The sequence below is a fragment of the Mesocricetus auratus genome, unplaced genomic scaffold (genome assembly GCF_017639785.1).
Source record: "Mesocricetus auratus isolate SY011 unplaced genomic scaffold, BCM_Maur_2.0 Super-Scaffold_100015, whole genome shotgun sequence".
Lineage (NCBI taxonomy): Eukaryota > Metazoa > Chordata > Mammalia > Rodentia > Cricetidae > Mesocricetus > Mesocricetus auratus.
The window spans coordinates 54095929-54240107 of NW_024429198.1; the positions used below are offsets into that span (position 1 = coordinate 54095929).

The 144179-nt window shown below is 43.8% G+C and overlaps 1 protein-coding gene and 1 long non-coding RNA gene across 3 annotated transcripts; one reads left to right on the top strand and one right to left on the bottom strand.

Annotated features, from left to right (window-relative positions):
* Window positions 1-39333: 39333 nt before the first annotated feature.
* Window positions 39334-44161, bottom strand: LOC121144360. The gene is made up of 2 exons (XR_005881711.1): window positions 40670-44161; window positions 39334-39793 (listed from the first exon to the last, which is right to left on the bottom strand). It is a non-coding gene; the product is annotated as an uncharacterized LOC121144360 (long non-coding RNA).
* A 217-nt stretch (window positions 44162-44378) lies between these two features.
* Galnt1 (polypeptide N-acetylgalactosaminyltransferase 1) lies at window positions 44379-116602 on the top strand. Of its 2 annotated transcripts, none has more exons than XM_040757946.1 (13): window positions 44379-44396; window positions 69813-69867; window positions 78290-78531; window positions 80666-80840; window positions 89060-89226; window positions 91813-92020; window positions 94415-94585; window positions 96189-96306; window positions 98446-98626; window positions 99986-100125; window positions 109749-109847; window positions 110618-110752; window positions 115096-116602. In XM_040757946.1, the coding sequence occupies exons 3-13, from the start codon at window positions 78393-78395 to the stop codon at window positions 115240-115242; spliced, it is 1680 nt and encodes a 559-aa protein (XP_040613880.1). In that variant the 5' UTR covers window positions 44379-44396; window positions 69813-69867; window positions 78290-78392; the 3' UTR covers window positions 115243-116602. The 2 variants fall into 2 exon arrangements, with proteins under 2 accessions (XP_040613880.1, XP_040613879.1); XM_040757945.1 differs by lacking the exon at window positions 44379-44396 and adding an exon at window positions 44675-44691.
* The last annotated feature ends 27577 nt before the right edge of the window (window positions 116603-144179 follow it).

Sequence of the window (144179 nt, forward strand, 5' to 3'; positions counted from 1 at the left end):
TGGGAGACAGAGAGGTCTCAGTAACTGACAAATGACTGAATGACAGATCAAAGGCAGCAACAGGGAGTCGAAACTGCCGCGTTAGCTCTCCTCTCCCCGTAGCAGTGCGAGGACGGACATCCTCCTGCCTCAGCCTGTAGGCCTGAGTTTGCGGCAGTGGGGGCTGGTCATTTGTGACTGGTTCTTCCGCAGGATCTGATTGGCAGCCATGTGGTTTTGTTAGAGACAGTAAGATGAAGGTGCACTGTCCCAGGCAGGATCCCGTGATGCCAGGCATCACCTCGGAGTCCCCGGGATCCTTGCTGTCCCCAAGCATGGCCACAGCATAAACGAAGGAGTTCTCAGAAGCCGCGACTGAGTCACAAGGGGAGGCAGACGCTGGGGTTGGAAGTTAGGGCAGCATGACACACGCCAGGACAGAGCTGAGAAAAGACACAGGACGCCCTTCCGTCTCCAACCCCAACTGCTCAGTGTAGACCCGCTATCCACGCCTCCCTCCTTACCTTGCTCATGATGTAGAGAATAAGAGAAAATTAGCCAGTTCAAAATTACTGAATATGCGGCCTATTTTAAAATCCTGTTTCAAGCACCCAAATTAGGCAATTAAAGAAATATTAAAGCTTTTGGGAAGATGCTATTTAAGCTATTTTTTTCTTCCCCTTTTAAATTTCTGGCTCACAAACCTTATGAAAACATTTTAATTTTTTAAAAGATATTTTTCCTAATCATAGAAGTAGAACATGTCCACTGAAGAAAACTTGAAAGAAACAGCGAAAACGTAAAGGAAAATGTCCTCCCATGCTCTTGATCTCGAACCCTCCCCCACCCCATTCTCCTTCCAGGGCCTTCAAGTGCTGAGTGAGCTAACCGCCTTACATCTCCACCCGCCGGCATTAAGGGCATGTGCCACCGACCCAAATCAATCTTTTATGTTTTCATCCATTTTAATGTTTATCTTTTGAGACAGGGTCTTATTGTGTAGCTCAGGCCCTGCCCTGCGACGTGTGACGTGTGACGTGTGCCTGTGCCATGAGCCGCGTGACCCTTCTAGAACAGCAGTCAGTGTGCAAACCCTACGGAGCTGTCTTTAGCCCACAGCTGGTTTTCTCCATCAAATCTCGGCTGCATTTCCCGCAGCATGAGACTCTGAGTTCCCCTCATCGCTAGAGGAACCTGCCGCTCGCTTTCCCAGGCTCTGGCCCTGTTCACGTTCCCTTACTTTCCTGCCTCAGGGCCATGGTGCTTGGCGGTTCCCTTTGCGGAACGGCTCTTCCCACAGATGCTCGCAGGAGCAGCCCTACTCTTCAGGGGGTCTGCATTGCGAGTGTGCATTGTGAGAGTGTGCATTTCTACGTGAGGTGTCTTCCCCAGTTACCGTCCACTCCCCCTCCCCCTTTTTTTTTGAGAGGGTCTCTGCCAGGGTCCCTGTTTGGGTGCCACTCTGCCTGGGCTGTGGGAAGGGCCGGCCTGGCCAGTCAGTTCCTGGGTTCTCTCCTAGTCACCACACTGAGGCGTGGAGACCTGTCAAGGCAGGGTCTCGCTTTATTGTAACAGGCATGCGCTTATAGAGGGCTGAGAAAGAGGATGGGGACCTCGGGATGGAGGTGTAAGGGACAATAACATTCCACCATGTTGGCAGTAGCTGGGCAGAGGCAGTTTTTGCTGAGTCACTCCTGTGCAGAAGTGATAGCTCAGAGACAGGTCCCCAAACTCTAGCCAGGCTCAGGAAATTCCACTAGGCCTTGTGTCTGGGCCTTTTTAGACCCAACAGTTCTCCTGTATCCTAACCTGGCCTTGAACTTGCCATATAGCTGAGGCTGATCTGGAATATCCTCCTGCCTCCCTCATCTCCCAAGTTCTAGGATTACAGGAGTTTGCCACAACACCTTCTATTTTACTTTTTGAAGCAGGGTTTTCCACTAACCCTGGAGTTCAGCCATTTGGTTAGGCAGACTGATCAGTGAGCCCTAGGGATCCATGTCTCCATGTTCCCAGCGCTGGAATTACAGATGTACATGCTTTCTTTTTTTTATATGGCTGCTGGGGATCCAGATTCAGGTCCTAATGCTTGCACAGCAAGCCCTTCACCCAGCGAACCTCCTCCTAAGCTCTGGGAATCTGCATTTTAAATATAAACTCAACATGATTATCATGTAGTCTTACTTCACACACCCTAGATGCTGTGGAGATGTTCAGGCCAGAGAGATGTGCAGGGGTTAAGAGTGGCTGTTCTTCCAGAGGACACAGGTTCAATCCCCAGCACCTACATGGTTGCTCACAACACCCTCACACAGACAGCAGATAGGCGAGACACCGATGCACGTAAAATAAAAATAAATCTTGAAGAAAATAAATAAAAATAACTTTTTTATACAAAAATAACTTAAAAAAAAGACACAGGGTGTTCAAAAGCAACACACAGAGTGACGCCCGGAGACAAGGTGGATGATCTGGGCTGAGATGTCCCTTAAGACCTGAGTGCATCAGCTCATAAAAGGATGGGGCTGCCGTGTCTACTGTTCCTCCAACAAAGGCCAAGAGAGTCATAATTAGGTAGGAAGATTTTATCCACTAATACTAAGTTAAAGACAAGATATATGAATTAATTATCTCCCTTGTTCAAGAATAGGCTTGAAGACGGAACCAGGAAGAGTTCTATAGCAGGTAAAAATCAGACACCTGTCTCAGAGATTTGCTGCCTGGGGACAAGTGTACTGGGAAGGCCCAAGGAGGAGGCTGAGTCTATAGGTACCCCTTTGAAGGTCTTGGTGATTTTAAGTGATAGTTGCTCAGTTCCTGTGCCAGGCAATCTGTAACATGAGTTCTAATTGGTCTTAATAATAAAAACCTGCAGCCAGATATTGGGGCAATTGCTGAAAGATCAGAGAGAAAAGAACAAGCCACAGTCAACTCTTACCTCGCTAACTCCTCAGCCGAAAGAGCCGAATTCCTGTCTCCTCCGGCCTTCTATTCCTCTCTCCAATTAAATCACATCTTGTCCATCTGCACAGACCTCTACGGTTAGCTAGTGGCTAGCTCTGCCCTCTGATCTTCAGGCAAGCTTTATTTGTTAGAGTATAAACAAGATGTCACCACAGTTGTCCGTGGGGATAGATGACACAAAATGGGTTTGGGTCTGCCAAGTTGTTTGAGGACTGGCAGTTCCCACAGGAGCTTGTCACAGAGCAAAGTGAGTAGGTCAGGTTTATTTGATACTGTTTTGATAACAGGAGGCGTAAACAGAAATAAAAACTTTCGGGCATCTGAAGTAAGGACAGGTGGTGAGACGCATTGCTTTGTGTGTATCCCTGACTTTTCTTTTTGTGTTTCCCTGTGAGAATCCTGCCTCCACTTTTTGGAGTTCCAGAGTTTGCTGATGAAAGTGGCCCATCTCCCTGGGTTAAGAGTAACCAGCTACTCAACCCTTAGAACAGAGCATCCTAGAGAATTCCCTCATGGGTCTGGGAGGTTTGCTCTCCACTGAGTTTCCTAAACTGGAAAGAGATGAGTCATCTAATTATACCACACCCACCAGCAGAGGAGGCCTGAGATAAAGGGAAAAGTGCTCCAATGGCGTCACCTGACCTCTGGATCCACACAGATCTAGACCTTCCAACCAGTCTTCCAACAAGCCACCTTTGAACTCATGACTATGCAGCCTCGGTGTCTCAAGGGCTGGGACTTTAGGTGTGAGATACCTTGCCCCACTAAAAGTTTATTCTTAAATGAACAACAGGCTCCTGCTCCAGTGAAATGTTTCATTGTAGCTACATGAGTGACAGAAGATTCTTTGCCTTGTCCCTGGCCTGCAGGGATTCCTGGCATGACAGCAGACTTTGTCACTGTCCCATCAGCTGAGACATGGCCTTCCCAGTCATTGTTTGTTCTGGAAGGGATTTTCTCACTGGTATCCTCTGATTATCTCTGCCCAAGGACAAGGAGAGCTGCCTCCTCTCCCAGAGGTGTTCTCTCTCCTCAGATGTCCCTTGTCACTGGGCAAATTCATCTCCTCAATGGGCTTCCAAAGGATAGTGAATTTGAAGTCAGCATAGCTTTCTGTTTGCTTGAGTTTAAGCAACAAGAAACTTTTAGACTGGGCCCTTTAGGCTCTGTAGGAGAGATTATGAATAAACACGAAAGAGGAGTTGTGATAAGCTCAACCAAAAAAAAATACAAAGGAATACCAAGAAATGGGCAGTTCAAGGTTTATCGGAATCAAAGAGTGTGGTATAGAAAATTATTGCTGGAAATTTCTTCCACTCGGGGAAATGAAGTTGGAAAAAGTTAATGATAAAAGTTGGGGTGCTTTCTATTTTGTTTTTATTTTAGGCTCCTCTCCCACTGGGTTTGTTTTGTTGTGTAGATTTTTGAGCAAGGGCCTCACGAAGATCAGTCTGGAAGCAACTTTGCTGTGCTGCAAGGCTTGCCTTGAACTGCAGGTCTGCCTCTTTTTTACCTCCCAAGGACTGAGATTTAACGCTTCTATGTGGCCCAGGATGGATTGGAATTCTCGGCACTCCTGCTTCCAGTCTCCAATGTGCTAGGGTTACCGGGGTAAGCCACCAAACCTGTAACAGAGAGGTTTTACATCTGTCGTTGTGCTATGGAAGCGGGGCATGGGAAAGACAGAGGTGAGGGGCTGGGGAATGTGTGCTTAAGAGTACAGCTGTTGACATCCATTTAATTGGCCCTGTCGCCAAGACTACGAACATATCACCTACTGTGTCTACCACACCTGCATTGAGCTCCTTGCCTTCCCGCCTCTGCCTCCAGGACGCTAGGATTACAGGAATGCACTGCCTGGATCAGCCAGCTGCATAGTCGACAAAAACAAGTACAAGGTGAAAATGCGGCCTGCCTCACTCAAAAGCAGTTCAGAATTTCAGCGTGGCAACCGCAGGACGTGAGGACAATCTCCTTGTCAAGTTGGCCGGATTTAGTTCCCTAGGGAACACACCTCTGGGAGCGTTTCTGAGGACTTTACCGACCTTTAACGGAGGAGAGAAGGTTCACCCTGAACGTGGGGAGGCCCGACCCCGTAGACTGAGGACCCAGGTTGAATAAAAAAGGAGACGCCTGGGTGCCGGTCTCTCTGCTTCTGGTTCTCAGATGTGGAGGGGCGGCGCTTCCCTCGCATCCGTGGAGCCACTTGGCTGCCAGATGTTCTGTGTGGACTTTGTCACCTTTATCCCTGAGACAAAACGCTCTCTTCCATGAGTCGCTTCTCCCCAGCTATTCAATCACAACAATGAGGAAAGCAGCCAATCCAATGAGCCACAAGTCACAGAGTGGGCGGGGCCTTCCAACACAGTGTCCCGCAGGAATGCCCCTGCCCCGCATCACGTTGCAAAGGGAGGTGGTGCTGCACCAGGTGGCCCTGCGTCAGGGAGGACCTGACTGGCGGGGTCCTTGCCTCGGGTTTTTGGGGCAATCGAGGTGGAGCCTAATGAGAATATGGGGAGACTTCTCGCTCATGACGGAGGGTGTCACAGCCTCTTCAATTATTTCCCATCTCATCATCTTTTTGTCCAACGCTCAAATTTCTCATCCATTGTCACCTAATGTCCGCTGTCCTCATAGTAGAAGCCCACTATTTGGGTATTTTCTTCCATGAATTGGATGTGAGTGTGAGGATTCACCCTCCTTTTATGACTTTGAAGAGGGGCCAGTAACGAGGTAAGGACTGCGAGAGACTCGGAGCAGTGTGGAGCCCATAGCAGACTTCAGGAGAGAGAGTCAGGAATGCACACACACCTTTCTGTCCAGCCGCTCTGGAGCCCATTCCCAGGCTCCTATTCCAGTTGCGTCACCAGCTGCAGAATCCAGGCGTGCCGTCAGCCTTCCCATGCAGCCCAGGCTAGACCAGAGCTGGTGTTCCTCCTACTTTAGTCTGCCTGGTATTGGGATTACAAGCATGGGCTACCTCACCTAGCAGAGATATATTGGTACACGGTGGTGACACCAACACTTGAGAAGGAGAGGCAAGAGGACCATGAGTTCAAGATCTGCTTCTGCTACACAGTGAGTCTGAGGCTAGCCTGGGCCACATGAGATCCTGTCCTAGGGGAAAAAAAAGGAAGGAAGGAAAGAGAAAGTAGATGATGTTTATGGTGTGTGTGTGTATGTGTGTGTGTGTGTGTGTGTGTGTGTGTGTGTGTGTGTGTGTGTGTGTTGAGGGGTGAGTGAGGACTGAAGATCAAACCCAGGGCTAAACAAGTGCTCTATTACTGAATTACATTCACGGCCCTTATACTTTAGGATCTCCCCCTATTCTACAGGGTTTAACAGTGGCACCCTCCCCTCATTGCATCGTGATTTAATACAATGAATCAGTACCTGAGAGCTCAGAAAAAGGTCATGTTTCCCACAGGATGGTGTAGGGCTGTTTGGGAGGGATTGGCGGTGTGGCCTTGTGGATGGCGGTGTGTCACTGGGGTTGAGCTATGAGATTTCAAAAGGCTCTGTCATTGCCAGTGTTCCCGGCTTCATGTTTCCAGGTCAGCGTCTGAGTTCTCTGCTGTTCTAGTACTACGCCTGTTGCATCCCCTGTGCTTCCCAGCATGACGTGACGGACTTTTACCCTCCGGAGCTGTAAGCCCCAAACAGACCCTTCCTTCTATAAGTTGCCACGGTTGGGGTGTTTTATCACAGCAACAGAATGGTAACTAAGACAGGAGAGGAAAGCAAGTCTCCAAAGGAGGCAACAAACGCCACCTTTATGAAGAACTCCCTCTTGAAATGGGAGCAGCCCAGGGGCTTTGAGATGCCACACGGGGTCTGCACAGGGCTGGAAGCCATGCTCACCGCTTTCATGGATTCGGATGCCGTGACTTGGCACAGAATTTAAGAATCTAGGCACCACTTCAGCTCTGATCTGCCCGTCGAGACTCTTAGCTTTTCCTTCTATTTGCAGCCAGGCAGGCCTGCCTTTTAGAGGGTCTCCCCTGTCTTCCTAGGCCTTCAGCTACGTGCAATGAGGATGCCAGCTGTGGCAGAGTACGCTCACTGCTCAGGGAGTCGTGGGCCAAGGCTGACAGAAACCTGGGTAATATAAAGCAGCAAAAGATTGTTGGCTAAAATAAATCTGTGACACCACAGAGCAAAGATGTCAAGGACAACAGTGAGCAGTTCTCTATGCACTTGTGTCCTGGCTGTACATGGCTCACATTCTCTCATGCTAGAGCACACGTTAGAGGCTGAATCCACACACCCTTCATCAAAAGCCGGTGCTCCTCCCTCTCCCCTACCTTCCTCTCCTTCTCCTCCTCCTTCTCCCCTACCTTCCCTTCCTCCTCATCCTCCTCCCTCTCCCATCTTCTCCCCTTTTTATGTTTTCCAGGACTGGATTTCTCTGTGTAGCCCTGGCTGTCCTGGAACTCACTCTGTAGACCAGACTGGCCTCCTACTCAGAGATCCGCCAGCCTCTGCCTTCAAAGTGCTGGGATTAAAGGCGTGTGCCACCACACGGCTCTAGTTCCCTTCTTAAAAGGGGGGACTCCTAATTCTGAATTTGCATTTTCTTGGTTAAAAGAACAATTTTATATTATTCTGATGCCAACTGAGAGGAGGCAAAATTCCTCGATCTGTTAGAAGCAATCATCTACTTCCCAGAAGGAAGGAAAACTAGGCAGTGTAGGATTTTGAGGAAGTGGTAGAACTAGAGCCTCAGTCAATGTAGTGACAAGAACCGACAACGAGCAGAGGGCTGGGTGTGTGTGCTGCAGACAGAGCACTTGCCCAGCACGCACGAGGCCTGAGTCTAGTTCCTACCACAGGGTTAGGACACCACACACCTCACCACACCACACACCACACACCACACACACCACACCACACCACACCACACCACATACCACACTCACACACACACCACACACACACACCACACACACACACACCACACACACCACACCACACACACCACACACACCACACACACCACACACCACACTCACACACCACACCACATCACACCACACATACCACACACCACACACACACACCACACACAACACACACCACACTCACACACCACACCACATCACACCACACACACCACACACCACACTCACACACCACACCACATCACACCACACACACCACACTCACACACCACACACACACCACACACACACACCACACACACCACACCACATACCACACCACACCACACACACCACACACCACACACCACACTCACACACCACACCACACTCACACACCACACCACACACCACACACACCACACACACCACACACCACACACACATACCACACACACCACACAAACCATACACACCCCACACTCACACACTACACAGACCATACACACACCACACACCACACACACCACACACACACACCACACACACCACACACCACACACACCACACACACACACCACACAAACCATACACACCCCACACTCACACACTACACAGACCATACACACACCGCACACACCACACCAAACACACCAAATACACACCTCACACACACACACCACACCACACAGACCATACACACACCGCACACACACCAAATATACACCTCACATACACACCTCACACACACAGACCATGCACACACTGCATACACACCAAATATACACCTCACGTACACACACCACACACACACTAAATACACACCTCACGTACACACACACACACCAAATACACACCTCACACACACAACACACACATACCACATACACACCAGAAAAAGTAACAGAGGGAAAAGTGAAGGAAGAAAATTAAACACAGCTGGATTTGTATCTAAAATAGACCCAGTGTTGCCTAAAGCCCTTCTACCTTTTTTGGGGGGGGTGCTTCTTGAAATAGGGTTTCTCTGTGACTTTGGAGGCTGTCCTGGATCTAGCTCTTGTAGACCAGGCTGGTCTCGGACTCGCATGGATTCGCCTGCCTCTGCCTCCCCAGTGCAGGGATTAAAGGTGTGCACCACCACCACCCAGCTCCTACTACCTTTTTGTAAAGATTTTTTTTTTAGGTGTCTAAGTGTTTTGCCTGCATAGATGTCTACTCTCCACATACATGCAGTGCCCTCAAAGGCTGGCAGAGGATGTCAGATCCCCGAGACTGGAGTGGCAGATGGTTGTGAGCCACCGTGTGGGTGCTGGGAACCAGACCTGGGTCCTCTGCAAGAGCAGCTCCTAATCACTGACTTGTCTCGCCACTCCATCATGCTACCTTCTCGATGAGATAAATGTTGGAGGATCCTTACCTCAGACTCACACACAGATAACCACGCATCCTAATTTAAAGGAGTTAGTGAGAAGATCCAGAAATTTCATTTGTTCATTTGGTTTGGTTTTTTGAGACATGGTCTCTCTGTATGTAGCTCTGGCTGTCCTGGAACTGTCTATGTAGACCAGGCTGGCCTCAGATTCACAGAGATCCACCTGCCTCTGTCTCTGAGATTAAAGTCATGTGTCACCAAGCCCAGCAAGATTTTTTAAAATTTGTTTAGAAGATTAGACAGGAAGACTCACAGCTTAAGGAATATTTGTGGCAGTTTTGAAGTGTCTATGAAATGGCATGGACTAAACCTCTGAAGCTGTAAGCAAGCCCCCAGTTAAATGCTTCCTTTTGTAAGAGTTTCCATGGTCACAGTGTCTCTTCACTGCAGAGGTTCAGTCCTTTATCAGTGTGGCGGGGAGCATGGCGGCCTGCAGGCAGACATGGTGCCAGAGAGGCAGCTGAGAGTTCTTCGTCTGGATCAGCAGGCAGCAGGAAGAGACCCTGAGCCACCAGGCCTGGCTTGAGCTTCTGAAACCTCAAAGCCCGCCCCCAGTGACACACTTCCTCCAACAAGGCCACACCTCCTGATGGTGCCACTCCCTACGGGGGGCCATTTTTATTCAACCCACCAACCACACTGCCTCTTTTTAGATAGCACAACTCCCCATTCACCATAACAGCTCACGAAACCCAGGGGAATATTTACTTGCATTTTGGGGTTTGTTATAAAGGATACAGACTGAACACAGAGCAAGGTCTGGGAGGACACTCCTGTTTCCATGGAGACAAGGGCGCACCACCCTCTCCACACGCAAACCTGTTGGCTAACCCCACATGTTTCCTGGTTCTATTATTTACTGTTTCTATGGAGGTTCTATTATGTAAGCATGATTGATTAAATAATTAGTCACTGGAGATGAAAGTCAATCTCCAGCCCTCTACTGAGGAAGTACCGGGTGGGGCCTGGGATGGGTTCCTCTAGAAACCAGCTCCGTCTTGATGCTGTCTACCATTATCACATAAAAAAGACGTTCAGATCTGTCCTGGTTTCTTTTCCTGCAGCTGGGACAAAAGCAACTTAAAGGAGAAAGGGCTGGCTTTGGCCCACTGGGCAGTCACAGTAGCAGGACCACTAATCATGTGGCATCCTTAGTCAAAGATGTCAGACGGCCACGATCCAAACCCAGGGAATGGTTAGGGTGGCTCTCCCCGCCTCGGTTAGCTTAATTAACAGCCCCTCACTGCAGGTGTTTCTGCAGTCCCGTCTCCTAGATGACTAGAGAGCCTGCCAAGTGACACCATCAATCACAGACTCCCAGAGTCTTAGCTCTTGTGTCAAGAATTTGAATCTGAGATCAAAAACCAAAGATGTCCCTAGCACGTGGGAATTCCTAAGCTTTAAACTGAGAAGCTCTGAGAAGTCTTATATCCCACAAAGTAGAAATCAAATAAATATCTCTTATTATTCCACACTGAGACTTTGGGGAAGAAAATTTTAATTAATTAAATTTATTTTATTTTATTCATGTATATTTTCCTATCAGAGGATATGTGGGCATTTAATGTTCTGGATTTTAACATAAAGGGCTGGAATGAGAATGGTTTTTTGTCTGTTTGTTTGTTTTTGTTGTTGTTGTTTTGTTTTGTTTTTAAGACAGGGTTTCTCTGTGTAGCCTTGGCTGTCCTAGAACTCACTTTGTAGACACAGGCTGGCCTAGAACTCAGAAAGATCTACCTGCCTCTGCCTCCCAAGCACTGGGATTAAAGGCCTGTGCCACCACAGCCAGCTTGGAAAGAGAAGTTTTAACTAGTGATGCAATGACTCCTTTGCTGAGAATTGGCATGTGGAAGGCAGCATCACAGGCAGTAAAAATAAATTAAAAAAAAAAAAAAGAAGAGCCGGGCATTGGTGACGCATGCCTTTAATCCCAGCACTCGGGAGGCAAAGGCAGGCAGATCTCTGTGAGTTCGAGGCCAGCCTGGTCTACAAAGTGAGTTCCAGGACAGCCTCCAAATCTACAGAGAAACCCTGTCTCGAAAAACGAAAAAAAAAAGAAGATGTTAACAGACGAAGAGATGATTAATTTCTTGCACTGTAGGAAAACAATGGTGAGTTCCCAGAAAGGCTGTTGCACGGCTAAGAGGCTGTGGAGACTCCTGTAGTCAGGAGGAAGCCACTTGGGAACAGCGTCTGAGGGGACAGGCGCACCTCTCCTCCTCATCTCATTAAGCAGTGAATTTTACAGTGTTACATTGCTCCAGATGTCTGTGTCAGACACACGATCTTACGTTTGATTGTCAATACGACACAATCTGCAGTCACTGGGAAGGAAGGGAGACTCGATGAGAGTCTACATCAGGCGGCTTGTGGGCCGGTCTGTGAAGACTTTTCTTAGTTTGGTTAATGGAGACGGGAAAACCCCTGATTGTGAGTGGCACCGTCTCTAGATCTGGGTACGGAGCTGCTGAGCACTGGCGAGCATGTGCGGACTGAGTCTTTCTGCACTCAGCTGTGGATGTGACCAGCTGCTCCAGGGTCTTGTCCTCTTGAGTTTCCCACAGTGACACAATGTGACGAGGAATTGTGAGCCAAGTAAACCCATTCTCCCTTATGTCGCTTTTGCCAGGATAGTTTATCACAGCAACAGAAATCCAACTAAGACAGAAATCATGGGTCGTTGAAATTCACAAAGAATCAATTTTTTAAAAATGGGAAAATGGGCCGGGCGCTGGTGGTGCACGCCTGTAATCCCAGCACTTGGGAGGCAGAGGCAGGCAGATCTCCATGAGTTCGAGGCCAGCCTGGTCTACAGAGTGAGTTCCAGGACAGCCTCCAAAACAATACAGTGAAACTTTGTCTCAAAAAACCAAAAAAAGAAAAAGAAAAAAGAAAAAAAAGGGAAATGTTATGCTGTTCTTATAAGAAAATATAGGAACAACTGCAAGAAAATGTTGGCCATCTGAAAACTCAGCCAGTTGGGGTTTTTGTTGTTGTCTTGACTTGGTGGAGGGTGAGAGCAGGGATGATTTGTTTTTGTTTTCTTGAGATGTAATTTGACGATGTAGTTCAGGCTAGCCTAGATCTCACTCTCAGACTGGTGACATACCCCCTGCCTCAGCATCCTAAGTGCTGAAACTATAGGCGCGAGCTGTCACGACTGCTTACCACCAGTTTGAAAACAAAACAAAACAGCCTTGTACTGAGAAGAACCAAGGAAGACGTTGCTAACTTAACAGACGTAGAAGGATGACATGGAAGGGGTGACCCGGAAGGCGGGAGGGGCTTCGTATTCCCTGTGCTGCCATCTTTGTGGATTACAGTATATACACCCCGGAGCACAGCAACATAATGGTCTGCTCAATTCGTTTTCACAGCCTAAGCCCCAGCATCCAGATGAGAGCACAAAGCCTGCCTGCATCCCCAGAGCATCCTTGTGACTCTGGCAGATGAGTCTCACCCTCACCTCCGCCAGTGCATGGCTTGACTTCTAACCGTATACCTTCAATTTCTCCAAAGCTCATAAAGCGTCTTCGTTAAGGTATAGACTTCAGTCACACCAGTGTCACCTATATTAAGGGAGCCTAGTTAGGTCTTATGCGGGTTCCCCGTTTGTCAGACCCGAGTCAGTATGGGTCCAAGATCTAACACTAATGTACAAACTGGCTTAGTGGAGCCCTTTCTATTTGGAGAGATGTCTTGCCCAGCCTAGTCACAGGGATGTGGGGGTGGAGAGGTGCCTTGGACTTCCTAGGGGAGGCCTTACTCTCTCCATAGAGCAGATAGGAGGAGAGGAGGGAGGGGGAACTAGGATTGGAATTAAAAACATAAATTAATCAAAAAATGCAAAAAAAGGGTATAGAATTCAGGCATTTAAAGCATAAAATTAGATATGATAAATGTAGATAATGAACATTCCTATCGTCTCTCTGGAGGGTTCTTCACGTTCTTCAGTGATGATCCCTCCCTCGTTCTATCTTGTCTACATCCATTTCCTGATCTTTCTTTATGGATTGTTCTGGTCTCTAGGACTGAATACAACTGGGATCGCACATTACATGCCTTCTTCCTGGAGGGTGGGAGGGACAAGGGGCACAGCTCTAAAGGCAGAGTGTGGCTGGCTTTAGTGCTTGCAGCCTGGAGAAGTCCTGAGCTCAACCCTCAAAACCATATAAACTAACCATGGAAGAACACACCTGTAGTCCCGGGGGCAGAGCGGGAGGATCAGATGCTCACTGTCATCCTCAGTTACAGTTTAGGCCAGCCTGGAACACACAAGACAATCTTGAGTTCCCCAAAACTACCCCCCTCCATTTTTTTCCTTGTTTATTTGGTCCAAATTCTTTCACCTAGTGTAATGATTTTGAGATCTGTCCGAGTTTCTGTTTCCGGGGCTCCTTTTATTTGATGTTGCTGTGTGATACCCTGGTATGAGACAGGTTGTTTTCCTGTGCTCCTATTGACAGTATTTGGCTGTTGGTGGCTTCTGGCTAATACAAATAAAGTTGCTACGAACATAATGTGTAACAAAGTCTTCCAAAACAAGCTTTCCCTTTTCTTGGGCAAATTCCATGGCTAAATCATCAGATGGAGTTGTATTTAAGTTTTTAAGATGCCAGGCTGTCTTGCAAAGCTCTCTGCCACTTTGTAAACTCAGCAGCAGTTTGCAAGAACGCCAGTTTGGCCGCATCCTTGCCAATATTTTATATTATCAGTCTTTTAAACTTGAATCACTCTAATGAGTGCGCAATCGGATCGCCTTGTGGGTTTTACTTGCATTTTCCTGATTACTAGTGATGGTAAGCATCTGTACAAGTTTCACTAACAATTTTAGACTCTCTTTGGTCAAGTTCACAGATCTTTCCTTTGTAAATGCCATGCCATTAAAAAGAAATGAGTGTTCATCGCCAGGCTGTTGAAATAGCTCTGAGGGTAAAGGCTCTTACTGATGCCCTACATTTGATCTCAGGGACCCACATGGTGGAAGGCAAATTTGACACCCTAAGTTGTCTTCTGACTTTCACATGTGCGGTGCACTACATGTGTGTGCCCGCACACATGATTAACGAATTAAATGTAATAAAAGCAGCTTAGGGCTAGTGAGGGAGTTCAGTGGGTAAAGGTACTTGCTGCCAGTCCTGGTAATCTGAGTTTGAGCCCCAGAGCCCACATGGTGGGAACAGAAGTTTGCTGTCCGGCTTTCACGAGGGCTTTGTGGAACATGTGCATCCACACACAGACAAACACACTCACACACAAAATGAATACATGTAACAAACACTGTTTTAAATGAAAAAAAAAATGTTTCAGGGCCCAGAGAGGTGGGAGTAATAGATATGGACTCTTCAGGTAAGAAGGGCAATTCGGGCTTCTCTACTGCTCTCTGCTCAAGCCCTCCCTTTCCAGGACGGTTACCGTGAGGAAGACAGCCTGGCAGCAGCAACAGCAACAACTCCTCGGGACAGCCTGTGGTGGTTCGAACCAGATGGCCCCCAGGGCCCGTAGACGAGAATGCTCAGTCACCAGGAAGCAGCACCATTTGAAAGGATTAGCAAGCGTGGCCTTGTTGAAGGAAGTGTGTCGCTGGCAGTGGGCTTTGAGGTTTCCAGGGCCAGGCCCAGTGACAACTCTCTTCCTCTTGCCTGTAAATCCAGATGTAGGATTCTAGGTTACTTCTCCAGTCCCAAGTCTGCCTGCGTGCTGCCATGATGCAAATGGGCTGAGCCTCTGAAACTGCAAACAAGCCCCAAATAAATGCTTTCTTCTGTGAGTTGCCCTGGCCATGGTGTCTCTCCACAGCAATAAAATGCCGATTAGGACACCATCTCATTCTTTTTCCTTTTGAACTTGAAGTTCATGAGGGCAACACTCAGGACTTAGAGAATTCCCAAGGTGCAGGACCTGTGGGTCAAAGCTGAGAGGTCCGAGGAAGATCAGCATGAGCTGGTCCTCCGGGACGGGCCCCAGGTTTCTTTCTTGGATGATTCTTTCCAAGCTTCACTGTCAGATATATGCTGCACTATGATTGAAGTTCTCTCACCAGTGAAATGGCCAAAATGATGTTTCAGCTCCCAGAGTTGTTCACACTGAAGCAAGCAAGGCCCCCACCTTCTCCATTCCCATCTTCCAACCGGTTCAGATAAAGAGATTAAAGGAAGTGTGGGCATGCCATCTTAGATGACAAGGAGGAAACAGACAGTTAAGAGTGACAAAGCAAGTAGAGTAAATGACACCGACCTGTAGTCCTAGTGCTGGCATACTAAAGTGGGAGATTGGTGAGTTTGGGGTCAACATCTACCAAGAGAGATGCCACGTCTTAATTATTATGGTCTGGCCTACCCAGCTTTTATATGCTCTGGGTTGCATGATCTCCTGTGTTCTGGGCCTCCCTTCGAGCTGCCTGCTTGAGACTGTGTGACAGAACCTAGCCAGGGGTCTGGGAAGGGCCAGAAAAGAAATGCTCACAGCATTATGAGTACTGAACATTCTGCTTCCTGGCTTCTTTGCTTTTAAGATTTATTTTATTTTCAAATTGTGTATATGTATGTTGGGGTGTGGGGCATGTGCACTTGAGTGTGGTGCCCAAGGAGGCCAGAGGCCTGGGATCCCCTGAATCTAGAGTTCCAGGTAATGTGAGTCTCCCAAGTGAGCATTCGGTTCTCTCTAAGAGCAGAACACACTCTTAACACTGAGCCATCCCTCCAGCCCCCTACTGTTTTTTCTTTATATAAGATATTTCGTTGTTGAAAGGTAGTAGGGTGCAGGAAAAGTGACAAGAACGGTGAGTTTTTAATTTTCAGAAGGTGCCAGAAATTCCCACCTAACCAGTTTGACGGCGCTTGGCTCCTTTCTGGACTGGGTTCATACAGGAGGTTGGTGAAGGGTTCTGAGAGCAGCAGCAGTCACTACTCCCTAAGAGGATGCACCAAGAACTGGTGTGGCTGACTTGTCTCGGCTTTGCTCTTAGGAGACAGTTGCTACATGGCTGGATTTGAAAAATGCATGCCTGCAGCAAGGCTATGACAGGAACACGCACGGCAACTCTGCCGACCGGTTCTGGGGACAGTACATGACATACATATATGTACACGACAGTACACGCATGCAAACTCTGCAGACAACTCGGAAGGTTAGTAAGCAGCCGAACTGTCATACCCAAGTGACATGGAGTAACAAACATGGATGTGAGCTTGAGAGAAATCCGAAGAAGCCTGCCTTGATCTGGCTACACGTTTTTGCCACTGGAGGTTAAAGAGACGGTTTCTGGCTACACGTTTTTGCCACTTGAGGTTAAAGAGACGGTTTCTGGCTACACGTTTTTGCCACTGGAGGTTAAAGAGACGGTTTCTGGCTACTGTAACTCCCATTTGCAGCTCCCACACCAGGTTCACAACCACCTGTAACTCCACTTCTGTGGTGGAGGAGGGACTGACGCCTCTGACCTACACAGGCCCCTGCATTTTCATATTCCTGTACTTAAACTCGCATAACCGCCTCCCCACAACACACACACACACACACACACACACACACACACCTTAAAAAGGAACACTTTTTAAAAATTATTGATAGTGCAGTGACAATGAAGTTGACAGAAGACATGGGATCAAGGAAGACAGTTCCTTTTGTCATTGCTGCTACCAGATACGGGCAGGAAGAGACTTAAGGCAAGGACGTCTCCTTTGGGCTCACGGTTTGAGGACTGGTCCTCCACGGTGGGGAGGGCACAGCGTCTCCAGCTCTGCGGTGGTGTTGGGGGAACCTGTCCTTGTGACCTCTCACCTCACACACCCCAGAACAGGAAACAGAAACCGAATCAGAAGCTGTGGCCAGGCTATAAACCTCAAGGCCACCTGTCTCCGTGACCCACTTCCTCTAGGTAGACCCCGCCCCCGAAGGTTCCACAAGCTTCCCAAAGAGTGCTGCCAGCTGCAGATGGAGTGTTAAAGCACATGAACCCGGGGGGGGGGGACAGTTTCTCTCCAAACCTAAGAAAACAAAATCAGAACCAAAAGTGTTTGACTCAAGTCATGAATGTGTATTGCACTCCGTTTTTTGTTTGTTTGTTTGTTTTTTTGAGACAGGGTTTCTCTGTGTTGTTTTGGAGGCTGTCCTGGAACTTGATCTGTAGACCAGGCTGGCCTCGAACTCACAGAGATCCTCCTGCCTCTGCCTCCCAAGTGCTGGGATAAAAGGCATGTGCCACCAACACCGGCTGCACTGTTTTTAAAACAAATCTGTAGGAGGAAAACAGAACTCCGCCATTAGCCATGTGACTTATTAGAGGCACATACAGATGAGGTAATAAAAGGGCGGTTTACCGCACCACTAACCACACCCACTTTAGGCATGACTAAAGACGTATATACAGACGTAGGCGGTGAACTACGTCAGTAGCCAGGCCCACTTTTGGGCATGGCTAGGGACGTTACGAGGAAGGTATAAAAGACTGAACAGCAGACGTCTCGCTCTCTTTTCCGGCTTCCTGCAGTGGAAAACTACTCAGCTCATTTGGGTTACTTGTTTGTCTCTTGTGAGTAGTTTCTACAATAAATACTTACGTATACTTTCAGTAAATGTGCCGTTTATCGTTGCAGCATCACAAATCCCTATCCAATTAGCTAAGGACTGAGAGGGGCTGGAGGGATGGAGCAGCAGCTACGAGCGCTTGTTGACCTTGCACAGGACCTGGTTCCATTCCCAGGCGACACACAGGGTCCCTGCACCTCCAGTTCTGGTGAGTCTTAGCCCTCCATGACCTCTGCAGGCACCAGGCAAGCGTGTGGGGCACACGCATACGTGTAAGCCATGAATACAGTCCACAGGGAGACTGGCAACTTTCTGTTCCTTTTGTAGTGCGTCATTATAGAACATCACAGGGTTTTTATATGGCTTAGTTTACCCACATATCTAAAGCTTAACCAAGTGAGAAACAGCAAGAAGCTAGACAAATATCACTGTAGGCCTTAGGAATGTATAGATCTTATTAACAAACGTACCTTATTTATCAAACGTATGGTGCTACTTATCTAAATTTTTTAAAGCCTGGTGATGAACACAGTTAGCAAAGACCTAAGTACTTAGATACAAATCTCTAAGGCAGCTTTTGTTAATCTGAATAGACCTTTATAACCTTAAAATTTTATCATCAAACAAAAAACATACCGCCAGGTAGTGGTGGTGCATGCCTTTAATCCAATCACTCAGGAGGTAGAGGCAGGCAGATCTCTGTGAGTTCAAAACCAGCCTGGTCTACAAGAGCTAGTTCTAGGATGGTGGTGAAGTTACTAACTTAGTAAAGATGGCTGCCAGTCACATGGCTGCTTCTATACTGATGAGGTCATCAACTAAGATGGAGGCAAGTCACATGGTTGCTATGTAAATTATGTTTTCCTAGTAGATCTATTTTTAAATAAGTTGGATCCAAGTTATACACACACACACATACACCCTAAATAAGACTTGAATCACATATAATATGCCGTAGCAAATTAAGATTACCCTTGTATAGATTCTTAATTATAAGCCTTTAGTTATAAGTTTAAAGCCAAATTTTGGTACAGATTTTGTAGATTTTTTTAAGCCATTCCCAATGAACTTGGACTCCTAAGATAGAGTTTACAGCACAGCTTTAAGAGATTTGTTTTTGAGAGCAGAGCCCAGAAAACTGCAAAGATAAAAATTTGTATCAGTAAGAAGTAGAGGGAATGCCAAGCAGAGCAGACTTGGATATAAGGGATCTCGGGTTATTTATTTGTACAGAGGCAGTTGTTATGGTTTGTGAGAATTTGGAAATCAAGTGTGTCAACTTTTGGCCATTGAGCTGTACCGAGGCCACGCTGTTTGTATTTGGAGGAGGGGGAAGGTGGGAAAATGAAGTGTCCCACTGGAGGGAATGTCTATAAACTCCAAGAGGGAGCCAGGGGCAGGAGCTGAGGAGCTCCTGGGGGAGGTGAGGGCAAGTCAGCTGAGCTGAGCTGAGGTGATAAAGTGTTCTTGTGATAGGAATTTCCACCAGGGGCGTTCCCAAGTGGAATGGGAAACAAGTCAAAGAGAAAGATGTTCTAAGTTACAGAAGAAAGGCGTCCCTTCCCAGGTGACCAGGGCCCAAATAGAACAAGAGGAGCTTCCTGACTCACCGGGGTGACTCTTGTAGCTATAGTAGACAAAGCAGGTGGCTCAGGATGACATCCAGTAGAGAGAGATGAGAGGAGACAGCAGGGGAAAAGAGAATTTCTTTTTTTAATATTTATTTATTTGTTATGTATACAATATTCTGACTGCATGCCACAAGAGGGAATCAGACCGCATTATAGATGGCTGTGAGCCACCATGTGGTTGCTGGGACTTGAACTCAGGACCTCTGGAAGAACAGCTGATCTCTGAGCCACTGCTCCAGTCCCCGAGAGCAGGGGAAAGAGAGACAGTAAACGACTTTAGTGGAGATACCCAGATGGGTGGAGCAGGACAGAGCCCAGAGATTTGAAAGAAGTGCCCAGGCAGGGGCATGGGGAGGGTGTAGAGGCCCTCGGAGACAGAGAGACACTCCCAGCATGGAGAAGGAGAGGAATGGTTAGAGCAGGGAGGGGAGACATAGCTGAGAAGGTAGACTCTGGAATTCGATGGATGGCAGGAGCCAGCAGGAACAAATGGCCCTCACGTACCTCAGGATCAAATCGGCAGCTTGGTCGGGTGAGGCTGAGTTCCTCAGAAGAGAACTCATACATACCAATCCCATGGTTTTGACACCAATGAAAAATATAAATATAAAAGGAAGGACATGACGGCTCCTGGGTGTGGTGGATGAGGAGGTTTATTGGATAAAAGGGAGAGGATTGCCGGAGGCAGGGACATCTGGGAGAGTCCATGAACCAGGCCATGTGAGAGGAGGAGAGAGGGGAGAGCCAGGAGAATAAAAGGCCTGTAACCAAATGGCTGGATTATGAAGGGAAGAGCAGCCCATCCCTGGGCTGGAGAAGTTTAGGGTAAGAGGCTGGCATGCCAGCCTTTTTCTGGAACAGGTAGGGACTGAGGGTTGCTTCAGACCCTGGTGGCCAGATCCACTTTGCTATGTTAAATAGACTCCTTAGTCAGCCCTTTGTCCTGGACTTGAGACCTAACACAGAGAAAATTAAACAAACGAGTCTAAAGAAGAATCGGGAATGAATTAGTATTAGTAAAGAAAATAACTGACCAGGTGGTAGTGGTACCTGCCTTCAATCCCAGCACTCGGGAGGCTGAAGCAAGGCTTGATCTCTGTGAGTTCAAGGCCAGCCTGGTCTACAGAGATGGTTCCAGGACAGCTGGGTCTACACAGAGAAACCCTGTCTCAAACGACAACAAAGAAAGTATTAGGCATTTTAGGTGACAGCCTGGGGACGAGACAGTGCGGCAAACCTACGGCATTCAGGCAGTTGAGCGGCAGTGCCCCCTCTAAGAGGCTGAGTGCGGCTCTGCGAGCAGCATCCTCGGTCTTATGACACAGGGTGAAAACTGGCACGCCACAGCCAGCCTGTCTTCGAAGCAGTAGGGAGGCTGGGCCAGGGACATCACGAGTTTGAGACCAGCCTGGCATACGTAGTGAAATCGCTCCTCAAAAACCAAAGAAAGTTTTGGGAAATAAAGAAAACATATAGCAGCTTTTCCAAAACAAGGCAGACAACAAGTTTTAAAAGATGAGAAGGTTGCCGGGCGTTGGTGGCGCACGCCTTTAGTCCCAGCACTCGGGAGGCAGAGGCAGGCGGATCTCTGTGAGTCTGAGGCCAGCCTGGTCTACAGAGTGAGTTCCAGGACAGCCTCCAAAACAATACAGAGAAACCCTGTCTCGAAAAAAACAAAAAACAAAAAAAGACGAGAAGGTCAGCGTGGTGGTGCTCACCTTCAGCCTTAGCCCTCGGGAGGCAGAAGGATCTCTGGTCTACAGAGTGAGTTCCAGGCCAGTGAAGGCTACACAGTGAGATACTGTTTCAGAAGAAACAAATGAAGAGGTGATAGTGGCTGGTGAATCGGTTTGGTGGGTAAGTTACCTGTGCCAAGATCGATGACTTGGGTTTGGTCCCCATAACCCACATGGTAGGAGAAAACTGGCTCCCCAGACTTGCTTTTTGACTTCCACAGGTAGAGCATGCGTGTGCCCCACGCCCACATGTGCACACACACAAATGAAGAGGCTGAGCAAAGCGGTGACTTGGGCAATAGTATCATAAGTACACCAAGTGAACATGCATAGACTGCATCTTAAGTGCCTAGACTACACCTTAAATGCATAGATTACTCCTTAAATGCCTAGACCACACCTTAAATGCATAGATTACTCCTTAAATGCCTAGACTATACCTTAAATACCTTGACTACACCTTAAGTGCCTAGACTACACCTTAAATGCATAGATTACTCCTTAAATGCATAGACTACACCTTAAATGCATAGACTATACCTTAAGTGCCTAGACTACATCTTAAATGCATAGATTACTCCTTAAATGCATAGACTGCACCTTAAGTGCACAGACTACACTTTAAGTGCACAGACTACACCTTAAATGCACAGACTACACCTTAAATGCATAGACTACACCACAAGTGCATAGACTACACCTTAAGTGCCTAGACTACACCTTAAATACACAGACTATACCTTAAATGCATAGACTACACCTTAAGTACCTCTCCTCCAGAGGACATCCAAAGCCCCAAGCAGCATCTGAAATACACACGATTGCAAATCACCCAAGAGCTTTCAGGGCAGCAAAGAAGGCTCCTATGACAAAAATAGAATAAAACTTTAAATCCAGAGAAGGAAGTCAGCCATGGGATTGGCTCTCAGCTCAACCCTGATGCTTGCAAACTTTGAAGGGACGGCCCTGCAAAGGGTGAGAAACAGGGGCTAAGATGGAAAGCCTGCCTCAAGCCCAGGCTCTAAAAGGATATGCCTTACAAAAAGTTGAGAACCCCAGGGGTACATCATTGATGTGATGATACAGAGCAATTGAGTTCACCCCGAAGAAAAAGACAGCAAGGGAACTTCTCTGTCTGAAAGCCGCCGTGGAATAGAGCCTTGAGCATGTGTAAACCTCAGCAGGATTACACATATGGGTTTTGGCCTGAATTCAAACTACCCAGGAGGTTTAGAAAACCCCAGCCTGAACATTGAAAGTAGCCCCAGGCACCCACAGCAGCAAGCCAAATCTACTCTGAAAGAAGCTGCCTTGAAGTCAGGGCTCAAAGAAGTTCCACTAGGTTTCAGGGAACTCTCATATGAAGGAAAACACTGGAAAATGAGGTAAGGGGGGGGGGAGCGAGACAGGAGCAGGTTCATTCACAGAGGCCTGCACACTGCATTTGTCATCTGTGAAATGTTTACTCTGTGTATAGAAATAAAAAAGCACAATGAGACTAGAGAGATGCCATTAAGGATACTCAGCACAACTTTACAATAAACAGTTTCCAATTTAATTGTTTAGTATGGACTCTTGTCTGTGGAGGGGGGCATGATGTGTAATTCTAAAAGAAAATGCCAGAAGTGAACTAAATCTGCTTTTATATTGAACTGTAAGAAAAGTTCAAGGCTTCTCTGGGCTTTGAATGCCATTAATGATGGTGAAGTTAAAATTACTCTCCCTAATTCTGTCCGGTGCAAGTTGGGAATTTCCCCAGCCCCATGGCACTGCCATGTTTAATGCTAATATTCTTCTAGTTTGTTCCAAAATTATCGGTACAGTAACGACACAGTGTAGTATAAGAATAGAAATGGGGATCAATGAAGTAAATCTGAGATTTCACAAACAAACCCTTTGCATTTATCGCTTTGGTGGGCATGGGCTGAGGATGACATGCAGTGATTTAGGCATGCTAATCACACATTCTCCTGCTGAGTTACACCCGCTCCATTTGTTAATTAAAGAAGTTTCGACCATAAAGAGAATAGTCTTTTCAACACACAGTTCTGGAGTAGACTTGTTATCCCATGCAAAGAATGAAACGGGGCTGTTAAACCATACCAAACCAAGCAAACAAACAAAAAACAACCCTTAGTGGGCCTAAGATACAATTAAGAGTTAAAACATGAACATACAAGGAAGGATATGCACACATCTTACCTTCGACTTAACCATGTTTCATTAAATATGACATAAAACACAAAAGCAACAACAGAAAAAGAGGGTTGGGGGAGCCCCTGCCAATGCCACATGAGGCAAGAGGAGAAGTCTGGTTCAGCACAACTCAGGAGCCAGTGTTGGTTCAAACCCCGGGCGGTTATTTCAGTCACATTTAAATACAGTAAAAGTTTGGAAAAAAGTTTCCCGGTCACAGTGATCTCAGTCCATGTGCACAATAAAGCCTAATGCAGGACTACACCAACACTGTAGAAGGTGGGGTCTATATCTTAGGAGCCCAGGACCTGGTGTGGCCTCAGTCATATGCATAACTTAGAGGTCACCAGGCTATAAGGTACATGGTGTCTCCCCTAAGAACAGGTTCTGTTGGCTGAGAAACAATGCCCAAGATAACGGTCTGCAGAGGCAGAATCTGGGATAAACATAGTCCAGGATATTCAGGTGTGGCCTGGCCCTACAGAGAGCACAGATTACCAGGCTATCCACTCCAAACCTTCCGGGTGGAAAACAGGTTTACATCCTTTCCATTGAAGAGACAAGCCCAAGCAGTGGAGATCCCCAGAGCAAACTAGACAAGCTGAATTAATGAGCTCTGAGTTCAGATAAGTGACCCTACTACAGTGTACAAAGTGCAGATCAGGGAAGACCCCCTAAAATGACCTCTGACTTACACATACGTACAAAATACACATGCAACTCAGATGTGTACTCATGCACATGGGAACACACAACACATGCCCAAACAGGACATAAATACATAGAAAGATAAAAATAAATAAAAATAAAATGTTTCAAGTCTGAGCTGTCCCCACAGGATTCCTAAATGCCCAGTTCCTAGCTTATGAAGTCAGAAGCCCTGAGGAACTGGGGCCTGCCTGGCAGGAACTGTTCACTGAGAGACAGTCTCTGAAGATGCTCTTCACTCCTGGTTCTAACCTGAGCTGTCTGCATTCCGGTGAATCATGTCACCAAGTGGTCACACTTCTATCACCACAACGGCATGGCACTTGCCACCATGCCCACCCCCCTGTGATAGCCTGGAACCCCCCACCATGCCCACCGCACCATGATAGACTGGAACCCCCCACCATGCCCACCCCACTGTGATAGCCTGGAACCCCCCACCCTAGAACCATGCCTACCCCACCATGATAGACTGGAACCCCCACCCACCATGCCTACCTCACTGTGATAGCCTGGAACCCCCCACCAGAACCATGCCCACCCCACTGTGATAGCCTGGAACCCCCCACCCTAGAACCATGAGCCCAGGTAAATTCTCCCTCCCTTCTGTTGTTTCTGTTATGTATCTTGTCACATAAACACAGAAGGCAATTAACATGAAACACAAACTTGATAAGGGAATTTGTATGTAGGCCACACACAAAGTCTCTTACGACCTGACAGCACACAGTCAGTACTACTAGTTACTGCTGTACTTGCTGTGGCTCTGAGCAACACCGTGAAAGGAGAGCACTCTGGCTTACAGTTCAGGGAAGCACAGGCCCTCACGGTGGGACGGCATGACAGGAGCATGAGAGGGCGTCACGCTGTGCCTGCGATCGGGACGCAGAGAGAAGTGAACGATGGTGCTCTGCTGGCGTTGTCTGTTTTCCCCAGTCTAAGACGCCACACCGGGGGATGTGCTGGCCCACATGCTCTCCACCCCTTAGCTGACCCTCTCCTGAGTGAGTCTCACAGATGTGCCCAGGAATATGCTTCCACGATGACTGCTAATCTACCAAGTTGACAAGAGAGATTGACCATTGCACAACCCAATTCAAAAGTGGGCGAAAGGGGGCTGGGGGACAGATCGGTAGCTAAGAGTAGGTCCTACTCTCCTAGAGTGTTGCTATGGTTTTCTTCTCCCGCCCGGCCCCACCGCTTCAGTCCCAAATAAACGCATGGACACTATAGTAATTATAAAACTGTTGGCCGATGGCTAGGCCTTCTTATTGGCTAGCTGTCTTAATTATTAACCCATAACTACTAATCTATGTATTTCTACATGGCCTTATCTTACCCGAGAACGCCTGGCACGTCCTACCCTCCTGGTTCCTCCATGGTGTCCCTTTCAGGTGTTTCTCTGCCTGCCTTTCCCAGAATTCTCCTCGGGTCTCCTAGCCCCGCCCATCTTCCTGCCTCTACCAGCCAAACAATGTTTATTCATCAACCAACAAAAGAAACTTATATACAGAAGGACATCCCCCATCAGTAGAGGACCCATGTTTGGTTCCCAGTACCTGTATCAGGTTACTCACAACATCTGTAACTCCAGCTCCAGGGAATCTAACACCCTCTTCTGGACTCCATGGGCACTGAACTTATTTTTAAATTGAAACTTTTAAAAATAGATAAAGGATTTGATTAGAGCTTTAACTACGTGCACAAATAGCCAATCACCACATGAATAGATACTCAACATCATTAGTCACTGGGAAATTTATGATCAAAACCACAAGGAGATACAACCACCGTACACCCACTAGGATGTGGCTGTGATGCAAATGGTGGAAATGATAAGTACTGGCAAGGATGTAGGAAACTTGGACCCCTCACATATTGCTAGTGGGAATGTTAAATCATGCAGCCGATTTGGAAAACTATTTGGCTGCTCCCCAAATGACTAAACATAGTTACCATATTATCCAACAATCCTACTCCTATATATAAAATAACCAAGGGAATTGAAAACATATGTTCACACAAAAATTTGTACACGAATGTTCACAGCAGCATAATTCATAACAGCTGAAAAGTGAAAGCAGCCCACGTGTCTATCAACTTACGAACAGAAAGGTCGTGTTGACTGCGGTATGTACAAATGGGACAGTACTCTGCAACAGTGTGGAGTGGAATACTGATTTGGTGTGAATAAAGCTTGAATACATCTTGCAAGACACAAAGGCTAAATTCTGGAGGAGTGTATTGACATGCAACGCCCCAAATGACAAATTTGTAGAGGTAGGATTAATAGTTTCCCAGGATTGGGGGATCAGAGAGTTTGGGAACGGACAGATAATGGGCACAAAGTTTCTTCCTGAGCTTGTGACAATGTCCTGGACATTGATAGTGGTCATGGATACACAACAAGCGAATTCCCTAAGAAACAGTGGACATGTGAAAGGGTTAACATTTTGGCATGTGAAGTATACCATAATAAAATTGTTATAAAAGTAATAATTGATATAAAACAGTGGTCCTCAACCTGTTGTGACCCTTTAAAATAGTTTCTCATGTCAAAGTGACCCCTAACCATAAACTATTTCATTGCTACTTCATAACTATAATTTTCCTACTGTTATGAATCATAATATAAATACCTGATCCTTGACCCAAAAGGTCGTGACCCACAGGTTGAGAGCCACTGATATAAAAGCTTTAGTAAATGCATCAAATCACTTGAAATAAATAAACTGGAACATACATGACGATAGAACACAAAACAGAATGCAAAGATGATACAAAGATACTAGTTAAGAATCATGGAGGACAGATGAGAACATTTATATATGTCTGTGTAATCAGAGTTTCATAAGGAAAGAAAAGGGAGGCCATACTTGGTGATGAATAATTATTATTTTTTTTTCAAGGCAGGGTTTCTCTGTAGCTTTGCAGCCTGTCCTGGAACTCGCTCTTGTAGACCAGGCTGGTCTCGAACTCACAGAGACCTGCCTGCCTCTGCCTCCTGAGTGCTGGGACTAAAGGCGTGCACCACCATCACCCAGCCAATAATTATTAATTTTAAAAATAATTTAGTAAATGCCTCCTTCATGTGTGTGTGATGTTCTATGCCATATGTATGCCCATGTGTTTGTAGATGTATGTGTCCGTGTGTGTATGTGCGGAGGCCAGAGATCCACGTCGGGGGTCTTCCTCAATTGTTCTTCAGGTTTTATTTTGAGACAGGGTCTCTCTTTGAACTTGTGTTTTCAGAGATTAGTCGGCTAGCAAGTCTTCCAGACGCACCTGTCGCCACGCCGGCCCCGAAACGCTGGAGTTCTTGTTGCACACAGCCATACCCGAATTTTCAGAGGGCACCAGGGAAGAAAATTCGGGTCCTGACGCTTCTTGCCCTTGCAAGTCATGCACTGAGCCCGCTGAGCCAGCTCCCAGAAGGCCGTCACACAAGCTACTGGATTCAGGAAGCAGGAAAAAAATTCTCAAAAGTGTTTTTAAAGAAAAAGAAAAGAAACCTCTTGACACTCCAAAACACCAAAACCAAACTGAAGCTCTTTAAAAACCCATTTGGAGGACTCACAAGCAACAAGAAGGACGGAATTATTAGCATACCTTCCACAGTAGGCTGAGTGTGGTGGTGAGTTGGAGCCATTCCCCAGAGGTCATGGGTAGTGCATTTGCATATTAAGGAAGCCACAAATAATGTCACACGCTCAGCGGCTTTAATAATAAACATTTGTTTTTTCTCAATTCTGGAAGCTGTAAGTCCCAGAACAAGGTTCAGCAGATGTGATTTCTAGCAAGGTCTGTTCCTGGCTTACAGACAGCTACCCTCTTACTTTATCTCCCCATGAGATCAGTAGGGGTGAGAGACAGGGTTGGGGAACTTCCTGATGTCTCATCATTTAACTTTAATTACTACATAAAGGCATTAGTTTCAGTTGCAGTCAAATTGGGGGTGAGGGTTTCAACATATGGATCCTGGGATATAATTCAGTCCATAGCATGCAGCATGATTCCATTTATAGGACATCCTTAAAAACACATTTTGTAAGGCAAATCAGTAGTTACTAGGGGTGAGAGACAGTGGCGGATTTAGATGTCATTATAGCCAGCACCGTGAAGATTTCTGTGGCTATGAGACAGTTGAGTCTTGACATCAGAGGTGTTTGTAGGAGTCCAAACCTGAGAAACAGTGACACACAGAAAAGTACACGCACAAGTCAATAGACATGCCCCCTCTACTAGTATGTGCTAAATAACACCCACAAGTCAATAGACATGCCCCCTCTACTAGTATGTGCTAAATAACACCCACAAGGCAATAGACATGCCTCCTTTACTAGTATGTGCTAAGTAATGTGACCAATAGGGAAAGCTGGCAGAGATTCCAAAAGGACTCCCTGTAATACTGTTGTAACTTGTGTGCGTATAAATGTGTGTGTGGGTGAGCAAGACCGTGCATGCCTTGTTTCCTTCAGACGGGTTCTCTTCACTGACTCTGAGGCTCACAATCTAGTCTAGCCTGGCTCCCAGATCTACCTGTCTCCACCTCCCAGACCGTGGGGTTACCTGAACAGAGGTAATTCATGGCTTTTTCACATGAGTGCTGGGCATTTGGATTTGCTTGCACAAGCCATCTCTCCAGTCCTATAACTGACTTTGAATCTGTAATTATTCCAAAAATGAAAAAAATCAATTTCTGGCTAGGCAATGGAAATTTATTTGGAAGTTGGCGTCTCAACAATGTTGATGACAGTGAGGAAATAGCAGAAGCATATCTTCAGTGTGCCAAGGCAGCTGCTAAGCCAGGATTGTATTCTCCTCGAACTCTTCCGAGAGTCCAGGTGAAATAGAGACATGTCATGGCACACAGCGAGTGACAGTATCATGCCAATGACACCTTCCCACTGCCCACACTGAGGACTGTAGGTAAATAGTGTGAGCTCTCAGGGAGAACGCTTGATATACAAGAAGAAATGGTGAGTCGACAAATCGATAAACAGTCGGTACTTCTTTTTTTATTTTTTTTTGGTTTTTTCAAGGCAGGATTTCTCTGTATTGGAGGCTGTCCTGGAACTCGCTCTGTAGACCAGGCTGGCCTCGAACTCACAGAGATCCACCTGCCTCTGCCTCCTGAGTGCTGGGACTAAAGGCGTGTGCCACCAACACCCGGCTCAGCCAGTACTTCCAAAGACTGTTCATTCTCCACAGAGAATCAGTGAGCAAGCTAGCTTGATGGTGGGTAAAGGCACCCACAGCTTGGAAGGAGAGAAGCAGCTCCCCAGAATTGTCCTCTGGTCTCCACACACGTGTTGTGTATTCCCCTCACACGAACACATGCAATAATAAAACAAAAATTTAAACAGGACATTTATCATAAACAGACACGGAACATATAATCTCTAAACTAGTGAGTGTGAAAAGAAAATGGTGGATGACAAAAAAAGCAGAAAAATTTAGTATCGAGAAAAGGAAAATAATGGCCCTACAATGAGTAATAGAAATATGACCAAATACAATCCCTTTTTCATGTGTGTATGGTGTGTGTGCACATGTATGTGCAAGTTCATAAGTATGTGGACATCTGGAGGTCTGGAGCTCATTCTGGAGTCTTCTCCATTGCGCTCAAGTGTGTGGACTGAGCGAAGTTACTCCCTGGGTCAGGAGCTCTCTGATGCTGGCCCAGCTTGCCCTGGGGATCCTGCCTCTGAATCCTGTGTCCCAGGGTTATGGGCAGCTGCCCCATCTGCCCGGCTTCCAGGGGGTTCCTAGGGATCCCAATTCGGCCTGCATGCTTGTCTAACACTTTACTGGGCCATCTCTCCAGTCCCCCAAATAAAACTCTCAGTAGAGTAAACCCAGTAAAGGGAAAGTTGGTTGTAGAGCTAAGGAGTAAAAACCTATCCAAATACCACTTGCAGGGGACACACCTGAAACACAACGAGGGAAAGTTGAAAATGAAAGCCCTGGAGAACTGTCACACAGAAATGGGCAGGATCACCGTGTTAGCATCAACAGAAAGGACACTGGGTGAAACTATAAAGACTCTAGAATTTATGGATTAAGGAAGCAGTCTCTAAGGGGAGGGGACAAGTGACCTCATCCACTGAGAAATTAAAATCTGAGCAGACGATCATGTTTCTCCAGAGAAAGAACAAGGCTTGAGGACTACACATTCCCCCAGTCCAGAGCCACCACACAGTCCCTGCTCTGTCCAGAGACTAACCGGGATTTTATTTTCTCATGGCTGGGAGCTTTTCTGAGCAATCAGGTATCAGAGACAGTGCTCTGGCATTGCCTTGTGGTTATAAACTCTGTAGTGAGAAACCTAGCGTGTGTGTGTGTGTGTGTGTGTGTGTGTGTGTGTGTGTGTGTGTGTGTATCAGCACGACTGTATGTGATGGGAATGTAGTATACAGTATACACTCACAAACATCTACTGTTAAGAGTTCAACTTCTCTGCTTTAGGGTTTGCTTGAGATCATTTATCTCAGAAAATATATTGAGAAATATCCCTCAGGGAAAATTTTTAATATTCTGTTTTATCTAACTGAGTCAGCAACTGTTAGCTATCCAAGTTACTAACAGATATTCAAAGAAATGCAAACACTGTAAGGTCTTCTGGGCCTGGCACAACCTTCTAAGGGTGGGGTAGCTAGCAACTGTTTGGTTATTGCAGCTATGGCAGCTGGTTCTTTTGCAAGATGAAGCCTTAGCTTCACAACTATGAGATCAAAATCTATTAAAAAAAATTCACAGAGAATTTTCTGGAAGGTCTCTGGGAGTGGCTCTACCTGCTGGGAGAGCAGCCAGGAGAACCGTGTGGTAAACACACATCTCCAAGTGCTTGTAACCCATGCGGGAAAGAAGTGTGCTCCTTTTCCACACTTAACATTCCACAGAGGACGGGGGAGGGGCTCGTGAGGCCACACCCCTCGCTGGGGTTTCTATGGGTTCATGGTTGGTGGGGGAGGGGAGACAATTTCTTCAGTGGTGTAGACACTGGTGAGCTGTGCATGCTCCTGTAAACAAACCTTCACCCCATTCCTGTGAACAATCAGAAACCCCTGGGTACTAAAAAAAAAAGACAAAGAAAAAGAGCAGGGGAGGAGTTGGGGAAGAGAAGGGGAGGAGTTGGGGAACAGAAGGGGAGGAGTTGGGGAACAGAAGGGGGAGGAGTTGGGGAACAGAAGGGGAGGAGTTGGGGAACAGAAGGGGGAGGAGTTGGGGAAGAGAAGGGGAGGAGTTGGGGAACAGAAGGGGAGGAGTTGGGGAACAGAAGGGGGAGGAGTTGGGGAACAGAAGGGGAGGAGTTGGGGAACAGAAGGGGAGGAGTTGGGGAACAGAAGGGGGAGGAGTTGGGGAACAGAAGGGGAGGAGTTGGGGAACAGAAGGGGGAGGAGTTGGGGAACAGAAGGGGAGGAGTTGGGGAACAGAAAGGGGAGGAGTTGGGGAACAGAAGGGGAGGAGTTGGGGATCAGAAGGCTGGAGAGACGGCTCAGTGGTTAGGAGCACTGCCTGCTCTTCCAGAGGACCCGGGTTCAATTCCCAGCACCCACATGGCGGCTCAGAGCTGTCTGTAGCTCCTGTTCCAGGGGATCTGATTCCGGCATACAGTCATACTTGCAGGCAAAACAACAATAAATATATTTGTATGTCGTTATAAAATTTCATCATTCTGTGCTAAAGAGGAAACCACTTCCTGGGAACAGAAACAACTCGTTGCAGACAGATGAAAATGGCATCAGTGCCTGGACCTTCCAGCGTTTATGCAGAAATGCAATGGAACCATGCCTTGAAAGGGCTAACGGAGCGTTGCGCTTGGGACACAGCGTCCTGTGTCCAGCCAAGCTACCAGTCTGCGAGTCAGAGAGAATGAGTTCAATATTTAGTTAACAACCCTGTGAGCACATGCTCTAGGAAAATGGAAATTAAAGAAGATGAGGACTGAGAGTCTAAGAAATAATTGTTACAACTCAGAACAGCAGCAAGAAGAGCCCTGCAGGCTATTGCTGGGCAGCAGAAATGAAGCAATTTGTTCAAATTAAACAAGCAGTGAGAAGGCTTCCAGATGCGTGGATGTGACAAGAAAACTCGACCTGTCTCAGCAAACACGGGAGTGAGGGAGCCCACAGCCGTGCATGGAAACTAGAAAACTCGACCTGTCTCAGCAAACACGGGAGTGAGGGAGCCCACAGCCGTGCATGGAAACTAGAAAACTCCACCTACCTCAGCAAACACGGGAGTGAGGGAGCCCACAGCCGTGCATGGAAACTAGAAAACTCGACCTGTCTCAGCAAACACGGGAGTGAGGGAGCCCACAGCCGTGCATGGAAACTAGAAAACTCGACCTGTCTCAGCAAACACGGGAGTGAGGGAGCCCACAGCCGTGCATGGAAACTCACACCTGGAATCCTGGCACTTGGGAGGATTTGCGACTAGCCTCGGATACATAATGAGACCTTGTCTCAAAAAAAAAAAAAAAAAAAAAGAGGAGAAAAAAGTAACAGCAAGATAAACCGCTATTGACTTCCGAGAGGATGAAAATGATTTTTCGTTAAGAAAAACAAGAAACTCCCTTAAAATTAAAACTCTAAAACAAAAAATACAGCTTACATAAAAAAATTAAATGTGGCACGATCCTAAATCACATGGGATATGATAAGCTATTTGAGCCTAGATTTGGAAGACTTACTCTGTTTTGTTTTTTTTTGTTGTTTGTTTGTTTGGTTCAGTTTTGTTGTTGTTGTTGCTTTGAGACAGGGCTTCTCTATGTAACAGCCCTGGCTGTCTTGAAACTCTATGAGGGGGCACAGAAAACAAAACAAAACAAAAAAAAATAACCTGCCCACCTGACTGCTGTGTTATTGGGGGTGTGATGGCCATTGCTGCTTGCCAACTTGGCCATATCCAGAATTAACTAAAACCCAAGCATTGAAGTCTGAGGAGTCGTGGAGACAGGGTGGCCCATTTTGGTCTGAGGTAGAGGTAAGAGCTATAGGCTGGCTGCTTTTTTTTTTTTTTCTCTGATCTTCAGCTTTAACCCCAATATCTGTCTCTGGGTTTTTATTATTCGTGCTACACCCAAGGGGTTGGGCACACCAGTGAAAGACTTTTTTCCTAATGAAATCATTTGAAGTGGGAAGACCCACTTTGAATCTGGATCTTCTGAGGCGGGAAGATCACCGCTAATCTGGGCCACACCTTCTGCTGGCAGCCTCGGTGAAGGACACGGAAGGAGGAAGGTCTCTTTCTTTGCCTGCTTGCTCTTGCTGGCATTAGTGCCTACTTCTTCAGGATTCTGGCATGTACTAAAGGCCAGCTGAGACACCCAGCCTGTGGACCGAACAACTACTAGATTATTGGACAGTGCATTGGTAGACAGCCATTGCTGGACTAGCTGGACCACAGCCTTCAAGTCATTATAAAAATCCATACATATATATATACACATAAATATATGTGTGTGTATATATATACATACATATATGAATATATATTCATTCTATGAGTTCTGTCCCTTTAGAGAACCTTGTCTAATACATTATTTTGGTACCTGGAGTAGAGTATTGCTGTGTCCAAAACAACCATGTTGTTTTATGGAGGATTGCCTAAGGACTTTGGAACTTGGGCTGGAAAAGACATTGAATACTGAAAATGTGGTAAGCTTTTCTGTGGGGGAAAGGCAGTAATCAGGAATCCTCCGTGGCCTCTGCATCAGCTCCTGCCTTCAGGTTCCTGCTCTGTTTGAGTTCCGGTCCTGACTTCCTTTGATGACGAAGAGTGGTAAGGGAGTATAGGCCACATGAGCCCTTTCCTCCCCAAGGGAATGGTATTTCAGCACAGCAGTAGTAACCCTAGCTAAGACAAATTGGTTCTGAGGATGTAGAATGGGGAGGGGTAGACTTAGAGCTTGGCGGAGTTCTCACATCCGTCCCCTGACCTGTGGAGCGAGGGCTGTTACGGTTGGGAAGGCTAAAGTCCCGGTGGCCGCGTCAGAGGTGCTGCAGACTGCAATAGTGTTTAGGGAATACAGACCAGAGGATAACAAACCGCTCTGGGTACATCCTGGAGAGGCAAAGGCCTGGGACACTTGTTCCCAGAATGCCCCTGGCTTCTGCCGCGCTTCCTTCTGTTCGCTGCTACCGCGCTCCTGCTGCATTTGGCTTGGTGTGAGTACTCTGGGGAGGGGTCCCACTGTATCTAGTATAGTGCGATTGCTTCTCTTCACCGAGAAATTCACTTGCAGATCATAATGAAGACGATTTCTATAACAGCACTGAGGATTAGTTATATCTTTGATTTAATTGGACTTTCTGAGTTAGCCTAAAAGATACAGGTGGTTAGGACAGTTAGTAAAGATGATTAGGGACACGATTTAAGTTATTCTGCCAATTGCTCCAATAAAAGATACAAAAAAAAGAGACAAATATGTTCTAGAAGTTACCTTCTCCTTTTGAGATATGAAATTTGCAGAGGACGGAAAATAAGAACAAGGAAAGTTTCACGCATTACAGGCCCATGAATTCTGCCTGGGGAAAAACAAGTTGATGATCAAAGAAAGCAATTATGTCCCTACACCCAAGGTTAGGCCCGAGTTCCTTGGTCATGTAACTTACAGAATTAATCACAGGCTCTGGTATGTGCCTTGAAAAAACAAAGTTGTAAAAAGAAATTAAATGACTCTATTGTGTGTAAAGAAAAATAGATGGTTAGCTGGCCACTCGTTTAGAGTTTCTCTAGAGTAGGATTAAGACTAGAAATCTACACTGAAACCACAAACAGTTGCCTGTCAGTACAAACGAACCAGCTGAAATACACTGAGCTTGCTTAAAACTTTGTTAATCAGCAATAAAAGAATCATTGCTTTGGGATGAAAATGTATGGTGAGAAAATTAATACTAAGAAAGATGTTAAACTACTTGTGGGCTTCTAAGGAAAACATACAACTTATGAACTCAATATGATTTCTTCTTATGTAGATATTAATTTGTTTTTGGAAAATATGTAACTTGTAGTTTTGAGGTAATTTTTTTCTCAAATAGAAATCTTTATCTTAGGAGCTACAAAAGGAATAAGGGAAAAAATGTAAGACAACAGAGAGAACACCCAACAGAGAGAAAAAATAAAATGAAGAATTAAGCTTTGATCCTCAGAAAAAAGTCTCCTGTGTGTGTGTGTGTGTGTGTGTGTGTGTGTGTGTGTGCATTTCAGCCAATGCCACACACCCTTTCCAGTTTCTCTGAGCTGACGAAAGCTGGTCCTCTAGGAGCATACATGAAGCCTTTATAGTTTCGTCTGCTGAGGAAAACAGTGATTCAAACCAATATTCCATCCCTGGAGGAATTGCACCATCAGGGACTTGAAAGATGCATGGGTGGTGGTTCCCACGTCTCCCTTCAGCTCTCCTATCCGGCTAGTGCAGATGACAGATGGCTCATGGAGAAGGACAGTTGACTACCAAAAACTCAGTCAAGCAGGGACTCCAGCTACGGCTGTGTACCAGATGCGGTGTCCTTACTTGAGTAGATTAACACATCTCCAGGACCAACAGAAGCAATTTGCTTTCAGTTGGCAAGGCCAGCAGTATACCTTTACAGATAACTCAAGTATATATTAACTCTCCATCCCCCGGGGGCCTGGCTCAGGAGCAGGCTCTTCAACAGGTCCAGGCTGCTGTGCAGGCTGCTGTACCACATGGACCATGTGACCCGGCAGGCCCTATGGTACTTGAGGTGTCAGGGGCAGACGGCGATGCTGTTTGGACCTTTGGCAAGCTCCTACGAGCGGACCACACGAGAGACCTTTGGGATTTTGGAGCACGGCTCTGCCATCATCTTCGGACAACAACTCTTCTCCCTTTGACAGACAGCTCTTGGCTTGCTATGGGGCCTTTTCATGATATGTGAGTTAGAAGAAAGGGAAAACGCAAACTGATGTGAGCTTCTGGTCCTTTGTCTTTATAAACTCGAGATACGACTGCTCCTCGGTATGGGAGGTTTCACTGTAGAAGAGGGAGGGAGGATAGTCAGAGGCATTTGGAAGAGCAGGCAGATAAGGAAGTAGACTGAGCATGGCCAGTGGGCTGGACATGGCTGGGCCTATCAGCAAGAGAGGGGAGACTGGCCGGGACTAGAGAACCGTGAGAATAGCAGGATCAGGAGCCGGAGCGTGGTAAGAATAGCGGTGTTAAAAGAAGGGTGAGTAGCTGCGGGGAGGAAAGGGCCAGGAGACTGGTGTGGGCTTTGAAATTGTGAGTAGAGGCAGAGGGAGCCTGAAGGCAATCATGGACCTTGATATGCTGATGGGCACCCAGGTATACATTAATTGGAGAGCCATATGTCCCTTTTGCAGGAGGTAAGGGAACCAAATCCTTTTGGTAGCCAGACTCGCTTCACAAGTCCCTGAGGAATGCTGGCTTTTATTTAACTGCCAGAAATCCTCCTACAGTCCACTCTGGGCTCATGTGCGGATATTTGAACTGCCTTTTGGAATTTGGAGAACTGGAGTTTCCTTTGGTCTTGACATTGTCTCTACCCCCTAGTACTAGGATTACAGGTGTAATCCAGTAATATCCAGGTATAATCATTGCATATGTTTTTTTGCGATATTGGGGATTTAAATTCACAGCTTCTGTGCCTGCTGGCCACTCTACGAACTGAGGTATATCCCCGGCCCATATAGCATCACGTGTGTGTGTGTGTGTGTGTGTGTGTGTGTGTGTGTGTGTGTAAGAGAGAGGGGGGGGTCTATGTAGCCCTGGATGGCCTGTACCTCATCATGTAGAGCAGGTTGGCCTCAAATTCATGGAAACCCACCTGCCTCTGCCTCCCAAGTGCTGAGATTAAAAGTGTGTGTCATCAACAGTCCATGTTGGGCTCAAACTCAAGAGATCCACCTGCCTCTACCTCCTGAGGGCTCGGATTAAAGGCACATGCCACTATCACCTGGGTTGAGCCTCACTTTAATGATGAAAACCTGAGATACTATTGAAATTATGAATGATTTCAGGTTGTCAACTAAGCCTGCATAAGAAATACGAACAACTCCCACAGTTTGAGGCAGCAGATCAAGGAAGCTGCGAGTGAGTTTAATCCCTTGCCTTTGCTAAGCGGGCTTCGAGAGGCGCTGGTGCACTGTAGAGGTGGTCATTGCTCCTGAGGCCCACCGTTCGTTGCTCCCTTTCTGAGCAACCCAAGGGATCACGTCTAAGGTTTTCGTCATGTGGATTTTGCTGTGCCTCCTAGGATGGCATTCACAGTGTCATCCCTGCCTCCTGACTTTAGATTTGACCATGCAAATTATGTTGAACAATAGACTATGGAGGGGAGGGGACCATGGCTAGACCTGAACAGAAGCTTTAAAAAATGTCCCATGTTCACTTCTCTGGGAGTGTGGCTCTGTCATGGGAACATTGTGCTCTGAGCAATGACCACTCCTTTAGCCTAGGTCCCGCAGAAAGGCACACAGCTGTGCCCATCTGAGTCAAGAATTTTAAAATTCTGTTTTCCACATGTCAACATTCTTATTAATACAGCTTAATTTGAAAATGTCTGACCACAGGCATGCTCATTATTTCCCTTTGGAATTGTTGAAGTCAGAGGGGAAAAATTAAATTTATTTTGAATACAGACCATTGAAAAGTATTCACTTCATGTGGTCTTGAGTGTTTATATCCAAAGCCCTTCTTCTCTTTGAATGAAGTTCTAAGATCCGTTCAAGATTCCTTTTAGCCGGGCGGTGGTGGCACATGCCTTTAGTCCCAGCACTCAGGAGGCAGAGGCAGGTGTGAGTTTGAGACCAGCTTGATCTACAAGAGCTAGTTCCAGGACAGCCTCCAAAGCCACAGAGAAACCCTGTCTTGAAAAACAAAAATAAACAAAACAAAAAGATTCCTTTTAACAAGGAAAATGCTAGTGGGACGTTGGTGAAGCATGCCTTTAAACCCAGCACTCGGGAGGCAGAGGCAGGCAGGTCTCTGTGAGTTCAAGGTCAGCCTGGTCTACAGAGCAATTTCCAGGACAGCCTCCAAAACAATACAGAGAAACCCTGTCTTGAAAAACAAAACAAACAAACAAACAACAAAAAACAAAAACGAGGAAAAGGCTAAACCCTACAAAGCCAGCCATCTATCTTCTTTAACAATGAGCTTACAAAACATATCAGAGGGAGGGCCAGGCACTCTAGGTATGACATGAAAGCGTAGTCACTGAAAGGAGAACGGGAAACACAACCACAAACCTTCCTGAAAATTCTAACTAGTTCTTGACTCCATCTATGCTCCTGTGTCTATGAATAGTTTGGGATGAAACTTAGAAAATTGTGTTTCCCAAATAGCCAGTGTGTAGACCTTTCTCTTTGTCTCCATCTCCTCCTTCAATGTGTTGAAGAGACATTGCTACTCTTCCACATTTTGGGTTAGGTGGGTGTTTCAAGCTGACTGGACTCTCTGGGTAAATGGTTCCCGTGCCAGGCCCTCTGTTAAATCCCAATACAGGATGGAGGGAGAGAAAAATCTGCCTGTTGTACTCACTTCAAGGTCCTTGATGCTTTTTTGTATGATTTTCCTTCTATCTTGATTGCTACTCTTTATAAGAAATCACATCGATGACTTATCTAACTTTATACCACTCATTTATTTTGTATGTATGTATGTATGTAGCATGTTGTGTCTGTGGAGGTCGGAGGACAAATTGCAGGAGTTGATTCTTTCTGTATGTGTGTGTGTATGTATGTATGTATATAGCATGTTGTGTCTGTGGAGGTCGGAGAACAAATTGCAGGAGTTGATTCTTTCTGTATGTGTGTATGTATGTATGTATGTATGTATGTACATAGCATGTTGTGTCTGTGGCGGTCAGAGGACAACTTGCAGGAGTTGATTTTCTTTCTGCCACATGGATCCCCAGGACTGGACTCACGTCAGTTTTGGTGGTGAGACCTTTGTCCCCTGAGTGATGTCACCCGATGTTTCAGGTTATAGGGTTCATTTTTGCCAGTGACCCTTTTCACTGGTCATGTATCCAGACAAAACAAGCTAGCCTTGTCGATACCAGCTCTGATTCCCCTGTGGAGTCTGTGACTTTTTATTCCCACTAACTGAGCCAATTTCCCCATTGCCTCATCCCTGGGTCAGCAGTGTCTAGTCAAATACCTTCCCTTCCTTCGAGAAGGATGGATGGGGCAGATTTCCTATGACGTGTGTGTGTGTGTGTGTGTGTGTGTGTGTGTGTGTGTGTGTAAGAATATTGCAGAAAACAAGAGCAGTGCACAGCTTATATTACTCAAATAAATTTAATTATTTTCTATATATAATAGCCCAAAGCCCTGGATATTACATATAAAATAAACAGAAGACTCAGAAAGGGAGAGAGGGGAAGGCAATTGACTAGGGTCTTGGGACTTGAAGAAAAACCAATGGTCTGAAAGTTTCTTCTTGCCTCATACATATATCCTGGATCAGTACAGGAGGAGGCAGGGTTCTTTTAAAAAGGAAGAAATGCTTTCTTCAGTCAGAGGGCCAGAAAAAGGGCACTGTAGCTACACAGAGAATTTTTTTTTTGTTTTATGAGACAGGGTTTCTCTGTATTGTTTTTTGGAGGCTGTCGGTCCAGCCCGGCCTAGAACTCACAGAGATCTGCCTGCCTCTGCCTCCTGAGTGCTGGAATTAAAGGCGTGTGCCACCACCGCCTGGCCAGAGAATTCTTTTGGACAATAACTGCTTATTCCAGCCAAACACTGCAAGAAAAACAAAACAAGTGACTTTGCTTCCACCCATCAGCAGAGCTGAACTGAGAGACCAGATCCCTACACCTTCACCAGGTCCCTCCTGTTGGGGCAGTGTCAGAAACGACTAACCGGGGAGCCAGGATTTTACAACCTGGGTAAGAACAGAGTGGATGGCACAAAAACATGATCCAACCATTTACAAGGGCATCGTTCTGAATAATAAAAAAAGATCATCTCCAAAGGTTCCATACTGTCTGCTTTCATTTATGCACATTCTTGGAATGACAAAATTATAGAGTTGGAGTGTTTCCCAGGGTTTGGAGATAGTGGAAGGGAGTGACAATAAAAAGCTTTCTCAAGGGAGATCTTGTGGTGACTGACTAGTTCTGTGTCTTATTCGGGGAGCAGTCACGGGAATCCATATGCAGTTGCGTGCTCGCACACAGACACACACACAACCCTCATCAGCCTGCTGGTTCTGCTATTACACAAGTTATACCAGATGTAATGGAGCTAGGCAAGGACAGAGCACAATCACAATTCTCAGCTTACAGGAGTTTAGGGTTACCAGGCCTTTGACTGTCAAACGCAAAAACAGTGAATTAAGAAAACAACATTAAACAATAGTGCATGAAAGTTTTGTTCAGTGTAAATACTTGGGTCATTTGGCTTTTGGGGCTAGTCTGATTATTTCTCCTTCAGTGTATCTTAAACCCTTGTTTTTCATATTGGGTCTTGATAACTCACTAGGCTGGCCTTGAATTTGCCACCCTCCTGCTTCAGCCTGCATAGCTGGGTTTCAAGGCATGCAGCAACACGACCAGCTTCTAGTCCCCATCATTCGTCATTCCCATTCCTCCCCACCTGTGGGCGCTTGATACTCACTTCTGTATAACCAACGTCTTCTCCCTTTCCTCTCATCACTCGCTTAATTGCTCTTGGGCAGCATCCGCGTAACTTTTCCAGTTTTCTGATAAACACTGCTAAAGGTACTTGAAGGGAAGGTGAGTTTATTGAGAGGGATGGGTTGATTCTGGTCCACAGTTTGATAGCACAGTCTGCCGTGGCGGAGAAGGCATGGGTGCAGGAGGGTAGGCAGCTGGTCACACTGCATCCACAATCGGAAGCAGAGACAAACACTGATGTTCCATTCCTGTTTATTCAGTCGGGGACCTCAGCCCACAATCAAGGTGGACCTTCTCAACTCAGTCAATCCTCCCTGGAGACACTCCTACAGACACACCCAGATGGGTTATCTGTCTTTTAGGTGATTTTGAATCCTGTCAAGATTAATCACCCCACTCCCACATCTCTTCCTTAAACAGACACGTTACGGGAACCATTTTCTTGCTTTTTAGATAGTTGGGGACAAATGACTAGGTCTTATTTACAATGGAGGAAATCATAAAAATTCATTTAAAAATCCATCAAATAGAAACAAAAGACTTGGTCTACTTGATCTGTATTATCCAGTCCAAAGGCTGCTCCAGAGGCTCATACTGGTGTGATGAGGGGAATCTGAGTTCTAGGCAGTGTGAATGAGAAGTAATAGCAGAGAAAACACCAGAAAATACATGTGGATTATTCCTTACCTTGATTCCCTCGTCTGCTATTTCAAATAACCTGCTCTGTGCCCTTCCAGCTACTCCTTGGCAAATCCTGACACTAGTTCCTTCCTGCTCTTAAACTTGCCCCCTTGCTACCCTGCTCGATGGATAAAGTCAAGACACATTTCTTTTTTTTCTTTTTTTTTTGGTTTTTTCGAGACAGGGTTTCTCTGTGGCTTTGGAGGCTGTCCTGGAACTAGCTCTTGTAGACCAGGCTGGCCTCGAACTCACAGAGATCCGCCTGCCTCTGCCTCCCAAGTGCTGGGATTAAAGGCGTGCGCCACCAACGCCCGGCCTCAAGGCACATTTCTGAATGACCAGTAGGTAGACACTGAGGTGACAAGGGGGTAAATGTACTTGGTTAGGCAACCTGTGGAGCAAAGTGCATTTTATTACATCATACCATGCAAACAGTACAATTTCTACTTGGTTTTAGGCACTATTTTAATTGCAAATTAGTTCCTAAATATACAAAAGGTATTGTTATTTTAGGCTTCTTAGTGGAACACAAGAAATTTTTAAAACTTGTTTTATCGAGGCAATCTGACATAAATCCACTTGCCTCAAATGAACATTCAGTTATTTTTTGGTTCATTTTTCTACAGCATTATTCTGTTTAAGAAAATTTCTAACTTCATGGTCAGTCTTCATATTCCTACCTCCCCCCTTCCTTAAGCAACCGCCAATCACTATTGTTTTTTCTAGATGTTTTAAGTTGAATCATGTGTATGTGCTCGTTTGCATTAAGTCCCTTCTACTTAGCTTATTACCCTTATTTTGACACAGGGTCTCTCCTTTGGCCCATGTTGATCTCACACTAGCTAAATAACCAGGTTGGTCTAAACTCTTGCTCCGTCTGCCCTGTACATCCTAGTTCTGGTATTACAGGAATGAACCACTAATTACGCCCAGTTTTGGTTTACTGTTTTTGAAGCATCTAAGTGTAGGATTTTTTTTCTTTTTACAAGCACTTTGCTCCTTTGCATATACATTTTGTTGGTCCTTCCAGACATTCTTAGACATCTGGGCTGTTCTCTCTTGGCCATTATAAAAAAAAATACTCTTCAATTCTTCTGCGGGGAATATCTGTGTTAACTTTGAGAACCCAGGGAGCTTTTCCCAGGTGGCCACACTGTTTTATAGTTCCGTAACACATGAAGGTTGTAATCTGTTACCTCCTCACCAACAAACCATTCTTGTCTGGGTTTGTACTTTTTTAATTGCAGCCATCATAGTGGGTGTGAATCGCTTTCCTATTGTGGTTTTAATTTGCATTTCCTTAAGTGACTAATGATGCTGAACATTACTTGTAATCATCTTAATATTTCCTTTGATAAAATGTGTATTCTTTCACCCGCTTGTAACTGGGATATTAGCCTTCTTTACTGAGTTCGATGAGTTCTCTAACAATCTGAATACGAATTCTATATAAGACACATGGCTTGCAAATATTTTCTTCCAAGCTAAGTATATCTTTCTCTCTCTTTTTTGATATATTTTCTTTTAAAGACCACGTTTTATTCGAGATATACCCTCCCCCCCCCGTGGACCATTAACAAGCTAATGACTGAGCTGGTTTCAAAAATACTACATACATTAGTACTTTTTTAAAAAATGGCACCTTTTAGGCCATGCAGTGCGATGCCCCAGTCCATAATCCCAGTACTTCGGAGGTGGATTTGCTTTCCAACATAGCACTTGGCATATGTAGACAAGCAAAAGAAGATAGTATAACTGTAGAGATAATTTTTAGTGTTATTTTTGGACGAGCCGGAACCCTAACTGAAGGCTCAGCACAAGGTTTCACTCTTCATCTGTTGGTATTACAGATTTAAAAGACGAAAACGGGGCCGACAGCGACTCTGAGAGATTTTATCGCGCGGCTGCTTCTGCTCGTGGTTGGCAAGCGGCAGGATGCAGGCTTCTCAATGAGCTCTTGAGAAAACTGCAAAGGCGGGTAGTTGGTTGGTCGCACCTGGGTGATGACTGAGGCCCGGGGTTCGGTCTTGCACAGCGCAGGGGGGTCAGGCTTGGTTCTGAAATGAGCAGTGAGGTCTGCTTCACCAGGGAAACGGATGGATGGAAGGCAGCAGCAAGCATCCCCCTAGTCTGCAGGGAAAGGGGGGGGCGGTATTTTTTTTTCTGGTCCCCCGAGGTCCGGCGGCCTCTTCCGGCAGTGCGAGCCGGTGGCCTCCCCTCACCGCCCACCCTCGGTCGTGCATGCAGTCGCCGGCGCGGGGCTCGCCCGAACCACTCATCCCGCCACAGGTGGCTCCGCATCAGGCGTGGCCTTCTGCAGAGCCCGGGGCCTGAACGCGGCCACGGCGCCTTCGATCTCTGCCGCCCGCGACCGGCCGGCTCCCCGAGGCTCTACTTGCCGCCGCCGCCGTCTTTGTCCGGACACAGGTGGGCAACTACTCCCGCCCGAGGCCCCTTGCCGCGACACCCCGACCCCGCGCCTCGGGGCGGGCTAGGAAGCGCCGACCCGCCGGAACCAACCGCGGCCGGGGCCGGGGACGCAGCCGGCGGGCGGCCGAGGGGCGCCTGCCGCGGGGGGAGGGGTCGAGCATCCGGTGAGCGCGGCCCCCGCCTCCCCCGCGCAGCCGCACGGGCCTGCGAGGACTGCGCCCCGGCGGGCGGGCGGACGGACGGCCTTGGCGCGCGCGGCCCGCGCTGACGGAGACGCCGGGCGAGCGCCGGCCCTCGCGGCTGCATGAGGCTCGGCGGGAACTAGCGCGCCGAGCCCGAGCCCGAGCCCGCGAGGCCGGGCGCCGAGGCTGGGGTGGGAGGGTGGGGGGCGGGCACGGCGGAGGCGGAGGCGGAGCTCGTGCCGGGCCCGCCCGCCCGCCCGCGGGGGGCGCCGGCGGCAGAGGCCGAGGAGGCGGCGCGGCGGACGGCGGCCCGAGAGGAGCGCCCGCGCTGCGGCCCGCGGGAGCGCGCCGCCACCGCCCGCGCCGGCCTGAGGAGCGCCCGCCGCCGCCGCCGCCGCCGCCGCGCGGGCCGAGGTGAGTGAGGCAGCGGGCGGGCGGGCGAGTGCGCGGCGGGCCGGCCGGCCGGGGGCGCGGGAGCCGGGCGAGGCGGAGGCCCCAGCGCGTCCTCGGCCCTTTGTGGTCGCGCGGCCGGGACGCGGGGTCCGGCTGCGGCGGCGGCGGCGGGGACTCCCGGGCCGCCCGGCGCGCGGCGTCTCCCTCTGCCGGGCGGCGCACGGCTGCGAGTTGGCGTCCTAGTTTGACATTGAGTTAGAAACCGTTTTTTTTTTTTTTTCCCTTCAGAAGACGGAAGTTTGTTTTATTGACAGAGGTAGGGCTCAACATGGCTCCTGGCTCCGGCCGTGTGGGGCTTGGCGGCGGCGGCGGCACCGGCACCGGCACCGGGCGCACCCCTGCGGGTCCCGAGCGACGCGGGAGGGCGCCCAGGCCGGGCGGGCGGGACCCGGGTCTGCGCCTGGCCGGGAAGTAGCGGGCTCCGGGCAGTGGGAATGAATGGGGACGGAGGCCACTCACCCGCAGCACGATGCCGGGAGAGAGTGTGCAGGAATCGGGATGACTTGCATCGTCACCGCCTCCTGCCTCCTCAGCCCTGCCGAGAGGACCCCCGCCGACCCTCACCCCGCCCCCCCCACCGAATTGATGACCTTGGCCTTATTTCAGAGCCGCTGGGAACCCAACTCTTGGCATGTCTGGCCCGTGCGGGGCGGAAGGCAGTGTAGTCTTGGTGATCTTGAGTTGTTTCTGGAGGACAGATAGAGTGCCACCCAAACCCCACTTCGTGTTTCATGGGAAGTGGCATGTTTCCTAATGATCCTCCAGAAAGTAGGAGATCTTGCCCTCGTTTTTCATTGATGAAGACGAGGGCCCCAAGAAGTTAAAAGTTTTCAGGTCACACGCCAAGCTGCAGAGTTGAGAGTCAGACCTAGGCTTGAGGCTCTCTCCTTAGCATCTGTGTCTGGACTGGGACCAGGATCGTCCTTGGTGGTAACCATTGACCACATGTGGTTACTTAAATTTAAAAAGTTCAGCTCCTCACTCAGTGGCCACATTTCACGGATTAAAAAGCCAAGTGTGCTACCATTGAATAGTGCTAGTGTTGACCGTGTTTATCTGGTAAATATTTATTGAGGGCGGTGCGTTAAGTGTTAAGTCTTGGGAATACTGTGGTGAATAAAAAACCGAAGTGAACTCGCCTTTATGAAGCTTTCATTTTACAAGGTAGTTTGAAGATCTCCCATGGTACCTCAGAGCCCTGATACTTCTTTCAAATGTGGCTTATGGACTAGAAATATCTTCATTACCTGGGAAGTCTGAAAGAACTATTTCTGACACCCATCCATGTCTTCGTATCTGCCTTAACAGGAGTCCAGGTTGAGTGTGCTTTGAAAACCCGAGACACCATTACTCAAAAGTCAGTGATACCTGGTTGTAGAGAATGTTTCTTGTTTTGTGTGGTACCTGTTTCATTTTATTGTTCCTTTTAAAATGTGCATCCCTTGGAATTGGAGTTACAGCCCTCGTGAGCTGCCATGTGGGTGCCGGAATGGACCCTGGTTGTCTGGAAGGGCAGTCAACGCTCCTCAGCGGAGTCCTCGCTCGAGCTCCGTTTGTTTTAAGCAGCAGACTGTACAGCTTGTGGGAGTGCTCGTCATTTGTGCAGGCATTTAAGTGACTTCCTCAATGGAGTCTATAAACTTAATGAAAGCCCAGATTGTCATAACTTTCGTACATATCCATGTGTTCCTGTAGTCTTAACTGTCCTTGATAAGTAGTAGACACCCAATAGTTGTGTGCCGAGTAAATGAACGAGCTCTTGGATGGGTAAGACTTGTCACTCGAGCACTGAGAGGACCTGGTGAGATCAGATGAAAGTTTTTGTAGTTTTTCTTCTGGGAATCCTAGCTCCTTGGATGGAGTTTTGCTCCATGCATGATTTGCCAACCTTTCCTCTGTTTTTGTGTTGAGACAGGGTCTATAGCTCTGCCTTAAGCTGGCCTCTGCTCACAGACATCTTCCAGCCTCACCTTTCCAAAGGAAGGGATTATAAACATGAGCCAACCCTGTGTGTGTGTGTGTGTGTGTGTGTGTGTGTGTGTGTGTGTGTGTGTGTGTGTGTGTGTGTGTGTGTGTGTGTGTGTGTGTGTGTGTGTGTGTGTGTGTGTGTGTGTGTGGTTTGCTACAAGGTCTCACTATGCAGCCCCCTCGTTGATACAATGTATCTCATTGACCTCCAACTTGGTAATACACTTAGTTTAGCCCACCAAGTGGTTTTATGCCGCCTGTAGGTCTGCCCATCTCTTTAGTATATGAAGTTACATTAATAAATTCAGTTTATCACATGTTAGTGACTGTTGTGTTTTATTTGCATTCATGTGAACGGTGTTTTGTTTCTGTGTGTCTGTGCCCCAGCACAGTAGACACCAGAAGAGTTGGTAGGTCCCTGGACTGCCGTTACCATTTGGTGATAGAAATTGAGCCCGAGTACTCCAGAGAGAACTGCTGAGCCATCTCTAGCCCTCATAAGGAGATTTTTTAAAAGATAAATTTGAATTAACTTTAATTTTCCATTAATATCTCCCCTTGCTCCAGAATCTAATCTAAGATACTGCATTATATTTAAGCAGCATGTCTCCTAGTCTTTGGTATATGACATTTTTCTGAAGCCTGCCTTATTTTTTCGTAAGTTTGACCTGGGGGAGTGCTGGCTTTTTTTTCCTTCCTTCCTTCCTTCCTTCCTTCCTTCCTTCCTTCCTTCCTTCCTTCCTTTCTCTCTTTCTTTCTTTCTTTCTTTCTTTCTTTCTTTCTTTCTTTCTTTTTTCTGTTTTGTTTTCTTGAGACAGTTTGTTGCTTGGGCAGTTTCTGTCTCTTGGACTCAAGTATTCCTCTTGTCTCTGCCCAGGAATGCTGGGGCTAGAGGCAGGGACCACTGTACCCAGGCTTTTGTTATTTATTTATGGGTAACTTCCACAGACGAGATAGAATCATTCAACACCACAACAGAGGCAATAACATTGTTTCTACACTCATGTATGTACTATATACACTTCTTAAACTTGGGTAAAATAGAGGAAGGGAATGCAGCAGCTGTATAGGATGGGAGTAAGTACTAGATACTCACTGCATGTTCGTTTATTCAGTTGACGCTTGCTCTGGGTGGTTAATGTATGACAGACACACATGAGAAGACTCATGCTAACTAGAGAATAGGGCAGCATTAAACCATACAGATGAGTCTGGACTTAATGACCATAGCTTGCTGGCAACTAGTGTAGAGGATGGTGGAGAGCCTGGATGGTGTAAGGGATGAGGAGTGGGGGGGTGATCATTGCTTTTGGTTGGCTAGGTTGGTAGGGAAAGCTCTGAGAGGCTGTTGAATTGTATTTGGCTTCTGGGTATCCTCCCCAGTTACTCCCAGATGCCTTATCTATCTTATTATCTGACAGCACTCCCTTGTGCCTTTCTCCAGAGGCATCAGGCTTATTTCTGGCTGTGTACCTTTATATGGTTTCCTTTCTTCCAATATCACCCTTTTCCCGTGTCTGCTTGTGAAAGTGCTGCTGCTTGCTCAAGGAGTGGATCACATTGCCTGTCCATAATGAAGTCCTTCACTGTTGGTATGTGCTGTGAGCTCTACTTAGTGTGCTCGAGGGCAGGCATAGCCAGAGTGAAGGATTGATTGATGAACTGAGCTCTGAAGTGTTCACAGTCGGAACACTTACAATGAGTGACTTTTTGATTGAACTTTTAAATTTTAGTTTATGTGTATGGATGTTTTGCCTGTATGTAAGTCTTTGCTCTACTTGGGTGTCAGGTGCTCACAGAGGCCAGTAGGCTTGGATTCCCTAGGCCTGGAGTTACAGATGTTTGTGATCTGCCATGTGGGTGCTAGGAATCAAACCTAGGAAGAGCAGCCAGTGTTCTTAATTGAAAAGCCATCTCCAACCCCCTGAATAAAACTTCCTTTTATTTTTTATAAGATGGCTTTTTCTCTTCATAACCTGGTTGTTCTGGAATTCAATCTGTAGACCAGGCTGGCCTTGAACTCACAAAACTCCTGCATCTTTCTCCAAAAGCATGCTCCACTGCTGTAGCTAAATTAGACTTTTTTTATTAGATTAAATTAGATTACTGTAGGTCCACACGTAGTTCTAAGGAAGAATTCAGGAAGGTCCCTTGTATCCTTTATTCAATTATTCCTGTCTTGTAAACTATAGCATAGGTAGCCCAGGCTGGTCTCTAGTAGTGAAGGATAGCCTTGAATTCCTGATCCTTCTGCCTCCACTTCCTAAGTGTTTGGATTACAGGCATACATCATCATGCCCAATATGTCTTATGGTGTTTAATATGTTTGTCTCAGTCACTTTGAATATTTGAAGTGAGTTTCCAATAAATAGTATATAGTTACATCATGTTTTAAGATCTATTTAGCCAGGTGCCCTTTTCATTGATGTATTTAGGCCATTTTTATGTAATATAATTATTGCTGTATTAGGGGATACACCTGCCACTTGTCTTTGCTCCCTGGTTTTTCTTTTCCAGACTTGTGGATTACTTGAACATTTAAACTTTTTTTCTCACCTTTGTCTATACTGTTTTGGGGTATAATTCTTTTCCTTTTCATTTTTAAGAACTTTTCTTTTCAGGGTTAGGGTGGGATAGGATAGGAGCTAGGCGACTAAGTCTCACTCTGGAGCTCAGGCTGGCCTAGAACTCACTAAAGACCAAGCTGACCTTGACCATCCTTCTGCCTCTGTGTCCAGGGTGCTTGGCTCAGAACTTTTGTTATTGTGAAAAATTCCTTTCCTTTTCCTTTGTATGACAATATGATTCCCTTTCAGCTTTCTCTGGGTAGACATTTTTTATAATAGTAACGTTTTCTTCCAGTCCTTTAAAAACACTGCATTCCTTCTGGGCCTTGTGGTTTCAGGTAAGAAATTTTCTTCCATTCAAGTTGCTTTTTCTCTGTAGCTATGTCTTTTCTTTCATTCTCCTTTTGTTTCTATATTTTCTGATGACTGTATCTTTCAGTATGGATTTCTTTGCATTTATCCCATTTGGGGTTCACTTAGCGCCCAGTTAACTTTATTTAAAGTCTTGCCAAATTAGGATATTTTCACCATTATTTTTTGAGTACATTTTTAGCCTAATTTTTCTGTCCCCTTGTAAGACTGACAACTTGAGCAGTGGCTTTGCTACGGTTGAAGAGCCTCTGGCTTGCAGTTCTGCAGTCTTCTGTTGTTCTGGTTGGATACTTTGTGCCACTCTGGCTTCCTGTGTGTTTCCTCTGACCCTGAAGGTGGCCACTTAGATTTTTGATATTTTTTGGCTTTTTAGATTTCTGTTTGGGTCTTTATTTGCCACTTATTTGCTTAGGCTCTTTTTTTTTTTTAATACTTGTTTAGAGTCCTTGTAATTGTTGAAGCATTTCTGACTGGGCTATTGTAAAATTGATAATTTTAGCACTGCTGGTGTTCTTTCAGTTTGAACTCCCCATCTTTTGGATTGGGGTGTGGGTGTGAGGGGGTTAAAACCTGGATATTTTCATGTTCTCTGATATTCTAGTTCTTTTTAAGCTTTTTTCTTTTTTTGAGCTTTTGGTTTTTATTGCAGTTTGAAGGGGTATCACTTCAGCAGAAGAAATGAGGGTGAACATTGTTTGTTACCTTGTTATCACTAAGAGGAATCAGAAGTCTGGGCATGGTGGCATAGGCTTTTAATCCCAGCGCTCGGGTAGTTCAAGGCCAGCCTGGTCTACAAAGTGAGTTCCAGGATAGCCAGGGCTGTTCCATAGAGAAACCTGTCATGAAAAACAGAAAGCACCAAAAAAAGATGAATCAAGAGCACAGGGTGTGTGAGGCTCTCTAGGCATGGTGTGTGGCTTGAGTCAGAGGTCCTCCACAGGCTCCTGCTCTGAATGCTGGCGACCTCTTAGTCTGAGCTATTAGGAAGGCTCTAGAGCATGCTCTTGAAGCTGGTGGGAGCAGAGCAGGAGAGGAGGCCTGTGGAAGTTACACCTGCTCCCGGCTCTGTTGGACCCTTGTGCTTTCTGGGAAGCCTACGGTGGTGGAGGAGCCTCTGCCATACTGACTCAGTTGTGCTAGACTGCAATCTTCTGAAGCAGACCTTTCTTCCTTACGTTTCTTGTCCTTGGGTCAAACACTGTCAGCCTGCGGATAAGACCTTCCTGGGGGTCCAAGGCGTGATTTGAAGACTGGTATTTGGGTCACGTGGCCCAGCTCTTGCTAGATCTGTGTGCCTTAGCAGTTACCGTTTCTTCCCTCTTCTGTTGTTGTCGTTCCCACTTTTATTATAGAAGGAAATGGTTTGCATTGGTTGGTGGAGCCACATGCACACTTAAGTTACTAGTTGTTTTTGGAATTATATAGTGCATTTGATGGTTTATTGTCCAGTCAAAGAGTGGGTAAGCATTTCTGGGAGTTGTTTGTTTGACTTTTGTTTTTTTGTGCTTTTGAGACAGGGTCTCACTACGTAGCTTCAGTTGTCTTGGAACTTGCTATGTAGACCAGGCTAGCCTTGAACTCACAGGTTGATGTAAGCCACTACACCTGTCAATTTTGGGAAATATGCTGGGCATTGGCGATGCACACCTTTAATCCCAGCACTCAGGAAGCAGAGGCAGGCGGATCTCTGTGAGTTCGAGGCCAACCTGGTGTCCAGAGTGAGTTCGAGGACAGGCACCAAGACAATACAGAGAAACCCTGTCTCGAAAAACCAAAAAAAAAATAAAAAATAAAAAAAAATAAAAAAAGGGGAAATATTAGAGATCTCATTTTACAATTCCTAGGAATTTATGAGTCATCAGTAAATACTTTACCTGTATAAACTATTCTGTATAGCAGGTGCCCTAAGAGGTTAGAAAGTGTTTTCACGCAGAGACAATGCACTTTGAAATAAGGCAGTTGGAGGGATAATATCATGTCTACTTAGGTAGGAGCATAAGAAAATTCAAATCACCAAGAGTAGTAGTAAGAGAATTCTCTCTAAGAGGAATCGATTACACAGAGGCCATGTAGCAGGAGAGATCTATGTGGAATGGGAAAGATTGGTGTGGTTGAAGGGCCCTGGGCAAGAGAATGGGGTCAATGGGAAATTTGTCGTGGCCAGCTCTGCAGTACCTATGCTCAGAGTTGTTGAGCATCTGAACATAAAGAGTGAGCTTGACTATGCTTATTCAGAGTAGTAGAGAATTTGTTTTGTTAGAGAAGTCAGAAGAAAAAAAAATACTGAGTCAGGGTCTTGCTGTAGTACAGGGGGGCCTTGAATTTGTGATCCTCCTGCCTCAGCCTACACGTTCAGAAATTACAGGCTTGTATCATCATACTTGGCTCAGAAGTCATTTTTTTTCCAAGTGTGATGCCCTAAGTTTTAAATATTTATAATTTAATCACAAATCTTGGGGTCAGAGTGAGGGAAGATGTTCTGCACAGATTAATAGTCTGAAAGTTGTCCCAAGAAAGGGACTTGGTGTTCAGTTGGTGAGTGTGAGAGAAGAATAATTTGGATCTAGGATGGTGAAGGAATTTAACCGTATTCTTTGAAAGTCATTATTTGGAAACTAATGGAAACCAGGTCACCTTTGTTTTGTTGGTTTTTAAAACTGACGCGGTGCCTGGAACTTTGTAGGCATACGTTTATGGAGTCACAGCATTTGAATGCCAATGAAAAGGACCAGCTGTATAATTTGTGAGTTTAGAATGACATTAAAAAGAGGCTCTTTATTAAAAAAAAGATTAAAAGCTTCAAGACAACAATAGGTTGTTAAACTAAATGCAAAATTCCTTCTAAGGTGGAGCCCTATGTGACTGTATATTTTATGGGTTCATAAAGTCTGTCCCAAAAGGAAATTTTAGAATTCATTTAGTACAGGAACCTCCTTTTATAGAAGATGTGTAATATTATATACAACTGAATGTTGATAATTATTATTGCACACTGGGATTTAAACATTAAAATATGCCTTTAGATGTTTTGCTACCTTTAAGTCTGTGGGCATACTCAGAGTATAACTACTTTAAGTCTGTGGGCATACTCAGAGTATAACTACTTTAAGTCTGTGGGCATACTCAGAGTATAACTACTTTAAGTCTGTGGGCATACTCAGAGTATAACTACTTTAAGTCTGTGGGCATACTCAGAGTATAACTACTTTAAGTCTGTGGGCATACTCAGAGTATAACTACTTTAAGTCTGTGGGCATACTCAGAGTATAACTACTTTAAGTCTGTGGGCATACTCAGAGTATAACTACTTTAAGTCTGTGGGCATACTCAGAGTATAACTACTTTAAGTCTGTGGGCATACTCAGAGTATAACTACTTTAAGTCTGTGGGCATACTCAGAGTATAACTACTTTAAGTCTGTGGGCATACTCAGAGTATAACTACTTTAAGTCTGTGGGCATACTCAGAGTATAACTACTTTAAGTCTGTGGGCATACTCAGAGTATAATTACTTGCATGTGTGTGTTGTGCTAGCACCTGCACCTGAGTGTGAGTGTTTGCATGTATATGAGTGCATATGTGTGCCTGAGAATATGGAGTTTTACATTTCCAGTGAGGCAGTGTCTCTCAGTTGAACCCAGAGCTCACCATTGTGACTAGTCTAGCCAGCTAGTTTTCTGGGGATCCCCTGTAACTAGTATTAGTTTCCCACAGTGAGCATAAAAATGACAGGTAGGTGAGATAAGTAATTCTAAAGAAACTTATACAAAGTTTCCCAATCCTCTAACACGTTTTTGATGTTGTTTGTTTTTGTTACAGGGGTTAGTGTAATGTGTATTCTTCCAGCCAGCCGCCTTGGCCCTGCTGAGCTGTCTGAACCCTCAAATAACACACAAGACACTATATTAATTATGAAGCTGTTGGCCGTTTGCTTGGTTTCTTATCGGCTAGGTCTGACTTGATTATTGATAATAATAATTACTCATATATATTGTACAAGAACTTATCTTTGCTAGGACGCACTCCTGCCACGTCCATTCCTCCCGGGAGTCACATGGTGACCAGCCTCTTCACTACAATTCCCAGAATCCTCCTAGACTCCTAGTCCCACCTATCCTGCTTCCCTAGTTGCCAACAGTGCTTTCTTTATTCAACAACCAATAAGAGAGACAGATTTACAGAATGACATCTCCCATCAGGTTAGGGATATAGTTCAATAATAAAGATTTTGGGTCTAGTATCCATGTCTAAATCAACAGTTTTTCCCATAGTTACTGTCTGCCCTGCTGATAAATGTGCTGGTTTGTTTCTTATTTCCTTGTAAGTTCTGACAGGCCAGAATTTATTGGCCATGCATACTTGAGAGCTGTCTGTTTAGCTAACTGAGATTCATAGGATGAGGAGAAGCAAATGTCTTTGTAACAGTGGTGATGGTGTCTCATTGACAGCTGAGGATGGTGTCGTGTGTGACACATACCCTGCTTTCTGCAGCCAGCGAGCATATATGTTGTTGAACACCTGCTGCATACAGTCCTGCTAATAAGGCTTTTTCTGTTTTTTGAGTTAAGCTAATTTTAGCAGTAATTAGTTTTTTCTTCTGCTAAATCACTTTAAACTTAGGTAAAACTAGTTGTGACTACTGATAGAAATCAACTGAAACAGCTAGACGATTAAGTATGATTCATAGTTTAATCACTTTAAAATGTGAATGTTGACCTTCTTAATAGTTACTTTGGCACGCTTAATTTTGTTTTATTAGTTGTGCTAATTTATAGACAGTCTATTGCAAATTGGACCTTGTCTTCCAACATTGTAGGCTCAGATGAATACATTGGATAAACAACGGAAGAAAATGTCTAGAAAGGCATGAGAAAACATAATGACAAGTAGATAAAATAAGTAATGCTAAAGAAACTTATTCTAAGATATTTCCTAATTTTCTAACACATTTTAGATGTTTGCTTTTGTCATAGGGGTGAGGGTTATAGTTCAGTAGTAGAGAAAGACTTTGGGTCCAGTATCCATGTTTAAATCAACAGTTTTCCCCATAGTTACTGTCTGCCCTGCTGATAAATGTGCTGGTTTGTTTCTTATTTCTTTGTAAGTTCTGACAGGCCAGAATTTATTGGCCATGCATGCTTGAGAGCTGTCTGTTTAGCTAACTGAGATTCATAGGATGGGGAGAAGCAAATGTCTTTGTAACAGTGGTATGAGTAAGCAGACTATTGTTAGCAAGTAGAGAAATATTGTAAGTGAGCAGCTCCTGTCTAAGAGCAGCTGTACATAGAGATAGCTCACTGTTGGAGATAAGAGCCAGCAGTTAAGGAAAGTGAAAACCGTCACCACTGGACTTACTGTGTGCAGTTGCCCACTGGAATGCTAAGTACAACTTCTAGTTTTTGGCTGTCATCAGTATAAATCTGGTGTCTAACAAGAAGATTCTCCTTCCTTTAAATACTGATTTTGGACTCTTGATGCACATATACATATCTGCTACTTCCACTGCTAATGTGACACAGAACTGCCGTATTCTTGGTTATGCTGCTGTTTACTAGGCGGCTTTGAAAAAGTACAAAGTACTTTTTACAGATGACAATGACATAGGTAATCTGACAACCATTTATGGAATATATGTAATGTGTGAGCTCAGTGTTGGAATCACTAGTGGTAGACAGATGAATAAATGAATACGACTTAGTCTAGCCTGCCAAAGATTAGAGGTAAGAAAAGTTTAATTCTTTGCCTTAGTCATTTGTCTGATAGTGATTAAGCACTCATTGCTTTAAGCCAGGCACTGTGGTCTGCACTGCAAATTCAAAAAAATGCCTTCCAGGAATTCAGTCAAATGAGTAAACATGACATATAGAAATACCACTGCATGTTAGCATTAATGAACTAAAACTGCTGTGGAGAGGCAGATGGCAGCCGTTCCAGCACTGTAGCTGAATTAGGAGGAGCAGAGCTGGTTGTTGCCATTAGGATAAGTAGAGGTTGTTGTTGCCATCATTGCCATTGTTCTTCTTTTTCTTCTACTTTCTTTTTTCCTTCAAGACAGGGTTTGCCCTGCCTGCCTCTGCTTCCCAAGTGCTGGGATTAAAGGTGTGTGCCACCACTGCCCACTGCCTGGCACAGACATTCTTTCAGACAGAGGAAATAACAAATATGAAATGTATTGGGTATTTTCTTTAGGCTGCCAACCAGCTCCCAAATAAAGACATAGATACTTACTATTAATTATGAATTCTCTACCTTAGCTTAGTCTTGTCCCACCAGCTCTTTTAACTTAATTTAACCTGTTTCTGTTCATCTGTGTTTTGCCTTGGGGCTTTTTGCCTTTCTTTAATTCTATATATCCTACTTTCCTGCTTCTACCTTGTCTGTCTGTCTGGCCCCTGGCATCTCCCTGTCAGTGTGTACCCTCCCCAAGTTCCTCCTCCTACTTACTCTCCTTGCCTGGAATTTCCACCTATTCCTCCTCTCTCCCTATTGGCTGTTCAAGCTTTTTATTAAACCAATTATGTTTGTACATAACTAAACAAGTGCAACACATCTTTACATAGTTAAACAAATATTCCACAAGAATGAAGATAGAGAAAAATGCTCCTTCTTAGCTGCCACTTTTTTATTTCTCAACTGTGGGCTGCAGTTTCATGAGACTGATCCTGTAGGGAAACTATCCTGTAGTTTTGCAGCTACACTGGGGAGTGAGGAGAATGATTCACTCCTTTCTCTTTATTGCTTGCCTCAATTGTAGCCGACAGCATTCAAGATAGGAGTATAGTCAGGGTCAGAGGGTCAGAGAAACATTTGAACACACTCTTAGGATTTTGTTCCCAGTACCATGCTTGAATTTACAGTGCTTGTTTTAATGGGATTTTAGTATGCCATAACACTGAAACATTAGTATTAATGTTTTATCAATTGTCTCCCTTTAAGTAAGTGATCATAGGTTTGTTTTCACAGAAAAAAAAATCTACTCCATTACCAAACATATTAATTTTGTTTCCAAAGTTTACTTTTCCAGTTTTGTATATAAGTAAGAGATTTTACTGTAATTTTCAACAAGCTTATAGAATTATTTGTGAATTAAATATCTAAAATTTTTCATTTATTTATTTATTTATATTTATTTATTTTTGAGGCAGAGTCTTACTTGCTATGTAGACCAAACTGGCCTTGAACTCAGAAATCTCCGTGTCTCTTCCTCCTGGGTGTTGGAATTAAAGGTGTGTGGTGCCATGCCCAGCTAAAGTAGGTTTCTTTTTCATTGTGGGGCAGGGGATGTGTGCACACATGCATGGGTCCAGCAGAGGTGTCAGTCGGGTCCTCTGGAGCTGGACTCACAGGCAGCTGTGAGCCTCCTGACTTTTAGTGCTAGGGACTGGAACCTAACTAACCCTTCCACAGCAGTGCACATTGAGCCACCATTATCTCTCCAGCCCTGCAGCAGATATTTAGAAGGCAGCTTGCTCTGTGCACATGTGAGAGTTTATGAAAGTGAGGGAATGAGGGAGGCCAGGCTTTGGAACAGGGATGGTTGCAGGCATGGTGGCGAGGGGAGGATGGCAGCTGGCACGGGCAGCCTGGGCCGGAAGGACCGGTAAGTCCTGGCACGGCTAGTGGTTCACTCACTCCGAGTGCTGTGCTAGGTGCCGCTGTGTCTGCTTAGTTCACCTTCAGCTGGCTCCATTTTATGTCCATGTGAAGGTGTTTCTAATGGCTTGAGGAGATCACGGTAAAGATTTCTTACAAAGTTTGTATGTTTTACTCATAAACCTTAACCACTTTAGAGCCTGTCCTTTGGTGTTTTATCTAACAGACAACTTAAAGTGCCTTTATTACTTTGTTATCATCAAAAAAAGTATTAATGCTTGAGGTCTAGTTTTTTTGAGGAAGAAGCAAAACCTGAAAGATAAAAGCATTAAAAATAAAGGCTGCAGAATACTGTTTTGGTTTTGGGGTTTTTATAGGGTGGGGTTATGTGGAGGCTAGAAGTCATTGAGTGTCTTCCTCAGTTGCTCTCCACCAATTTTGTTTTCTTTTTAAAAGATTTTATGTGTATGGGTGTTTTGTCTACATGTATGTGCATCATGTACATGCCTAGTGCTTCCAGAGGCCAGAAGAAAGCATTGAATTCCCTGGAACTAGAGCTACAGATGGCTGTGTGTGTGCTGGAAATCAACCTAAGTTCTCAGGAAAAGCAACCAGTGCACTTAACTGCTGAGCTCTCTCCAGTTTCTGGAGTTCCTCCTCCCCCCTTTAAAGGGTTAATTTAATAGCTTTATACTCTTGCTATACAGAGAGAAAAGGAGTCTGGCTTTTCAAGAATTAATAAGCACATCCTCATAAAAGGTATAATGAGGGAATTGGACACGTTGCCTTCCAAGATGAGTGTTACCCTTCAAAGGAACTAATAGTGGCCTAATTAAAATCTAATTAACTTTAGAAGTAGGAAAAGTATTTCTGTTCATTTAACCCTTATTTCAATGAATATTAAGTACTTTGATCCTATTATGTTTTATCATTATTTAAAATTTCATTTGCTTTAAATTTTTGAACATGGAACATCTTAACTTTCTGAGCAGCATCTCCAAGTATTCATATTAGGTGTGCCTTGGTTTCTTTGAAGTGGATGGAGTCATGCAGAGGTAGCGTCTCTGTGGGCTACTCTCTCTTCTGTTTCACACCAAGAGGAAATTACTTATAGTTCGTGGGGGGTGGGGGTTGAACACAGAGACAAGCATAGTATTTACATTTTCTCCCATTGAGACTAGAGTCTCAACACAAGTACTTGCTTATCTTTTTCTTGTTCGACCACTTGCTTTTTACTCTCTTCCTGTTGTCCTTATTACCTTCTATAGTATTGTGCTTATTGATTGATGTTCTGCTTCTATCCAGTGTCGGCACTTTGACTGTATTAGTTTTTGTCTAGTTTACTCATGTGTGTTAAATCACTAGAAGTGGGCTTGGCACATACTAGTTAAATGAACCAGTTTTCTTTGGCTTTTAAGTAGTATTGGTGATGGCTTTTGGTGATACTTAGGGAGCTAACTACTCAGAGCTTATAGATGTTTTTGTTTTTTGGCAGTGTGGCAAATGTGAGGTTTCAATTATTTTTGGAAGAAGACATACATTATAAAATATTGGGTAGAGAAATGGCTCAGGGTTAAGAGCACTGGTTGCCCTCCCAGAGGATGGGCTTCACTCCCAGCGCTCACATGGCAGGCAGCTCACAGCTGTCTGTAACAGTCCCAGGGATCTGAAAACCTCTGCTAGCCTTCTTAGACACCAGGTACACACATGGTGTGCTGACATACACGCAGGCACATAAAAAGGAAGAAATCCAAAGTAAAATCTGGGGTGAGTATTTGAAATATTTTTTTAATTCATTGTTAAACTGACATGCAAAGAGTGTTGGGGAGGAAGCCATGACTCTGGAGAAGTAAGGCTGGTGGTCCTCCTGTAGGGTTAGAGAAACCTTTCCAGAGTAGCCCTGGAGGGCTGGCGGTCCAAGGATTGAACAAGGTGAGAAGGTAGTTTGTGTGAAGCTGGAATTCCTTTCGGAATCAGCGAGTTACCTAGGAAGGGATAGCAAACCTGTGCTAGGGTACAGGGATTAGAAGTGAGGTGAAGGGTGGGGAAAGCAGGGTTTGTTGCTTTTCTTGTTCCTGAAGAACGTGGCTGACAGAAGGAACTTGAGGGAGGATTTCTTGACTCACAGTTCAGTCTGTTACAGTGGAAGGCATGGCAGAGTTGTAGGAGAAGGATCCTGTGGCTTAGTTCTTTAAAGATGGTTGGCCAGAAAGCAGAGCACTTGGACAGAAATAACTCTGAAGACCTGCCCTAGCTATGCCGCAGATACCAGGTTCCACGCTCCTCGAAAGCTGGAGACCAAGTGTCCAAACACAGGAGCTAGACTCAAGCTGTAACAGGTTGTTTGTCTTATCATGTGCTCGCTGAGAGGGTGAAATAGTTCTCCTTGAGAAATTATTGTTATAGGTCCACTCCAACTGGATTTGGAGTCAGAGTTCATAGGACTATATGAATGGTATAAAAAAAAGCCCAAACCAAGAATTTAGTGAAAAGTGGTCTCAGGGTATTAGGACTAAGAACCAGTCAAGCTAAACCCCTTGTTCTTTCCCTTTCCCCCTTCATTCCCCTCATTTCCTCCTTCTGTTTTCCTAAGACTTCCCTTTTCCCCCTTTCTCCTTTCCTCAGCAGTCACATGTGTCTCAGTCTGGCCTTTAACTCCTAAGGCTGACATTGAACACTTGATCCTCTTGTCGCTGCCAAACCCACTAGGATTACAGGCATGTGCCACCATGCTCAAACCAGACCCTTGCTTCAAAAATGTAGAAATGTGGGCTCATAACCTAAAAAGTAAGAGAAACCTTGAAGTCAGTGACTTAATTAGCAGAGCAATGAAAACTATAATCAGCCACTCCAAAGTTGTAGGTATGCTGTGTCAAATATAGCACATAAAATGAAATGTCAAAATTATGTACTTTTTTACTCTCAAGACAGGGTTTCTCTGTGTAGAGCAGCTGGCCTCATACTCACAGAGCCCCACCTGCTTCTGCCCTCTGAGTGTGGATTAAAGGTGTGTGCTGCCATGGCCCACAAATAATGTAGTTTTAAAAAGACTTGTTGGGGCTGGAGAGATGGCTCAGAGGTTAAGAGCACTGACTGCTCTTCCAGGGGTCTTGAGTTCAGTTCCCAGCAACCACATGGTGGCTCACAACCATCTGTAATTTAATCTGGTGCTCTCTTCTGGCATGTAGGCAGAACACCGAATATGTAATAAATAAATCTGTAAAAAAAATAAAAAGACTTGTTTATGTGTATGTGTGGTGGTTTGAATAAGAATGGCCCTCATAAGCTCATATGTTTGAATGTTTGGTGTCCAGTTAGTAGAACTGTTTGGGAAGGATTAGGAGGCGTGGTCTTGTTGGAGAAGGTGTGTCCCTGGGGAGCTCTCTCTGTCTCCTACTTGCAGATACAGATGTCAGCTCTCAGCACCAGCACCAGCGTCGTGCCTGCTTGCCTGCTGCTACCTGCCCCACCATGGTGGTTATAGACAGCCCTCTGAACTATGAGTGAGCCCTGGTAAATGCTTCCTTTTAGAAGTTGTCTTGGTAGTTGTACGTCAGCTTGACACAAAGTATAGTCGTCAGAGAGGAGGGAATCTCAATTGAGAATATGCCTCTGTAATATCAGGCTGTTAAAATTTATTTAATAAACTGCATTCAGTAAGTTGTAAGGGAGTATTTGTATTGAGAAAGATTTTAGTGGGCAAGTTTGGTTTTACATTTTAAAAGTCTACTACTAATGTAATTACCCATACAAGCAGTTGAAATGTTGTTTCTCTTGCTTTTGGTTCCTAGCTTGAGCCCAGGACCTTATGCTAGGCAGTACTCTGCCACTCAGCTATGTCCCCTAGCACACAATCAGTTTGCCTTTAAGATGCAGAAAACTAATTTATTAAATTGTTTATGGTTTAAAAAAAACCTACCTATTACAAACTTAGGGAAGAAAGGAAATTATACTGTTGTGACAAAGCACCAAGACCCATGTAACTTATAGAAGAAAGAGGTTATTGGGAGCTCACAGTTTCAGAGGGTGAGTCCATGACCATCATGGCAGGGAGCTTGGCAGCAGACAGACATGGTGCTGATGCAGTAGCTGAGAATTTGCATCCTTATCTACATGTTAGGCAGAGGCAGAAAGAACTAAACGGGAATGGCATGGGCCTTTGAATTTCAAAGCCTACCCAACAAGACTGTCTCTCCTTTTTTTTTTTTTGGTTTTTTACCAGACAGGGTTTCTCTGTATTGTTTTGGAGGCTGTCGGTCCAGCCTGGCCTCAACTCACAGAGATCTGCTTGCCTCTGCCTCCCGAGTGCTGGGATTAAAGGCGTGCGCCACCACCACCTGGCCAAGACTGTCTCTTCTAATCCTACCCAAACAGTCCACCAACTTGGGACCAATTTTTGAGTCTCTGGAAGCCATTTCATTGAAGTTACACAGCCGAGAGTAAATGTCATACTTAATATGAAGACATTCATAGTATTCTCTTAGATGTCAGAGGCAGCTAATGACCACCACTGCCCTTCACTCCAGCATTGCATTCTATCCCTCCTGAAGACCCTGGGCCACCAGACTAAGAGTTAACCAAGCGAGAGTCACTAAGAATACTTTCATGGAAAATTCAAGAGTCTACAGAGAAGTTTTTCAGATTTGTAATAATTTGTTTTACATCAGATTACTACAGTAGGGCCAGGTGGTGGCGCACGTCTTTAATCCCACACTCGGAAGGCAGAGGCAGTTGGATCTCTGTGAGTTCTAGTCGGGTCTACAGAGTTAGTTCCAGGATAGCCAAGGCTACACAGAGAAATCCTGTCTCTGGAAAAAAAAAAAAAAGAAATTACTACAATAAAGTCAGTTTTGTTACTCCAAATAGCAACATGTAATAAAAATGTAGTTACTAACCCAGAATAGTTAAAATCTTCCTAATTAAGTTATTTAAAAGGGAATAGGTGTCTTTAGCATTGTGTTAAGTCAGCTTCCCGTGCTATAATTAAGGTAAGCTGACTTTAAGAGAGCAAAGACTTACGTTGGCTGGTGATTTCAGGTCTTAGTCCTGTTGATTGGAGCACGTGGAAGCATAGTTGGGAACATGTGATACAGAAAGTCACATAACAGCTGGGAAGTAAACAGAAACAGGAAGGCACCTTAGTCCCCATACCCTCCAGAGGTACCCCTCTCTCTATGACCTACTGCCTCCAACTAGTCAGTCCCCCTTCTTAAAAGGTTCCACCGCTTCCTAATAGCAAAACTGGCTTGTCATCAAGTGGGGCCATTATGGGAATATTGAAGATCCAAACAATAGCAGGCAGGGCAAAATCTTTAGAAAGGTTATATAAGTAAACCAAAAAACATCACAGCAGACCTAAAGACATTTTTGGGATATAATCATAGAGGGAAGAAAAAAAAAAAGCAATAGTTTCTTGTGAAAATGCCAATTAAACTGTCATTAATGTATAATTTTATTGGTATTTTTATAAAATTATGTGGATTTAGGCCGGGTGGTGGTGGCGCACGCCTTTAATCCCAGCACTCGGGAGGCAGAGGCAGGCGGATCTCTGTGAGTTCGAAGCCGGGCTGGACCGACAGCCTCCAAAACAATACAGAGAAACCCTGTCTCGTAAAAAACCAAAAAAAAAAAAAAAAAAAGAAAGAAAATTATGTGGATTTTAGAAAGAACAAGTTAATTCAAAATCTGTTTGGAAACAAAAGGCCAAGAATGGCCAATGATACTTCAGAAGTAAGTGCTTATAATATGAGATTTAAGGCTTAGTGTTAAGGCTTGCTTATGTAGCTAAGTGGCAACACTGTTTGGATATATTTGAAGTTCTGGGTTTGGTTCTGGTTCCTAGTATTGCCAGAAAAGCCAAGGGTGGGGCTAAAACCTTTATAGTTGGGATACTACAGTATTTGGCACAGGTAGACAGGAAACAGAAGGAAATTACAGTATAAAACAAAATTTACTATACTTACCACCTGATATAAGATTTAGGGTTGTAATAGGTTACATATGAAAATGGATTACTATTTAAATAGTATTTATACTGTTTAGCTACATGAAAAGAGGGTTTCTTTTGTTGTTGTTGTTGAGGCTTGGTCTTCCTGTGTAGCCCAGGTTGACCTTGAACTGATGATAGAGGTATGTGGTACCATGTGCTGTGTGTGTGTGTGTACATCTATATGTATATATATATTAAAATTTACATCATTTCCTTTTGTCTTAGTTGGGGTTTTATTGCTGTGATAACACACTATGACCAAAAGCAACTTGAGGGCAAAAGGTTTATTTCAGCTTACAGCAGTTCATACTCCGTGACTGAGGAAATGTGGGCAGGAACCTGGAGGCAGGAACGGAAGCAAATCCATGGAGGAGCACTGCTGACTGACTTCACCTCCTGGCTTGCTCTGCCTGCTTTCTCACACTGTCAGGACCACTGCCTAAGGGTGACGCCACCAGACCCACCCCACAGTCATTAATCAAAGAAATGTCCTACAGACTTGCCTACATTGCAGATCCTCTTTTCAGATGACTCTTGCTTGTGTCAGATTGACAAAAAAAGAAACAAAGAAAGAAAGAAAATTTCAGCTAAACACCCTCCTTCCCTTTCTTCTCACCAGCTCCTCCCATCTTATTTCCTCTCAAATCCATGACTTCTTTTTTTGTTTTAGTTCTCTCTCTCTCTCTCTCTCTCTCTCTCTCTCTCTCTCTCTCTCTCTCTCTCTCTCTCTCTCTCTCTCTCTCTCCTTCCCCCTCCCTCCCTTCTTCTCTCCCTCCCTCCCTCCCTCCCTCCCTCTCCATATGTGTATAACACACAAATAAATATATAAATATAACCTGCCAAGTCTGTTTAGTGTTGCTTGTATGTACATGATTTCAGGGCTGACCACTTGATAGTGTGTAACCAGTTAGGCGCCTCATCTTTATGGATGACAAATTTACCTGGGACCTCATGAGATTTTCTCCTTCCATGTTAGCATGTCTATTGGTGCTGTCATTCTTCAGGTCCATATTGTTGAAATGTTGCTAGTGTAGCTTCCCTTGAATTCTAGGAGATAGTGTCACAGCAGAGTTACTGGCCCTCTCTTCTGCCATGTGTGCTAAGTCATGGAACATGGCAGAAGGTGCAGGAATTATAAATGTATCAGTTGGGACTGGCACTCATGATCAGTTGTTTCTGTTTTGGCAGGTTGTAGTTTCTGAAGTGGTCTCTGCTGCAAAAAGGATGAGAGCTCCACTTACCTGTGCATATAAGGATGAACATTTAGAATGCAGTTAGGAGTTACACTGTTTTAGTAAAGTAACAGTGTAAGGTTCTCTTCTGAGACATGTCCTCACTAGCCCTCCGTATCACCAGGGGTGGTCTCTCTCCCATTGAGCAGGCCTTAAGTCCAGTGGGACAGCTGTTGGCTACAGCCTAGATATAAGAGCCCCTGTTGCATGATTAGGTAGGGAGGTTGCAGAGCCCGTCATTGTCGTTGGCTAGGTGTCATGGGTTAGGGTAATTGATTACCACTCCCTCGGGCGTCTTATATAGCACCTTTTGACACTATGAAAACAGGCAACAACTTCACTTGGCCCCATTTTCTCTTATTTAGGGACCAAAATTAGAGTTGTAAAAAGAGCACTTTTGTTTTTGTTTTCTGAGACGAGGTCTCTCTATGTAACTCTGGCTGTCCTGAAACTATATATGTATGCTGCCTCTAAATTTAGTGTGATCTGTGGTAAAATCTGAGAATCTCTGTTCAAAATTTGAGACATAAATGTGTTTGCTTTTAGTAAATACCCAAAACCTATAGAAAATTCCAGTGAGCAAAAGATGGCATCACCATCTCCCCAGATGTTAGCACTACTTGTGTCATTTGGCATGAGGTTTGGCTTCATTTAGAGTGCTACTTTCCTCCTTCCTCCAGAAAGGTGCTTCAGACAGTGGAGAGCATTGAGTTCTGCTTACACTCCAGTGTGTTGCCAAGGAACTGCTCCTTTTCTCTTTCTTTAGCGTGTGTCTCTTAAGAAAGTTCTTGCTCCTCTGCTCCATCCACTGCGTTCATGTCCCAGGCAACAGGGTCACTGCAGGGGTCAGGGTCCCAGGGCCTGCCCTCCAGTGTGATCAGTCTCTTCTAAACACTCTCATAGCCCCAGATAAGGAGTTCTGATTTTGTCCTACCAGACACCTTAACCTGCAGAGCAGAACAAGGGATAAAATTGCCACTTGGAGTTAATGTAACAGCTTGATTCCCATGAAAGGATAGGAAAGTATTCACATAATGGACAGCTGCTAGTTTCCCAAAATTTAGATCCTTTATATTGAAAAGTTCCAGTATGTTTTAACTCCTCTTTCCTTCCCTGGAAATAGCCACTAATATGCATCTGGTTTATGATTGTATATTAATAATATACTTTTTGGCCCATAAACAATATGTGTTGCTTTAAATTGTTAGAGTTAAATGGAGCAAGCTGTACTGTACTGAAAGACCAGTACTTCTCATTCATTGTATTCATATTGACACATACAGTTCTGCTTGATTTTATCTGCTGTATAGTATTCTATTATGTGTATCATTTAGTCATTTTTCTTTTTAAAGAAAATAGTTGTGTGTGTACACCAGCCCCCCTGTCTGTCTGTCTGTCTACCTTTGGAGACCAGAAAGAGGAGGTACAGATCTTCTGGAGCTGGAGTTGCAGGTGGTTGTGAGTTGGAACCAAACTAAAATCTTCTGGAAGAGCAAGCAGCACGCACTCTTAACTGCTGAGCCATCTCCAGCCGCTCCATTTTCTTGATGTCCTTCAGGTTGCCACTCTTTCTTGGACATTATAGACAATACTGCAGTTCTGTCTTTTTACTGGTGTGTCATTTTCTTCAGATTCTGAACCTGGTCATTGGGTTATGAAACGATATGGTGGTGCTTTCTTTACTTCACTAAGTATTGCCAGTGCCTTTCTTCAGCTGTCATCCTTATCTCCTCCTCCCCTTTCATTGGTCATCTTCCTCTTCCTCAGTTGGTGCTAGAGATGAGTACGCACCATAGAGCTACGTTTCCTCCTCTGGCTGCTTGCTTTGATTTGGAGAAGTTTTTAATGCATTCTAATACTAAAGCCCATGTTTTGTGAAATTTTCTCCCAGTCTTTGATTAATCTTTTGACTGCATACGATGTCTTTGGTTGAATAAAAAGTAGTTTTTATGTAGAAGGAAGTATTCACTTTTTTGTGCCTTGTCCCCCTTTCAAAGGTTGGTGTTTCTGCAGTCTCTTCCTGCATCTGGAGATGTAACCGCTCATGGCAGACTAGTCTGGTGTGACTGCCCTTCAGTGCTCACATGCCCACTGTCCTTTCACTAACAGGGTCTTGTGGGGTCCTACACTCTGGATTTGTGCCTCACGAAGGCCTCATGCCATGCACCGCCACCTCGTTAAACACGGGGAATTGAGCTCAGGACCTCTGAAGAGCAGCCATTGCTCTTCCTCCAGCCCCCTCATTTTATGCTTTCTATAATGTCAGGGTTTGTGTGAATTTTTTTAAATCCCATTCCTAATTTTTTTAATTGGTATTCTTTTCCCTTTTCAGCTTTGTGCTTTTGTTTGTTTTGTTCCTTCTTTTCATGTTTGTAAGTCTATTTGTTGAATACTCCCTCTAATTATGAACCACACTCTACTTCTAACCACAGAGCATTGAGCTGCATGGCAGAGTTCAGAATAGTAAATTTTAACATAGAAACAAATCACTAAGAAAGTATAGAGGAATCCTGGCAGATGTCCATGCATACTGCTCCCTACCTCTTAGCTTTGATGTTTTAACAATCTTTTTTACTTGTTTTCAGTGTGATACTTGAATATAAGCCCAACATTAGTTAAAAATCTGCACTAGGTATAAACACGAAGATCTTAAAATTTGATTTTCTTTATTTTCAGTTATTCTTCCTTCTCATATTTTCATTCTTGTATTAGTTACTGAGCTGCTGCTTCTTTCTTGTTTCAGGAACTGCCAGATGCTATAGTAGTAGTATTAGACAGATACAGACCTAACATTTATGTAGCTCGTATGACAATAAGCTGAGTAACTATGCTGGATGACAGAAATAGGTAGTTGGTGCTGCAGTGGAAAGGAGAGCATTAGAAAAGATACGCAGTAACCTTGGGGACGAATGCTTTTGACAAGTGTTTGCTCTCATGACACATTGAATGACAGTTTAGAAATGTTCAGGATACAGGTATGAAAAACACAGTTCCCATGCTTGCAAAGCTTGTACTCTGACCACAGCCCAAGGGAGTTAAAGAGATGGGATCAGTTAGCACATGCTGACTAAAGTTGTACTACTGATGAGTTTTCCAAGGAAGGTATGGTATATGATGTCTCTTTCCCTGAGAATGTCTCCTCAGCTGAGACAGGGGAGTCAAGGGTGAGCAGTGAAGACGACCAGTGACTGGAAACCAAGCCATTTTGAATTTTTACCCTGACTGTTCTAAACATAATTAAAGATGGCTGAAACACCAAGTACAATGTGGCTGAAAAAGAGACTGGTGATGTTGGTAGGATATTAGAGTAGTGATTTCACCAAGAAGCCATTTCACTGACATGAAGCCACACCAGAGCATAAAGCCCACTTGCACAGAAGAGAATAGAGAACTGAAAATGATAATTTGAGGGAAGGAGGGCATAATTATGGAGTTTTGCTAAGATTGGTAGGTTGGCAAAAATACAGAGGAAACCCTTCAAAACTTTGAGAATTCTGTGACTAGAAAATAGTGTTGACCCCTGGTCTGGGGAAGTTCCTATTGGATTCTTTGCTTCCCAGAAACTGTTCCCCAGGATGGTACCATTAGATGCTGTTTGCTGGTGTCTGAAGTTTTAGACTAGGGGAAACCTAACACACACTCTTCTTTAGCGTTTAGGCATTGGTGTTGAAGTGAGATAAGTGATAGGAGCTAATGACTTACTTACCCTGGGTACTGTTTTCCAGATGCATTAGAATGTAGCCAAGAATTCCTGGTCTCCGTGTACCTTTGAACTATGAGCTCCTAATTCTGTTTGCTGCTGACAGACATTCGTGCATTTTCCTGCTTCTGTTTTGGTTTTTTTTCCTGTCATAAAACAAACTGGTATTTCTCCTCACCAGTTTTTTTCTTACTTGTAATCTGTATTTTCTCATACTTTTGGAACCTTTTGCAAAGCTGTAAAATCACTGTAAATTATGATGTGCTCCACCATCCTACCATGTCTAAAGATGAGGTTTTTAGGGCAGGACCTGTTAATCTATTTTGTGTTCCTACCACAGAATTCTTGAAAATGAATAAAAAATAAAAGCAATGTATTGTCTTAGTTTTGGAGGCTAAGAAGTCCGTATTAAAGGAGTCAGTATCTGATGAGGACTTTCTTGCTGTGTTACAACACGGCAGAGGGGCATCACATGGCAGAAAGCCAGAATGCAAGGCAGGCGTGTGAATCCCTGTGAGTTTGAGGCCAGCCTGGTCTGCATGGTGAATTCCAGGCTAGTCAAGTCTACACAGTGAGACCCTATCTCAAAAAAAAAAAAAAGTCAGTGTGTTTTTCTGATGAGGTCTGTAATCCCATCGTGGGAGTTCCCACTGCCGTGGCCTCATTTAGCCTTGTTCCTAATATGCAAACTTTGGGTGGAACGCATTCATACTATACCAGAGACTGAACTTTTTCATGTTTTAGTTTTCTCTATTAGCATAGTATCTTGTATATAATTGGCAGAGTTTAATATACTGGGGATATGTGATCTTCAGTCGATTGGCCAAAGCTATATGCTACATAACAGGATTTCCCACAAAGGTGGACCACATATACAATAATGTATACCATAGAACCTAGATTTGTAGTAGGCTTTGCTGCTAGGTGTATGTCAGTAACACTTTTATCTTCATGCAGTAATAAAATTACCTCACGGCATGTTTCCCAGAACACACCCTTGTTAAATGACACATGACTATAATACCATTTCTAAAATGGGTATGTCACACCAGGCTCTAGTTTGTAGTCGTTAAACTTAGACGTTGAAATTCTGATGCAAGACAGGTCCTCTACTGCTTACACTTTCATTTTTTTCTTCACAGGATACATTCTGATCTGAATCAATAAGTAACTTGAAGGGTGTTATTAGGAGACTTTTGATTTGGAGCAAAACGCCTTATCACTGAGAGTTTTGTCATCTCACAGAGAGGTTCATACATAGGGAGATTTCCAAGTTGATCTGGCTTCCTGATAGTATCAAGATCCTAATGCTTCCCACAGTTTCCCTTTCCATTCTCAGCACAATACAGTCTTTCCTTAGGGCTTCAGTGGCACAGAACTTGAAGTATGTGCTGATTCAAAGAGATCTAAAGGTAGAAAGATACCATTTCTCCTTTATCATCTTTTTCCCCAGATGCTGTCTAACAGATTTCCCTACGTGTCCCTTTGATCATGATTTAGTTTTGTGCTTTGGCAAGATAAATACAGTGGCTGTGCCTGGTGTGGTCCAGTCAAGAATAGGTGGCCTAGTAGAGAGTTATCACTAGAATTCCATTGGAGTCTAATGTGGTGAAAATTCTGGGTGGGAAATAAGAAGTAAACAGTATCCACTGAAGATGCTATCTACCTGTCTTTGACTTGCTCACTTGAGAAAGTGTGCCATCATCTTTTTCTAAGTGGAGAAAAAATAATTTGTTCTATTTCCACTGAGTTTGCTGTTGGTTCTCAGTAACACACTCATTCTTTTAATAGACATTAACTGGACTGCCTCCAGGTGCTTTAGCTTTGGAGAAATAGCTGAATAATTAATGGTCCTTGCATTCAAGTGGGTGGCTGGCCTACAGTCTGGTATACAGGATAGAGGAGGAAAGAGTTACTCTGAAATATACTGATTTCAGGACATTTATTTTTCAACAGATGATGTGAAACATGTGGATTTGTGATACGAGTTCATTTGAAAAGTCACTTTGGGGTAAGTTGATAAACTTGGGAATCAATGACTTCAAGGTTGTACTACTTCATGGATTTTAAAACATCCATACGATGTTTCATTTAGACAGAATTTCACTCTGTAGCCCTGGCTAGCCTCAAACTCACAGAGATTCTACTTGCTTCTGCTCTCCCCAAACCGTGATTAAAGGTGTGTACTGCCATGCTCAGCTCTTGAAGGGTTTTATACTAAGTTCTTACTGTAACAAAACTTGAGAAACCTAGCAATCAAGTATAGTCCTGGTACTATTATATTAGTACATTTATACTTATTTCTCATTAGCAGGTCAGTTTGAAGACTAAATGAAGATCAAGTTCATAAAAGAAGTCTTTAGCTAGAACTAAACTTACCTATAATGTTCTTGTGTGATTGGGAAATCATTTACAGTACCAGTGTTGAAGATACTGGAGTAAAGTTTCTCTTTGCCGTACTTCAGATGGTCATTTCATTGCATCTGTGTATATGTAAATGAATTTTGATGGTTTCATCTAAGAAAACACCTTTAGAAATACCATTTACTATTTACTTAGTGTGTGTTATTGCAGTAGAACTGTAAGATGGTGAATTTTTCTTTTAAAGAAACAAAGAGGGCATGTAGGTTTTATTTGCCACAAGTAAAGTAAATTGACCTTGCTAAGACCACATAATGAGTAAGCGTTAGAACTGAAATTGGGGTGCAAACATGTTTTAATGTGTCAGTTGTACTGGGTTCCAAGACTGTTCCCAGATCTTCTGCTTGGCCTGGGACTTCAAATGGCTTCCACACAGTAATACTAACAGCAGTGGTGCATTGCACGGAAGGACACAAGATCTTGAGGAAACCAGGAGTGAGCTTGTCAGCATTCTTTCCGTGAGGGATAGCAGGGTGTGCTTAGTTTCTCCAGCAATTGTGACAGCACATGAAATATTGCCCACCAGGGAAAATCAGAAACTCATGCCCAAGGTTTTTAACCTTGTATCAAGCACATGCCAAAATTCCAGAGTCATAGAAGGAAAAGAAAAATTTTAACATAAACCAGGTTGTTTGTATAGTTAAGGCACAGTCGGGCACACTTGTCATGTAGAGGAAGTTTTATATCATGGTGGAGAACTGTTCATCATTAAAATTCCCTGAGTTGAGGTAAGGACCAACCTTGCATACCATGACTTTCTAAGAATAGCAGTTTCAGGTCTGCTATGTTAACTTAATCTCTATACATTGATTTATTCATTTGAAAAGTAGGTACTATGGCAAACCAGATTTTTACTGACACATCTGTTGCTACTGATTTGCTTCTTGGTTTTTTTTTTTTTTTTTTTTTTGGTTTTTAACGAGACAGGGTTTCTCTGTATTGTTTCGGAGGCTGTCGGTCCAGCCTGGCCTGGAACGCACAAAGATCCGCCTGTCTCTGCCTCCCGAGTGCTGGGATTAAAGGCGTGCACCACCACCGCCCGGCTGCTTCTTGTTTTTGAAAAAAGTTTTGAGACAGAGTTTTTCTGTATAGCCTGGCTCTGTGTAGCCCTCTGCAGAGCAGTCTGGCCCTAGACTCTGCCTGACTGTGCCTACCAAGTGCTGGTTCCTGGCTGCTACTGATTTATTAGGAACCTCTCATGACCTCTTGGCTAAGACAGTAGAAAGACATGCTGGGTGCCCTACTCTTAATTGTAGCACTCAGGTGTGTATAGGAGAAGACCCGTCTTAAAGCTGGGGATGACATAATGGTACAGTGCTTCTTTACCGTGTGCAAGGCTCTGTTGGTCCTCAGCACTGGGCGGGAGGACAGAAAGGACAGTTTTTGCTAGGTGGTATGGTGTCTACTCTTATAGTTTCAGTGCTTAGAACATTGGGACAGGAGGATTGTGACTCCGTGGGCCAACTGTAGTGACAACTTGCCCTTAGAAACAAACCGATGGTTCATGGAGACGCTTACTAGAGAAGCCAGGCTTCCACAGGCTTCCAGGGGTTCTCTCTACGAGAGTGAGTGGTAGAGGCAAGTACAGCGTGTCTCTAGCCAGGGACTCACGGAAGTATCACGGCCCTGAGGTATGGTAGGATGCTGGCTGTGTAGGTACATGTCTGCCATATAGTCTTTTTTAAAAACAGAATTCACAGAAAAACCAGTTTTACATAAAATAAATGACTCATAGCTTTACAATTGCATGATTGGATGACTTGAAACTCAGCTTTTAAAAAAAGATTGATAGCATAATAAATATTAAAATTAGTCAGTGTGCATTTTAATGATGAGATTATTTAAGAAAACATTTTAGATTTTAAAGTGTAATTCCTTTTTTGTCAACTTTTAAAAGTAGATCTTTATGATTTCTTGTATCCATTTTCTCAGAATAATAGAGCTGAACTACTATATTAAATGTCTTTTTGCAGTAAATGGAATATCATTTAAATAATTAAGTAGTAAGTCATAGTGACTACATTCTTTTTTGTCTTATAAAAATAAAACCTACTGCACCATGTACACTCAGTAATAAAACAAGATGCTGTGGGCACCTCCTCTGTTTACATCTAGACATCTTAGCAAGGTAGCTGAATTAAAAGTCAGCAAATAAAAATCAAGTGCATTTCTCAGTTGGGCGTGGTGGAGCGCACCTTTAATATTAACACTTTGGAGGCAGAGGCAGGCAGATCTCTGAGTTTGAAGCTACCCTGGTCTACAGAGCAAGTTCTAGAACAGCCAAGAAGAAACCCTGTCTTAAAAAACAAAAAAGAATAATCAAAGTGCATCTCTATAAACTAGTAACAAAATTATACTATTATGTCAGGTAGAAGAAAATATTTAAAAATATCTAAAGGTGACTTGCAACAAAATAATGAGATTTATTGAACTCTGTTAATACAGAGACCTAAATAAATGGAGAGTTGGGACTTTTATGAATTCAATGAGTCATAAAGATAACAGGTCTCTGATTACTCATAGATTTAATTCAAATTTCATTAGCTTTTGAAATAGAGTTTTAAAGGTCAATCTGAAATTTCTAAGGAAAACCAGTGAGAAACAGTAGCCAAGGCACTCCTGAAAAACTAGGAAGGGTGGGCATGGACGCACGACTTTAATCTTTCCCCTCAGGAGACAGCGGCAGGTGGAGCTCTGTGAATTTAAGGCCAGCCCGGTCTACATAGCAGGTTCCAGGATAGCCAGGACTGCATAGACCCTGTCTCAAAAAAAAACAAGTTGGGTAGTGGCGCACGCCTTTAATCCCAACACTCAGGAGGCAGAGGCAGGCACATCTCTGAGTTGGAGGCCAGCCTAGTCTACAAAGCTAGTTCCAGGACAACCAGGGCTATTACACAGAGAAATAGAGAAAGGTGACCATCATGATGACTTAGTGGGTTAAGGCACTTGCTCCTAAGCCTGACAACCTGAGTTCAACTCCTATCTCTTGCCTGGGGGTCCTCAAAATGACATTTTATTTTCTGAACTTAGAACCTTTACACATGGTAGAAAGAGAAAACTGACTCCAGCAAGTTGTCCTCTGACTTCCATATATCCTCCCACATACATACACAAAATGAAAAAGTAATATTTTTAATAGTAAAAGGTGAGAAGACTTGTAGCAAGAATAAGCTACTTAATATAATTTAGATTGCAGTTTTAGATATGAAGAGACAGGTCAATGGAGCAGAACATGGAGACTTGACTTAGAACACAGTGAGTATTACATGCCTTTAGGAAAAGATGACCTGTTGATTAAATAGGTCTGAGACAATTTATCCTTTTGGGAGACAGTGGCATTGGCCCCCTACTAAACAGGAAAGGCAACATCTTTTAAATCTGACTTAAAAACATTATTAGCAGTGATTTACAAGTAGAAGTATTTCTTAAGACTTGGGAAATTTGAACCATAAAAGATAATCTTTACTAAATATAAGCTGTGAACTAGAAACAAAAGTATATGACAAAGCTTATAACTGACACAACACTATATGAAGAATTTCACACATACACACACACACACACACACACACACACCCTAACCCTAATAGAGTTAATAGGGTATTGGGCCAGATTTTGATAGGTACATGAGAAAAGTCATGGCAGACAGTAGAGTACCAAATACTAAGTTGGGTATGGTGGTACATAAGTGAGGGGTGGAAGCTGGGAATGGGGCAGGAGGATCTGGGGTCGGAGGCTAGCCTGGATTAAATGGTGCTAGCCTATCTCAACAAAGACACAGGTGTGCAGCAACAAAGGATAGTGACCACTCACCAACATTGTCAAAAATAAAAACTCCTCACAAGAGTGTGCTAATGGAATGCCGGGCCATGGTGGTGCACACCTTTAATCCCAGCACTCTGGAGGCAGAGGCAGGTGGATCTCTGAGTTCGAGACCAGCCTGGTATACAGATCGAGTCGAGTTCCAGGACAGGCTCCTAAACCACAGAGAAACCCTGTCTCGAAAAACAAAACAAAACAAACAAACAAAAAGAATGTGCTAATGGTAAATACATCAAACTGATGATTTCTAATCATGATGAAAGTATGTGCATATTCTGACCGGGAATTCTCTGGAGGACCCAGGGAAGAAGAGTTTTCACATTTTTAAATGATTGAAAAAAATAAGAATGATTTGTAATAAGAAATTCAGTTTCAGTGTTTATAAGTAAATGGTTGGAGTATTGTTTATGGATGTGTTCTTCCTACAACACAGTTTGCTAATCACTGCCCGTGTTGAGATATGGTTACCACATAATGCTCAAAATAACAGAAACTTTTGTTAAGTTATGGCGTGCCTGTCTGTCCTGAATGACTAAAAGGACACTTAGCCATTAATAGTAAACTATAACTGGGACAATAGTTTCTGGCAGTCTTGGAATTTTACTTTTCTGTGTTTGAAGAATTCTTTATATTTAGCACATATCTTTTTTGTTTTGTTTTGTTTTTTGTTTTTTGTTTTTACGAGACAGGGTTTCTCTGTATTGTTTTGGAGGCTGTCGGTCCAGCCTGGCCTCGAACTCACAGAGATCCGCCTGCCTCTGCCTCCTGAGTGCTGGGATTAAAGGCGTGCGCCACCACCGCCCAGCCTAGCACATATCATTTTATAAATAGAAATATAAAGTTTTAAAGTATTGTTAAAAACCAAATCAGTTTATCACCTTTAGAAACTGACACACTAGTCACTTATACTCAACATTTCATGCCCCAGATAGAGACATGAACCAGTAGGCTCTGTTGAGAGTTTCAGCCAGTATTCCAAGTTGTGTTTGTTCTCCTGACCTCTAAACTTGGGACAGTAGCTGGGAAAACTACGTCAGTGATCGAAACTGATTTTTGAATTCTGAGTAGTATTTCACTGTATATATGTATAGCCCATATTCACATCCTTAGTTAGAAATCTAAAATGTTCTCAAATCTGGAACATTGAATGCAGATGAAACACTTCAAACATTTTAGATTTGGGAACATTTCAGATTTTGGATTGTGGAGCCTAACTAAGTCTATGTATATAGTGCAAAATCTGAAGAACTGCAAAATCTGAGCAGTTTTTATCCCAAGTATTTTGTATAAAGGATGGTCAAAGATACTAAAACAAAATTGCACACAGGATTTTTTTTTTGTAGACATGTTTTCCTTTCTCCTAAGATGTCTGAATGTGAAAAGACTTTTTTCTTTAAGGTATAAATGAACTGACAGTAGTATATAGTAGAGTAATGGTCATTTGATTTTAAAGAATTGGTCTGAGGATGTAGCTTATTTGGTAAAGGCTTGCCTAGGTACATGAGATCCTGTGTTTGATTCCTGGCTCCACATAAACCCATTATTGTGGTATACACCTATAATCCCAGTCCTGGTAGAGGTAGGAGAAGCAGAAATTTAAGGTCATCCTTGGCTACCTAGGAGTTTTAGGTCCTCTTGATTTACATGAAATCCTGGGTTTTGGTGTGTTTGTTTTTCTCAGTATATTTTTATTTAAATTAGAAACATGCTTGCTTCACATGTTGATCCCAGCTCCCTCTCCCATCCCTCCTCCCTTGTCCCTCCACCAGTCCTCCCAACCCCCACCCAATCCCCAGGGAGGGTGAGACTCTCCATGGGGGATCTCCAGAGTCTGTCACTTCATCTGGGGCAGGGCCTAGGCCCTCTCCCATGTGTCCAGGCTGAGAGAGATTCCCTCCATATGGCATGAGCTCCCAAAGTTCATTCGTACTATTCAAGGCCCCAGAGATTGCCGAGGCCTCCTCACTGACACCACATTCATGGGGGTCTGGATCAGTCCCATGCTGGCCTCTCAGCCATCAGTCTGGGGTCCAAGAGCTCCCCCTTGTCAGGTCCTCTGTCTGTGTGGGTTTCACCAGCATGGTCTTGGCCCCTTGGCTCATCACTCCTCCATCTCTATCACTTGGTTCCAGAAGTTCAGTTCAGTGTTTAGCTGTGGGTATCTGCCCCTGCTTCCATCAGTTACTGGATGAAGGTTTGGCAATGGAATTGTAGGGTGGCACTCCCCAGATCTATGTCTAGAATCCATATATGAGTGAGTACATAATCATGTTTGTCTTCTTGTGACTGGGTTACCTCACTCAGGATGGTTTCTTCTAGTGCCATCATTTGCCTGCAAATTTCAAGAGTCCATTGTTTTTCTCCGCTGAATAGTACTCCATTGTGTAAATGTACCACATTTTCTCTACCCACTCTTCAGTTGAGTTTGCTTCCAGGATCTGGCTATTACAAATAGTACTGCTATGAACATAGTGAAACAGACATCCTTGTTGTATGAATGTGTATCTTTTGGGTATATGCCTAAGAGTAGAATTGTTGGGTCTTGTGGTAGGCTTATTCCCATTTTCCTGAGGAAATCTCCATACTGATTTCCAAAGTGGGTGTACGAGTTGGCACTCCCACTAGCAATGGAGGAGTGTTCCCCTTTCTCCACATCCTCTCCAGCATAAACTGTCCTTGGTGTTTTTGATTTTAGCCATTCTGACAGGAGTGAGATGGTATCACGGAGTTGTTTTCATTTACATTTCCCTGATTGCTAAGGATGTTGAGCAGTTTTAGACTCCTCTATTGAGAATTCCCTACTTAGTGCTGTACCCACTTTTTAATTGGATCCCCTGCATTAGCAGTCAGACTCTGAAAAGGCTCACATATACATTACATGCCTAACTTTTGTGGCGAGAGCCATTGTGTTGTGACACTGTTCTTTTTCCATAGTTATTAGGAACTACTAACTGCACATAACACAATCAAGTGTCTTATTGAATAGACATGATTTTGAGGCAGAAAAAGTCAGCAGTGCCCTTGTTCATTCTTACCTTGGAGTTGAGAATGCTGTTCTGATGAAAGAACATATATAGGAGATCAAAATCTCTGGAGATGTGAGCAGAAATAATGATGCTTTATGCTTACAAGTGTCACTTAGTACCTGAATTTTCAGGTGATTTTCTGGCTGTTGTCTAAGAACCTTGTAAAGAACTACTCCAAGTAGTTCATAGATGAACTCACCCGTCCTGACTGTTGAGATAATCCATCTTCCATGTACACCCTTGTGTGAAGCTGGTATATCACCTGTCAGCCTGCTTCTTCCGAGCATCTGCTTACACAACTTTCAGCAGGGGACACATGTTCAAGGAGTTTCCACTGTGTACGTGGTGGAATACACTTGGTTGCTTCTCTCCTGGTCAGCAGTTGACACGGGCCTTTGAGTCTTGTGTCCCATGCTCAGTGAGTGACATGATTCTTAGGCTGCCCCAGAGCTCTTCAAGATAAGTGTTTACTTGTTCAGAATAACTTTAGTTAAAGCATCCCAGATGATTATTCGGAGTTGTGAATGAGTTCTTCCCATCACTTGATGATGATATGAGTGTCATGGGGTGTAGAAGAGTGGGAAATAGAAACTAAAATGTTAGCAGCATCAGAGCTAAGACTAGGTCTCAGGTCTTAGAATTCCTTCTCTTCCCTGCCATGTGTTCTGTCAATGGTTTCTGGGTGAGTATGGACTGAAGTTTCTATATAGGATTTGGTGGGAGTTAGCCTGAAAAACTGTGTAGTATACAGTAGGGAGAACTGAGAAGTCAGACTGAGGTCATTGCGTGCTGAAGATCTTGTGCTAATTAATAGTTTTTGGCTTTTCCTTAGATTTCAGTAGAGCAGTTGAACAGAAAGGGGGTTAAGACCCGTGTTTTGATGAGACTGAAATAGTAGCTTACTGCTGTCTTAATTTACATATCTAGTTATAGAAAAAGAAGTACATTTTTACACACTTACTGATTAGATTTCTCTTTTGTAAAGGCCTGTTTGCTCATTTTTCTGTTGGATATTGCTTTGTAAGAGATACTTATATAAAAATGGACTTTCTTGTTAATGAAATTAATTCATATCTGTTAATATTTAAGTGTTAAATTAATCATGTAATCTGTGTCCTAGGTATCAAATTTGAGAAAGTCTTTTTCTTCTTTTTCTTTTTATAGGGTGTGACCATGATTTCTGATGAAACCAGATTGGGATAATTTTCATGATATTTGTATATTTATATATGTATATTTTAAAATTTTACATTTGACTTAAAGTGCCATGAGAAAATTTGCATATTGCAAGGTGGTTCTCGCCACCTCGTTGGTTTGGGTACTCTTGGATATGTTCCTGCTGCTTTACTTCAGCGAGTGCAACAGGTGTGATGAGAAGAAGGAGAGGGGACTTCCTGCGGGGGACGGTGAGTGGCCTCAGACACCCGCCTTCTCAAGTGTTGCTTCTTTCTATTGATAAGTTTTAGATTTTAAAAATTTAAATTTATATATAGATTTAAAATTAAAGGTGAATCGTAATTCCTAAGTTCCTATCTTTTAATTTTATTTCTAGCAATGTGGTTAGTTCTTCTGACAGTTGAATGTTAAAATGTCATTGAACTGTTCAGTTTATTTTTTATTTAATATTAAATATAATTAATTTCTACAATCACATTACCAAATGACATAGGGAATCTCATAATCAAAGTTTTCTGTTTTACAAAATTTACTGGTCTAATGCCATTATGCAGAGTGGAGCATTAAAGCTTTGTTAGCAGATATCAGGTCTTCTGCTTGGCTTCTCATTCTCTAGGACCTAATGCTGTGACCCTTGAATACAGTTCTCCGTGTTGTGGTGACCCTCAACTATAAAATTACTTTTGTTGCTACTTCATAACTGTAATTTTGCTACTATTACGATTCATAATATCTGTTTTCCAACAATCGCTGTGAAAGGACCCCTTTGGACCCCACTCTAAAAATTAAAGGGTTGTGACCCACAAGTTGAGAACCTTTGCTTTAGGGACAAAGTCTTTAAAAATACTTGAAACTAGGGAGTTCTTTTGCTTGTATTGTAGATATAGTTGCAGTTTGTACTTTCAAGAATAAGCTATAGAATAGTCTGCAGTGAGATCATTGCAGTATGGGAAGCAAAGAAAACATTAGGTACCTGATAGGTAATGCAGATATTTTGTCAGAGAACATGGAAGATTCAGATTTTGGGGTTCTTGGTTTAGTTTTGTTATTGTTGTTTGTTTTGTTTTAATTTTTTGAGGCAGGGCTTCTCTGTGTAGTTGTCCTAGAACTTTCTGTAGACCAGGCTGGCCTCAAACTCAGGTCACCTGCTTCTCCCTCCCAGGTGCTGTGATTAAAACTGTGTGTGCCGATGTGTCTGGCTTGGAGTTTCACTGTTTATAGAAGTGATTTGTGGCTGTTCTTCCAGCACAAATGTTTTTGACTACTTAATTCTTAATGATCTAAAAGTTATTTGTGTTAGTGCCTACTTAACCATAATTTTTATAGGTGGGTTTTTATAACCAGTTCTGCTTAGTTCCTAGAACAGGATGTTAGTAATACCTAGGTTAGCCCCATCAATGTACTTATAAATTCATGAAATACTAACTTTTATGATTCTGCTGCTTTATATCATTGCTCAGTGATGAAGTCGTGCCTTCCTGACTTAATAGAGCCATGTAGCCTGCTCCTTAAATCAAAGGGGAAATATGTCTCGATGATAAGAAACAGGGTATTCTTTTCCCAAACAGAGGCTTTCTTTGCCTTTCCTTCACCCTGCTGTAGTGCATTGTCAGTTAGAGTGGGAACTGTGCTATTCTGTTTGGAATGCAGAGGCTTAAAGAAGAGAGAATAGAGAATCTGAGCACATGGAAATTCACTTGGAGAATGTACTTAAAGCTCTGATAGGTGCTGGACAAGATGGCTCAGTAAGGTTAAGGGCACACTGGCTGCTCTTGCAGAGGACCGGGGTTCAGATGCTTGCATCCATATAGTGGCTCATAACTATCTGTACCTCCACTTCCAGGGGATTCAATACATAATGTGCAGCAAAGCACTCATGCAAAAGTAAATTCATCTAAAAGGAATTCCTTCCTTCCAGAAACTTGTCAAAGCTGAGCATGGTGTCTGAAGTCTTGGCATTTGTTAGACTGAAAGAGGATCCTGTGCCATGATGAGGATTTTGGCTCATCTGCAGGCAGTGCCATGCCCTCAGAGGATTTCAGACAAGGTGTTAAGTCATCTAACAAGATTGGGACTTTTGAATAAATAGGTGGTTGTGTGACTAGAAGAGAGATGAGGATAGCAAGGACTAGTCGGAGGCTCTCATCAAAGTCTGGAAGAAAGGAAAGTTTAGGTTGACCCTCTGAGTGGCCAGTGCCACTTGTTCAGAATGGGAAAACTGCACAGCCCCCGGAGGCGTGAACAATCTGGGAGGGCCCAGAGGAGACTGCTTGTTGAGGGCACAGTTTTAGCTTGAATATAGTTATGCAAAAGCAAGAGGTAATTGTTAGGAAGTTGATATTAGCTAAGCTTATTTCCTCTTAGTTCCAGAGCCAGTACAGAAGCCTCATGAAGGTCCTGGAGAAATGGGAAAACCAGTCGTCATTCCTAAAGAGGATCAAGAAAAGATGAAAGAGATGTTTAAAATCAATCAGTTCAATTTGATGGCAAGTGAGATGATTGCACTCAACAGATCTTTACCAGATGTGAGGTTGGAGGGGTGAGTACATAGTGTGGTCCTGATCACATTTGAGTAGAAGGTTTGTCTACATTCCCAAGAATTGCTTTGCCTTAGCGCTTGTTTTTCTGTTAGTTGCTGTTTAACTGTATTTGAAGTCTAAGTTAAATGCTGATAAAGTAACATTTCAGGGCGTTATTGCTCTGCTGACTCAGAACCAGGAAAATGATTACTTTTCTCAACAGATTAGTAGGGAATTCTAAACATTTACAAAAGTCTTCATATGTTCAACCTTTTACAAAACGATTTAGTAGTATGTAACTTGAAGCAGTGAAGTGCATAGTCCTACGTGTGTATAGCTTACTGGGTTTTTATGTGTTAAGTACATAGCTGCGTAGCATAGCATCATCCAAAACAAAATATAACCCCTGAAAATTCTCTTTATTTTCCTTTCCAGTTGCTATTCCCACCTCCAGAGACAACTGTCATTCTGTCCCATGTAAACATAGAAGATATACCTTCTCCTTTCTGGAAGACAGATTTTAGACCTCTGCTGCACAACACTGTGCCTGTAGACAGCAATACCAAATTGCATGCATAAAGTTCTTTTAAAAGGAGCTGGAGAGATGTGACTCAGTAGTTAAGAGCTTGTACTGCCCTTCACAGGACCCACATTTGACTCCAAGCACCTATAGTGAGCAACTCACAACCACTTATAATTCCAGCTTCAGGGGGATGTAACTCCCTTTTCTAGCCTCTGAGGTTGCCTGCACCCAAATGCACATTTCACGCAAACACATACACTTACAGACCCCACACTTAGAAAAATAAGTCTTAAGGTATTATAAGCATATTTAAAATTTTAGATCAAGGCCTTTAATCCTAACACTTAGAAGGTAGAAGCAGGCATATTTCTGATATCAGGGCCAGCCTGGTCTACATAGTTCTGGTGATATATAGAAAGACCCTAAAACAAAATAAAAAAATGGAAAATTTAAATATTATCAGTTCCTAAAAAAAGTAATTGTCAGAGAAAAGCAGAAACTGTAAAGTTGTATGATTATTAAATCAGTAGATTATTTAAGGTCTTTATACGTAGACACACATAAACAAATAATAATAAACTTCCATTCATACACAGCCTTGTCTCTTTATGCACATCTAAGGAAGAAACAAAGCCAGTCCTTTATTAGAAAAAGAAGGACCATACCAGTGTGCATCATGAAATAGTGTGATCACAGTGTGGAAATTAGAAAAGGGTGTAATAAGCACAGAGTGTTAGCTCATCTCACTGATAGCATAGATACAGACTTAACAAATGAAAAATTAGTTGAGTCTAGCAATATGTAAATTGTATACATTCAATTTTATATCAAGCTGGTATATTCCAGACATAGGAAGCTAAAGTTGTTAAAATTCATCACAGTAACAGAAAAGGGGTGTGTTGATATGTATTTCATTAAATAGAGAAAATATTTGATAAAATATGTTGCTGTGAAGATATGCCTTAAGAAAAGGAACTTCCTTAATCTGATCTGTAGGGCATCTAAACAGAGCAGCATGAAAACCCCTTAAAGCAAATACCCATGTTGAATAATGATTCTGGAAGGTCAGGGACATGCACGGTGCTCATTGTCACCGCTTCTGCTCAGTGCTACACTGGCGGTCTTGGCCAGGTAAGACAAATACATAAGGGTTTTAAGGATTTGATACTCTCATACACTTTTAGGAAGTAATTTGGTATAACCATCTTGTTGGTACATGTAGAAAGCTTTGTTGCTATGGAGACTTCTTATTATGAAAACTTGGCCTCACCTTAGGCTTGTCCCTCCAGCGCATACAACCTAAACCAGTCCATTTATATTAATCGATGTTTTGCTTCATGGCTTTTTACCTTTTTTCATTCTTTATGTCCACTCCTTCCATGTCTTGGTGTCTGATCCACCTTTGATGATTTCTCTGCCCAGAAGTCCTGCCTATCTCTCCTGTCTAGATATTAGCCATTCAGCTTTTTACACTAATCACAGCAATACGTCCTCACACAGTGTACAGATACTCCCCAACATTTCCCCCTTTTTGGTCTAATTCTAACATAGTAAAACTATACACAGTAAGAACAATTATCAAGTAAGGATTAAATTCACAATGTCCAGTCCATATGTAGTTGGCAAATTTGGAAAAATTATTATCTATTCTATTGTAATGAATCCAATGTTTTATACCTAAACCATTTTTTAATTGTAACTTGTATTATCATCCTAAAAATACCATTTTAGACCTTAAAACAGTTCTTAGAAACAACTTAAGTTTTTATGTCTTTCAACCTTTTTAAACTTTACATCTCTTATGTGAGTTTCTTTTCTGAATTTAATAAAAAGGAAAACTGTAAATTTAACTATATTGTCTTAAACCCCATCAAAGATCTGAGAAGGATAACATATTACCTGAATAAACAGGAAGTGCAGACTAAGCAAATTCCAAAACTATAGAAATGAAATGACAGAAACAACGGACTGTCTCACAGTTGACCAAGGTTCCTCTACAATGTTGGGGTATCCATCTTTGGTCTACAAGCCTAGAATATCTGACAGACTTTTCTGTGAAGCAGGAATTTAGAAGTACTGCCTACCTTACTGTGGCTAAGTTCAGCAGTCACTGCTGTGTGTCCTGCCTGTCCAATATGGACAGCATGTTCTCAGCAGTTGAGGCGAGGGCAGTTCTTTAAGCAGTGCTGCCATGAAAGCAAACTCCATGTGGAGGTTCTTTGATGCCTCTCACCCTTTTATGAAGTAGATTGGTGCTTCCAGAAGCAGACATATCTTAATGTCATGAAAAGCCTTATGCTATTAAAACATTTTAAATGCCATATTCAGTAGGATTCTGAAGTATTTGAGTACCACCTATCTGTCTAAAATATATTTCTCTTTAACTTGAAAACACATAACATGACTACAAGGTGACTATTAGCCTATATTTCTTAATTATTCTGAACAGTGTATAAACAGTAGCTATCAAGGACTGCAACTTTATATTACATTTCTAAATGAGTTGCGTGGGTATAATACCTTAAACAAGAATAGAAACATATATTAAGAAAGTAACCTTAATTTTTGTATCAAGACACAAAAATCCATACCAGTGTAGAATATTTGAGGCTAGTAGTTGATTTTTTTTTTTTTTTTTTTTTTTTTTTGGTTTTTTGAGACAGGGTTTCTCTGTATTGTTTTGGAGCCTGTTCTGGATAGTAGTTGCTTTTTTATTATGTAAGTAGATTCAATAATCTACCCTTTTATCCTATCATTTCTCTGTTGGGGAAGTCCTGTGTATATGTCAATAAAGCACTGCTGACCAATAGGGAATCAAGATAGGTGGGACTAGGAGTCCAGGAGGACTCTGGGAAGGAAAAACACAGAGAGTCAAGATGTAACCGCCATGAGGTAGGAAGCCCGGAAACTTCTCCAGTAAGAGACATACTTAGATTAGCAATTATGGGGTAATTACATAAGTCAGAGCTAGCCAGTAAGAAACAAGCAAGGCTAACAGCTTCATAATTAATATAGCCTCCTGTGTGTTTATTTGGGACTGATGCGGTTCTGGAACCAGGCTGGCAGGAAGGCTTCCCTTTACATTTCTCTATCTACCGTTTTCCTTTTCGGAATGAGATCCCTGAATCTAATCATCTTTGTTTAGTTTTTTCCTATTACCAGTAATAACTGTAACCAATCTCTCATGATTATAAACATCCATAACCCACTGAATGACCAAAAACCATCCACCCCACTTCTTGGGAATGTGGGCATCATGTTCCCTAGACTGCTTCCTGTTGTCTGGGGGCAATGGCATCTTTAAGGGACCCTGAGAAATTTGAGATAATGGTCAAATCTTGGGAAAACTAGCCATAACATTTGTTGTCCAGTCTCAGTATAATGGGAAAGCTAAAGGCTTTTCTGAAGTCCTGGCTAGAATAGTCTGTGAGACTGAACCATCTCAACAAGCAGCCTTGAAGCTGTTGTGCATGCAGAAATCTGGGGAAACTGCAAAAGAGGCACTGTGAGAGGTTGGATCACCTGGGCTACCGGTTTTCGTGGTGTCTGGTCCCCTTTCTCTGAAAACACACAAACTTTCAAAGGTAACATACATATCTGTATTAGCACAAGTATGGAATGTGCGGTGTATGCAAATCAACTAAAGATGATTTTTTGTTTTATGTTTGAGCAGGTCAAATATATGTTACCTGTCTTTTAGATTCATTAGGTTTATTTCTTTATGTCTGTAGCCTGACTTTTCCACGTGCTTCTTATCTTATCTCCCATTATGTCTGTCCTGGTTATTCCACATCTGACTGGTGACTCTGCCTTTCTTCCCAGAGCTCTCTCTGCCCAGACGTCCCACCTATACCTACTGCCTAGGCATTGGTTGTTTATCTTTTACTATCTTTTTATTAAGCCAATCACAGTGACATATCTTTACACAGTGTAAAGGAATATTCCACAACATGTACATGCTAAAATCAGCATTTACATCCTTCATGGTCCAGCAGTTTCATGCCTAGGTATGTTAGAAATGTATATATGTATACAATAGGAGATAAAGACAAAATGTTTTTAGCAATATGTCTCTCTACTGGTTCCAAAATGTAAAATGTCTGAACTTCTCTTAGTAAAGTGGACGGTCTGGCATGTGGTGCTTTCCTTTACTCACAGCACTTGGGAAGCAGAGGCGGAAGAACTCCGGTTAATTCACAAGGCTAGTCTGGTCTACAGAGTGGTTCCAGGCCATTCAGGCTGTACAGTGAGACTGTCTCAAACAGCAATAGCAGCAAATAGTAGATAGAATGGGATACTTTGTAGTAGTAGAAATAAGGAAAGCTACATGTCATTCCAAGGATGAATCTTGACAACATAATAGCAAAATAGTCACATGATTTATATAGACTATTGTTTATGGGACAGTCAAAACAGATCAAGTAAAACTCTTCCAGAACCACCCTAGTTTTTTCTTTAGGGACAAAATGAGATGACAGTAGCAACAGGGCAGTTTGTGAGGATATGTCAGTGTTTTCTTCTCACGTAGTGATAGTTAACATGGTCCTTTACTCTGTACCAGCTCATTCAGCTTGCATTTTTGAGGTATGTTTTGTTTTGTTTCAGTTCTGGGAATTGAGCCCAACAAATGAGTTTTGTGTGCTCTGTATTTGCTATATTTTGTAATATAATCAGTTTGGGAATGAGTGGGATGTGAAGCACTTTATAGCAGTCCATCTGCAGGAGGCAGCTAGAATGAGGGCAGGGAAGATGGGGGTAGTATAAAGTAGTATTTGTGTGTTGATGGAAGTGACCTGAGTTGTTAAAAGCAAAGACTTTGTATATCAGGTAGAAGGTTTATAGACAAGAACAGATCATTTAAACCCTCTAGAGGAAAAACATGATTTTGTAGTCCTAATACTTATGGGATGGTGTGTGTATGTTGGCGGCATTGTGGAAATTCAGTTCTGGTAGCTTTTATTTTGTGAAATTGGAAACAATGTTGCAAATTAGGAAGGGAAAAGTTTTAGAAATCTGAGATGTGAGAGTTTGAAGGTGTTCTCTAGGAAAGTATAATGCTGCTAGAGTGTGGGGAGAACCCACACGAGGGTTGTAGTTAACTTAAAATGAGACCATCCAGCCTGGTTGGGTTTTGTGAGCCACATAGACCACCCAAGCACAGATGCACGACTAAGGCAAAGTTGCATTGAGCTAAGTTTTCATTAAATTTAATTTATCTAGCTTTCTGTTTAATGTCTTTTTCATTTTGTTCCATCCTTTCCTGTTTTGCTAATGGGTACAGTTTGAGCTGATACAGATTTCAGTTTCCAACTATTTTATTGGAGCTGTACATTTTGTTTTTATTCAGTCATTGTAGCCTCTGGGCATTCTATAATGGTCAAGGTATTGGATCTACTTTTACTTACATGCTTGTTCATATCCATGTAATACAGTTTTGATCTGAGCATTCATATTTAATTAAGTGTTGGGCATTTCTCAGGTAGAGCTACTCTACCATTAACTCCAGTTTGGTCTTCTGGACCAACTTGTATATAATACCTTGATAGTGACATAGTCCCAGTTGGCTCTGCCATTTGCTAGCTTGTGGTTACCAGGCTCACCTATGTCCCATAATCCTTATGTAAAACAGGGAGGTTAAGAAGGGTGATTGGGAGGAATTAACCAGTGCTTGATACTTCCCAGTACCTAGGATACAGAGAGCCCTTCTGATCCAAGAATGAGCCCTACGTCCACTGGGGATTCTTGAGAGAACCTGACTTTGAAAGAGGATTTACAGTGAATTGCCAAGTCAGAAATACAGACTAACGTTAGTTCATCCTCATACTGGAGCTGAGCAGCATCTGCTGTTCAGAGCAGATCCCTAAATGGAAAGATAGTGTTCCTAGCCTATGACTTGCTTACCACACTTGTAAATTCAAAAACCCATTGTTTCTAGAGTATAACTTAACTGGTCTGGATCATTTTGTGTCTGCCTGCAATTTTACTGTCTTATGAGCTGCCAAGATCATATTTTTGGAAAGATACTAGAAGAAAAAATGACATTGGTCCAATGTTAAGAATGGTTAAGTATAAGTAGAATCAATGAGTACTTTTTATAATGTGTGATTTTAGGAAAGGAACCCTTAATAAAATCCCAAGTTAGTCAGAGGCCAAATCTATCCAATGTAGTTCACTCTTAAGTAATAATGGTACCATTTATTGAGTGCTAATTGTGTAGCGGTCTGTGTGAATATCATACTCATATAGTTGTCAAAATTAGACCTGGACTAAATGACCTATCTCAAATTTACTTAGGAAGTGACCCAAATGAAGTTGAATTTCTGGTCTCCATGGCTGTGCTACTGCTTGTAAGGCTATTCTCAGTTGCTCCTTCCCTGAGTACATACAGAAGAGACTTATAACAGATAGCCAGGCTTCTTATGAAGTGTTCATTATTATTGGTAAAAACCTAGTAATCGACCATGTTTAGTAGGTTATAAACAGTGCGTGAGAAGCACAGTTCATTTAGAGAGACATGGAGAAGAGAGTTGGAGTATATGTGATATATATATATTTTTTTTTACCTTGACTTGAAAAATCCTCTTTTCTGCCTTCTTTCATGCAGTGCCATAGTATTTGGATGTGGATAATGAGGGGCCAGATTTTGGTCATAAATGTTGGATTTGATATGTGATTATACACTTACCGGCTGTCAATTTGACCAAGCTTCTTCATTTCTCTAATCATAGTTTCCTCATCTGTAAAACTCTTCTAATTTCAGGGTGCTGGGTAAAAGTTAATTAGCAGGACTTTTGCAGACCAGTGCCCTGAGAGTTAGGCTAGAACTGAACTTTAACTATTGAAAAGAAAAGAACCAATCCAGTTGTAGAGAGGGAGGAGTGATGAGCAAAGGGGTCATGCTGGGGAAACCCACAGAAACAGATGAACTGAGCAAGTGGGAGCTCATGGACCCCAGCCTGACAGCTGGGGAACCAGCAGAGGACCAAACCAGGCCCCCTGAATGTGGCTGTCATTTGGGGGTGCTGGGCAGTCTATGGAGCCTCTGGCAGTGGATCCAATATTCATCGCTAGTGCACGAATGGACTTTGAGAGCCAATTCCCTATGGAGGGATACTCTTTTAGTCTAGGCTCTGCCCCACAACGTGACAGACTTTGATGATCTCCCATGGGAGACCTCACCCTCCCTGAGGAGTGGATAGGGGCTGGGATGGAGAGACGGTGAGGTAGTGGGAGGATGGGAGGGAGAGGAACTGGGATTGGTGTGTAAAATAAGAATGGTTTTAATTTAAATGTAAAAAAAGGAAAGAAAAGAACCCTGGGAAACTTCATCTCTTGCTTTCTAAGGGACTGCAGGGCTGGGGGGAGCTGTTTTCCTCCTTTTTCACTGTTCTCTCTACTACCACAGCTTTCAGGCAGTTTTGCATAATCACACAGATGTGGCCACAGTGACTAGACAAAAAAAATCTTGCTCTTGTCTGGTCCCCAGAGCACAGGTAGATTCACACTGCTTTTCTTTCTCTGCCTCCCACCACGGCACGTAACAGTCAGATTCAGAGTGTTAATGCCTATGGGTAGAGAGTGGAATCACTGCACATGTTCATGGGTAGGTAGTGTGCTTCAGGAAAAGTAAAATTAGCACAAACTATAAAGCTGTTCTGTCAAGTTTTCTAGTACAGAGTCATTACTCACTTATAAAGGCATTTGCTTTGTCTCTAGGTGTAAAACAAAGGTGTATCCAGATAACCTTCCTACAACAAGCGTGGTGATCGTTTTCCACAATGAGGCATGGAGCACACTTCTCCGAACAGTCCATAGTGTCATTAACCGCTCACCAAGACACATGATAGAAGAGATTGTTCTTGTAGATGATGCCAGTGAAAGAGGTAAATTTTATATTCTAATGCCAGTGATGTCAGACCTTTGATCACTAACAGTTTGCAAAAATACTGCTATAATTTTAGCCTAATAATTGTATGTAAACTTCCAATTTATCTAAAAATTCTTGGCATTTAAATTCAATCACACAGTGAAAGTTACACTGTTGTAAAACTTAAGTGTTTAATTGTATTGCTTCTTAATCTTATCAGAAAAATAAGTAATGCTCTAAATGCATAGTTGATGTAGACTAGGAAGAAACCCACATAGTTTTATTAGAATTTTCTCTGTGGAAACCTGCAGTTCTGATCATGAATGAAGGAATTTAGTTCTGAGTGTCAGGAAGAACTTTTGCAGCAGAATGGAGTCAGACTGGAGTTCTCTGACTTCTTCCATCTGTAGTTAGTAAGCACAGTTAGAGTGTGGCTTGTAATCTCACCCTATGCTCACAAGTTTCTGTCGCATCTCTTGCTCAGACACCTTTCTGAGAATATCAAGACTTTTCACAGGTTTAGAATATCCTAATCTGTTGCAGGAAACACTCAGGAAAAGGTACACTAGTTAAAGGTAACTTGGACCAGCACTCGGAGACTTGGCACTGCAGAATGCTATGAAACAGACAATACTTGCTAAAAATCAGAAACCCAGTATTGCCCAATTGCTTTATTTTTTTTCCACAGCCTATCTATGTCATAACACTCATTTAGTGTCATATGCTGTACCAGTATTTCTCTGTTCACACAGAAAAGATTTGGAGAGAGTTACAGGTTCTTTTTTTTCTTCATTCCTCTCTGTTTTTTTTTTTTTAATATTTTTAACTTTGTACCTGGGTGGACTTGTGTGCAATGAGCACAAGTGTCCATGGAGGCCAGAAGAAAACATCAGGTCCTCTGGAGCTGCAGTTACAGGCAGTTCTGACTCTCCCAGTGTGGTTTCAGAAACCGAACTTGATCCTCTGGAAGAGCAGCAAGTGCCCTTAAGCCCTGGACCATCTCTCAGGCCCCTCATGCCTTTCTTATTGAACTTTAAAATTCATAGCCCATCCTTTCGACCTCATTGACTGTAAACAGTGTTTTTTCCTGTTCTTTCATTGCATCTGCTGAGATGATTACAGTCAAATGTTACACTCTCTCCTAGCTGTACCCATACTATGTATATTTAAAGGGTAGTTATATCTAGTCATATCATATATTGGTTATTGGGAGTAGTTTGTGTTAACAGTTTAGTTTTAATTATTTTGCCAGTTTATACAGGTTTAAGTAAAAAAATAAGATAGTTCTCAGGTGCCCTTATGTTACCTCCTTAATCTATGAAATAAATAATTCGTACACCCAGAGGACATGTACATGTGTAGTTAGGATATAATGTTCAAGTGAAGGAGAGCTGTTATTAATGAGTAAAGCACACTTACAAAGTAACTGTGGACAGGCCCACTGGGATGGCTGGGGGGGGTAAAGGAGCTTGTGTCCAGCCCCAGGAACCCACCCGGAAGAAGAGCGCTAACTCAGAGTTGTGCTTTGACCTCCATCTTACAGGAAGCACTTGGACTCTTGCTTTCCGTATTCTAGCAGCCCCTTAGTCCTTTACCATGATTTCTGTGAGCTGCTGATGTCTTAGAAGAAAGAGCTAGTCATAGGAATTCTCCAAATCAGTATTCCCTTCCCCAACTTCAGTGTGCACTTCTCTAACTCACATTAGTTAGACAGACATGGCCCCATCACCTTCAGTGTGGTTCACATTTGTCTGGCAAGGACCTTCCTTTGCCTTTCAGTTCCTGTCTAGCATTTCTCTTAGGAGTTTTTCACTTTCTGCTTCCTGTTGAGCACATAGTCAGAGACTATGTTAACAGAAAGATACTTTGCTTCTGCCTTGGAAGAAATACCACAATTTTTAAAGCTATAATAGCTGTGACATGCTGTTTCTTCTCTCTGTTGTGATCTAGATTTAATATTCTTTTGTTTGTTTTGTTTTTTGAGACAGGGTTTCTCTATGTAGTCCTAGCTGTCCTGGAACTCTTTCTGTAGACCAAGATGGCCTTAAACTCAGATCTGCCTACATCTGCCTCTCTATTGCTGGGATTAAAGGCATGTGCCACACTGCCTGGCCTAAATTTAGTATTCTTAAGCTGCTTTTTTTCTGTTTTGTGTATGTGTTGGGGCAGGTGTTAGTGTTTGGATTTTTGACACAGAATCTTAAAACTCCCTTTGTAACCTATAGTGGCCTCAAACTCAATCTTGCTTTCCAAGGCTAGAATTAAAGTGTGTGCTGTCATACCTGGCTAGGCTATTGTGCAGATCCTCCTTCTGCATGATTAGTAAGAGAATTGTGAAGCCTGATAGATGCATGGTGACATGCCTGTCCTGAGTGATGCTTGAGCCATAGGTACTATCTTTGTGTTCTTGTAGCAAAATAGAGACAGCTAGTTCATACTGCCATGAAATTAGAAGGTTTCATTCAGGGAATGGCATTAATGAGGCAAGGAGCCTCACTAGGACTGCTCTGTCAGTGTGTATATGTTGAAGGAATACTGGAAAATCAAAATTGCTTTAAATTTGGTTCATTCTTTTATTCTTTTTTTCATTTCATGCTTTCAGACTTTTTAAAAAGACCTCTAGAGAGCTATGTGAAAAAACTCAAGGTGCCAGTTCATGTAATTCGAATGGAACAACGATCTGGGCTCATCAGAGCTAGATTAAAAGGAGCTGCTGTTTCCAAAGGCCAAGTAATTACCTTCTTGGATGCACACTGTGAGTGTACAGCAGGGTGGCTGGAGCCACTCTTAGCCAGGATCAAACATGACAGGTAATTTTCTGGAACTTGTTTGTTTGGTGTTTTATTTGTGTTTTTATTTATTTGGCTTTTTTGAGACAAGGTTTCTCTGTGTAGCTTTGAAGCCTGTCCTGGAACTAGTTCTTGTAAACTAGGCTGGTATCTAACTCATAGAGATCTGCTGCCTCTGCCTCCCAAGTGTTGGGATTAAAGGCGTGTGCCGCCACCACCTGGCTTACTTAGTATTTTTATCTAACACTGTGTAGCATTGCAAAATTTTGTTTTTAAATCAATACAAAAATACCAAATGCCTTCAAGAGTGCTCCAAGCAAAATACAAACAAGACAGCATTCTTAAAATCTGGCACTTAACAAATTTGCAAACTCTCCTGGCAGAGATGAATTAGACAGCATGTTGTAGAATACTCTGTGCTCTAGGTTGACCAGATAGGATCAGAACAGTACACAGTGATAAACTCCCAGAAAGTTTGCTTGTCCCTGTTTTTAAAGACTGCCTCGGGGGCAGGCAGATTTTCTCGTGTTTGTTGGCATCTTCGTAGGGACTACAGCTCTTGTCTTGTAGCACAAGGCTGAAGAGAGGCACATTGTATCCTGAGAAACTCAGTTGTATATGGAGTAGTCTTGTAATCCTGTTGCTACAGAGCAAGCATTGCTGAGGTGCGTCTGGGGTTTCATCTTTCACATCACTCACTTTTCAAAGAATTGTCTGACTTTCTGTTGGTTCTTACGTATCAGGAAAGAAGTGCCTTCAGTCTGCTTGACCCGTATTAGTTGGGTTCCTGCTTGCCCTAGCAGTTTGACCATAAAGCTGTCCACATCAATTTTGGACTGTATAGAGTAGACTTTCATTAGCCCAGTTGAGAATGGAAGGTGGATCACTTCACTTTTCTCTTTGTTAGAAATGGTAGAAGTACAGCTGTCTTTTCTCAGAGACATAAAACAAACCAGCATTGGACCAAAAGGACATGCAGCAGTTTACAAAAGAGATCATTGCCCTGAAGAATCAAAAGAATACAGTATCTCTCTAAATATAAATAAAAAGTGACTGGTTTAGGAGATATTTGCTTCCATAAAGATAGCACACAAACTTTAGAAACATGATCCTGGACCCATACAAAGAAGATAGTGTGTGTTGTATAGGAAAGAATTGACTAAAACAACAACTAAAATAACTTACAGTTTGGGCTCTGTGGTGGATTATATATCTTCAATAATGTCCAACTGATAATGTTAAGGTGATGGATAAACATAAAAACAGGCTTGGTTTTTTTTTTTTGTTTGTTTGTTTTAATTCACTGAGTTGACACAAAAAGAAAGAAAAGAAGAAAGGTAAATCACAACATGAGAGCAAAAATGGCATCATTCACTGAAGCCAGCTGGTTTTTGTGGTGTCTGTGCTGAATTCTGGGGTACTGTTTGTCCCTTGACAAATGTACAAGTTGAGGATGACAAGTGCAAAGCCTGGTCATGGTGAGGCCATTTTATTTTTAAAGATTTATTTATTTATTATGAATACAACATCCTGCCTCCATGTATGTCTGCAGGCCAGAAGCTGGCACCAGATCTCATTATGGATGGTTGTGAGCCACCATGTGGTTGCTGGGAATTGAACTCAGGACTTCTGGAAAAGCAGTCAGTGCTCTTAACCTCTGAGCTATCTGCCCAGCCCAAAGCTTGCCATTAATATAAAGCAGGGATGCTAAAATTGATAGCCAGTGAGAATGAGAACTGGGTCACATGCAGCAGAGGAACCCTTCATGTGTAGGAGGTGGAGCGTGCTCCCATCAAGATGTTTGAGCACAATATAGAAAAGTAGGAAAGTGAACGATTTTTATGAGGCTAGAATAATTTTAATTTAAAAAAAACAGTAAAGACCTATGATTTAATTTTTTAAAAATTGTGTGTGTGTGCATGCGCGCGTGTGTGAAGCAGGCACCGTTAGCTACTGGGGGGAGCCTGGAGACGATGACGTATGACAGGGACACCAGTGAGGGAAAAAAGTCATGGTACTCATGTAGAGGTTAAGGAATAACTTTCAGAAGTTGATTTTCTCCTTCTAAACTGTGGTGATTAAGTTCCTTTGTTCTCTGAACCTTGTTTTGTTTTTCCAGACAAGATTTCTCTGTGTAACTCTGGCTGTCCTGGAACTCCCTCTGTAGACCAGGGTGGCCTCAAACTCAGAGATCCGCCTGCCTCTGCCTCCCAAGTTCTGAGATTAAAGGCACGCACCACCACTACCTGGTTGGGAAAGACTTCTTTCAACACCAATAGAATGATTATCATACTGGGTGCAGGGTGTGTGTGTGTGTGTGTGTATTGTAACAGGAAAACTTTCTTAGTTGTTTTGTTGTATAGTCGGTATAGTAAAACCATTTGAAAGATTTTAAATCCACTTTTATGATATCAGGAGAACAGTGGTGTGTCCTATCATTGATGTAATCAGCGATGATACTTTCGAGTACATGGCAGGCTCTGACATGACCTATGGTGGATTCAACTGGAAGCTCAATTTTCGTTGGTATCCTGTTCCCCAGAGAGAAATGGACAGAAGGAAAGGTGACCGGACTCTTCCTGTCAGGTAAGTTGTTAGACATTTCCTTTGTAGTGTGTTGCAGAGAGTTAGGATATTTCATCAATTGGGTTAAAGGTGTACCTTGTATATAGTCAAGAACTGTATTTCACGTATATCTATTTTTTTAAAGAGGGATTTTTCCCTCTAGTTAATAAAGTTAGATTTTTTTTTAAATCTGTAAACTCCGGTATACAAGAGAAATGATGAGGTCATGCCTATGTCTTTCTTTCCTGTATGAAAACATTACAAATTTCCAAGTTCAATCTGTGCTTTAATCAGACTGCTCCCCAATTGACTGTGTCATTATGTTAAAGTACTGTCTCAAAATTGTGTCTTGCACTGTAGCGTTTTTTTACTAGTATGTACCATCTGGATGACAGTTACTGACTAGTAAGGTTAGAAAAGCTTGTTTCACACAATTTTTTAAAATTATAGAACTAACAGGGTATAAAGGATGTCCATTAATGTGTATTTGTTTTTCTTTTTTAACTATACGTGAACACATGTGACTTTTTTCCAGGAAGGCATAGAAACCATGCTGGTAAGGACTTGGAGCTGACACTCTGAGCTGCCGAGACCATCCTAGTATTCATCCCAGTTGTGTCCACCTGCAGCTTCCATAGCAATTGAGTTCCAGTTTCTCCTGTTCTAAGCTTCTCTTGTCTGTTTTCCCATGAATTCAAATCCATTTCTGGAGAAGCCAAAGAGATTTGTATTTTTTCACTCAATACCTTCTTTTCCTGAACTAGCCTGAGATCTTAGCAGTACAGAAAAGCTCCTAGTTCATGTTAGTGTGAAATCAAGGACTCTTAGACATTTGAAAACTTTGGCAGTTACAGCTTTCTCTGGAGAGACACTACTGCTGTCCTAGAGAAGCCTAGAAGAGCATGTGTCAGTTCTTTCTGAACTCAGGAGCCTGTGGTATCATTGGACCCAAGAACTTAAGTGCCCCCCTCCCACTCCCTTCATAGAAACCAATGGTTAGCTGAAACCACTGACACCCAGTCATTTAAATCCCCCTTCAGTGTCATCTCTCTGCTTTGTTCTATGCTTACTCCTCCACCCACCTTGTGCATATGTGGACTTGTCTTCTGCAGAAAACACACCCCAGGTGGTTACAATGGTGGTCCCTTTAGAAGGAGTCTGTTGATGGTACTCTGTACTGCATCCCCTCCCTCAAGATTTCCACAGACCTAAGAAAGGCTCTGTTTCCATCCTGTCTTGACCTGACATTTTTGCAGTATTTGCCACCCCATAGAACTTGGCATTTTAACCCTAACCTGAGTCTAGTTGAATAAAATCATCAACTACTTTTATAGTTGCTTGGACTTTGGAATCAAATACCTGGTCAGATGGAGCAGGTTATGAGAAATCATTCAGTGTAAGGAGTTTGAGACAGAAGGTCGGTCGGCACCAAGGTTCAGGAAGGGTGATGAGGACAGGAAGTGTGCTTAGGACAGTGACCCCGAGGACAAAAACGCTGCAGAGGGTAAGAAGCGTTGTCCTATAGTTACAAACAGCTGAAGAACTGCGGTACTCTTTAAACAAACACTGATTATAAACTTTAAATTATTAATATTAATGGCATAGTATTATGATTGAATTTCAGAACACCTACAATGGCCGGCGGCCTTTTTTCAATAGACAGAGATTACTTTCAGGAAATTGGAACATATGATGCTGGCATGGATATTTGGGGAGGAGAAAACCTAGAAATTTCCTTTAGGGTAAGTTTCCTTTGACAAAGAAAAAAAAAATCTTTTACTTAACCACAAATATATATTCATTATTCTTGTTGTCTACATAAGAAATAAAATTTAGTGACTTTAACCTGACTTCAGAACCTTCAGTCTATAAAAAGTTTGATGACACTATGGAAGATTTGTTTAAAAAGACTATTTCAGCAAATAATCCAGTTATCTTTAATAGTTTGGCTATTGAACCTGTATATAAATCTTCAGTTCTCGATTTCTGTTATTTTAAGGAAGTAATTCAAGCTTCAACAACTAAATAGAAACAACTTGTCATTTAAACAGGCTGCTGTGGTACCTCTAACTGTAAAACGTAATTTCAAATTATGTTATTTACTTCTTGTTTAATTGAAATTGTTCTCTTACATTAAATTTGGTTATCAGTTTTATGTTTTTTCAGTAAAAGGTGACAACAGTTAGGGAGATGGCTTAGTCAGTAACAAGCTTGCCCCATATGCATGGAGATGTGAGTTTGATTCCCAGCTCCTACCTAAAAAAAGCTGGGCATGGGTCTGCTGGGATGGTTCAGTGGGTAAAGATGCTTCCTGCACCCTGAGTCTGTCCCCAGGACCAGCATGGTAGGAGGAGAGAGCTGACTCCACAAGCCGTCCTCTGACATACAAATAAAGGTTCAATTTTTATTTTTTTTAAGGCAAGGCATGACAGTGCATACTGTAATCCTAGTGCTGGGGACACAAGGACAGTAGAATCTATAGCTAAATCAATAAGCCCTGATTTCAAGCGAGTGACCCTGTCTCAAAACAGTAAGGTGAAAAAGATTTAGAAAGATACCTCGTGTTATTAACTTCTGGTCATCACACACACATGCCTGCACACATACCACAAAAAGGAAGAGAAAGACAAGCAGTTGTGAAATTACTCCAGTTAGTCCAACCTAGTTGACCTTTCATTTCATAGTCACTAATCAGCATGTTAGATGGTAATGTATGCTGCTAAACAGCCTCTGACATAGCATGTCAGTAGAGGCAAACAGTATTCCGTAAGTGGAAGCAGAGAGCCCCACTGCTCTCGGAGACTCTCCTTGCTTACTTGTAAAAGGAAAGACTTGGCCTTCTGGGATATCCCATCTAGCTCTTAACACTGTATAGCCTGGGAAAACCAGTGTGAAGACATGCTGTTTAACAGCCCTAAAGGTAGACACACTGACTATTAACAAACCAGAAAATTTTCAAAATGAGAGTTTCAGTTGCAATGAGATTTTCCTTTATGACACAAAACTATATTTTGAAACAGTTGCATTGAATTAAGAATATAAACCTATTCTTGATTTTTCTTTTGTTCCATGTGTTTTATTGATTGAACAAATAGATCAGAACATGCTGTGTCTGTCTTGTTGAAAAATCATGGTGAGTGTCTGTTCTGTGTGGTGTGTCAGGAGTGGCACAGGTTTGGAGAGACAGAAACGGAAACGAATTGGGCTAAATACTCCCTGATAATGGATGTGTGCAGTGAGTGTTAAATCATGAGCCACATCAAACATACTAAGTATTCAAAACAAACAGAATGCTACTGAGCATGTCCTGAAGCAGCATGTCCTTGTTGACAAGAGCTGACTGCGGTTCAGCAGTTTGAATTTATGATGCTGTGAGTCATCTGCACTTGACAGTTGCTGATGTATATCTCACTCTTCTGTGTGTAATTTTTAACTTGTCTTTGTATTTTGACTAAATTTGAAAAACACTTGATCCTGGGGACATACTGGCTGTACACCAGAGCAGGATCTCTGAGTCCTGAACTTGGTTTCTTTTTGAGACAGGATCTCACTATGTAACAGTGTCTAGCCTGGAACTCACTCTGTAGACCAGGGCGGTCTTACTTAACTCACTGAGGTCCGTTGCCTCTACCTCCTGAATGCTGGAGTTAAAGGCATAGGTCACCATAGTCAGGCTTGTGTTCTGAATTTTAAACTATATGTCCAATGCAGTTTACTTTGCTCTGTCATTCAGATTTGGTAGTTACTGGTGAATTTTTTTCACCAAAAATGCTATAAATAAAAGCCGACACCCCCCCCCCATTCAATTGAAAAGAAAACACCACACAAATGCTAAGCAACCTTTGGTAGGTAGTTACTAAGCTTCATCCTGCTGTTTTCAGATTTGGCAGTGTGGAGGAACTTTAGAAATTGTCACTTGTTCCCATGTTGGTCATGTGTTTCGGAAAGCTACACCTTACACGTTTCCAGGAGGGACAGGGCAGATTATCAATAAAAATAACAGACGGCTTGCAGAAGTATGGATGGATGAATTCAAGAATTTCTTCTATATAATTTCTCCAGGTTAGTGTATTTTGCATGACCTATACATTGTGCATGGCAGGGGTGCTTGTGCCATAGTCCATGTATGAAGGCCAAATACAACTTGTGGAGTTGATTCTTTTCCTACTATATGGGTCCCAGGGATTGAACTCGGGTCTTTAGGTTTTGGTAGCAAGAATCTTTATTCACTAAGCCACCTCACTGGCCCAAGATGGAATCTTTCTTGTCCCTGATTCTAAGGAGAAGTAAAGAGGGTTGGAAGTAAAGACTTGATAAGGTCATTCATTGTAGGGAGTGGTAAACATCATAGTACAGAAAATGCTTGATAGCGTGCCTGAGATATTATTAGCAGTAATACTAAATATCTTGGTCATTTCTGCTGACTCAGAGTTATGCAGGGGTGTGAGAGAGGGGGGTGGGTGGTTTCTTTTTACCTAACTGTAGCATTTGACATTTATTCCTGTGAGATTCTGTCTTGTTAAATATCAGCTATTTTCCTAGCTGACAAAGCACTCTTTTTGGACATTTGGTTTTTTTATCCAACATAAAAATACTAGTATCTATTTATGGATTTATATATGTATGTAGAGACAGGGCCTCATGTATCCCAGGCTAGCCTCAACCTCACTATGTAGCTGAGGATATCCTTGAACTTCGGATCCTTTCGCCTTCATTTTCCAAGTGCTGTGATTAGGAGTCTGCATGACCATACATGTTTTATGTGATGCTGAGGTACTAAACCCAGAGTTCTGTGTATGCCAGGCAAGCAAGCGCTCATGACTGAGTTACATCCCCTGTCCCATAAAACAGTACCACCTCAGAAGCAGGCTATGAGCACCTCTATAGGCAGGGCTTCGTGAAACCACCTCATGTCACAGAGCCAATGCAGAGCCTGTAATTTTCCTCAGGGCTTCTCTCTAAGAACTTCGCTCTGCGACTCTGGGTTTTGTGTGTCTGTTTCTCCCCAGTGATAAGTCTGTCTGAAATTATTACTATTCTGCCTTGGTTGTTCAGGTACAATACTTCAAGACTCAAGTGGGTATGATCACAGTTCAGTGAATTATGTGAGAAAAATAATTGTATTATTTAATATTTGTACCAAATAGATGTTAATTTTTTTATTTTTGCCTTAATAAATTTTAAAGTTTTTGATCTCTGTATATGTTGTTTAAATTCGTTTGCTTTGAAAACATCAAAACACACTTTAGCGCCTTGTCCTCGTTTTCTACTGGGAGGCAGGTCCATATCATATCATATCTAGGGCCATACTTCACCTAATAATCCCGTTTCCCATTTAGCTGCTTTATGAGAATGAGTGTATAAGTAGTGTGTGTTACCAAACAGAACTCTAATAAATCAGTCATTTATTTCTTTCAACAGGTGTTACAAAGGTGGATTATGGAGATATATCATCAAGACTTGGTCTGAGACATAAATTACAATGCAAACCTTTCTCTTGGTACCTAGAAAATATTTACCCTGATTCTCAAATTCCACGTCACTATTTCTCATTGGGAGAGGTAAAAACAAGTGTGTGTGATATGTGATATATATTCTGTATAGTTATTTTGTCTTTGAGAAGTTAAAACTTCTAACCTCTAAGGCTTTTAAACTGTCTTCACTATTAAAATCTGTTTACCCTCAAGTATGAGAACCCTGTCTGGAGAAGCCAATAGCATATATAGTGTTTTACCTGCATGCATGCTCGAAGGCCAAACAAGGTGCCAGACCTCATTACAGATGGTTGTCAGCCACCATGTGGGTGCTGGGAATTGAACTCAGGACCTACTGATAGAGTCTGCCTCATATAATATGAAATCTTGTTAAATTTTTGTCTCCCCCACACCCACTACTAAGAAGTAGAATTTTCACATACTAAGCAAGTGCTTCATCACGGAGCCACTTCCCGAGCAAAGTCTTAACTATAATTTTATTATATTATGTTCTGTTAAAATGAAGATGCTTGGGGCTGGAGAGATTGCTCATATAACTTATTGCTCTTGCAGACGACGGGGGTTTGGGTCACAGTACCCACATGATAATTCAGAACCATCTGTATGTCACTTCAATTAGAGGAGATCCAATGCCCTTTTCTGACCCTTGAAGGTACCAGCCATACATACGGTACACATACATACATGCAGGTAAAACACCCAGCACATACACATAAATCAAAATAGATTTTTAAAAAATACTTTTTAACAAGAAGACTCTTGTTACAATGTAAAAAGTGTCTTTGTGGACTTATTTTTAGCATGCTAAGCCATTTACTTGAAACTTGTACTTCTAAAGTTGATATCGTTGTTTTAGTTCAAATCAAAGCCTGAGAATTGTCAGAGTTTATTTTCCTTTGGGAAGTTTTCATAGTTTAGACAGGGAATAAGAGAAATGCTGAAAAATATTTGTTTGTGGTGACTCTCTTAAATTGCTTCACAGAATTCAGCATTATTTTTCTTGAAATAATTGGCTATTAATGTTTATAAATAAGACAGAATTGCATATTAGTTGTACTTTTTATCTCAGTGCATGCCTATGCTAATAGATCTAGTGTGAAAAAGATCTTGCCTTCTGTTATATAGTAACTTTGACAGTAAACAATTTCCTGTATCCTGTTTAATTGAATGCCAGTTAGCTATCAGCTCTGACTCCTGGCCAGACATCAGTTCTATATTTAAGAAATCAGATCAGAGTTGGGCATGGTGACACATGCCTTTAATCTGAGGACTGGGAGACAGAGGCAGATAGATCCTGTAAATCTGAGCTACATAATAGAGAGACCCTGTCTCCCCTCCGTCCCCCCTCAAAAAAATTTAGATTAGTCTTTCTTAGACTAGATGTCTGGTCTTTTTCCATTGTTGTTACTTGAAAGTTCAGCCTGTAAGCAAGAGTTCTCCTGAAGCACGAGTAATTCCTTCTCTTGGAAGAAAACCAACCATCTCCATGTAGCTTTAGTAACTCTTTCCTCAAAGGAGCCATTTCTTTTTATTCATATTTGCTCTCATCTATTGACTTCTTCTTAGTGGTTGTCATGTCTGTTTCCATGGCCACCCTAGAGGCTCTTGTTACGTCATTGTACTAGTACTTACTGAGCACTTGAAATTGACTACCCTCCCTGAGTTTTCAAATGGAAGTATTGGGCTACTCCTGCATTAGAGTAGAATACCCTAGCCTATGAAACCGTAAAGATTTGAGGGATCTTTTCCTAGTAATCTTCTAACTCTCCTAAGGTCCTATTTGTTAGCTCAAGGCAGTAATTTTCAACAGCCTAGTATAGATTTAGCATCAGTTTAGCCAATTATAATAATAATCTAGGAATAAATATATGAAAGTATGTTAAAGGAATCTGTTTTTAACTGGACTGTGACATAAAAGAAATTTTTTATTGTCAGTTAGGAGTTTCAAAATTACTGTCTTCAAGTTTCTCCTTTGATAGCATTATATTTACAAGACTTATGATCGAATGTTTTCTGGTTATTTGCCCTCCTTTATTGCCTATCTTTCTGTATCTGACCAGGCTACTCAGGAGTTTTATCATGTCACAGTACAGACAGTCATTCCTTCCCTTCCTCCTCCTACTAAAACTTCTTTGATGGAATTTGGATCAGTTTTTTTGGAAATCAAAATACCTTACATGGCATAGGCCCCCTTACATGGCAACCTTGTTGGGAATCTGTATCCATTTCAGAGAGGACAGAGAGAAGGAAGGTTCTTTCAGGAGTATAGGCATATTGACTGTCTCTGCCAGGGATAGGACACAGCGTAAATCTAGCCTGTTTCCATGCCTGAGTTTTCTTACTACCTTGGGTCACTTTTATACAGTAATGCTTGGGCTGAGTAGTTGTCCTAGAGACGGGGTGGCTCACAAACTGGAAACGGGTGGGGAGGTGGGAGGGTATGCACTGAGGAGCAGTGCATTGTGGAGTCCTTATCCTCAGCTGTTGTTCCAGCAATCTTTGATTGCTTGAGCCTTTACTGAAGCATTTGCCTCAGTTGGTAACATATGACTTGTTTTACTTCCGCGTTTTTACTTGTTAATGTAAATAACTATGCTTTTACCCTCTTCTCCTCTTAGTTAGGGTTTCTATTGCTGTGAAGAGATACCATGACCGTGGCAACTCTTAAAAAGAAAACATTTAATTGTGGTGGCTTTCAGCTCAGCGGTTTAGTCCGTTGTTGTCATACTGGAGAACAAAGCAGCATGCAGGCAGACATGGTGCTAGAGAGGGGGCTGAGGGTTCTTACATCTTGACTCACAGCAATAGAAAGTTGTTTGAGACGCTAGGTGATATCTTGAGCATATATGAGACCTCTGAGACCATCACCACAGTGACACACTTCCCCTAACAAGACCACACCTCCTTATAGTGCTACTCCCTTGGGGGGCATTTTCTTTCAAACCATCATATCCTCCCAAAAAGCAGACTCTCCATTGGGTTGATATACCCAGAAATATGTCTGTGCTGCCTGTTCTTGTCTTTCTCCCCTGTCCTTCCATTGTAGTAGTAGAACATCTAGGCCTTAATTACAAATTAACTTACAGAAAAAACTACAAAGCCAAGCAGAGGGGGAAGCCTACCTATGTATGATAGAAGTTGACGTGACAGATTTTGTTTTATAAGCATTAGCTGCACATGAGGATATTTGTCAGGAAGGCTGCAGCCATTTCTTCACAGATTTTTTAAAATTCATTCAACAACTATTTGAGTGCCCACTAATGGAAAATGGCATAAAACAAAGTGAAAATTGTGTTCCTGCTGGTCTTATAGTCTATTTGGAAAAATTAATGAAAAGTATGCAGTGTGTCAAATAGTGCAGGAGCAGATGGGATCAAGGTGACTCGTGAGCATGAAAGTTACTTTTACATAGGTAGTTGAGGAAGGCACCCTTAGTAATCTGTGGACAGAAACTTGAAGGAAGTGAAGAACTAAGCCACATGCATTGCTGAGATAAATGTTTCAGAGCAAGAGGAGAATGAGAACAAAGGTTACTAAGATGAGTGGGCACTTGGCATGTTCCAGAAATAGTAGGGAAGTCACTTGTCTAGTAAGAAACAAGTAGGTGGGTAATGAAAGATAAGGAAGGAGAGAACCATAATGAGGGCTATAGATGGAGTTTCTGTTCTGCCTGGTCCCACCACCCTTCAGTCCCAAATAAACACACAGAGGCTTGTATTAGTTACAAGCTGTTGGCTAGCGGCTCAGGCTTCTTACTGGCTAGCTCTCTCCTAATTATTAACACATAACTATTAATCTATGTATTGCTCTGTGGCCTTATCTTACTGAAGAATTCCTGGCATCCTATCTTCCTGGTAGCTACATGGCATCTTTCTAACAGCTCCTCTTTATCTCCACTCCCCAGAACTCTCCTTGTCTGGTAACCCCACCTATACTTCCTGCCTGGCTACTGGCCAATCAGTGTTTTATTCATCAACCAATAAGAGAAACGTAGATACAGAAGGACATCCCCTATCATATCCTCTTTTCTGTCTAAATAAAAAGGAAGGTTTTAACCTTAACATAGTAAAATTATATATAATAAAACAGTTACCAAACAAGAACTGTAGTTAACAATATTTAGTTCATTAATATTTGGCAAAATTTAAAGAAAATATTGTTATCTATGCTATCTTTGTGAATGTAAAGTTTTGTATGTAACTTATCATTTATCATAACTAAGGAAAACCATAACTATCTGTCTTCAACTCCATCAAAGACCTCAGAAGGATAATGTGTAAATTCTAGACTTGACAGAAACTTCTCACTCCCTGTCTGTCTGTACAGACCTCCAGACCTCTATGGTTAGCTAGTGGCAAGGTCCATTCCCTGACCTTCAGACAGGCTTTATTTGTAGAAGCAAGATAACAACACAGAGGGTGAGCTTGGGAGATGGCTCAATGAGGAAAGTACTTGCCTCACAAACATAAACTGAGTTCAAATCCCCAGAACTCACATAAAGCTGAGCGCATGTGTGTGTTTCTGTGGTGAGATGGGAGACAGAGACAGGAAAATCCCTGAAAGTCCCTGGGCCACTTAGCCTGGTTTATGCAGTGACGCATACAAAGAAGAGAAAAGACTCCATTTCATAGTGAAGACTGTCGTGTCAGGGTGGCCCAGTGGTCTAAGGCGCCAGACTCAAGCTTAGCTTCCTCTTCATAGTGAAGACTGACACCTGAGGTTGTCACAGTGGTAGGTGTGAACCCTCACTCATGCATACACACATGTACATACATTGTTGTATACACACACAAACCATATAGAGGACCAAACGATAGAGGACCCAGCCATAGGCAGCTGGCAGAGTTTGGAAATCATGGACATTATCAATCCTGGTATTTGGGAGGACAGAGGCAGGATTGCATATTTGAAGTCGGCCTGGTCTACATAGTGAGTTCCAGAGCTACACAATGAGAGTCTGTTAAGGGAAGCTTTTTATTGAGAGGAGTCTTCCCGCCAGCCTGGTTCTAGAGACGCATCAGTCCCAAATAAGCACACAGGAGGCTATATTAATTATGAAGCTGTTGGCCTTGCTTGTTTCTTACTGGCTAGCTCTGACTTAAGTAATTACCCCATAATTGTTAATCTAAGTATGTCTCTTACCGGAGAGGTTTCTGGGCTTCCTACCCCAATGGCGTTACATCTCGACTCTCCTGTGTTTCTCCTTCCCAGAATCCTCCTGGATTCCTAGCCCCACCTATCTAGATTCCTATTGGCCAGCAGTAATTTATTGACATATACACAGGACTTCCCCAACAAGAGTCTGTATCAAAAATTAAAACAAAAACGTAAAGTCGAAGAACCAGGAGAATGATGTTTCAGAGACTTGAGTGAAAGGTTTGTCTCAAAAAGGAAGTGCTTAACTCTGTTGAATATGAAGCATTAGGGAGATTTTGTTAGTGCCTTCTGCCTCAGTGATTCGAAAGTGTCCGTGGAGAGCGTGGAAGTGTAGACCCTGAATGCATACCATTCTTGCAAAGCAAGGCGTTTTTCTGTAAAGTAATAGAGAGAAGTGAGTGGTGGCTAGAGGAGACCATGAGGAAAGAAGAGTTTTCATGGTTTTCGGGGGCTGCTGCAGCCTGAGGCCTTGGTTATGGCGGGATTCTTTTTTTTTTTTTTTTTTTTTTTGCTTGGTTGTTTTGGTTTTTTGGGGGGGTTGTTTCTGTTTTTTTCGAGACAGACTTTCTCTGTAGCTTTGGAGCCTGTGCTGGAACTTACTCTGTAGAGCAAGCTGGCCTTGAACTCCCAGAAATCCACCTGTCTCTGCCTCCTGAGTGATGGGATTAAAGGCGTATACCACAACTGCCAGGCTGTGACAGGATTCTTTGAAACTTTATTGAGAATGTTTGATTCCCTTGAAACCATGCTGTACCCAGTTACAAGGAAGTTTGTGTAAGAATGGATTAATGACGTCATCGTTTATGAAATCAGGAGTGATGCTAAAGGAAGGAAAGTTTTGGACAGTTTGGTTCAGTGTTCAGAAGCCCTTGCAGGGAGACTGGGTTTGATTCCTAGCATCCACATGGTGTCTTATAACCATCTATAACTCCAGTCCCAAGGGATGTGGTACCCTCTTGTGACTTTCATGAATAGTGGGTACACAGCCATGCATGTGGGCAACCGCTCATACACTTAAAATAATCTTTAAAAATTACAGTATAGCTTTGAGATGCTCAAGTCTTGCACCTGCTCATGGCCATCATTAAGTGGCTCCTAAATCCAGTCAGAATGAATTGTCTGCCAGCATAAGCGTAAGCAAGGGGGTAGAATGTGGAGTCTTGTCTAAGTACTGTTGAAAATGTGGCGTTTAGGACTTGCACCACTTCCTGTGGGTACTACTCTGTCCCCTGAAGAGGTCCTTTGTAATACAACACGCTCCATCAGAACCTCATTCAAGTGCCCTTCTTAAGAAGCCTAAGAATGAGGAGCCTGATCTCTGTTGCCTAAGAGTTGGTGGTCATGATTAGATTCAGACTTAGATTTCAGTATTCAATAAACATTTATTGAGTGTGTTTGCTACTTTAAAAGGAAAGAAGCCTGTGCTAATGAGAATGACCTAAAAAAAAATTTTGACCAAGCCAGCTTCCCATGACTTAGGATGATTTCTGGGGAAAATAAAAACAGCACGTAGATAAGCAAGGGTGTAGGAGAGTCAGGACCTGTGTGCACTCTTGGTGGGCCTATGAAATGATGCGTGTCTGCAAAATAATTTGGAGTTCCTCAGAAAGTTAACACTGCATGACTAGGGTCTGACTCATACTCTTCATCAGCACTGCAAAAAGTAAAACACAGCCATTGTGTGATGCAGCGCCTGACCTCCAGATGTGTAGGATCTTAGAGAGATCCGTGCTCATGGCAGCACTATTGGCCTAGCCTCAGTGGCAGAGGCCACTCATATCCCAGACTGATGAATGGTAAGCATAAAGTTGCATGTACATACAGTGAGAAGTCATTCAGTCTTCAAAAGGATAGACATCCTGACATATATACATTAGCTCACAATTGCACTTTGAAGTGTAATTTCACTTCTGTGAAGTTCCTATAGTGGTTGTGTGCATGTAAACAGAAAGTAGTAGCTACCGCAGACTGATGGAGGCAGGAAAGATGTTTAGCGGCTGAAGCGGCTCAGGTTTGTAAACTGGGAAGGTTCTGGAGATCTGTTTCTAGCAGTGTAAATGGACTTAACACTTGTGAGCTGTCTGTTTGAAACTGGCTACAGTGGTAAGTTTCATGTTGTGAAAGAGAGAAAGATGCAGTGTAGGCATTGTGCTTTAAATGGATAGGAGATCCAGCATGGAGGGGAGGTCTTTGGTATAAAGGATGGGACACATGCAGTTCATCCTTGGGACGGAATAGGAAGGAGAGGTGAGGGTCTAGTATAGGTCAGTTGAGAGTGGTCGTCTGTGGATGCTTGAGAAGTCCTCTTGTAGAGTGGCTTCAGGTCAGTGCAGATTATTGATTGAGAGTAAGGCAGGGGGGGCTGCTGGTGACAGAGGCCCCGGGAAAGAGGGCAAACAGAAACCCAAGGCTGTAGTTGAGTACAGAGGTCACAGCAGGGAGCTGATGCCAGTGAGTGAGTAAAACCACGACCCTCCCCTTTCCTGCACATTCTGTCCTTTCAGTGAGTAAAATCTAGGTTGAGTGGCATACCTCTGAAGGATTTAGAGCAGCCGTTCCTTTGGGGAATGAAAGGTTGTTTCTTTTTCTTTGAACTGACCCAATTTTTGACAGTGCCTAAGTATTGTTAGCTGGACTCTGAGTTTGGGTTAATAAAAAGATGATACCTGTCTAACCCATGGTAGATGGTTGCCAAGGCAAGTTGGCCTCCTACCTTCTTGCCTGCTGACTTCACAAGTGGCATAGACTTTACCATCTGGTCTTCCTGCCATTGCCTCAGAAACGTAGTCTGTGGTCCTTTTGTAGATGGAAAGTCTCATTCTAGACTAAGGTTATTAGGATGTCTTTCTTAACCAAGTCTGCCTTCCGGAGCTTTGACTATAGGATTTGGAACCAAAATAAATGTTTCCTCATAGTAGCTAGTAGTTGTTAATTCATCGAGTATTGTAAGCAACCACAAAGAGATAGAAGCCCTGCCTGACCATCACTGACTCAGACTGTTCTAATGGTTCTCATACGTTAGGCAGTATTCTGCGTGCCTTACAGATACCCAGATACTCCTCTTCTGATGACTCCGTTAGACAGCTTCTGTGGAGTGGATTAATGTTTCATGGAAAGTGGAATCTGCACCGCCCCACGGCTGCTTCCACATATGCCACCTTCCAGTGCTCTTTTGGCCAGAAACTGTCTTCAGTCTCCTGAGAAGTCATCAGAGGCATTGTCAAAAGGGACACCTTTTGTCCTTGAGGAGTTGTTAAATTGCTTTAAGTTATTACTGAAAGTTGGACTATTTTAAAATAAATATAAATCCTGAAGGAACAGTGCAAGTGAAAGAAATAAATAAGAAAAGTTTTAAAACTAAAAAGCCCTTGATGTATAAGTACTGTGTTTACATCACTTCTACCCCTTTCCCTTCCTGTAATTATTGTTACATATGTATGTATGTGTACACACACATACACCCTACTTGAGTCTAGTGTTGTTCTCATATACATGTGTTTAGAACTGATTGTTTGGGATTGGATGACCTATCAGACTTGTCCCTGAGAAAACTGATTCTCCCTCTCTTAACAGCCATTAATTGCCTATAACTCTTCATTTAGAGGTGGGACCTTGTGAGATTTCCCCCATCCTCATTGGCATGTCATCTGGTGATGTTATTATGCAGGTCATGTTTAGGTGACCATATTGTTGAAGTATCCTTAATGCAACTCCCCTGTCGTGTATAGAAGACACTGTCTGAAAGCAGAATCCCTGGTCCTCTGGCTATTACAGTCTTTCTGCCCCTTCTATGACGCTCCCAGCCTTTGTTGTAGGAGTTGTGTTCTATCATTTGGGGCTGAGCATCCCAGTCTGTTCTCGGTATTTTGACCGGTTGTGACTTTCTGTAATGGTCTCCACTACTTCAAAAATGAAGCTTCCTTAATGAGGGTCGCAAGCTGCCCAGATAAGTATTTAGAATGCAGTTAGAAATGATACTGGTTTAGGAAAATGGCAGTCATAGGTTCTCCTCTAGAGTCTATGACTTTACTAGTTATGTGTGGATGACTATGTCTTTACTGTACCAAGCGTGAATTCCTTCCTACTGAGTGAGCACTAAGTCCACCTTTTCTCTTTTTTTTTTTTTTTTTTTTTTTTTTTTTGGTGGGGAGTGGGGGACTCAAGTCAGGGTTTCTCTGTTAAGCCCCTAGTTGGCAGTCCTAGAACTTTCTTTGTAGACCAGGCTAGCCTCCACCTCCAAAGATCTGCCTGCCTCTGCCTCCCAAGTGCTGGGTTTAAAGGTTTGCACCACTATTTAAAGGCATGCATACCTTTAATCCCAGCACTCGGGAGGCAGAGGCAGGCAGATCTATGTGAGTTTGAGGCCAGCCTGGTCTACCAAGACAATTCCAAGACAGCTGGATTGATTACAGCAAAAAGAAATTGATTACAGCAAAAAGAAATAATAAAGGATTGACCTTTTGTGTATCTGTATGTACCTCTCCTTTAGTTGAGTCATGCATTTTAACTCCTGATGTCTCATTGTCCCACAGATACGGAATGTGGAAACTAATCAATGTCTAGATAACATGGCTAGAAAAGAGAATGAAAAGGTTGGAATTTTCAATTGCCATGGTATGGGAGGTAATCAGGTGAGTATTAAGCTTTTATATCTTTAAAGAAAAATAATAAAGAGTATTAGGTGAAGGGTGCTTTCAATCTAATGATTGATATTTAATTTTTTCAGATCTTACTATGTGACCTTGGCCAGCTTACAACTTACAATATAGACTAGGATGGCCTTGAATTCAGGGATCGGCCTGCTTCTTCTAATGATTATTTTAATAAAACATCGTTAAGTGCCCCTGTAACAACTGAGTTAACATTGCTGAGCACAGAATTTATTTTGTTCTTACAAAAAAAAAGACTTCCCTTAACAATACACTCAGCCTACAGAGAACTGTGGTAGCTTTTTACTTTCCTCTGTATAAAATTGGTGTAGCTTTTCTGAGTCTTTCATTCTTACTACTTTAACAATGTACAAGAATTGCCAGGTGTTGCTTTAATCCCAGCACTCGGGAGGCAGAGGCAGGCGGATCTCTGTGAGTTTGAGGCCAGCCTGGTCTACAGAGCGAGTTCCAGGACAGTCAGGGCTACACAGAGAAACCCTGTCTCGAAAAACTGAAGAAGAAAAAAAAAAAGAAATAAAGAATCATGTGTCTTGAAATAGTTGCCGGTTATTTCAGAGTAGCCCAGGGAAAGTTTACACTTGAGTTTTGGTGTTTATCTATGTCTCATTGTTCCTCTGTGTCTGTTGAGCTGATTTCCGTGTCTTCATTGTCTGGTAGCTACGAAATGTAGCGATGTTGGCCTTTGAAATGCTGACTGTTAAAGCTTACATTGGCTCATGCTTCCTTTTCAGGTTTTCTCCTACACTGCCAACAAAGAGATTAGAACAGACGACCTTTGTTTGGACGTTTCCAAACTTAATGGCCCAGTTACCATGCTCAAATGCCACCATCTAAAAGGCAACCAGCTCTGGGAGTATGACCCAGTGGTGAGTTACCCAGTTGTCTATAGATAGAGAAGCTATATAGCATGTCACTGGGCACATTTATATTTTACAGCCAGTGAGGTTAATAGTAACTGATACAGTCATTACAGCCACTAGATATGGTCCAAACATTGTCTTTGTTTCTGGATGTGTGCTACTGCTATTGTGAGTGTGACTGTCCCTTGTCTTGAAGGACATACAATATCTCTGTTTCCTTACGGCAGGTGCCAGTAGCTAGCCATTGTGACACCAACAGATTTTTTAAATGAAAAAGGTCCTTATTTTCAGTTTGTTGGAATACAACAATATGTTAGGCAGTACTGAATTACTTAAGTGGCTTCATTTCTTCATTTTCTTACACAAGTTTCTAGGTATGTAGCTTCAGATGTGGATTAGGGATACACTGATATCCAAGATAACTAATCTCTGCTCTGAAAGAAAGGCGCATGGGTGGTTTTACCATTAGATACATTACTCTTTTTTTCTGGAAAATAAGTTCTTCCTGTTGTCAAGCTGTGTTTATTTCTTGGGAGTTGTAGATTTGTCCTATAGTGAGCCCACAGCTATAAGGAAGGCAGGGAAAGCAAGTACTTGGATATTTGAAAAGTGAACGTTCAATTAGAAATGTAGGAGCCTAGAGATGGTATCGAGTATTCAGAAAGAACTGGTTGTACATGTGAGATGTGAAGTTTTAAAACTTCAAATCACTTTGCAAAGTTTGTTTCCCAGATAAGAAACTAATAATGTCTTAGGCTGGTTTCTCACAGACTCCAGGATAAAGCTAACTGTTGATGTGTTTACTAGGGAGCATCTCTGATTTAATAACTGGGAAAAGGAAAGAGTAGGCAAGCTGCCTTGCTACCCAGTAGCCTGAATGAACTCCAGAGGGAGCTCTGGAGGGGGAGAGCAGCCCATCCATCAAAGCATGACAACCAAGAAAGAGAATAAAGCATGTGTGTCAGCAGCCCACACTAGAAACCTCAAGTCATAAAGTCCTAGATTGCAAAGAAACCCTAGAAATAAAATCCAGGACACTGTTTCATGGGTAGAAATTAATGCTCCTGGTCACACAATGGATAGATGGTGTAAGTTAGATCTCAGACCCAAGATTCTTAATTCTTTTTTTCTTTTTTGTTTTGTTTTGTTTTGTTTTTCGAGACAGGGTTTCTCCGTGGCTTTGGAGCCTGTCCTGGAACTCACTCTGTAGACCAAGCTGGCCTCGAACTCACAGAGATCCACCTGCCTCTGCCTCCCGAGTGCTGGGATTAAAGGCATGCACCACCAACACCCGGCAAGATTCTTAATTCTTGATACAAGATACTTTGTTTAGTACTCTACTGTTTTTTATTAGCTTTGGGTGTTTGTGCATGTTCAGATCTTGTTTGTATCATGTGCTCTATATGACAGTAAGCTCTTTAATTTTTACTACTTGTGCTGTCTCCTGAAATACAATGGAGATTGGACCCTTGTACATTTAGAGATTGGAGTCAGGAAGTAGAGGATCATTTTTCCTATTATGTAGGTGGCCTTTACAATAAGTAATGAAAGCTTTTACCCTTCCCTTGAAAGGTTGAAGGTTGCAGTTAAAAATGTGTCACTTGCCTGCCCAGTGCATAAACCTGGTTGTCTGGAGACTTGTCAGTTTACCTAGGTCCTCTGCTGAGTCCTGTGATGACTGAGTGCAGTATTGGAGCCTTGGAGCTCTACATCTTCTGCCAGCTGCCAGAGCCTGCTCTAGAGCAAGGTTCTTCACCAGGGTCTCCTCTGGGCTTACTAGGAGAGAAAGGAGAGAGATGTGTTTTCAGAAACTGAGATGGAGCCTGGTAGTAGTGGATCACACCTTTAATCCCAGCACTTGGGAGGCAGAGAAGCAGGCGGATCTCTGAGTTTGAAATTAACCTAGTTTACAGAGGGAGTTCCAGAACAGTCAGGGCTACACAGAGAAACCCTGACTTGGGGGGGAAAAAAAAAACAAAGAAAGAAAAGAAATTAGGGTGAAAAACCAACTGCCCAGTCACAATTTTTGTTGTGCTTGGTTTATTCTGCTTTTAGCAGTTATTGACCGTGAGCCGGAAGAGTGCCACCTTTGTGGGGAGTTGTGTGGAATGTTGGATAGGTCCTTCACTCTGCACTGGTTTTTGTCTCAACTGAAACAGAAGGCTCAGGTGGCATGTATGTATGCATGTATGCAGAGCCTGGGCTCTGTGCTGCTAGACTGCCACACTGCAGACAAGGCTGTCCTCAGTCAGTGAGACACAGCACCTGCATGGGAAAAGCCAGCACCATCGGAGCCACAGCTGCACTCAGTCTCATCCAGGTTCAGTTCTCATGCATCTGTGAGGATTGCAGTAGATAACGCTGAGCCTCGGGTCAGTGTGCACTGAGCCTCGGGTCAGTGTGGGGTACAGCTACCGTGCACAATAGTTATTTGTAGTATACAATGTACAGTTATTGGCCAGTTCTCACTTTGACCCACCACGAAGTAATACAGAACCAGAAGCAGAAGTGAATGATACAATCATCAGTTTCTGCTATAGTTGAATTTAAAAGAGGCTTTGTGAACATTAGATGTTTCAGATGCTAGAACATTGGCTCAGTGGTTAAGAGCACTGGCTGCTCTAACAGAAGACCCAGTTCAATTCCCAGCACCCACATGGTCGTTCACAACTGTCTGTAACTCCAGTTCTAGGGGATCCGATTCCCTCTTCTGACCTCCAATGGCATGCACACAGGCGAAACACCCATACACATAAAGTAAAATAAAAATGTGTTGTGTTTTTTGAGACAGGGCTTCTCTGTGTAGCCCAGGCTATGCTAGAACTCACTCTGTAGACCAGACTGGCCTTAAACTCACAGAGATCTGGCTGCCTCTTCCTCCTGAGTGCTGGGATTAAAGGCATGGGCCACTACCATGTGGCAAAATATAAAATTTTTTAGTGAAATCTAGCAGAGAAAAGGATCACATTGAAGTCAAGACATGAGTAAAGAATAAATTAATGTGTGTCATTAACGTTGCAGCTACGTGATCCATTACACTGTCACTCAGCATGCACCCACTCTAGGACACTGGCGATTGTTGGTCTGGAACACATTCTCAGGTTCATTGTGGACCATTATGACTATTAATTTACTCTTATTGTCCCACTCTTTAGAAATTACACTAAAAATCAGCATGAAAGTATCAAATCTAAAACATAAGCATGGAGGTCGACAGCTATAACCCTCTCTGATTACTTAGAGCCTCCTTTGCATGTGAGGCAACACATACTTTAACTGTTGTTACTGCCTTACAGAACCGTCTCAAAATATGCATTATATTGTGATATTTATCTTCAGAGTGAAAAACACAAGCTGTCTGGGCTGTGAGCCCAGTCTTCTCGGTGCTCTTGTGTGTGACAAGGAGAACTTCTGGACCTGATGTCTGCTTTACGCCTGATTGTGCTGTGTCTCAGCCACCCCAGCATTCTCAAAGTTTGAGCCTGTAGAAGAACCCAAGTTTCTGAAATCTTACAGTTTAGAATCACAGAATTAAACAGCCTTATCACAGAGAAAGGAAAGGAAAATCGAAATACTTGTTTGGAAATATGTTCCAGGAGCCTAAATAGTAGTCACTAACTTGGCCTGGGTTTTTCTTTTTACAGAGGGAGGGAGAGAGAGCCTGTCTGTCTTTCTGTCTGGTTATTTGCTGTCGAGGCCCATAAAAGTGGCTCAGTTTCATATTGACCTAAGGTCAGAGTTCAAATCTATCCATGCTCTTTCAAGGCTAAAGGCCTAGGACTTAAAAGGTCTAAGGTGTGGCTACTGAAGGATGTTTGGGCTAAGGTGTGGTCACTGAATGTCTTGCCTAGATAACAGAATACTTAATCTAATGCCAGATAACAAGAGGTTTGATCTAAGATGTAGTTACTAGATATTTTGAGAATTAAGGAAGTCCTTTTGCCTATCCCCCAACCCCTTTTGGTTGGGTTGTATAAGAACTTTGAGCACTAAACTTGGGGCAGATACCAGTATTCACTGGATGCAGTCCCGACTCTTATCTTCTGTCTCTTGTCTATTTCTTTGCTCAATCCATACTTGCACATTTAAATAGGTCACCAGGTCCCAACTCTGTGTGTGTGTGTGTGTGTGTGTGTGTGTGTGTGTGTGTGTGTGTGTGTGTGTGTGTGTGTGTGTGTGTGTGTGTGTGTGTTGGTGCACAATTTTAATTCCAGCACTTGGGAGGCAGACGCAGGAGGATCTCTGGGAGTTCAAAACTGGTCAGCATAGTATAATGCTATCTCAGGGTTGGGGTGGGGTGCCTTTTCCTCCACTTTCTAGTTAAGGTGTGTTTCCCCTGCTACTTTCAGAAATTAACCCTGCAGCATGTGAACAGTAACCAGTGCCTGGATAAAGCCACAGAAGAGGACAGCCAAGTGCCCAGCATTAGAGACTGCACTGGAAGCAGGTCCCAGCAGTGGCTTCTTCGAAATGTCACCCTTCCAGAAATATTCTGAGACCAAATTTGCAACAACAACGAAAGAAAGGAAAATAAGGATTGACTGGGCTACCTCAGCATACATTTCTGCCACATTCTTAAGTAGCAAAGAAGGAAAAGTGTTTTCCTCTCCTGTGGGATGTAAGGTTTATCAGCCATCAAAACTCAGACTCCTTTAGCTTTTCACTTGCTGTGAACCAGCCTTCCTGTCCCAGGACATGAGACTGCAAAGTAGTGAGACTGTGGCACACTGATGTTTACAGGGCTGGAAGAGTCCTCACCGAGAACAGTGGCGAATAGCCTTCAGGTCCCCAGCAGGCGGAATGTGCTCTCTGACAGAGGCCCCTCCACAGCTTCTGTGCACGCCAGCGTTTCTGCTGAGTGTGCCTCCTGTAGAAGAGGCTCCTGATAGAACCAGTAGCTGCAATATTAACCTGATAGGAAAGTAAGTGGAAAGAACTGGACCAGGTTCAGCATCATGAAAACATTTTTACAATAAAATTATATCAAACAGGGTTCAAAGGAAATTAAAACAGAATTATGAGAAGTACAATTTGTTATAGTATCAGATTTCTATATAGATTTTATACCTCAGTGGGGAAAAATTGATTCTAGTGACATTCATTTTGTTTTCATCTGTGATAGTCATGGATGCTTTTATTTTCCTTGGGGTGCTGAAAATGAGATGGAGTGGAGCTCTGAACACAGTTTTGATTTCTTTTTACAATATTCTTATTTGGTTTGTGGGCTGTTGGAATTGTAAGTTTTAATTGCCTTCTTGTAAAACAAGTGGAGATTTAACATGCCTGCTCTCAACTGAAAAGTTAAGAGATGTCTCAGTTGCTCTTGGGTCAAGGCTCACAGACTCTCTCCTACCCCGTCCCCCACCTCCTCAGTTTCTTACCACATTTTCAACTTTTTAACTTGATTCAACTGTTTATGCTTACTACCCAAGACTCATGCTACTGTACTGCAGACTTGTGTTCCCAGCAATAACGCCTCGGTTCCCAGGGAGTCGTCAAACACAGGCTTACAAAGACTGCTCGTTTATTCGGGGGTTTGGAGATCGTATCTGATGGACTATTTTGAAAGCCTTTTTCACTCCACACATAGATGTGCTTCACTGTCAGGAGCACATTTAGATTAGGTTTGAGTTGTGATGTTGGTTTGCTGCTTTTTTAAAAAAAAATAAAATTGACTGAAAATAATTAATTGGCATTTTTTAATGAGTTAGCCAAAGAAGTGCAGCTATGAGTTCATATTACAGTCCTGCATTTCATCCCTAACTCCATTTTGTTAACTCATTTCTTTAATCTGGTTTTTAGTGACAGAATCAAGTATTAAAGTTGATGATAATTAAAGTTTACTTTTTGATCTCACAGAAATCTCATTGTGACATTTTTCTATAGCAACCCACTGTCCAAAATGTAGACACTCTGTTTCCTATTTGTCCGGTTATATTAATGGTATTCTCTGCTCTGACTATCAGAGACTCACTGCAGGGAGTGCTCTTTGTTTGCTTAAGAATGTTCCTGGAAGTCATATCACCAGTGACATTTGCCCAGTTGAGTATATACCATTTCTCATCATCCAGTCAGCATTGAACCTGTGGATGCTTGGGGTAAGACTGTCCTCCAGGATGCAGAGACTTCCCAGAAAATCTGAAACAAAAAGCCAGTATTGGCTGGAAGTTTTTCTTCTCTGTGAGCTGTGTTAATTCTATCTCCAGTGGGCCCAATGTTTGAAAAGTCAGATGTCTAATAAATTATTTTCATGCTCAGAATTACAATTTTTGTACCCTAGCATAGCATGATCTTATTCCTTATTGTAAAATTTTAACAGCATTGTGATTTAATATTTTGTCTCACTTTTTAAGTGGGGGTGTGAGTGACTTAACTCATGGGTACTTTTAGAACCTGGTAGATATTCACATTGCCTTTATTTTTCTAATTAAAATATTCCTAAATACATTGAAAACATAAAGTATTCCTGAGTAGTTGTGCCTTACTTGAAGAGACCTTGAAGAGAATGTGGATCCTTCATCATAGCTGTTTGTGTATTAGGCGGATACTCATCTCTGTTGGAACCAAATTGAGAAGAAAAGGAATGAAAAGAAATTGAAGGATGAGAACCAGCTTATTTTGACCAGTGAAGTATTCAGAAGTATATAACAAGTAAAGATCTGGTGGGTTTTTAAGACAAGGCATCACTCGGTAGCCCAGACTAGCCTCAGACTCACAGCAATCCTCCTGCCTCAACCTCAATCCAAGTACTGGGATTAAAGACATAAACCACCAAACCTGGCTAAGATAATTTGAATCTCACAAATTTTTTCACTCCATGTCAATTGCAGTTTGTTTGAATGTTTCTCAGTCCTAATTGGTAGCTTGACAAATCTGTTTGTTCACTGTCCTTCCAGTCAAGGATATCATGTAGGCCATGTCTTCCCTGTTCTTGTTCTCTGTAACGACTTGGTGCTTCTCTCATCTTCCAAGAAGTACTCCAAAGTATACTTTCTTTAAACAAGAAAGATGTTGAGAAGGCACTGTTTCAAAAGTGCTGGCCAGAGCAGGTATGCAAAAGAAAATTGCCTTACTCCTTTTGAATGTTAGATCCATTTGCAAGTCTTCTTATTCTCTGATTTTCTGGGTTTAAGGAGCATTTTGCTTGGTAAATTTATAAGAATTGTTCATTCAGAGTATGAGGCTGATATGCAAGGCTGTAACAGTATGTGTATACATTAAGGTAATTCTGAATTTGAGATATGCACTTATAGTATCTTTAAAGAGGTCAGATGTCAGAGGCTGGAGAGATGGCCCAGTGGTTAAGAACACTGTCCCCAGCACCTATATAGCAGCTCACAACTGTGTGTAGCTCCAAGATCTGGCACCCTCACACAGATATACAAGCAGGCAAAACACTATGCCCATAAAATACTATGTGTAAGAGGTCAGATGTCTAAGAAGAAAATTACCTACCTCTACCTTGGAAACTACAGAGCTATGCTGAGGAAAGCTAGAGTGGGGCAGTGAAGAGACCTTACTCATTGAAAGGGTCCATAACGCTGAGGTGGCAGTTTCCCACAAACCGGTCTGTAGATTCAGAGTAAAAAGTCAGAAGACCGCGCGCGCGCGTGTGTAATGCAGTAAATACAGAATAGCAAAGATAATGTTCAGGAGGAAAAATAAAATGGAGGCCTTCCGTTTCCCATCAAGGTTTGCTCTGAAGTTCTGTATACAAGTGTGGAGTAGAATAGGATAAACAGATGATAGACTACACATTTATGGATGGGTTTGTAGTAAAAACTGCAAGCAGTTAATTCAGGAAAGACAATTTTCCTGTTGGAACTGAAGTGGTGACGTTTTGTTTTTCATTGGTTTTGTTGTTGAGACCAGGCTTCTTTGTGTCTGTCCTGGAACTAGCTCTGTAGGCCAGGCCTGCCTTGAATTCTGGGATTAAAGTGTGTGCCCGGCTTGTTTGTTTTGGGACATGATCTTACTATGTATCCCTGGCTGGCCTGGAACTCATCCAGGGGTTTTTCACAGTTTCAGTAAAAGGTGGATGCTGCCATTCCTGGGATGGGATTTGTGTTGTTTTGCTTTTGAGGGAACGAAGGATACCTCTCTTGTGCCTTAGAGAAGGTGCGATCTCACAGACCCTGGCCTCTTCCATTGCAGCCTGTCTAGCTGACTGTCTTGTTGCCTCTAGGCTCCCTGCAGTCTGTAATTGGTTTCTTTGCTGTGGTGAATCTTCATTTCTTCCGTTGTGTCTTGCTTGACACACCTGAATCTAACTTCCCCATTCAGGGCTCTCATTAATGACTTGGCTTCTGGCCACTGTGAGCAGACCATTAAGACCAAATCAGAAACCTTAACCACAGGAATCCCAAATTGATCTGCAGATTCAGTGCAGACCCTATTAGAATGTCCCTAGTGACATTTTTTCTTCTTCAGAAATTGACAAGTGAATCCTAAAATTGTTAGGGAAACTCATAGGATCCAGGGTACTAAAAGGATAATTAGCTGAACAGAATAGACAGTCCAGAAAATATATAGTGTAATCAGTTGATTTTCAAGAGTACCAAGACAATGTAATGCAATCCTGTTTTTATGCTTTCTAGTTAGTAGACAGCTAAGTAAGAAGTAATCCTATATCATACCATTAAAAAACAAAAAGTATAAGAACTAAATCTGTGGAAATCTTTTGAGACAGGATCCAAGGAAGCTAAGGCTGGCCATGAATTTTCTCTGTGGTACAGGATGGTGGTGACCTTAGATGCCTGATCCTCCTGCCTGACTTCTGTATGCTGGGATTACAGTATGCATCATCATGCCAGGCTTACGAAGTCCTGGGGGTTAAATTTAGAGCTTGATGCATGGAAGGAAAACACTACCAACCAAGCTCTGTAAGAATAATTCCTAAAAGAAAGCAATTAGGCAACAGTTCTTTGGTATAAAACTAAAGCACCAGCAAAAGTTGTGGGATTTTCTTATTTTGTTTGGTTTTCAAGAAAAGATAAATTGAACTCTATAAAAAACGTACAAGTTGTGTCTCTAAGGACACCATCAGGAGTATATGTAACTGGGAGTAGAGTCCTTAATACTCTCCAAAGGACCCAGGTTTGATTCCCAGCACCCACATAGTGACTTAGAACAACCACAACTCCAGTTCCAGGGAATCCTTGACCACCAGGTATACACATGGTGCACAAACAAACACACATGGCCAAAACTCCCTAACATACAAAATAAATAAGTTAAAAAATATTTTTAAAGATACTTTACATTATTAGTAGGCAGTGTTAGAAATAGAGAATCAGGTTTAGTAGGAGCTGGAGAGATGGGTCCATGGTTAAGAGTGTGTGCTGCTCTTTGAGAAGACATGGCAGCTCACAACTCTTGAGTACTGCGTGCTAACTCAACTACAGACATGGGACTTCTGCTATATAGTACCGCACTGCTGATGGAAAAGATAAATAAATGCAGACGTGTTCATAAACTGGAAGGTACAACAGCAAAGTCTCGTGTGACTTCTGTAGGCCTCACAAAGTTCCTGTAGATAGAGGCACTGGCTTAGCAAAACACTTGCTGCTCATCCAGAGAACCCAACTTGAGTTCCCAGCATCCATATCAGGCAGCCCACAACTACAATAACTCCAGTTCTAAGGGATCCAGTGCCCTCTTCTGGCCTTACTGGGCACATATAAGTAAAAAAATCTTATAAACCTTTTTCTTATACAATTATTCTATGATTTAGTGGGAAGGAAAAGGATAAGACTTTTTTAATAAAATGGGGTGGGACTAGGGAGTTGGCTCAACTGTTATGAGCACTTGCTCCTCTTCAAGAGGACCCAAGTTCAATTCCCAGCACTCAGTATCTCACAAATGTCTGTAACTCCAGTTCCAGGGAATCTTGACTCCCTTTTCTGACCACTGTAGGCACCAGGCACGCATATGTTGCACAGACATACATGCAAGCAAAACGTACAGATAAAATGTGAGAACTCTGCCTCATCTTGAAATTTACCATCCACTTAGTGGGGGAAAGGACAGTGTCTTCAAGGACCTTTGTCCTATGTCATAAGTATATGTTAAAGTTCTAAATGTAAGACCTGAAATGTAAGTGGCCTTCAGGAATGCATAGGGAACACATTGGGTGACTTTGGTCAATGATTTTTAAGATAGAACAGCAAGCTAGATAAAAGAGATTTCTTCAGTTGTAAAATTGCATGGAAAGAGAGGTAGGTACCTGTTGGCACAGGCACTAATCCCGGCACTCTGGAGGCAGACTGAGAACCTGTGAGTTCAAAACCAGTTGGTCTACACAGTGATTTCCAGGGCTACATAGTGAGACCCTGTCTTTTAAAAAGAAATTAACATTCAGATTTTTAAGATTTATTTTCAATTATGTGTAGAGGTGTAGTCTGTGTGCGGGTATGTACATGTGAATGGAGAGGGCAAAGGCATCAAATCATTTGGAGCTGACGTTAACAGATGGCTGTGAGCTGCCTCATGTGGGTCCTGGGAACCAAACTTGGGTTTCTGGAAGAAACAGCAAATGTTCCTGACCACTGAGCCATCTCTTCAACACCAACACTCACATTTTAATATGGTTGAGCTAGCTGCTTCCAATTATTTCCATCAGCAGTCATAACTAGATTATGCAGGTTTAAAGTAGTTTGGCAGGGAAGAAAAAACCTTAAAATTAGCTTAACTAAAAAAATTAAACCTTAGACCTGTAATAACAAGGATGTATTGGAACCTCTGTAAGCCCACAACTAAGTTGAACAGTGGCCACGTCTAGCAGGTGACAAGTTCTACTATCCTTGATGTCGAGGGGGATAAAAGGGAAGGCTGGCTGCAGAGGGTGGACCCCACCCCCACCGCTACCCCCACCCTGCTCTGAGGCTGGGATCAGCTCTCATGCAGGTGACCTCACTGGCATCAATAACCCGCCACTCAGAGCTGAGAAAATAGCTTCACTGAGAGAGTGCCTGCCACGCACGCATGCGGGCCTGAGTTTGACCTCCAGGAGCCCTGTTTTAGAAGATGTAAACTACCAAATGTGACGACATGCATTTGTGACCCCAGAGCTGAGGAGCTGAAGACACATCCTTTAAACTGACGGCCCATAGCTGGTGAGCTCCAGGCCAGTGAGCTCAAAAAACCAAGGCGGTGGCCCCTAAAGATGAGAACGAAGGTTGCCCTGTGGCCTCCACGTGAAAGACGGGTGTCGGGGGGAAGAAACAAGAGAGTGAGCTTCCCCTTCCAGTTCTCAGCTTTGAGTCTCAGCGTTATAGTGTGTGTCTCGGGGACAGAAAGGGACAGAGTCTCCTCATAACTGATAGATGAGCAGTCGTGTGTGAGAGAAGTCTGTGTTGCTTGCAGAGACAGCCAGGACTGGAAGTCAAGCCGCCGTAGATGCAGCGAACATTTGATAAAACAGCCCCAACAAACCACGGGAGAAGCATGTATCTAACATGCCCTCTCAGAACTATTCCGTGTAACTTTTCACAGCCAGCATTATATTCAACCACGGCCACTGGAGACCTCGCTGTTTGAATCAAGAACTAAGTGAGGAGCTGGGCGTTGGTGGCGCACGCCTTTAATCCCAGCACTCGGGAGGCAGAGGCAGGCGGATCTCTGAGTTCGAGGCCAGCCTGGTCTACAGAGTTAGTTCCAGGACACCCTCCAAAACAATACAGAGAAACCCTGTCTCGAAAAGAAAGAAAGAAAGAAAGAAAGAAAGAAAGAAAGAAAGAAAGAAAGAAAGAAAGAAAGAAAGAAAGAAAGAAAGAAAGAAAGGAGCTGGAGAGGCGGCTCAGTAGTTAAGAGCACTTGGTACTCTTCCAGAAGACATGGGTTCAGTTCCCAGCACCCACACGAGAACTCAACTGTCTGTAGCTCCAGTCCCGAGGATCCGGTGCCCTCTTCTTGCCTCGGTACAAACACCATGCATGTGTTATACAGACTTGCATCTAGGTAAAACCCCTATACATACATACAAATACATAAGAGAAAATTTTAAAAATAAGTCAGCAGCAGACTGAGCCATGAAGACACCAAGCAAGGGGAGGTGCTGTTCTTGAGCAGGGTATAATCCACCTGAAGAGGGAGATTTGGCCAAAGCCCAAGGGACAATCTATGGGTGAGCAGTGTTCCAAATGGCAAGCAATTGGGGCAAAGGCACTGGCTCTCAGACACCATGAGCATGCTGGGAACCCAGTAACATGGTTTGGGCAAGCATGGGGAGGAGATGGAGGAGCTGAGACCTGGGAATTCAGTTAGGAGCGAGACCCTGTAAGTTTGACAGCAGTGGTGAGGACTCTGACTTTAATCTGAGTGTACCAGGAAGTAGGTAAGCCAATGCCTCTATGCTGCCACTCTGGCCGTCGTGTGGAGGACTCCTTCTGTTAGGATGAGCAGTGGCAGCATGAGCATAGGAAGAGTGAATTTACATACCAGTGAGTGAGAGGGCTTGGGACAGGATGGGAACATGGAGTTGCAGCTTTGGAAGATAAGCCAGCGCTTGTGAGACTAAGGGTGTCACTTAGAGATGGGTAGAGCGTGCACACACGCCTGTGCTCAGTTCCCACTGGATACGGGCATGGGAAAGGCAGATGAGGCTGGGACAGTGTTGCAGCTTTGGACCTGGGGGGTGGGTACCAATGGCTTTAACCAGAACCCTGTAGAGATAGATGCAGGAAAGCTGCACTTAAAACATGAAATGGCTTCACCTGTATTTCAGTCTTGAGCTCAAGGGAAACCCAAAATAGTAATCAGTGCGTAGATAGATAATCTTGCCCCAGAACATTTTAGGCATGGACACACCCATATCTGACTTGAGAGTTGTCATTTGGGGAGCTGAAATTGTGGATTGGATCTGGGGCTTCGGGATTTAATGATCTGAGACTTACGGGGGATCTTGGACCTGGTACCTTGTACAGAGGGTCCAAGGGTGGGCATGGCAGGTAGTTAATGACATCCCCTGTGGTCATGCTCTAATCCCCGGAACCAATGGGTGGGAGTTCAGGTTGAAGTTTAGGTGCCAGTAAACGGGGGAGAATGGAGGAGTTATCTCAGGTTGGGTGGCTCCACTGAAGCCGTATGTCCTTAACTGTGGAAGGAGGAGGCAGCAGCGTCTGTCAGGGACATGGTTTAAATGGCTGTCGTGGCCTTGAGATGAAAGAGAGCAACCAGCCAAAGAGCACAAGCTGCCCTAAGGGCCAGAGAAAGGTGAGAGGACAGACTGTCCTGTAAAACCACCAGGAAGGACGCGGCTCTGTGGATCCGCTGGTTTATCTCAGTGAAGCTCTTCCTGTAGACTTACAATCTTCACAACGGGAAGATAATCAACTTGTCATTTCTTTTAAAATGCTATCTTATTTGTGTGTGTGCTTACCCACGCATGTGCACACATTCAGATGCCCATGGACAGGCAGAAGAAGTGATTGGGTCCCCTGGAGCTAGAGTTACAGGCTGTTGTGAGCCATCTGATGTGAGCCAAACCCAAGCCCTCTGAAAGAACGAGAAGGGCTCCTAACTGCTGAGCCGTCTCTTGACTTCTTAAGGCTGCTGTTTTGTGGGAATTTGTTACAGCAGCAATGTGAAGCTTATACAGTGAGAGTCTACACTGACTGGCTCTCAGACAGTGAATCAGCCTGTCTCCCTGGATAAGCCTTGTTAAAACCAGGCATAGATAGAATTCTTCCATGATGTGCCTGGGATTACCAACACTTAAGTGTCTTAGCACTGCCTGGTTTTCTCTCACATGTTCACGGTTTGTTTTTATTGTCATTCAGATCAGTGTTTTTATTTTACATTGCCCTTGATGGTGTCTCTGTGGGTCACCTGGGATCTTGGTCTGTGGTTTATTGTTCTATGATTTTGTGGTTCATGTTGACTTCATAAAATAAGATCTGTTTCCTCCTTTTCTATTTTCAGATTGAGCAGAAATAATTGAGAACTCTTCCGACATTTAATAGAATTCTGAACCTGGAACTCTCTCTCTGCTTCCCTCTGCCCCAACAGGGTCTCCCTCTGGAACTTTCTCTACAGTATTTCTGAACAACAGATTCAGCTTCCCTAAGTAGTTACAGGGAAATTAAAATTCCCTATTTCACGCTCAGTGTGTTTGGTAGTTGTACTTTCTGAAGGCTCGGTCCACTTCATCTAAGTTGCTGAAGTTTTGTCCCTTGGGTTGTATAGTGCTCCCTTGCAATCATTTTTATTTCTGCAGAGCACGAAATGGTCTCTGCTTCACTCCTGATATTGCTGGTTTTGTCAGCTTGCTAGAAGTGTACATTATCGATCTCTTCTTTGAATCTGTTTTGGTTTCACAGGTTTTCTTCAATTTTTCAGTTCCATTGGTTTCTAGTTTTTGTTGTTGTTATTTCATTTGCTTGATTCCTGTCGGGCTTCCTATGCCCTGCAGGGTTCCCCAAGGTGGGCGCTTACATTATTGCTCCAAGCTGTCCCTTCACTCTCGAGAAGCTCTTGGTACGTTTCTCTCAGATTTTGTTGTGCTGTCCTCGTTGCCGTTAAGGTCATTGCCATGCTGCTGCTTTTCATGGGACTCTGGCCCATGAATTATTTAGTAATGTGTCATCTAGTTTCAAGCAGTTGGAGATTTTCCCTTTTTTTCTGTATTGATGTCTATTTTGAATCCATTATGGTTACAGAGCAAAACTGTATGATGTTAACTCCTTTAAAGTTGTTGAGGTTTGTTTGATCTACATTGGCTAATATTCCATGGGCATTCCGAAAGTGTAATACAGCATTGTGCTGCATTATAGGAATGTCAGTATAATCTGTTGGATGATGTTGAATTTTTCTATCCTTGTTTATTGTCAGTCTTGTTCTATGACTTGTCACAGGGAGGATGTCGCGTTTCCGAGCATGTCTGTGGACGTCTGTTTCTATGTGCGGGTCTGTCAGTTTTGCTTCATAGATTCTGCTGTTCTGCTGTTTGGTTCGTTAATGTGTAACACAGCCGTAAGTGAACATGCTCGGTGTAGACCACGCCGGCACCGCTGCCTCTTCTCTGTCACCGTGGTCCTGCTTGTCTCTGGAAATGTTCTTTTCTCTGGAGTCTTTGTATTTACAAAGATCCTTACACTACAGGCTGGGCTGGAATTCACTGTGCAGTACTAACTAACCTTGAACTTGAAAAAAATCCTCCTGCCTCAGGCTCCCAAGTACCGGGATTACAGTCATGTGTCAACATGCTTAGCTCCCTGAACACACACAGCTGTCCCTGAAGTCGGATTATCTGTTAATACAGTCATGCCTTCGGTTCAATTAATGTCCTCATGGTATATCATTTCTTATCCTTTTACTCTGAACCTTCACTCAGCATATAAAGAAGAAAATTTCTTCTATCATATAGTTAGGATCATTTGAATTCAACAAGCCAGTCTTTGTCTTTTCATTGTTGCGTTTTAGGTCATTTAAAGTGAATTTGTTTATCAATATTAGGTTTAAGCCTGCCATTGTAGTTTTGTTTTATGCTTTCCTTTGCTTTTTTGTTTGTGTGTGTGTTTGTTTGTTTGTTTGTTTTTTGAGACAGGGTTTCTCTGTGTAGTTTTGGAGGCAGTCCTGAAACTCGCTCTGTAGACCAGGCTGGTCTCTAACTCACAGAGATCCTCCTGCCTCTGCCTCCCGAGTGCTGGGATTAAAGGCATGCGCCACCACTGCCTGGCTCTTTCCTTTGCTTTTTTTAAATGCTGTCTCTTTCTTATCTTCTAGTTCTAGACTTGGATTTGTGATAACATTGGATGTTTATCCTTCTTTTTAAAAAAGACACACACACACACACACACACACACACACCTGCATGTGAGTGTGGGTGTACACAGAGACCAGAAGAGGGCCTCAGATCCCCTGAAGTGGGAGTTACGGATGGTTGTGAACAGCCCAGTGTGGGTGCTGGGAATGGATTTGGGTCCTCTGCAAGAGCAACGCATGTTCTTACCCACCGAACAGTCTCTCCAGCCTGGAATTCTCATTTTCAATTTACTTCTTCATATATTCACATAATTATATACAATGAATTATTCTCTCGATTCTAGAACATTAAAGAAACCCGGTCCCTTCAGCTCTCGCACCCCATTGTGCTTTTCTCTCTCCTGTCCTAGGAATGCACTAATCTGGTTTCTCCCTCAATAGAGCTGCCTGCTGGGGATGCTTCAGTATGACACAGTGGTGTACTATTTCCCAGGAAGGGCTCCTTAAAAATACACATACACATACATACATACACACACATACATACACACACATACACACATACATACACACACACACATACATACATACATACATACACACACACACACATACATACACACACACACAGTTTTATGTAGTGCGGGCGTAGTTCTGCGCACCTTTTGACTGCCCCACAGAGGCCAGAAGAGGGCACTGGAATCCGGGCTACATATGGTTGTGAGCCACGGTGTCCATGCTGGGACTCAAGCCTGGGCTCCCTGGAAGAGCAGCTCTTCAAGTGCTGAGTGTCTCTCCAGCCTCCATTTTCTCTTTCCTCACGATACCCTTATAACGACACAGGTCTTTTAACAGAGTACGGGTTGTTTTGGTTGCTTGGTGTCATAGTTCAGAAACCATTGCCAAAACCAAAGTCACAATGATCTATCCGGCACTTTCTTGGGAGGGTTTCATGGTTTTGGTTTTTAATTCAGATCTTGAGCTATTCTTTACTTTGCCCTTTGATAGGATTTTACTTTGCTGCCTTGGCTGGCTTTAAGCAATGTCACTCGTGCCTGCCCGCAGCTGGGACTAGAGACACAGATGCCCTGTACCTGGCTTTCGGTTCCTTTTTATATACGGGATCAGGTGTGGGGGCAGGGCCAACGTCAAGTTCATTCTTTCATTGTCTCCTTTGTGTGCCAGTGTCTCCTTAGAGCCATTCCTGTGGGAAGTTGTGTGAGCAGCGAATTCCCTTAGCTTCCCTAGAGTTTGAGCAGTCTCTTATTCGCCCTGCATTCCTAAGGCATACCTTCACTGGACACACAATTCGGAACTGACAGTTCTTTCTTTTAGCACTTGAAAAATGCTGGGCCATTTCCTCTGGCCTCTGACTTCAGATGGGAAATTTCGTTATCCTTTCGATCGTTTTCCTTTATAGACAAGAAGTCATTTTTCTTTTGCCAATAAGAATTTTTTTCTTTGTGTGTTTGTTTCAAATGTTTAATTTTGATGGGACTTGCTGGAGTTTTTGTTTGTTTGTTTGTTTGTTTGGGGTTTTTTTTCCTCTATCTGGAGTGTGATTCACTCAGCTCCTAAACTTGCTAGGATTTTCTCTTTTGCCAAATTTGAGGTATTTTCAGCCATTTTTTCCTGTGAACAGTTTTCTGCCCCACAAGGGCGCTGACACAGTGTTGCTCTTCTGTGATGGCTAAAGCCCGTGGGGATCTTTGATTTGCTCCCGTTCCTGTTCGGGTGGTTTCTGCTGCCCTGCATTCTATCACTGGCCATTCCCCTCTGTCCTCACTGTGCTGCTGAGACCACCCAGGGACCCTTAAATACCATTCCTGTCTCTCTCGGCTCAACTGTCCGTCCTCCCCGCTTCTATCCCTGGCGCCTTCCACTCACTCTGTTACTTGCGAAGCCCTTCACTTATTTTTCCTTTGTTTAAGGATGTTCATAATTGCTTATTGGAGTGATGTTATGAGTTCTCAAATCCATGTCAGATAATTTCCAGGTATGGGCTGTGTTGGGTTTGGTCTTGTCACTCTCTGTGGCTGTGATGTGACCAGCCTCCTCAAACACGCGTTGCCGTGTCTTCCTCTCCATGATAGACTATATCCTTGAGTTGGTTTTGCCAGGGTGTCTTACCACAGCAACGGGAGAGGTAACTAACACAGCAGTGTGTAGAGACTGCACTGTAGTTAAGCTTGCGGTCTAGCGTGAATCCCTCACGCTGTACCAGTGGATATAGGCGTTTCCTTGTGCAACCTCCAGATACCCCAGAGGAGGACTTGTATTCCGTTCTGGGTTCAAATCAAAGTTGAGATAGCTTTGTGACTTTCACCTCTCTGGATGAGGGTGGTGGCGTAAGTATTGGATCGCTGGTTGCAGGATTCCTCCGCCGCCGATGCAATAAGCCAAATCAAGTTGAATTAATAAACCCAGATTTAATAAACAGGGCAATGCAAAGCAGGGCACTCCTGGGTGGCCCTCAGCAAGGCAGGGGGCGTGACAGGACTGGTCTTAAACAGCCTGTAGGCGTGGTCTCGGGCATCTCGGAGGAGGAGCCGCTGATGGTGGGCTTTCTGGGATGCTGCAGTGTTTGGGCAGAGAGAAATGGGGGAGGAGGATTGAAGCGCAGCTTCCACCAGAACAGATGGAAGTGTGGCCTGTTACACCCAGGTGAGGGAGAAAAGCCTAGACTTCCCATCTGATCTTTACAGACGGGCAGGACGCAGCCGTGGACTCCCGGCTCCGGGTACCGTGTTGTTCCAGCGGCCTTCTGGTCGTTTATTTTAACATTTCCTGTTGCCTGGCTTGCTAGGCTGCCTGCCCCTCGGTCCCTTCACTAAACTCGCCTTGGAGATGCTGCTGTGCTCGCTGGTGTCTCAGCTTGCAGACTTCGAGCACCTAGTGCACACACGCAAGGCAAAACCAGCAGAGGATTCGCCACGGCGCTGTCCTTGGGTTCTCAGTGCCTCGTCGTCCTGTTTGCTTTATTAGAAGGTCTGAGGTTAGCAGGACAGTGCGGAGGAGTGTACCTGTCCCATGTTGCCTGGAGCCCCATCTCACTGACACTCACTGAATGTTTGTAAATGTGGTAGTGTGTCCGAGGTTGACCTTTGGAGGTCATGCAGAGCCTCCGTTATGAACCCATGGCACATCGGGTCTTCGCCTTACCATCTCTTCTTTTCTGTGGCCAGCAAAACAGGTTAACACGGCACAAATTAAAGTATATCACAGTTCCGTGGGCTAGAAGTCTATGTTGGTACAGTGTTAGTCCTGCAGTGTTCTGGGGGGCGGGGCAGCATCCCTGGCTTGTCCTGCCTCTGGAGGTTGCCTGTGCCCATATATGTTCCTGTCTTCAGAGCTGGCAATGACCGGCAGGTCAGGGGCTCACATCCTATTATCCGACCTGGTTTTCTCCTCCTCTTCGACCCCCTTCGTCCATGTCCCGTCTGGTGATTAGAATGGGATAAAGAGTCACAGAGACCCTCATATCTTACATTCCTGTCTGTCTGGCTCCTTCGCTGAGGTCAGACCTCAGCATTTACAGAAAAGCCAGGTGCTGTAGAGCAGCTCTGTGTGTGACCCCAGCACAGGAGAAGGCGGACTCCAGGATCTCGCTGACCAGCCAAGCCAGGCGGAACAGTGAAGCCCAGACTCAATGACAGACCATATCTCAAAGGTGAGGAACGGTGGACACGTGATATGGGCCGTGGGCCTCCACTCGGGCACGCACAGGTGACTGCGTGCTTGGGCACACATGTGCGTGTGCATGCATACACACACACACACACACACACACATACACACACACACACACACGCAGCTGCAGCAGCAGAGACGGTGTCTCCCAGCTGGGTCTCCAGGAGACATAGGCAGCCCGCTTAGACAGCCGGGGTGTTCCCAGCAATTCCAGGAGACCTTCATGCAGATGACGGGTTGGGCTTTCAGGAAGCGTGGCACTGTCTCTTTTGTACCTACAAGTCACAACGGTTGTTCTGCTGGGCCACCAGGTGGCGTGCTCCTCTTCTGGCTTGAGTGGAAATGGCTGCAGGAAAGCCCACCACAGACGCTCACAACAGTCACGGGGGGGGGCAGAGGGAGCACTCTGGTCATTGCGCAGACCCCCCAGGGTGTCGGAAGAGTGTTCAGAATGACCCCCGGGGTGACAGAGGGCTTCCAATGGATAGTTCCCCGGCAGTTCTTTTGCTCAGGCAGCAGGGCGGCAGCAGAGAGTCCAACAGCTGTCATTAGGAGGTCAAATTGCCTTTTTGCTTATTTACAAGAAATTATGCATCAAAAGGTGTCCTTAAAATACCCTATGATTAACACTAATGGTGATTTTTAACGTGCTTGGGTGCTTTTAGGAATGCACAATGCTCACCCCGGACCCCAGAACGAGGGGGAGAGGGAGTTTAACTGTCTCACAAGGGCCAGTAAGGCTCACTCGGATCTCAGCAGAAGTAAAGACACAGGATGCGTGAGGCCCGCTGTCTCAACAGCAGAGGGTGAGGACCCTTGAGCCCAAGCACAGTTCACCTGGCAGAAGGACAAAGAATTTCCCTAGAGGAGACCCAAGATGGCTACCTGGCCGGGTGGAGTCAACAAGACCTCAGCCATTTGACGGTTTGTGGGTCTCCTCTCCCAGTCTTAGTCACTGCCAAGGCGATGGCTTTGGGACGTCCTGCCTCTGAGTCTCAAGCTGGGGCAGGAGGGTTAGGGTCAAGTAGGCTGATGAGAAAAGGAGGATTGTGCCGAGATACATCCTGCCTCTCCCAAGTCCCAGGTCCTGGAGGGTTCTGATGTCATAGGCTGCCACGTCTGTTGGTGTCATCCTTGTTCAGGTCATGTTTAGGCAGCCATGTTGGTGATACTTCATGGATGTAGCTTCTGGCATTTCTAGGAGACACAATTTCACAGTAAAATCCCTGATCGTCTGGCTCTTACAACCGCCCCCCTGCCCCGACCCTCCACAATGACCCCTGACCTTAGGTGCAGTAACTGTGTTATAGATGTATCCGTTGGGACTGTGCTTCAAAAGTCTGCGTTTTGATCACTTGTGGTTTTCTGTAATGGTCTCTGTTACAAAGAAAAGTTTTTTGGGGGGGAGGGCAGTGAAGAGTACACTTATCTGTGGGTATAAGAATAAATATGTAGCGTGTAGCTAGATACTATGCTGGTTTAGTAAATGGTGACTGTAGGTTCTCCCTCAAGGTCCATGACTTCACTAGCCCTGGGTCTGGCTGAGTGGAGACTGCACCGCGTCTGAGAAGGCTGAAGAGGGAACTTGGGGTTGGAAGAGCCCGTCTGCAGGTCTCTTCCTCTGAAGTCTCAGTGGTGCGTGCCTGGGAAGGTTGGGACCTTCACCTTCATCTATCAGAAGCGCCTGGATCCTAAGAGTTTGGGTGTTATCAGTTAAGGCAACTCTGGCCAGAGTGTCCCAGCCCACCCGAAGCTTTTACATCATTCAACACCACTAACCATTCAGTCACCAAGGGGAAGTCCCAGTTTTAAGGGCACAAGTGATGGCAGCTGTTAGTTGAAAGGACACAGCCCAGGTCAACTTGCCCATTGTGGATGCTGAAGAAGCAGTGTTGTCTTGGTAGAGAGAAACAGGCTTCAAGTTCACCTTCAGGTTCTTTGTCTGTGCTACAAACTAAATCGACGCAAAAGGCACTAGCAGACATTCCTGGTGTGCTATAACGTATTAAGAAAGAGAGTCAAGCCGGGCGTTGGTGGCGCACGCCTTTAATCCCAGCACACGGGAGGCAGAGGCAGGCGGATCTCTGTGAGTTCGAGGCCAGCCTGGTCTACAGCGTGAGTTCCAGGACAGCCTCCAAAGCCACAGAGAAACCCTGTCTCGAAAACCAAAAAAAAGAAAGAAAGAAAGAAAGAAAGAAAGAAAGAAAGAAAGAAAGAAAGAGAGAGAGAGAGTCAAAAGAGGGTCCAGGTGACCAAGGCTTCCTGAGGAGAGCAGGATGGGACACGGGATCCTGCAGAGGGCACCCGTTGAATTGTGGGAAAGGGGAGGCAATGGTAGGTGGGAACAAAGGTTGCTTCGCTGTGTAGATAGAGACTCTTGGCCCTGTTCTGACACACATGCTTTCCCCGAACTAGCTGTCCTTCATACAAGGGAAAGTCTTTTAGGAAAGAACAGCTTTTTAGAGCTACTCCGTGTCTGCAGTTCTCAGAATAACCCACTCAAAATACACCACAGCACTATATTTTAGGTGGCACATTCTGGTCTCCTATGGTTGTATTTTGAGGCTGTGTGTCTCCAGCCTCAACAGTTCTGCTAGTCTGCTTCCCCCAGCTGGGCTACTTGGAGTCACTAAGAATAGAATCTCTGTGAGAATCTGGGAGATGGCATCTGGGAGGTGCCCTGTGGGTCCTGGGGATTTGACCTTCCATTAATCCAGGAGAATTTTCCCTGAGCTCTCAGAGACACACTCAGGCTGTTCAGACTTCTCAGGGTGTGATCCACAGGCTTGTCAGGACCCCGCCCCAGACCTAGGGTGTCGGAAAGACCGGGGTTACTGAAGTTCTACCGGAAAGGTAGCACCATGACTCATGAGCACAGAAACCACAGCTCAGCATTTCACATTGCGTTTCATGAAAGACGAGCCCGAAGGATGCGCCCGTCAATGGGAAGGGAAATCTAATGGCCTTGTCACACCAGCACTAGTGATTGACATGGGTTTCCAAATGACTCCCTGTCTTTTCCATGGAGCAGAGCCACCTCTCCAGCAAAGGTCAGGCCCAAAGCTACGAGTTTTTTCTGCTGCGGCCCTGAAAGCGAGATGACTCAACAGGATAAATAACTCGGGGTTCCACTCCCAGAGCTCAGTAGACAGACCAGCAGAGTTGAGGGACAATGAGGAGAAAGAGCCCCTCACCCTGGGTTCCGGTTGAACCCTCTCTCCAGCTGAGAAGCCAAAATCCCAGCAGAGCTAACAACTGCTCCAGCCCCCGCTCTCCTGGCCACACCCCACAGCTCTCTGGAGTCCCAAGAGCTCTGTTGTGTTTCTGCCCAGGGAGCACCCAGAAGAATCAGTTTCCGTCCACCCCATGCACAAGCCCTCACACGGGCAGACAGATGCAATAGTCGGAGGAGTAAGGGTCAGAATGCAGGCTGGGAGGGGCTGTAGGTAGGGCCCAGGGAAGATGATGAGTGGAACTCAACTCTGAAAACTTCATCCGTTTAGTAATCTGCCTGGGGATCTGTTGCATACAGCGCCTGAGCGGGAAGAAAAGCAAAGACAGACACGAATGGGCAAACAAAAAAGTTGTCCAGGAGGCCCCCAGCTTCCATGAACTCTTAAAAGATGTTTGAGACAGATGGCTGTCTAGTGATACAGAACTAGAAACTGCTTATCCAAGATGAAAGCCTCGATGCAAACTGAGGGTGTCAGACTGCTGTGAGCAGAGCGCCCCCTGGAGGAAATACCTATGGATGCAACCCAGCTGCCTTTACCACAGCCTCCCGGTAACTGAATGTGTGTGTGTGTGTGGGGGGGGTGGTTCAGGAAATTTGGCAACACTAAATGGTTTCTGAATAGGCAATAACCTAAAGTTAATTCAAGGGGTTGGAAAGATTTCTCAGTGGTTAATTGCGCTGCATGCTCTTGCAAAGGTTCTGGGTTCTATTCCCAACACCCGCATGGTGGTTCACAAACATCTGTAACTCCAGTCCCAGGGAATCCAACACCAGTTCCTAGCATCTGTAGGCACCAGACACACACTCATGGTTCACAGACAGATGTATAGACAAAACGCTCACACACACACACTCACGTGTGCACGTTCTAAATCACATACATTTCGAATCTGAGGTTGCCTGTCAGTGTTTGGTTGTTAAACATCGTTGCTGCCTTGGTTCTGGGAACATGTGCTTCGCCCTGTAGCCATGGAGCACCAAAAAATTATGTCTGAAAACTTGACTCACATTATATACTGTTGTATGTTAAACATTGAAATGCCTAACTATAGAAAACAGAATCTTTTAACATTTTTCTACTCCCATTCCTCAGTGTGTAAGTGATAAATTAGCGAATCTTTGGATTTGCTGTTTCAGAATGTTTGGTTTTATTTTTTAATATTTATTTATTTGTCTTTCAAAACAGGATTTCACTGTGTAGCTCTGACTGTTCTGGACCTCACTGTGTAGAGCAGACTGGCCTTGAACTCACAGACGTCAGCCTGACTCTGCCTCCCGAGTGTGGGATTAAAGGTGTGCCCTATGCCTGGCTGCAGAGTGCTTGGTTTTAGAAAGCGCTGTTTGTGAGGAGGGCCCAACAGGGGATGCATGGATTTCCCTGGGAAGAAGAACTAGGAGAGATCTCTGAGTAAACATGGGGAGGGGAGTGGAGGGTTGGAACTTGAGGTAGTTTGTTGGGTGGCCCGGGTGGGTTGGAGGTGGGGCCACCCGGAGGGGGAGAGTAAAGAAAGAGACGTCTTGATGGGGACCATTTTTGGGTTAGGGTGAAACCTGGTGCTAGGGAAACTCCCAGGAATCCACGAGGACGACCCCAGCTAAGACTCCTGGGTATAGTAGAGAGGGCCTTCTCCCGTAATCAGATTCCCAAAAGCCAGCTAAGTGCCAGGGACAGGTCCTGATCTCACCGTTAGGAGCCTTGCAAAGAGCCCAAGCTACGCAGCTGTCACACACATGCAGAGGGCCTAGGTCAGTCTCATGCAGGCTCCCTGACTATTGGTCCAGAGTCCACGAGCTCGCACGAGCTCAGGTCAGCTGTCTCTATCTGTGGGTTCCCCCTGACATGACCTCCCCTGTCCCCCATACAGTTCCTCCTCCCTTTCTTCAACAAGGCTCCTGGAGCTCAGCCCAGTGCTTGGCTTCCATCAGTTACTGGACAGAGTATGTCTGATGACAATCCACTTCCGGCGCAGGCACAAGGCATGCGCATGGTACACAGGCATACACGTGAAACAAGTAGAGTAAGAATGCATGCTCTGCTGGGCAATGATGCTGCAAAAAGGGTCTCTGTGAGTTCAAGGCCAGCCTGGTGTACATAGCAAGCTCCCTGACAACCAGGGCTGCATAGAGACACCCTGTCTGAACAGACAAAATTAATAATAAGTGCTGTAACGTTTAAAAGCCCCAGTAGAATTTAAATTTTTCCTGAGTGAAAAGAGTCACAGAGGAAAAGTTTATGCAGCGCTGTTCTAGAGCAAGGACCATCATCTTCCCGGGGAGGTTCCCCTGGTGTAGAGCAAGGACGTCCTCCTCGGGAGATTCTGAGAAGAGAGTGAAGAGACTTGTTTGGGCTTCCCTTAGCTTTAAGAGCTGGGAGAGACAGACTAGCCCGCCTGCCCGCCCAACCTGTGGGTCTCGCACTGGGCACCCAGGGAGCGATCTCAAAAGTAGCCGCTAGGGGGAGCCAGGGACCCATTACTCCCTCTACAGTAGACCTCAACAGTGGGCTGCCCCTGCGTGGTGTATTGTCATGGGCCGTGTCCTCCAAGGCTCCAGTGTGAGCAGATTCAGGCGAGGGAGAGCGAGGGTGATAGAGGGGCTGTCTGAGGTGGGGTCCCCATCCGTAACATCAGTCAATGCAGACAGGCCGGCTGCGATGCTCGTCCCGGAGTCAACGCCCAGAGCCAGTCACAATCACGAGCTGGCCAAGTCCAGGCCCTGCTAGGAGCCCTGGACACAGACATGCTCATCCTGTGCTGGCCTGGACACAGACATGCTCGTCCTGTGCTGGCCTGGACACAGGTGCATTGCGTGTGTGCTTGTATGAACGCAGGTGCATTGCGTGTGCGTTTGTATGAACGCAGGTGCATTGCATGTGTGCTTGTATGAACGCAGGTGCATACGTATTATGTGGAGGTCAGAGAACACCTATCGGAGAGGTTTCATCCTTCCGCCCGGGTTTCTGGGGATTGGACCTAGTTTGTCTGACTTGTGGCAGCAAGCCTCCTTTTCCTGTTGAAAGGAAGACTTTTTAGGTATCTTGTGCAGATGGGAAGGGAGTGTCAGTGGAGGGAAAACATTAATTTAAAAGGGGGAGGTAAGCCACAGCTCACTACCCATTTTGATAATCCTGTTTGAGATGGTTTCCATGGGGCAGTTCCATTACAAGCGGCCGGTTAACTGTGGAAATTCCTGGGTGGTGGGAAGCTAAAAGGAGAAATCAGAACAGAGGGGACTGGGGTGGGGGCTTTCCCTCCTCAGCTGCCTCTGTTTCCCAACTGTTCTGTCTGTTCTCAGGGCTCCTGTGCCGGGTGACATGGAGTAAATACCAACTGTGTTAGTGTCCACTGTGTTAATGTCCACTGTGTTAGTGTCCACTGTGTTAGTGTCCACTGTGTTAGTGTGCACTGTGTTAGTGTGCACTGTGTTAGTGTCCACTGTGTTAAGGTCCACTGTGTTAGTGTCCACTGTGTTAAGGTCCACTGTGTTAGTGTCCACTGTGTTAATGTCCACTGTGTTAGTGTCCACTGTGTTAGTGTCCACTGTGTTAGTGTCCACTGTGTTAGTGTCCACTGTGTTATGTTAGTGTCCACTGTGTTAATGTCCACTGTGTTAGTGTCCACTGTGTTAGTGTCCACTGTGTTAATGTCCACTGTGTTAATGTCCACTGTGTTAGTGTCCACTGTGTTAGTGTCCACTGTGCTAGTGTCCCCTGTGTTAGTGTCCACTGTGTTAGGGTCCACTGTGTTAGTGTCCACTGTGTTAGTGTCCACTGTGTTAGTGTCCACTGTGTTATGTTAGTGTCCACTGTGTTAATGTCCACTGTGTTAGTGTCCACTGTGCTAGTGTCCACTGTGTTAGTGTCCACTGTGTTAATGTCCACTGTGTTAGTGTCCACTGTGTTAGTGTCCACTGTGCTAGTGTCCACTGTGTTAGTGTCCACTGTGTTAGTGTCCACTGTGTTAGTGTCCACTGTGCTAGTGTCCCCTGTGTTAGTGTCCACTGTGTTAATGTCCACTGTGCTAGTGTCCACTGTGTTAGTGTCCACTGTGTTATGTTAGTGTCCACTGTGTTAATGTCCACTGTGTTAGTGTCCACTGTGTTAGTGTCCACTGTGTTAATGTCCACTGTGCTAGTGTCCACTGTGTTAGTGTCCACTGTGTTATGTTAGTGTCCACTGTGTTAATGTCCACTGTGTTAGTGTCCCCTGTGTTAGTGTCCACTGTGTTAATGTCCACTGTGCTAGTGTCCACTGTGTTAGTGTCCACTGTGTTATGTTAGTGTCCACTGTGTTAATGTCCACTGTGCTAGTGTCCACTGTGTTAGTGTCCACTGTGTTATGTTAGTGTCCACTGTGTTAATGTCCACTGTGTTAGTGTCCACTGTGTTAGTGTCCACTGTGTTAGTGTCCACTGTGTTAGTGTCACTGTGTTAGTGTCCACTGCGTTAGGGTCCACTGTGTTAGTGTCCACTGTGTTAGTGTCCACTGTGTTAGTGTCCACTGTGTTAGTGTCCACTGTGTTAGTGTCCACTGTGTTAGGGTCCACTGTGTTAGTGTCCACTGTGTTAGTGTCCACTGTGTTAGTGTCCACTGTGTTAGTGTCCACTGTGCTAGTGTCCACTGTGCTAGTGTCCACTGTGCTAGTGTCCACTGTGTTAGTGTCCACTGTGCTAGTGTCCACTGTGTTAGTGTCCACTGTGTTACTGTCCACTGTGTTAGGGTCCACTGTGTTAGGGTCCACTGTGTTAGGGTCCACTGTGTTAGGGTCCACTGTGTTAGTGTCCCCTGTGCTAGTGTGCACTGTGTTCGTGTCCACTGTGTTCGTGTCCACTGTGGTAGTGTCCACTGTGTTAGTGTCCACTGTGTTAGTGTCCACTGTGTTCGTGTCCACTGTGTTAGTGTCCCCTGTGTTAGTGTCCCCTGTGTTAGTGTCCCCTGTGTTAGTGTCCACTGTGTTAGTGTCCCCTGTGTTAGTGTCCCCTGTGTTAGTGTCCACTGTGTTAGTGTCCACTGTGTTAGTGTCCACTGTGTTAGTGTCCAATGTGTTAGTGTCCACTGTGTTAGGGTCCACTGTGTTAGGGTCCACTGTGTTAGTGTCCACTGTGTTAGTGTCCACTGTGTTAATGTCCACTGTGTTAGGGTCCACTGCGTTAGGGTCCACTGCGTTAGGGTCCACTGCGTTAGTGTCCACTGTGTTAGGGTCCACTGTGTTAGTGTCCACTGTGTTAGTGTCCACTGTGCTAGTGTCCACTGTGCTAGTGTCCACTGTGCTAGTGTCCACTGTGTTAGTGTCCACTGTGTTAGGGTCCACTGTGTTAGTGTCCACTGTGTTAGTGTCCACTGTGTTAGTGTCCACTGTGTTAGTGTCCACTGTGTTAGTGTCCACTGTGTTAGTGTCCACTGTGTTAATGCCCACTGCAGATCCTGGACAGCGTGGTGGGGGAGCTATGAGGACTCGGACGGAAGCAGGAATATGAGGAAAGAAATGGAGATGTTATAGTTCATCACAGCTCTCTTGTTTTTCCTATGTTTGTATTTATGATGTGTGTGTGTGACAGGGAAAGAGAGAGAGAGGTCAGGTAAAAACCTTCATGTCAGTCTTCTCCTTGTATGAGTCCCTTGCTCTCTGCTGTGCACACCAGGCTGCTGGGTGGCAGTAGAAGAATTCTCCTGTGTCCAATTCCCACCTTGACCTAGGGACACTGGACTACAGATGTGAGCACTGCTGTGTGTGGGAACATGGATACAGATGTGTGCACTGCTGTGTGTGGGAACATGGATACAGATGTGTGCACTGCTGTGTGTGGGAACATGGATACAGATGTGTGCACTGCTGTGTGTGGGAACATGGATACAGATGTGTGCACTGCTGTGTGTGGGAACATGGACTACAGAGCCTGCACTGCTGTGTGTGATAACATGGACTACAGATGTGTGCACTGCTGTGTGTGGGAACATGGATACAGATGTGTGCACTGCTGTGTGTGGGAACATGGACTACAGAGCCTGCACTGCTGTGTGTGGGAACATGGATACAGATGTGAGCACTGCTGTGTGTGGGAACATGGACTACAGAGCCTGCACTGCTGTGTGTGGGAACATGGACTACAGATGTGTGTTGGGGAAGTCCTGTTATTTGCCTGTGCATTTGTCAATAAAGTACTGTCTGGCCAATAGAAAACCTAGATAGGAGGGCTAGGAGTCCAGGAGGATTCTGGGAAGGAGAAAGACAAGAGAGTCAACATGTAACCGCCATGGGGGTAGGAGCCCAGAACTATTCTCCGGTAAGAGACATACTTAGATTAACAATTATGGGGTAATTACTTAAAGCAGAGCTAGCCAGTAAGAGACAAGCAAGGCCAACAGCTTCATAATTAATATAGCCTCCTGTGTGTTTATTTGGGACTCATGCGGATCTAGAACCAGGCGGGCGGGAAGGCTCCTCTCAAAGAAAAAGCTTCTCTTAACATAATGGTTGTCAGGAGTGGGATTGAATTTCCACGCAAAACAACAAAAGGTTTAAAGGAATTTTAGAAACAGAAGAACGGAGAGAAGCACAGAATTTTGGTAGCAGCATTTTCTCCGTTGTGCTCTGTTTTGCTATCAACAAGCCGAGATTCACGTGGCTTGCTTACCGGAGTCTTCCTGACTTGGCATAAAAAGAAAAAAAAAAACCAGCAAGGTTGTTTTAAGAGACTCTGCTAACAATTAAAAGGTGTGTACGTACAGCTGGAAGTGGCAGCATGGACTGAGGCGGTAAGCTGGAGTCACGCTTATGCCCGCCATCTTGACGGAACAACTGGCAGTTTAAAACAGCCGCGGTTTTACAGATAAGACACGTGGCCAGAAAAACATAAGGATTTACAGTAAAGTCAGACTTAGATGAACAAAACCTTTAAAGGTTTACAGTGTGCTTAAAAATATACGTGAGATTGAGAGAGAAAATGAAATGACAAAGTGGTATATAAATACAAAAGCCGGCGTTGTAGTGGCGCACGCCGGTAAGATTTACTCCAGAGGCAGAGGCAGGCGGATTTCCAAAGAGAAATCCTGTCTCAAAGAAAAATAAATAAAAGTAAAATAAATAAAGTAATAATAGATAAATAAATAAGCCACACAAAGATGGAAAATACACAGAGAGTCTGGATACTGTACACTATTGTGTTTTTCAGTTTTTTGCTTGCTCAGGAAGGAACTGCTGCTAAAGTACACTTGATTATAAATGCTGCTGAATTAATTCAACTTATATCTTTTGAAAATGCCTTGACCTCAAAATTTAAGTATAAGGATATGTTACTCGGAAAAGGAGTTTTTGCTTATGTTTCTACAGAAAATGAAAAGCTGAGGATTCCTTCCAGGCTTTTGTGGTTCAACGAACCAAGACCCCCGGAAGCAGTGGACCAGGTGTTCCAACGACTGAGACAGCTAAAATGATGCAGTCTTACAGACCCCGAAAATACGGACTTATACAGGTTTCTGAGTTTTGTCATGATCCCCATGGTATAAACAGCGCCCCCTTCCAGCAGGAAGCAGTTTGGAATGAACGACGTCCCAATTCCCATCTTGTTTATAAATCTTTGTTTTCATTTAAATGGGATTGTTTATAATTGGCTAGTGATCACAGCCAATCTTTTTTAATAGTAAAAAGGGGAATTATGGTATGGGTATTGTTTTTCATTTATTGAGACAAAATCAAGGTCAATTTTGTGATGCTTATATTTCTCCTCTTGATTAAGTATTGTGCTTATACTGATCTTTTACGACGTAATGCATAATTGAATACAGACTATAGATAGTTACTTATAATAGAATTTCTAGTTACATAAGTTAGGTTTCTAGATATACAGAAATATATTTGAGATGGACAGTCTTCAAACCTCTCGAAGACCTTCAGAACATGGCATTTAAAATGGTTTAGGGTTTGTCTTGACAATGAGAAATGTCTGCTCCTGGCAGCACCAATTACATCTGAGAGGAAGATGGGCATCGAAGAAACTCGTTATAAAGTTTGCTTTCAACATGGCAAGATTAGCCATTTGGGCAAGAAACTGCTCTTGCCTAGATTGTTTGACTGTTGTTGTATAATCTGGACATGCAGGACCCACAGGAAAGTGACTACTGAACTCAGTCTTACAGGGTTCCTGCTTGATGAAGAGTCTACAAGACTTTCTGCAGGACAAAGAAAAATGACTGACAGACTGCCAATGCAGATGGACAGTTTGAAATTTCCTGTTTTGCTGAGAAGTGTTCCAGACACATTGTGGCCTATGGGCTGAAGATGGATGCCCCAACGTTACAGAGGAACTTCGGGTGACTGTCCAGGCAGTAAGATGTCTCTGTCAATCCTAATGTTTATATATTATCCTTCTGTGGTCTTTGATGGAGTTGAAGACAGATAGTTATAATTACAGTTTTCCTTAGTTATGATAAAAGATAAGCTACATAGAACTTGGGACTCACAAGGATGGGATGGATGATATTTTCTTTAAATCTTGCTAAAATATTGTAACTATGTTCTTACTTGATAACTGTTCTGTCATATACAATTTGAGTATGTTAAAATTAAGACCTTTCTTTTGTTTAAACAGAAAAGAGGAGATGTTGGGGAAGTCCTGTTATTTGCCTGTGCATTTGTCAATAAAGTACTGTCTGGCCAATAGAAAACCTAGATAGGAGGGCTAGGAGTCCAGGAGGATTCTGGGAAGGAGAAAGACAAGAGAGTCAACATGTAACCGCCATGGGGGTAGGAGCCCAGAACTATTCTCCGGTAAGAGACATACTTAGATTAACAATTATGGGGTAATTACTTAAAGCAGAGCTAGCCAGTAAGAGACAAGCAAGGCCAACAGCTTCATAATTAATATAGCCTCCTGTGTGTTTATTTGGGACTCATGCGGATCTAGAACCAGGCGGGCGGGAAGGCTCCTCTCAAAGAAAAAGCTTCTCTTAACAGATGTGTGCACTGCTGTGTGTGGGAACATGGACTACAGATGTGTGCACTGCTGTGTGTGGGAATATGGATACAGATGTGTGCACTGCTGTGTGTGGGAACATGGATACAGATGTGCACTGCTGTGTGTGGGAACATGGACTACAGATGTGTGCACTGCTGTGTGTGGGAACATGGACTACAGATGTGTGCACTGCTGTGTGTGGGAACATGGATACAGATGTGCACTGCTGTGTGTGGGAACATGGATACAGATGTGAGCACTGCTGTGTGTGGGAACATGGATACAGTTGTGCACTGCTGTGTGTGGGAACATGGACTACAGATGTGTGCACTGCTGTGTGTGGGAACATGGATACAGATGTGAGCACTGCTGTGTGTGGGAACATGGATACAGTTGTGCACTTCTGTGTGTGGGAACATGGACTACAGATGTGTGCACTGCTGTGTGTGGGAACATGGACTACAGATGTGTGCACTGCTGTGTGTGGGAACATGGATACAGATGCCTGCACTGCTGTGTGTGGGAACATGGATACAGATGCCTGCACTGCTGTGTGTGGGAACATGGATACAGATGTGAGCACTGCTGTGTGTGGGAACATGGACTACAGATGTGTGCACTGCTGTGTGTGGGAACATGGACTACAGATGTGTGCACTGCTGTGTGTGGGAACATGGATACAGATGTGTGCACTGCTGTGTGTGGGAACATGGATACAGATGTGTGCACTGCTGTGTGTGGGAACATGGATACAGATGTGTGCACTGCTGTGTGTGGGAACATGGATACAGATGTGTGCACTGCTGTGTGTGGGAACATGGACTACAGATGTGTGCACTGCTGTGTGTGGGAACATGGATACAGATGTGTGCACTGCTGTGTGTGGGAACATGGATACAGATGTGTGCACTGCTGTGTGTGGGAACATGGATACAGATGTGTGCACTGCTGTGTGTGGGAACATGGATACAGATGTGTGCACTGCTGTGTGTGGGAACATGGATACAGATGTGTGCACTGCTGTGTGTGGGAACATGGATACAGATGTGTGCACTGCTGTGTGTGGGAACATGGATACAGATGTGTGCACTGCTGTGTGTGGGAACATGGATACAGATGTGTGCACTGCTGTGTGTGGGAACATGGATACTGATGTGTGCACTGCTGTGTGTGGGAACATGGACTACAGATGTGCACTGCTGTGTGTGGGAACATGGATACAGATGTGTACTGCTGTGTGTGGGAACATGGATACAGATGTGTGCACTGCTGTGTGTGGGAACATGGACTACAGATGTGCACTGCTGTGTGTGGGAACATGGATACAGATGTAAGCACTGCTGTGTGGGGGAACATGGATACAGATGTGTGCACTGCTGTGTGTGGGAACATGGACTACAGATGTGTGCACTGCTGTGTGTGGGAACATGGACTACAGATGTGTGCACTGCTATGTGTGGGAACATGGATACAGATGTGCACTGCTGTGTGTGGGAACATGGATACAGATGTGTGCACTGCTGTGTGTGGGAACATGGATACAGATGTGTGCACTGCTGTGTGTGGGAACATGGATACAGATGTGTGCACTGCTGTGTGTGGGAACATGGATACAGATGTGAGCACTGCTGTGTGTGGGAACATGGATACAGATGTGTGCACTGCTGTGTGTGGGAACATGGACTACAGATGTGCACTGCTGTGTGTGGGAACATGGATACAGATGCCTGCACTTCTGTGTGTGGGAACATGGATACAGATGCCTGCACTTCTGTGTGTGGGAACATGGATACAGATGTGTGCACTGCTGTGTGTGGGAACATGGATACAGATGTGCACTCTGCTGTGTGTGAT

Coding starts and splice junctions, on each gene's coding strand:
- Galnt1 (XM_040757946.1), top strand. CDS start 78,393: ATGAGAAAATTTGCATATTGCAAGGTGGTTCTCGCCACCTCGTTGGTT. Junction 100,126..109,748: donor ACTATTTCTCATTGGGAGAG/GTAAAAACAAGT, acceptor ATTGTCCCACAG/ATACGGAATGTGGAAACTAA. Junction 110,753..115,095: donor TCTGGGAGTATGACCCAGTG/GTGAGTTACCCA, acceptor TGCTACTTTCAG/AAATTAACCCTGCAGCATGT.